General features: G+C 45.0%; 2 protein-coding genes across 2 annotated transcripts in view; one reads left to right on the forward strand and one right to left on the reverse strand.

Annotated features, from left to right (window-relative positions):
- Positions 1–1,014: 1,014 nt before the first annotated feature.
- Positions 1,015–74,875, forward strand: GBX1 (gastrulation brain homeobox 1). The gene is made up of 2 exons (XM_030190041.1): positions 1,015–1,402; positions 74,361–74,875. Exons 1-2 carry the CDS (start codon positions 1,015–1,017, stop codon positions 74,873–74,875), a joined length of 903 nt encoding a protein of 300 aa, XP_030045901.1.
- A 53,425-nt stretch (positions 74,876–128,300) lies between these two features.
- The window catches only part of LOC115461843 (arf-GAP with GTPase, ANK repeat and PH domain-containing protein 3-like), a 726,817-nt gene continuing 710,938 nt past the window's right edge, over positions 128,301–144,179 (reverse strand). Inside the window, exons 17-18 of the mRNA XM_030191903.1 lie at positions 137,087–137,342; positions 128,301–130,001 (exon numbers count right to left, since the gene is read on the reverse strand). Coding sequence (XP_030047763.1) covers positions 129,816–130,001; positions 137,087–137,342 — 442 coding nt within the window. The 3' untranslated portion in view covers positions 128,301–129,815. The remainder of the gene's footprint in view (positions 130,002–137,086; positions 137,343–144,179) is intronic.

The following is a 144,179-nucleotide window of genomic DNA, read 5'->3' on the forward strand; positions in this document are numbered from 1 at the left end:
AGATAGGAGACCCCCTCCCCTTATTTCTCCCATACTGATGCCCTCCCTGCTTTCCTTTACCCCCTCTTCCTCAGATAGGAAACCCCCTCCCCTTATTTCTCCCATATTGATACCCTCCTTGCTTTCCTCTACCCTCTGTTTTCTCCCTCAGATAGGAGACCCCTCCCCTTATTTCTCCCATATTGATACCCTCCCTGCTTTCCTCTGCCTCAGATAGGAGACCCCTCCTCTTTCATACTCTCCTCTTGCTTTCTTCTACCCCTTTACCCCTCCCCAACAACACTGATAGTTTCTCCACCACCCAGGAGAACCCTGCTTGCCCCCTCCTCATCCCTCTTACACACCCTCCCAGTAACTTTGGGGAAAGACCCGCAGCCCCTTCCCTGGAGGGAAGAGTTAAACAATCAGCCATGTCTAATTAGTCTTTATTAATGAAGAGTCTTAATTGGCGAGAGGAATTTGTGACTGGGGCTGTGCTGGAGGCTCCCAGGATCACGGCACATTAGCCCTGACAGCTCAGCTCTTTTCAGGACCCTAAACTCACTTTTTTTTCCTTTTTTTTTTTTTGCAAAGCACGATTTGCAAGTAACTTGTTGCAGAGCAGGAGGGAGCTGCTGGGGGCTCTGGACCCTGAAAGCAAAGAGAGCATCTGCCCACCCCAGCCCCCAGCCCAGTAATTACTAATCATCAATCTCCATTACTAATACTTCATTAGACCGGTGTGGTCTGAGAGGAGCAGGGGGGGGGGGGGGGCATCACTTTCACTCCCAGCCAAAAAGCCGAGGGGGCTGGAGGAAGGCGTAGAGTGTAATTTGAGGAAGATGGATGAGTCTGGAGGGTGACACCCCCTTCATCCCTCCCCCTTGCTCCCGAGGAGAGAGAGAGAGACAGTCACACTTCAGAGTCAGGCTCGGCGGAGCTCTGATCCGGAGTGAGACTGTTCGGGCTCGACTCCGGATTAGGCTGAGGCTCCATGTGATCCGGATCCAGCTGGAGGACTGGCCCGTGGGCACCATGCAGAGACCCAGCGGTCCCGGTACCGCATTCTCCATCGATTCTCTGATCGGGACTCCGCAGCCCCGCTCGGGGCATCTGCTCTACACCGGTTACCCCATGTTCATGCCCTACCGGCCCCTGGTGCTGCCCCCGGGACCTCTGCAGCCCGGGCTGCCGCCCCTGGCCCCCCTGGCCTCCTTCACCGGTCGCCTTACCAACAGCTTCTGTGCCAGCCTGGGCCAGGGGGTGCCTTCCATGGTAGCCCTGACCACAGCTCTGCCCAGCTTCAGCGAGCCCCCGGATGCCTTCTACTCGCCCCAGGATCCAGCCCCGGAGCCCAGCGGTCGAGAGGAGCCCAAGGGCCAGGAGCAGCTGCACTTGCCCGACCCCTTCCCTAGCCTGGCAGGTAAGAGGGGTCCGAAAGACGCAGATGAGGGGGAGAAGGATTGTCCCGCTTGTGTGCATTCTGTGCACAGTGGGTCTTGCGCTGAACCTCCTTGCTGTGCTAGTGCAGAGAGAAAGTGTGTGTGACGGGGGTGGGGGGGGGGATATGGGCCCAGATATGTTGGAGAGGACTGACCCCCCCCCCCCTCCAAGCAAAGGTCTTTGCTATTAGCCCGCCTGAGTGCACGAAAATGCATTTCACCAGAAAGAGAGAACACCCCCCGTTTCCGGGACTTTAGGAGCCCAAGAAGCATTTTTGAACTGGATTTTCGGCTAGTGTCACCCAAAGCCCCCTTTCGTTTCACTTTCTTCTAAGCTCGACTTTCTCCTGGCAATGGTAACTTTTCCTGTGGCTAAAGCAACTTCACTTGCAAGCAGTCAAAATTGGAAATCCCTAAATTCTCCTTTTAGGGTCGCCCTGTGCTTGTCTCCTTCCTGGCAGTGACATTTCCCAGTTCTCTTAGCATGTCAGGGTGCTTAAGTTTTCCGAAAATATCTCGAGTACACGAAAGGAAGGCTGAACTCAAGCCAGTTTACCTCCATCTCCTGTTTTCTCATTGTCTTGCCTGCTTTTTCTTCCTATCTTGTCTCTTTTGGCTGGAGACTTGGCCTGATGTGCCATGAGGATATTACAGATGTTGTGCTGAGGACTCATGAAGTCAGGATGAGGCTGGAAGGGGAAGGGTCTGGTACCTCCATGTCTTGGAGGGAGCTGAATTCTTCCTAGCTTGCCAAACTTTCTCATTGTATTTTGAATTTCTTGTTTAGTGCCTGAAAGCCCAATGGCTGTCCCTTCATGTATTGTAGATAATGTTCGGTCCCTTGAGGACTGGCAATCTAAGAGGCAATGAAGGGTTATGTGATTGCCCAAGATCACAAGGGGCAGCAGTGGGATCTGAAGTGGTTCTCAGCCTGCTGCTCCTCCACCCCACTAGACCAATATACATTTTAAAAGATTTGGTAGTGAGATTTGAGCACCCCAGTCCCCATCATTAGAAGGGAGATGGGTCTGGTAATAAGGAGGTTCTCTGGGGTGAAGATGAGGATGAATGAGGCTGATGGGATGGAGGACAGGATGAAGCTGCAAGAGAAGGAATGTGGGGACAATTCAGATAAACCAGATTGAGAGCAATAAATATGGGAAGACTGAAGACAATGGATCTGAAGGGGGTACCCAAAACAGGAAAGAGCTCCTCTTAGGTAGCCAGGACTGGCATTGGAGAGGGGGGAGGGGTAAACAGGGCAGCACAACTTCAGGGGGCCCTCGTGAACTGGCATTTCTTTCCCTTCTCTCCACCTCCATCCAACATCTCCGTCACCTTCCCAGTCTACCTTTAAAATGCAGTGATCTTCGCAGGGGGTCACCAGTGTGGCAGGGATTCTGATATGCCTGCCTGCAGCCTCCTCAGCACTTTCCCTCTGTCAGTTTCCCCCTCGGATGCAACTTCCTGTTTCCGCCTAGGTGAACTGCACCGGAGGGAAACTGCTAAGGAGGCCATGGAGAAAAGGAGAAGACATGTTGGCCCATGGTGGGGCCCTGGAGTGAGACCAGGGTGAGGGGGTTCAAAAAGAGGGGGAAATACCAGACTGGGTGGGGGAGGTAAAGGGGAAGAAGTGATGGGCCTGGAACAGAGGAGAGGGAGAGAGAGAGATGGTGAACCAATAGGCTGGAGGGAGGGAAGAGAAAGGGAGAGATGCTGGATGGGAGGGCAGTCTGGAACAGAGACATGGAAAGGAGGGAAGAAAGGTTGTCTTTAAGGGTGGAAGGGAGGGAGAGATGCTGAACAATGGGATGGAAGAAGAAAAGAGAAGGTGTAATGTTGACCCACGGGGTGGGCAATGAGAGGAGAAGAGATGGACCCATGGGGGGCATGAGGGATGAGAGGTGGGACAGAAAGTTCTAAGGGATGGAGGGAAAAGGACATGGAGATATCAGGCAATGAGAATTGGGTGGGCTACAAGACTGGAGAGAGAGAGGGGGGGATTCTGGAAACGTTGGAATCATGTAGGAGAGGTCAAAAGGGGGATGGCAAGGAGATGAGTGAGAGGAGAATAGTGAATACAGAGGTAGAAATAAGGTGATAGGGCGTAGGTGGAAGGAAATAGGAGGTTGGGAAAGGAATGAGATGGGAAAATGGGAGAGCTAGGGATTGAGAAGAGATGGCAATTGATAGCTGAAAATTAAAAGGTTGTGAGAGAGGATGAATCTGAGTGGACAGAGGGAGAAAAGAAAAAAAAGGAAGGAAAGAGCTGAAAGGGAAAAGGCATGTGAGGGAATGGAGAAAAGAAAAATGCAAAAAGAATTAGCAGAAGACAAGAAAGCAGAAAAGAGAAACTGGGTCTAAGATGATGGAAAAACAAAATGTCCAAAGGTAGAGAAAAAAAGTTTTACTTTGAATTTATTAACTAGAATGATATGTACATCACATTGTTTTTGTATTATATTCAGTGGTGTAACAAGATGGCTGATTGGGTGGGCATTACATTCCCCCCCCCCCCCACCTGAATGCAAAGTATAAACATCCAAGCTGGCAGAGATCCCCAAGTCCCACCAACTATCACTTCCTCCTCCAAGCTCTGCAACTGGTGACAGTATTCCCGAAATCCCACTGCCACCCCCCCCCCCCAGCGCCACCACATGTGTTCGATTTTTATGCATGTATGAAAGCCGAGCAAGCATTAGGGGGGGGGGGAACGGGGACACGGCAGCAGCTATGAAATACTGATGCTACTACAGAGCTTGGACAGTTCTGGCTGCCGAACCTGAGGAGGGGGAGGTTTGGGGATCTCCAGCAGCCACAGTGAGGGAGATGTTAATTTGGGGAGGGGGGAGCGTAAGCCCATAGTGGGGGGACCCAGCCACCATTTGTGTTCAGTGCACAATGAATTGTATTTCTATTTTGATTGCAGAGTTCTTGGGGTTCATATTTCTAATTTGTGATCCCTTGATCTGTATTTGCTGAAGGTCTTTACCTGTGATTTGTGTGTGAGGAAGGCATTTAAAGTTCTTTCATGAGTGGTGGAGACATAATTTCTGCCCTAGACCCCAGCATGTCCGGGTGTCTGGCTACCTGGATAGAGTTTTAGCTATTTCCATCAATCCAATCCCCTCTTTGCATTGGCTTCTTGTGCAAACCCTGCTCTGCTTTATCTGCCAGGGTCGCTCTGGCATTGCTGTTTCTTGGTTTTGAATTGAAGAGATGCCCACATCCTACATGTCCTGCTTCCCCTATCCAGAAGATCAGGCTTTTCAAAGGATGCAAATCTCTCTCCCAGGTCTATCCAAATAATTAGGATTTTGTTACTGTCATTTGCAGATCAGCAGGCCTGGATGAAGGATCCTATTTGGGTCTCACGGTTCCTACAACCTGCCCAGCTCTTTGCTCTTTCTTGGCTGTCAGTGAGTTGCACCAAATCCATCGCTTTGTTCTAATTGTAGAATAAAGTTACACGTTTTTCAAGCTCTGTGGACGTTCATCTCGCCGTCCCTCTAAGTTTTAACACTCGGGGATATTATTACACGTGTGCGTTGAGATAATTCCTATACATCTAGGTGGGTTTTTTTTAATTTGATCAAAGAATGGAAGTTTCCTTTCTTAAATCCCAGTATTTCTGCCTCCCCAGCTCTGAAAACCTAGATCAGCCGAAGTGGAAGGAGAGTCTGGGACCCCCTTCCATGTCCCATGTCCACCTAGCTGCAGTCTGTGTGTGCCTGACATGGTGCAAGTGCCCCCCCCCCCTGTGTGCATTTCAAGTGGACCCAGTCCTGTCATAGGTCCATCCATGTGGTCCAGTAATGGTTTCATTGCCCTGCACGTGCATGACGGTGGTTCTTAAATTAATGGCCAGATTTCTCTCTTTTGCTGGACCATTGAATTGTTGGGATCGGGGTCTGTTTAGGCTAAGACTGTGGGGGGGGGGGGGGGGGGACTTTGGGTTGGGTTTTTTTTTTAAAATAAGGTGATGCAATTGGTGAGTGAGGAAGTTTCATAATCTGGAAACCCCAAAAGGATGGACCCTGTTGCTTTGTAGAGGATGTGAAATGAATGAGGTGTGTGGTAGGTTTGATTTTAAACGCACAGATTAGGATGATTCCACCTAATGATTCAACGTGTAATTAATTAAACTCTGGAATTCGTTGCCAGAGAATGTGGTAAAGGCGGTTAGCTTAGCGGAGTTTTAAAAAGGTTTGAACGACTTTCTAGAGGAAAAGTCCATAGACCGTTATTAACTGGACTTGGGGAAAATCCACTATTTCTGGGATAAGCAGTATAAAATGTTTTGTACTTTTTTGGGATCTTGCCGGGTATTTGTGACCTGGATTGGAAATGGGATGCTGGGCTTGATAGAGCTTTGGTCTGTCCCAGTATGTCAAAACGTATGTATTTATGCACCCTTAAAAAAACCCCAAGGATTTTACAAATCAAAAAACCTGGCGTTAGTCGTGCAGAATAAATGAGAAATTCTGAATTTCACAGGCTGTTTGCAACCCCTCTTTTGTGTATTTCCGAATACTTTTCTGTCTGTTTTTACAAGTTAACATTTAACCTGCTAAATGCACAAAAACGAGGCAGCTGAGCTCAAACCGAGCCTATTTTCTGCATAAATCTCAACCCCCAACGGGAGCGGATCCCATTTAGGGGTCTTTCCAAATGCAAAGCGGACTTTCCGCAGGGTTCAGGTCTTACAAAGGTGCCGCCCGCCCCTGCGATTTCCTTGCAAGTTGCCGGTTCTTTTTGCTGCTCGGGGGGCGCTTGTGAAAACGTAGCCGTGAATTGTAAGGTTTCCATACTTTTTTACACGCGTAAGAGCTGAACTTTTTAGCAGGTTTTACCTCCTAGAATATTTAGAAATTTGCTGAGGAATTTCGTTTCTCTTCGTCCTTACTGTGCTCTGCCAATCAATTGATGTCGGTCTCTATCTTTTTATTAAATCTAGTCCGTTTCGGTTCCTATATGCAAAAATCAGCCTGTATTGAAGCTTTTAACTCCCTGGAAGACGCATTTCGGGAAATTCTTTCAGCAACCTTAAGAAACAAATGAAAATGTTCGTCTAAGTCTGTTCCGTCTGTTGGTCAAACAGCCTTTCTCAGGATAATTACTATTTCCTGAAATAATGATCAGGGCACTTTATTTCAGGTGTGATTGGAGAAATCGGGGGCTTTTCTGTTTTGATGTTTTATGTAAATGTTTGTAAATAATATGATTATTGTACATTTGTAACCCGTTCTGGGCGTTACTGGTAGAGCAGATTTTTTTTTTAAGCTCAAATATTTTTATGTTTTTCAATAGTAATATACAGGTAAGAGAAAACATGTCAGTGCAAAACTCTGACACTAAATGAACGTTAACAAATAGCTGAAGAGGGTTATTATAACCTCAGCAGGGAAAATACAGGAATGAATAAATAAATACCATTTCTGTCTAGCCCAGGCAGTCAGGTTTTACTACTTCTACTTATCATTTCTAAAGCGCTACTAGACGTACGCAGCACTGTACACTTGAATATGAAGAGACAGTCCCTGCTCCACAGAGCTTACAATCTAATTAGGACAGACAAACAGGACAAATAAGGGATAAGAACAAAGAGAAACAAGATTCCGGAATCCCAAAGAGTAGCAAGATTCCGGAATCCCAAAGACTACTACTACTATTTATCATTTCTATAGCGCTACTAGACGTACGCAGCGCTGTACACTTGAACATGAAGAGACAGTCCCTGCTCGACAGAGCTTACAATCTAATTAGGACAGACAAACAGGACAAATAAGGGATAAGGACAAAGGGTAACAAGATTCTGGAATCCGAAAGAGCAGCAACGTTCCGGAACCCAAAGAATAGCAAGATTCTGGAATCCCAAAGACTACTACTACTACTACTATAGCATTACTAGACATACACAGCACTGTACACTTGAACATGAAGAGACAGTCCCTGCTCCACAGAGCTTACAATCTAATTAGGACAGACAAACAGGACAAATAAGGGATAAGAACAAAGAGAAGCAAGATTCCGGAATCTCAAAGACTACTACTACTATTTATCATTTCTATAGCGCTACTAGACGTACGCAGCGCTGTACACTTGAACATGAAGCAACAGTCCCTGCTCAACAGAGCTTACAATCTAATTAGGACAAACAAGAGATAAGGGAATATTAAAGTGAGGATGATAAGGGTTCTGAACAAGTGAATAAGGGTTAGGAGTTAAAAGCAGCAGCATCAAAAAGGTGGGCTTTTAGCTTAGATTTGAAGACGACCAGAGATGGAGCTTGACGTACCGGCTCAGGAAGTCTATTCCAGGCATATGGTGCAGCAAGATAAAAGGAACGGAGTCTGGAGTTAGCAGTGGAGGAGAAGGGTGCAGATAAGAGAGATTTACCCAGTGAACAGAGTTCCTGGGGAGGAATGTAGGGAGAGATGAAAGTGGAGAGGTACTGAGGAGTTGCAGAGTGAATGCACTTATAGGTCAATAAGAGAGTTTGAACTGTATGCGGAAACGGATAGGAAGCCAATGAAGTGACTTGAGGAGAGGGCTAATATGAGCATAACGACCCTGGTGGAATATTTTCAGGAAAATGCAGGAATACATTTGCTGCCCTTACCTCATTGTCAGCATCCTGAAGCCCTACTGGGTTGAGGACCCCTGAGCTAAAATAGCAAATGACACAATTGACTTCTGGTGGTCTGGTCGGTACCAGCCGAGACGGAGCAGTGTCCGGGCGTCAGGGGACAGGTGGTGGCACGTTGATGGGGTGAGATGTTAAGGGATGTGCATTTGCTTTCTTTGAGGATCCCTGGTACATGCACATAATTTTAAAATAAATGTACACAAGAGCAAAACTTATGCACTGCTACATTAACAAACAGAGTTATCTCTAGGAATGCCAATATCAACATAAAAAAACTTTTTCAACAACATTTGTGAAATAAGAACCTTTTGAGTTGTTACCAACAAATCCTATGGGAAATTCAGAAAATGCAAAATCAAGTCAAATCTCTCTTTTTTTTTTTTGGGGGGGGGGGGGGGGGTGCCCATCTCTATAAAGCAGCAACCTGGAGCTGAAGCTTGAATGGCTGAAATCTGGGTAATATCTAGAGTGCTGTCATTATCCGATTATGCTTTCAGGACTGTTATGGTTTATGTCTCAGAGTATCTTGAGCCGAGCCAGCTCTTTGGTAGTCATGTGTGCAAAATCTGGAAAATCTTGGTTTGACTTTCTAAGACTGACCAGGCTGGGGGGTGTTTGAAGTAGAAGAGCTGCACAGGGATGGATGCAGCTCCTTCGGGGTTCTCACAATGACTGTGTCCGTCTCCAAGTCCATCCAAGAAGTGGGGGCTGGGTGGGAGCTTTAGCGACAAAGCTTCCTCTTAAGTTTTTTTTTTTTGCAAGACTAGTGGATTTTTCCCTACGTCCATTTAATAACATTCTATGGCCTTTTCCTTCAGGAAGCCGTCCAAACCTTTCTTAAACTCTGCTAAGCTAACCGCCTTAACCACATTCTCCGGCAATGAATTCCAGAGTCTAACTGGGCGTTGAGTGAAGAAACATTTCCTCTGATTCGTTTTAAATTTACTACACTGCAGCTTCATCGCATGCCCCCTTGTCCTAGTATTTTTGGAAAGTGTAAACAGACACTCCACATCGACCCGTTCCATTCCACTCATTATCTTATAGACCTCTATCATATCACCCTCTGCTTAGCTCTGCCACTGGCCTGCAGTTTGTCTCTTCTGTGCAAATCAATCAATCTCTCTCTGGGCTTCCTATAGCTGCCAGGAATCAATTCCCAGATTGATCTTTACTTTAGGGCAGCAGTTCTCACCCAGTCCTTGGGACACCCAGCCAGTCAGGTTTTCAGGATATCCACAATAAATATGCATGAGATAAATCTGCATACAACAGAGGCAGTGCATGGCAGTTAATCACATGCACGTGCGTTATGGATATCCTGAAAACCTGGCTGACTGGGCATGCCCTAAAAGTCTGCTTCTCAATCCTCTCCTGGAGGCAGACCAGACACATCAAGTTTTCAGGTTTACCCCTCCAAATATGTACAAGATAGATTTGCCTCCAGGGCAGGATTGAGCAGCAGTGCCCTAAAACAATTCATCACCAAGATCACCTCAGTACCAGGACCCCAGAACATCCTCTGTACTAGAGAGTTGCAGGGAGACAGACGTTCCACCTGTCCCCGCCCCTGTTCTTGAGGATAGACCATAATAGCTAGGATCACATACTGTAGACGGACGGACTGCCTGATATTCCTGCCCGACTGCTTATTGTCCTCTTACTTTTCATTAAAACTAAAAAAACCTAATTAACCTTCAGAAGTAGATACTTCTTTTGTTTTTAATGGGGACACAGGAGATTCCTGCAGGGACAGTTGAAATTTCTGTCCCTGTGCAACTCTCTAGTTGGAAGATTACATTCAGAGCCCTGGGGAGGGGGCAAGGGAGGAGTCATCATCATTGCACGATAGCAACACCTTATGGCTGGATTTCAGACCCATGACTGCAAGGTTGTGGAAGGAGCCTGGTGCATGGCCCTAGCTGAGCGTTGTCACTGCAACAATGGCAATCAGGCAATCAAGCGATCAGGAGGATATGATTCCATAGTGTATTTTCTAGCTTCATTTACTGCAATTCCTTATCAGCTGGGGTGCCAAATGTAGCAGTTGAGTTACTGTACAATGCCAGGAAATCCAATCATGTGTCTCCATCATTCTTGGAGCAGTACTGACCCCAGTCAGCTTCCGCAGTAACTTCAAGATTTTAATGTTGGCTTTTACCACTGGCAGGTCTGCCTACCTGCCTGTCATCCGCCTTCATTTGCGGTGTCCACATCAAGTCCGTACATCTTCCTAGGTCAACTACCTCTGAATTTGGTTGTCTGGTTTTGTCCCTGTCAAACTCGCCACCAGTAAACTTGGGGCTAAAGAGCTCAAATTAAAAATTAAGAAGGATGTGAAACGTAGGCTTTGGGGGTATTTGCCCTTACTTTACCGGAAGATTAGGAGCCTCTGCTGAACATCCAGTTATTCAGCACTTACAGAGAAACTCAATTCATAAACCAAAAACGTTAACAACTCATTTCTAATTCCAGACATCATTCCTCATAATCTTCAATTCTTAAACAGCAAATATTTCTGAAATAGCAAGGTCTTACCGGCATTTCTAAAAATATTATAATTACGTATCACTCTTACTGACATCGGCAAAGAATTCCGAACCATAGCTGCTTGGAATGAGATGAAAGATGTTAAAAATGGCTTTGATTTAACTTTAGTTGCTTTCGGAAAACACAAAGTCATCTGATCTCGAAAAACAAGTTGACCATTGGAGGAGATACAGCATATAAGGAAGAGGTAACCCATACAGAATCTTAAATACTATCCTTATTTTAAATTTCACCCTTGCTTCAACTGGTAACCAATGCAGCTCAATGAAAATAGGGGTAGTCCTTTCATACCTATGAGCTAAAAAATGTATCTTGCTGCTACATTTGGAATACTTTAGTTTAGTTTATTGGATACTAGTAAAAAAAAAAGCCCGTTTCTCATTGAAATGAAACGGGCGCTAGCAAGGTAATGACCTTCTGCCATGAATGTTTTTAAGGGCTCTCCACTTGCCTCCTCCTTTGATGTCTGTACCTTGGAGTTCATTTTCAGAGAGTGGAAGAGAGAGATACACGTGGAGGGACATAATCAAACGGTGCCGGCCATCTATATGGGCAGCGCCGCAAAGAGCGGTCCTGAACCGTATTTTCAAAAAAGATGGCCAGCCATCTTTCGTTTCTATAATACAGTTGGGGCCGGCCAAATGTCAGAGTTGGCCGGCATCAGTTTTTGTCGATAATGGAAACCGATGCTGGCCATCTCTGACATTTGGCCGGTCCCAACCGTATTCCCACGACCAAATGCCTTGGATTTGGTCGGGTTTGAGATGGCCGGCATCGGTTTCCATTATCGGCGAAAACCAATGCCGACCATCTCAAACCCGGCCAAATCCAAGGCATATGGTCATGGTAGGGGCCAGCATTTGTAGTGCACTGTCCGTACCTCGGAGTTCAACTTTCTTGAAAGTGAGAGTCCTGTCAGGCGGTTTGTGTGCTTCCCGCCACCGTGGTCCTCTGTTCTCTGGCCATGGCATTACTATGCAGTCTTCCCTGCCCTCCGAGGGCGGGGCAGTGAGAGCGATTGCGATTGCCTGTGGCTGGCCCCTTCTCCTTCTGACATCGCGTTTCTTTCCCTGGCAACTATACAGAGTTCCCTCAAGGGTGGGGCAGTGATCGGGAGTGCGATTACGAACCCTACGAACACTACATGGCTTCAATGCCACGTTGCCACAGAGTCAGCTTCAGAACGTTGGAGGTGCAAATTATTATATTTATTTATAGCATTTATACCCTGCTCTTTCCCGCTTGATAGCAGGCTCTGTGCGGATTACAAGCTATGGTACAAAGTATCACATACATACACAAAGTATGATACAAAGTATTAAGAGATGTTCAAGTTAAAAGACTAGAAACAATGGGGAGAGATGTGGGGGAGAGGATTGGAGTATGGGTAGTGCTGGTGGTGTGGAGTTAGGTTCAAGAATTAAGTTGGGTTGTTTGGGTAAGCTTGTTTGAAGAGGTAAGTCTTCAGCAGCTTTCGGAAGGTAGGTATTCATTGGTTGTTCGGATGTGTCGTGGTATTGCGTTCCAGAGTTGGCTGCCTATAACGGAGAAGTTGGAAGCATAGTAGGCTTTGTATTTGAGGCCTTTGCAGTTGGGAAGATGAAGATTGAGATATGTTCGGGAAGATTTGGACCTATTTCTGGCTGGAAGATTGATCAAGTTTGTCATGTAGCTTAGAGATTCGCCATGGAGGATCTTGTGGATCATTGTGTGGGCTTTGAAATTTATGTGTTCCTTGATAGGGAGCCAGTGAAGTTTTTCACGAAGTGGAGTTGCACTTTCAAATCGTGGTTTGCCAAAAATAAGTCTGGTTGCTGTGTTTTGGGCGGTTTGGAGTTTTTTCATGATTTGGGCTTTGCAGCCGATGAAGATGATGTTGCAGTAGTCGGCATGGGTGAGTATTGTGGATTGCACTAGGTTGCGGAAAGTTTGCTGTGAGAGGAATGGTTTTACTCTTTTCAGTACCCACATCATGTCGAACAGCTTCTTCGTCGTGGCTTTTGCATGAGTTTCCAAAGTTAGGTGGTTGTCTAGTGTTACTCCTAGGATTTTTAGATTGTCAGATATTGGGATTGTTACGTCAGGGGTGATCAAGGTGGTTGGGAGCAGAGTAGCATGTTGTGATGAAAGGATTAGGCATATTAGATTTGCTTAACTGCCTTTCCAATGAAATCAAAATGGTGTACAATTTGTCTCCAATTTCACATCTCGAATATAGTCCAAATGTCTGAACAATCAACCTGAAGGTATGACATTCAAAAAAATTTCTTAATTATTCTTCTTTTCACTATTTTATTCGCCTGAAGGTTCATAGACAACTGGGTATCTACCTGTACACCCAAAACCTGAACAGATACATCCAATATATGGTTATCTGAATTAATATAAAAATGTTGCTAATCCAGATGTGCTTTAATTTATAAGCTGATATCCAGTTGTCTATCAAATCCATACTTACCCTAATATTTCCCAATGTACTCACAGTCTTATTTGTTTATTTTTAAAATTTATAGACCGCTCTATCTTACAATTCTAGGCGGTTTCCAAAAAAAAACCATACATAATAAAATCATTTTACATATTAACCACAATATTGGAAGCATGATCATAATCCTGCTTATTTTCGAAGGAGAAGGGCGGCCATCTTCCGACACAAATGGGGAGATGGCCGGCCTTCTCCTGAAGCCGGTCAAATCGGTATAATCGAAAGCCGATTTTAGCCGGCTTCTACTGCTTTCTGTCGCAGGGACGGCCAAAGTTCAAGGGGGCGTGTCGGTAGTGTACCGAAGGTGGGACGGGGGGCGTGGTTAAGAGATGGCTGGCCTCGGCTGATAATGGAAAAAAGGCCGGCCCTGACGAGCATTTGGCCAGCTTTACTTGGTCCCTTTTTGTTCACGACCAAGCCTTGAAAAGGTGCCCAAACTGACCAGATGATCACCTCCCCTTACTCCCCCAGTGGTCACCAACCCCCTCCCACCCAAAAAAAATTAAATAAAATTCATTTTTTTCAGCCTCTATGCCAGCCTCAAATGTCATACCCAGCTCCCTGACAGCAGTATGCAGGTCCCTGGAGCAGTTTTTAGTGGGTGCAGTGCACTTCAGGCAGGTGGACCCAAGCCCATCCCCCTCTACCTGTTACACTTGTGCTGGTAAATGGGAGCCCTCCAAAACCCACCCGAAACCCACTGTACCCATATCTAGATGCCCCCCGTTACCCTTTAATGGCTATGGTAGTGGTGTGGTGTACAGTTGTGGGGAGGGGGTTTTGGGGGGTCAGCATACAAGGTAAGGGAGCTATGCACCTGGGATTAATTTGTGAAGTCCACTGCAGTGCCCCCTAGGGTGCCCGGTTGGTGTCCTGGCATGTGAGGGGGACCAGTGCACTATAAATGCTGGCTCCTCCCACGACCAAATGGCTTGGATTTGGCCAGTTTTGAGATGGCCGCCATTAGTTTCCATTATCGGCGAAAACCAATGGTGGCCATCTCTAACGCTGGCGATCTCTAAGGGTTGGCCAGCCCCGACCATATTATCGAAATGAAAGATGGCCGGCCATCTTCTTTTAATAATACGGTCGGGGCCGTCATTAGAGATGGCCGGCCCCGTTCGATTATGGCCCTCTGGGCGTCTAAATGGCAGATGACGTTTAATGTGAGCAAGTGCAAAGTGATGCATGTGGGAAAGAGGAATCCGAATTATAGCTACGTCATGCAAGGTTCCACGTTAGGAGTCACAGACCAAGAAAGGGATCTAGGTGTCGTCGCTGATGATACGTTGAAACCTTCTGCTCAGTGTGCTGCTGCGGCTAAGAAAGCAAATAGAATGTTAGGTATTATTAGGAAAGGAATGGAAAACAAAAATGAGGATGTTATAATGCCTTTCTATCGCTCCATGGTGCGACCACACCTCGAATATTGTGTTCAATTCTGGTTGCTGCATCTCCAAAAAGATATAGTAGAATTAGAAAAGGTACAGAGAAGGGCGACGAAAATGATAAAGGGGATGGGACGACTTCCCTATGAGGAAAGGCTAAAGCGGCTGGGGCTCTTCAGCTTGGAGAAAAGACGGCTGAGGGGAAATATGACAGAGATCTATAAAATACTGAGTGGAGTGGAATGGGGAGACGTGAATTGCTTGTTTACTCTTTCCAAAAATACTAGGACTAGGGGTCACGCAATGTGGCAACTAAGTAGTATATTTAAAACAAACCAGAGAAAATATTTCTTCACTCAATGTGTAATTAAACTTATTCGTTGCCAGAGAATGTGGTAAAGCAGTTAGCTTAGCAGGGTTTAAAAAAGGTTTGAATACTTTCCTAAAAGAAAAGTCCATAAGCCATAAAATCCACTGCTTATTTCTGGGATAAGCAGCATAAAATCTGTTTTACTGTTTTGGGATCTTGCCAGGTACTTGTGACCTGGATTGGCCACTGTTGGAAACAAGGTGCTGGGATTGATGGACCTTCGGCCTGTCCCAGTATGGCAAAACTTATGTTCTTAAGTCTGTGCTGATGGAAGAGGCAGGGCCTGCAGTGGCTTAAAGACTGAATGCAGATTCTGTTTTGTGTTTTTCTTCAGTTTATGGTTTATTAATTTTAATATACTGCCTTTCATAACAGTCAGTGTAGTTCACAATATCAAAATCAAAGAGAAAGGAACTACAACATTCAAATAGGAAAGTGGAAAGCAAAGACAGACTGACTCCTAAAGTGGAACTTAGCCTCAAGCAGTGGCATAGCCATGGGTGGGCATAGGCCCACCCAGCGGCAGTACCCCACATCAACATCTCTCCTCCTCCAGGGCATTTGCCCACCAGTCACTGAACCCCATCCCTCCCTGGTGTACCTTATAGGCATCCCTGGCACCTGCAGTGATTCATTATTGCTGCCTGAGCCAGCCCCTTAAGCTTCCATAGACTGGGTCCTGCCTTCGCTGACATCATTTCCTGTTTCCTGTCTGGTGGGAAGAGTATATGTTGATGTGGGATAGGTGAAAAAAAACCTATAATTTTTTACATATCTCTGAGGAGGGGGGCATGGAAGGGCCCATCCAAAATACTGGGTCTGGCTACATCACTGGCATCAAATAAGTGTGATTTGGATTATTCTTTCCAATGCGCATCACCTTGCATTTGCCCACATTAAATTTCAACTGCCATTAGGGCACTCAGTCTTCCAATTTCCTAACGTCTTCCTGCAATATTTCACAGTCCACACGTGTTTTAACAGCCTCGAATAGTTTTGTGTCATCTGCAAATTTAATCACCTCACTCATTGTTCTGAGTTCCAGATCATTTATAAATACGTTAAATAGCACCGGTCCCAGTACAGATCCCTGTGGCACTCCACTGTTCACCCTCCTCCATTCAGAGAAATGACCATTTAACCCTACCCCAGTGGCGTAGCCACAGGTGGGCCTGGGCCCACCCACTTGGAGCTCAGGCCCACCCAACAGTAGCACACGTTTAGCGGTAGCTGGCGGGGATCTCAAGCTCCGCCAGCTGAAGACTTCCCCCTGATGGTAACGAAAATGCTACTCTCCATGATACTGGCACCTCAGTTTTCAGCGCATACCTGCTGCAGACTGCCAAGGTGGAAAGAAGCATTTTCCTGCCAGCTGAGATATATTTTTGGTGGTGGTTGGGTGGGGGAGAGAACACTTGGTGCCCACCCATTTCTTGCCTAGGCCCACCCAAAATCTGTTGTCTGGCTACGCCCCTGCCCTACCCTCTGTTTTCTACCAACCAATTCCTAATCTACAACAGAACATTGCCTCCTATCCCATGATTCTAATTTTCCCTGGAGTATCAAATACTTTCTGAAAATCTAGATACACCACATCGACCAGCTGCGGAGGAAAGATCCTGCATAAGACAAGGCGCTCAAGTCACAGCCCTCATTCCCTGTTAAAAGAAGAGTCCCGATGTAAATTCAGAGTTATCAGTTGGCTCCAGATTTTTAGGACGGTCTGATCTACTCCTAATTTTACCACATGCTGGGCATGGACATCTAGTCTTGTTTTTCTTAGGGAGTACGGTAAAGAAATCCAGAATGACTGGATCAGCCTGTGCTACGAAGCTGGAGGCAGTTGGAAACCCTATGTAAGCCGCCAACTGATTGGCTTTTGACGTTGGTGTTCTCAAGTCTGGCCACTTCCTTGGTTAGTACAATTACGGTGCACTCCAAAAGCCAGGCCTGGAGACTGGCTCTGTACTTGACTTAAATATTTCACTAGGACCCGCTCATGGTTCCATTACATAAGTACATAAGTAGTGCCATACTGGGAAAGACCAAAGGTCCATCTAGCCCAGCATCCTGTCACCGACAGTGGCCAATCCAGGTCAAGGGCACCTGGCACGCTCCCCAAACGTAAAAACATTCCAGACAAGTTATACCTAAAAATGCGGAATTTTTCCAAGTCCATTTAATAGTGGTCTATGGACTTGTCCTTTAGGAATCTATCTAACCCCTTTTTAAACTCCGTCAAGCTAACCGCCCGTACCACGTTCTCCGGCAACGAATTCCAGAGTCTAATTACACGTTGGGTGAAGAAAAATTTTCTCCGATTCGTTTTAAATTTACCACACTGTAGCTTCAACTCATGCCCTCTAGTCCTAGTATTTTTGGATAGCGTGAACAGTCGCTTCACATCCACCCGATCCATTCCACTCATTATTTTATACACTTCTATCATTGGGATTGTTACCCAGTTTTGGAGCTGCTCTTCTATAGTTTATACATAAGAGAAAACTCTTTCTGAGCTAACTATTGCCTCTCTCTGTAGACCATTATTAAATGGACTTGGGGAAAATCCACTGCTTATTTCTGGGATAAGCAGCATAAAATGTATTGAAATGTTTCAGGATCTTGCCAGGTATTTGTGACCTGGATTGGCCACTGTTGGAAACAGGATGCTGGACTTGATGGACCTTTGGTCTGTCCCAGTGTGGCAATACTTATGTCAAAATCAAAAGCACAGTGAGGTAGTGTTGTATTTGTATCACGTTTTGGCATTGTCTGGTGATGGAACCCTCATGGGTACCAAAGGCTCCTATCACCGAGGTCCTTGATTGTAAAAGGCCATCACCTTTATCCATCTGCTTCCTTAGGATATTAGCTTTATTTCCCCTGCCAAAACCTTTTTCTTAATAAATGTTCTACAACTCACACCACATTTTCAGTTTAGACTCTGGAATTCGTTGCCGGAGAACGTGGTACGGGCGGTTAGCTTGACGGAGTTTAAAAAGGGGTTAGATAGATTCCTAAAGGACAAGTCCATAGACCGCTATTAAATGGACTTGGAAAAATTCCGCATTTTTAGGTATAACTTGTCTGGAATGTTTTTACGTTTGGGGAGCGTGCCAGGTGCCCTTGACCTGGATTGGCCACTGTCGGTGACAGGATGCTGGGCTAGATGGACCTTTGGTCTTTCCCAGTATGGCACTACTTATGTACTTATGTACTTATGATCTGGAGATGGGGACAAGAGGTGTCAGATATCAGTCTATGCTTTTTTTTCTGGATCCGAATAGACACATTACGTACACACAGTTTCTGGGAAGAAGGCTCCATTAACACCATGTGGAAGGTTTAGTGAAGATTCACTAAACAGGAAACCAAAAAAAGCCACTGGTAAAATATTAATGTGCCAGAACAACCAAAGCTGTGAAACGGGCAATATTCTAATGATGCACTGCATGGTGTTAACAGTTACATAGTAAATGACGACAGATAGAGACCTGAACGGTCCATCCAGTCTGCCCAAGATAAACTCATTTACATAGTAACATAGTAGATGACGGCAGAAAAAGACCTACAAGGTCCATCTAGTCTGCCCAACAAGATCAACTCATATGTGCTACTTTTTGTGTATACCCTACTTTGATTTGTACCTGTGCTCTTCAGGGCACAGACCGTATAAGTCTGCCCAGCACTATCCCCGCCGCCCCAGCACAGACCGTATAAGTCTGCCCAGCACTAGCCCCGCCTCCCAACCACCAGCCCTGCCTCCCACCACCGTATAAGGGATCCTCAGGAGCTTAGCCTAGAATGGGTGGCACAGCTGGTGGTTGGGAGGCGGGGCTAGTGCTGGGCAGACTTATACAGTCTGTGCCAGAGCTGGTGGTTGGGAGGCGGGGATAGTGCTGGGCAGACTTATACGGTCTGTGCCAGAGCCGGTGGTGGGAGGCAGGGATAGTGCTGGGCAGACTTATACGGTCTGTGCCACAGCTGGTGCTTGGGAGGCGGGGTTGGTGGTTGGGAGGTGGGGATAGGGCTGGCCAGACTTATACGGTCTGTGCACTGAAGAGGACAGTACAAATTTAAAAAGTAGCACATATGAATTTATCTTCTTGGGCAGACTGGATGGACCGTGCAGGTCTTTTTCTGCCGTCATCTACTATGTTACTATGTTAGACCGTATAAGTCTGCCCAGCACTATCCCCGCCTCCCAACCACCAGCCCTGCCTCCCACCACCGGCTCTGCCACCCAATCTCGGCTAAGCTCCTGAGGATCCATTCCTTCTGAACAGGATTCCTTTATGTTTATCCCATGCATGTTTGAATTCCGTTACTGTTTTCTCCTCCACCACCTCCCGCAGGAGGGCATTCTAAGCATCCACTAGTCTCTCCGTGAAAAAATACTTCCTGACATTTTTCTTCAGTCTGCCCCCCTTCAATCTCATTTCATGTCCTCTAGTTCTACCGCCTTCCCGTCTCCGAAAAAGATTTGTTTGTGGATTAATACCTTTCAAATATTTGAACTTCTGTATCATGTCACTCCTGTTTCTCTTTTCCTCCAAGGTATACATGTACAGGTCGGAAAGTCTCTCCTCGTACGGTTTGCAATGCAAATCCCATACCATTTTTGTAGCTTTTCTTTGCACCGCTTCCAGTCTTTTTACATCTTTAGCAGGATACGTCCTCCAAAACTGAACACAATACTCCAAGTGGGGCCTCACCAACGACTTGTAGAGGGGCATCAACACCTCCTTTCTTCTGCTGGTTATACCCCTCTCTACGCAGCCTAGCATCCTTCTGGCCACGGCCGTTGCCTTGTCGCATTGTTTCTTCACCTTCAGATCCTCCAACGCCAACACCCCAAGGTCTCTCTCCTGAGTCGAGCTTACTAATAGGATTAATAGTTAATAGGATAACGTAATATTTTACAAACAAAAAATTTCAAAAATTAGAAAAAATTAAGTAGCTAATGCTCTCAGACTCTCCTCAGATCTCTGTATCCTGTGTAACTTGTGGTCTTCTCAGTGATGTCATGTCACCTTTCTGGCCCACCTGGCTCCTTGTTCTCTCTACCTCTAGGTGTCTGAAGGATGACTCCGTTTTCAACTTCTGTGTATGGCATAGGGAGTTTTTTGCTGAGCTGCCAGAAACCCACTCCTTATCTCAGCTAGTCAGTCAGGCTTGCCAAGTTTTGAGCCAGCTTGGCTGGTTTTTCAATGGCAAGGCTGGCTGCCAGCAGACCCCTGAACTGTCACGATAAAAAAAACAGTTTTTTCTCCATGACCTCTCTCCGTTTCCCAGCTTCAGCCAGCATCTCTCTGTCCCTCCCTCCCCACACGCCCTATTTCAGTATTTCCAGTGTGTTTTTTCTAGCAAAAAAGGTGCCAGTATTCAAATGCTAGGGCCACCCTTCAGGAATGGGGTGATCACTGAAGGACCCACCCCACAATAGCCAGGCCCCCTGCAACCAGTCACAGAACCTATGACAAGGCAGAATTGGTGGGTAGAGCCTCAGCTGTTTCATTAAAACTTGGGGTCCATGGGTCAATTTTAGCAGACACTGGAAAAGGTGCCAGTACTCAGTACCCCCAAGTACCCTACTACTACTACTATTTAGCATTTCTATAGCGCTACAAGGCGTACGCAGCGCTGCACAAACATAGAAGAAAGACAGTCCCTGCTCAAAGAGCTATGTAATAAAAGTGAGCCAAGTATAGGACAATCAAGCCATTGTGACATCACTGATGAGGTTGGCTCTTATTGGTGGACTGAGGCATTATGACATCACAATATCACCTCTGATTACAAGAGACTACTACTACTACTACTATTTAGCATTTCTATAGCGCTACAAGGCGTACGCAGCGCTGCACAAACATAGAAGAAAGACAGTCCCTGCTCAAAGAGCTTACAATCTAATAGACAAAAAATAAATAAAGTAAGCAAATCAAATCAATTAATGTGAACGGGAAGGAAGAGAGGAGGGTAGGTGGAGGCAGGTGGTTACAAGTGGTTACGAGTCAAAAGCAATGTTAAAGAGGTGGGCTGTCCCCTACCCCCTCAAAAAAAGCCCTGAGTATTTCTCTCTCTCTGTCCCTCCCTCCCTAGTCCAGTACTTCTCTCTCTCTCTCTCCCCTTCCCTCCCTTCTCACACTCCCTAGTCCAGTATCTCTCTCTCTCCCTCTCCCTCCATAGTCCAGTGTTTCTCTTCCTCCCCTCCCCCTCCTCGAGTCCTCCAAACTTGCCTCAATCGAGGAGTTAAAGCAGACTGCCTCTGGTCAACAATTGAGACAAGTTTAGAGGATTGAAGGGGGAAGGAGGTGTGGGAGAGACACTGGACTCATGGGGGAGAACAAGAGAGAGAGATGTTGGACTGGAGTGGAAGGACAAATGCTGGACTTGGTGGTGGGAGGGATAGATGTTAAACCCCTTGAGTGAGGAAGAGGGGGATATGCTGGACCTGGGTTGGGGGTGGGGGGGAAGGGAAGGAGATGGAGATATACTGGACCTATTGGGAAAAGATGGGAGAGAGAAAGAGACCAGACTACGGGGAGGGGAAGAATGCTGGACTCAGGAAGGGGGAACAGGAGAGAAGAGACAGACAATATGGAAGGGAGTGAAACAGGAGGACCCATGGAGGGAATAAGGGAGATATGCCAGACCACTGGGGGAGGTAGGGGACAGAGAGGAAGAGATGCTGGACTTGGAGGAGGGGTGCAGGAAGGAAGGAAGAGAGCAGAGAGGCCACAGAGGGACAATGCTGAAAAAGGGGTGGGATAGGAACAGCAAGTGACAATGCTGCACACAGGGAGAGGAACAGGGACACAGAGGGAAAGATGCTGGACAGGGCAAGATAGGGACACAGAGGAGAGATGCTGGTCAGGACAGATAGGGACACAGAGAGAATATGGATGGTGGACATGAAGATAAAGGAAATGACAAATGGACAGAAGACCCTGGAAAGACAGGAAAAAAACAGAGAGAAGCAGAAGAGACATTTGGGCAGAATCAAATATTAAAATACTCAGACTACAATTGTAGAAGAAAATTTTATTTTGAATGTATTAATTGGAATATGTCAACTTTGGGAAACACGCGTCTCTGATCTTTTGCATTTCAGTTTCCATTTCTGTAGTATTTCTTGTATATGCAAGCCTGACTTCTTGAGGTTTACATATCTCTATTACTGATCTGTGGTCACTTGTTTCATATTTGCTGTAGGTCTGTCTGTTTTGCAGGTATGACCAAGGTGCTGTAGTTTCTGTGTAGAGATCTGTAGCAGTCTCAATTATTCTGTTTTATCACTAGGTGGTGTATTGGTGGTTTTCTCACAGATAAGGAAGTAGCTCTTTGAGTCCCGGGAGTTAGTAATGTTATGGTATGGTAAGGTTTTGAGTGTTTTTTGCACTAGTATATGCATAGCGTTTTCCAGAGGAGGAATTGTGTGTTGGCCTTACTGAATGGACATTAAAACTTTAATATAGTTTAATATAGAACATACATGTGTGTGTCTTGTTTTTTCTTTTGAGATGGCAACCCTAGTGTGGGCAGATGGTTATAGTGGGGTGGACAAGGGTGCAACAGTAATTATGATAAAGGGACGGGACAAGGGAGGAGCATAGAGTGAGGCAAGTGTTGGGTTTTTCTCTGTCAAAAAGTTGGTTCCCTAGACTGTGCGTCACCCTCACCCCAGAGACCCACCAACTATTAAGTCTATTACGTGCAAAGGATCCAGGACTTGACGAGAAGAATGCGAGGCTATGAACAACACACTATGGGTATGTGGGAGCATTTAGAGAACCTTCAATATAAGACTTCGTCCTTGTGGAGCTAATGAATGTAAGTAAGGGTCCCAAAGCTTCAAGACACGGGTCTTACATTTATAAAAACCCCGAGCCTCCCAAATGCTAAGCTGATGGAATTGATTACGCCAATGCCAGTAAAGGTTGGGGGGAGGGGTTGTGGCAAAGTCCAGGATTGTAAACTTCATTTCCACGCCAAAAGATACATCTTATGGAAAAGCAAAATATACTCCTTATCTCTACCCTGAAAAGATGTAGGTAGGTCTAACAACAATTGTTACATCAAGCAAAGTGGATGTATACTTTTTATTTATTTGGATTTTGCGGGCACAAACCATATTATCGAAACAAAAGATGGACGCCCATCTTTTTCGAAAATACGGTCTGGCCCGCCCCTTCGTGGAGCCGTCCTCGGAGATAGACGCCCATGAAGATGGGCGTTCACGTTCGATCATGCCCCTCTATGTTTCTTGACAATATTGTGCATTTGATTTATTGGCCTCTGAGACAAACTGAGATCGCTAAGTCAAGAATGATTTCTAGTCCTGCCTTGGGAACTTCAATGCCAGGTTTTCAGGATCTCTATGATGATATCAGTCTATGAGCATGAGATAAATTTGCATGCACTGGATTTCCAATGTATAAAAATTTTGTTTCATGCATATTAATTCCTGATAGCCTGGAAACATGGCTGGTTGTGGGGGTCCCAAGACAGGATTGGGAAGGCCTCACTGTGCCCTTGTTATTAATGGATTCCAGGAGCACCACCTGAAGCTGGATCAAATGCAGCAGACAGATATAATAGGAGGGGGAGGGGAATGGGGTCACTGCCTTGATCTGCATGGGAGTGGATGCTATTAGTTATAACTAACAAGATGGATTCTGCCTCCTGGTCTTAAGCCAGATGAAGTATGAAGACTGCAAACCTCCTTGAGGGAAATTAAGAATTTCCATCTTTTACAGCTTGGCTTTCGTCACTCTCATACCACAGAAGCACTGTTATCAGAAGTAAAAAAAATAAAAAGCTCTGAGTCTGGTCAATCAGATTATACTCTTATAGTTTGATATCTCAGCCATCTTCGAGATATCAAACTATAGCAAGTTAAGTGATATAAGCCTTACTGAGTTGATTTGGAGACTTATTAACTAATCGTGCATAGTGTGTTATCGAAGAAGACATGTCCATCTAATTGGAAGTCATTGAAGTAGGGGTTCCTCAAGGTTCTCCCTTGTCACTTATCCTCTAACATTTACATGAGCTTCTCAGGAAATATATTTTTTAGACCAAAACGACCATCTTGACTCATATGCTGATGATATTTTCATGTGGGTGTTGGTTCCTGTTCTCAAAGATCTAGCTAACACTTATGTCAAGACTACCAACTGTACAACAAAGATTGAGAGCTGGTCTTGATGACATGACATTAAAAAGATCTTATAACCTGCAGTTACTATTCAGGTTCACAGTGGCTAATTCTATGATTAATCCATTCACACAACAATATCTCACAAACCGAACTGTAATAACAATGTAGCAAACAACCTTGTAACTGAAAAGCACTAATGTAGGTAACAACTGTTAATGTACGCCACATTGAACCAAAACTCGTTTTTGGATAATGCATGAATGAATGAATAAATAAACAAGCAAGAAAGCAACTAGAATTACATAGAAATAAATATTATTATAAAATTAACACAATGACAATTAAAAGATGCCGACTAAGATGACATCAGATACCCTAAGATCAGGCCCAATACATATTTTCAAAGCAAAAACGTTTTCACTAGTTTTCTAAAGCAAAGATTCCCTAATAGATTAAAGAAGAGCATTCCAGATTAGAGCTGGGTAATGAATTGACCAACAATTTATGAGATTTTACAGATTTCGGTGTTGGAAATCCCAGCAGTAGTTTCTCTCTCATAGTCCTTGAGGATAAACCTGATGACGTTTGGAAACGATCTGCCATATATGTAGGTAATTCTCCATATAACAGAGTGGAGGAGTAACCTAGGTGTTTGTTGCAGCAGACTTTGATCCTGGAGGATTGGGTTCAATTCCCACTTCAGCTCCTTCTGAGTCTGGGCAAGTTACTTAACCCTCCATTGTCTCGGGTACAAAATAAGTATCTGTACACTGCTTTGATTTTAACCACAGAAAGGTAGTATATCAAGTCCCATCCCCTTAAACTCAGAAACAAAAACACATACTTCAAAATGTAAACTAGCTTCAACCAGGAGCCAATGTAATCTTATCAGTAAGGGAGTTATTGAATCATATTTACATGCAGAACAAATCAATCTAGCTGCTGAATTTTTAATCAACTGAAGTTGAGATTTCTGAGATTTCGTGCAACCTAGGAAAAGTGTTGTACTATCTGTTTACGAACTCACGGCAGCATTCCCACCATGCATGCGTGAGTGCCTTCCACTCTTGCCGCGAGAGCACGGGACCATCAGTACAGTAAAATTATAGCTATTTTACTGTACTGATGGTCCCGTGCTCTTGCGGCGAGCAGGAAGGCACTCACTATTCTGCTGACCTTGGAGAATACGTGCTACATGTAAATATATTCGCCTTCTCCAAGGACAAGCAGGCCAGTTGATTCTCACATGTAGGAATCCCTAGAAAACAACAACAGTACATAAAGCATCGCTATGCTGGGACAGGCCAAGGGTCCATCGAGCCCAGCACTCTGTCACCGACAGCGGCCAAAAGAACAAGCAATTTGTCCCGCCCATCCTAGAAATACTGTATTATTCCCTTGTCCATTCAATATCATTCTATGGCTTTTTCCTCCAGGAAGCCGTCCAACCCTTTATTGAAGTCTGCTAAGTTAACTGCCTTAACCACCTTTTCTGGCAGCGAATTCCAGAGTTTAACTACGTGTTGAGTGAAGAAACATTTCCTCCGATTCGTTTTAAATTTACCACACTGCAACTTCATTGCATGCCCCCTTGTCCTAGTATTTTTGGAAAGCGTAAACAGACACTCCACATCGACCCGTTCCATTCCACTCATTATCTTATAGACCTTTATCATATCTCCCCTCAGCCGCCTTTTCTCCAAGCTGAAGAGCCCTAGCCTCTTCAGCCTTTCCTCATAGGGAAGTCGTCCCAACCCCTGTATCATCTTTGTTGCCCTTCTCTGCACCTTTTCCAATTCCACTATGTCTGTTTTGAGGTGCAGCAACCAGAATTGAACACAATACTCGAGGTGCGGTTGCACCATGGAGCGATACAATGGCAGAATAATATCCTTATTTTTGTTTTCCATCCCTTTCCTAATGATACCCAACATTCTATTTGCTTTCCTAGCCACAGCAGCACATTGAGCAGAAGTCTTCAATGTATCATCAACGACGACACCTAGATCCCTTTCTCGGACCGTGACTCCCAACGCTGAACCTTGTATGACGTAGTTATAGTTTGGGTTCCTCTTTCCCACATGCATCACTTTGCCCTTGTTCACATTAAACTACTACTACTTAACATTTCTAAAGCGCTACTAGGGTTACGCAGCGCTGTACAATTTAACATGGAAGGACAGTCCCTGCTCGAAGAGCTTACAATCTAAAAGACAGGTGTACAATCTAAAGACAAGTGTACAATATGTCAACTGACATTTAGACATCCAGTTTCCCAGGCTCGTAAGGTCCTCTTGTAGTTTTTCATAATCTTCCCGTGATTTGACTACCTTGAATAACTTTGTGTCATCGGCAAATTTGATTACCTCACTAGTTACCCCCATTTCTAGGTCATTTATGAATATGTTAAAAAGCTGATGTCCCAGCACCGATCCCTGAGAGACCCCGCTAACTACCCTTCTCCATTGCAAATATTGACCTTTTAGTCCTACTCTCTGTTTCCTATCTTTCAACCAGTTTTTAATCTACAGTAAGACACTACCTGCGATCCGTCCCTCTAATTTCCTCTGTAGTCTTTCATGAGGGACAACAGGAACTCGCAATGGTGAGTTCTATTTCGAATTAACCTGAAACTACATACAAAATGTGTGAGAGTGCAGCCTGGAACAGAATAAAATAGGCCTAGGAGGATGGAGTTGGATTCTAGACCCCAAACAAATTCCAGATTCACTGTTGCATCAGGTATCTTGCTCAAGGCAATAGTGAGATCTGAATGTGTGGACTGAAAACCATATTGCAGCCTTGCAAATCTCTTCTATGGAGACTGGTCTCAAGTGGGCTACTGACACTGCAATGGCTCTCACATTATCAGCCTTGAGATGACCCTCAAGAGTCAGCCTAGCTTGGGCATAAGTGAAAGAAGTGCAATCTGCTAGCCAACATAAGAACATAAGAATAGCCCTACTGGGTTAGACCAATGGTCCATCTAGTTCAGTATCCTGCTTCTAACAGTGGTCAATCCAGGTCACAAGCACCTGACAGGAACCTAATTAGTAGTAACATTCCATGCTACCAATCCTGGGGCAAGCAGTGGCTTCCCCCATGTCCATCTCAATAACAGACTATGGACTTTTCCTCCAGGAACTTGTCCAAACCCAGATACGCTAACCACCGTTACCACATCCTCTGGCAATGAGGAGATTGTGTGTTTCCTGATGGTGACCCCCAAGATCAAAAGAAAAAAAAGCTAGGTGAACTGTCTGTAGGGCCTTCCTCAACCTCCACATCCCCAATTGCAAGGACTTGAAATACAAGACGCTACACGCGTCAACCTTTTCTCACATGAGCACGCAGTTTTGGAATACACTGCCGCGCAACCTAAGAACGATCCATGAGCAAGCTTCCTTCCGCAGATCATTGAAGACCCATCTTTTTGAAAAAATTTACGGAAAGAGCCAAAACACATAAAGACCACACTCACTGTTCACTAATGCATCATACATCCACTTTTGAACTCTCATCCCCCGTAATCTCACATCACTCATACCCTTACTTACAGAAATATGCATACCATATGTCTTTATACCTTATTATCGCCCTCTAAGCTCTCATTGTCTCCTTCCAATGTTTCAATGTTTGTGTTCCATTGTTACATTCCTTAATGACACCTCGATTGTCTCGCATAACTCTGCACAATGTAATCCATAACCAATTTGTAACAAACTGTATTTCCATCACTCATCTCATATTGTAAGCCACACTGAACCCGCAAAAAGGTGGGAAAATGTGGGATACAAATGCAATAAATAAATAGTCCGCTCCAGGTAAAAGGCCAATGCTTGCTTACAGTGTGCAGTGTGCTCACACCAGGATGTTGGAAGAACGATAGACTGATTCAGATGGAAATCCAACATAACCTTAAGCGGGAACTTAGGGTTCGTGCAGAGAACTATTCTGTTATAATGAAACTTTATGTAAGACGGATCTGCTATTAAGGCCTGAAGCTCACTGACCCTGTGAGCTGAAACAGCTTCCAAAAACAAGAACTTCCAGGTCATAGTAACATAGTAGATGAAGACAGAAAAAGACCTGCATGGTCCATCCAGTCTGCCCAACAAGATAAATTCATATGTGTATACCTTACCTTGATTTGTACCTGCCTTTTTCAGGGCACAGACCGTACAAGTCTGCCCAGCAGTATTTCCCGCTTCCCAACCACCAGTCCCGCCTCCCATCACCGGCTCTGGCACAGACCGTATAAGTCTGCCCTCCACTATCCTTGCCTCCCAACCACCAACCTCTCTTCCCCCACCTGCTCCGTCACCCAATTTTGGCTAAGCTTCTGAGGATCCATTCCTACTGCACAGGATTCCTTTGTGCATATCCCACGCATGTTTGAATTCCGTTACCGTTTTCATCTCCACCACCTCCCGTGGGAGGGCATTCCAAGCATCCACCACCCTCTCCGTGAAAAAATACTTCCTGACATCTTTTTTGAGTCTGCCCCCCTTCAATCTCATTTCATGTCCTCTCGTTCTACCGCCTTCCCATCTCCGGAAAAGGTTCGTTTGTGGATTAATACCTTTCAAGTATTTGAACGTCTGTATCATATCACCCCTGTTCCTCCTTTCCTCCAGGGTATACATGTTCAGGTCAGCAAGTCTTTGTTCATATGTCTTGGAACGCAAATCCCATACCATTCTCGTAGCTTTTCTTTGCACCGCTTCCATTTTTTTAACATCCTTCCAAAGGTACTTCAGGGAACAGAAATAGAGTAATGAAGCTTTTATCTGCTGGGTGAGGCTGTTGTTGAGGTCCCGTGCACTAACTGCACTGAGGCAGTGGCGTAGCCAGACAGCCAATTTTGGATGGGCCTGAGCCCAAAGTGGGTGGGCACAATATTTTCTCTGCCCTGCCCTACCACAAAATATAAATACATTAGCTAATAAGGATCCTCAAGCAGCTGAAGACTTTCTCTGAAGGTGGCCAGAACTCCCTTTTACCAAACTTGGCAGGAAGCAGCAACATCCGTAAGCCACTGATGCCAGCACCCTATGCGTGCTTAGCTGTCGGTGACTCAAGCATGCTGTCACCATCTTCAGAGCTTGGTAGAAGGAAGTTCTGGCCGTCTTTGGAGGAAGTCCTCAGCTGGGGAGGCTTGGGATCCCTACCAGCTATACAGGAAGGGTCAGAACTGGTGTTAGACATGCTAGGGCCCCCTCCCTGATCCCCTCTCCTCCCTGCCTTCCCTCCGATTCCCAACCTGCCATTACTGTCACATCAACAGACCCTCACCCAGTGGCGTTCCTGGGGGGGGGGGGGGTGCCGCGCGCACCTGTCCTCCGTTGTTCCATGCTTCTTCTCTGCCCCGGAACAGGTTATGTCCTGTTCTGGGGCAGAGAAGAAGCATAGAACAACGGAGAACAGGCGTGTGCGGCACCCCCCCCAGCGGCGTGCACCCGGGGGGGTTCCTTCGTGGGGGGGTGTCCTTTCGCCGGGGGGCGGGGCGCATCAGCGATCCGCCCCGGGTGTCAGCCCCCCTAGGAACACCACTGCCCTCACCAAATACAGAACAAGGGATCACGTATCAGAAATAAAAATATTTAGACAAAAATTGAACTCGGAACCCCAAAAATATTAAACTTAGCATGTACTTCAACACTGGAGAAATAAAAACAGAAATGCATTTCCTTTCTCCTGAACACGATACAAACACATTTGCTATGTAGATTTCTCAAAGCCGAGAGAGAGAAATCCACCTAAGTGGATGAACACAAACTCCCACGTAAAAATAAAAGCACAAAAAAGTGGGAAATGGACCAATGACTCCAGAGAAACGGGAAATAAAATACCAAAGAACCACTTTATTCAATGACTCAATGAGTCATTGAATAAAGTGGTTCTTTGGTATTTTATTTCCCGTTTCTCTGGAGTCATTGGTCGATTTCTCAAAGCCAACATATTCCATTTAAAACATTCAAAATACATTGTTTTCTACCTTTGTGGTCTGGACATTGTATTTTTCCATCATGTTGGTTGCAGCTTCTTTTCTGCTTTCCTGTCTGTCGTCTTCTAATTCTCTTTCAAGTGGCTGCTGTCCATTTGTCTTCTTTTACCTTCACTACGCCTGCTTCTGACATATTGACTGTTCTTATTTTTAGCTCTTTCCTCTCTTTTTTCTTCTTTCTGCCTTGCTGTCAACTCAAATTTCACCCTCTCACTGTTGTCCTCCTTTTTAGTTTACAGCTACCTACCATATTTTCATCTTCTTCTCTCACCTACTAGCTTTTCCATTTCCCCATCTCACTCCTTCCTCAGCCCTCCATTCCCTTTCATTACCATATTTCTATCCTCTGTAATCACTATCTTTTTCTTTATTTCCTTGCCACCCTCTTCCTCTCCCTCCTGGCCTCTCCCACATGGTTCCACCATCTTCCTTCCCTCCACCCTTCTAGACCAGCATCTGCTCCCTCTTTCTCCCCAGCCCACTCTTGTAGCCTTACATCTCTCTTCCCTCCTGCCCTCTCCCCCATGTTCCAACATTTCTCCCTCTCTCTTCCCTCACTCCCACTGTCCGGCATCTCTCCATCACCCTTCTGCTCCTGAATCCAACATCTCCTCCTTTCTCCCCTGTCCACCTCCTGTGTTTCTCTCTCCCTCTCATTCACTGCCAGGTCCAATATATCTCCCTCTCTCCCACGTTCTACCATTTCTCCCTCTCTTGTGCCATGGGTCCAACACTTCTCTTCCCCCCTCCCCCCATGCAGCATTTTCTCTCTTCCTCCCTTCCACTGCCATGTCCAACATTTCTGCCTCTCCCCCTCCCTTGTGCCCCATCCAGCATCTCTCGCTTCTCCCTACAACATCTCTTCCTGCCCTCCACCATCATATCCAACTTTTCACCATCTATCTTCCCCTCCTCACCACCCCCTGTCCAACATTTACCATCTCTCCCTCCCCACTATCCCTATGTCCAACATTTCTCCCTCTCTTGTCCCTCTCCACCTCATGCCTCCCCATGCAGCATCTATCTTTTTGAAAAGAGACCTCCCCCCAACTCTCCCTCTCTTCAATGGGGCACCACCCTTAACAGCCCCGGTATTGAAGGAAGCAGGCTGAGCTCAAACCCTGCATCTGCCTCCCTCTCTCTGTCTCACAGCAGCGCTTCCCAGACGCTGCCCACCTACCGCCACCACGATCCTGCATCTACCTCCCTTTGTCTCAGCAGCAGCGGACCAGCGGTAGCGATTCATGTTGCCTCCTGCTTCGTTCTAACCCGGAAGCGTCTCCTCTGCCGCGTGCCCGCGCCCTGCCCCAGCAGAAACAGGAAGTTGTAATAGTGGGGGCGGGATGCAGCAGAGGAGATGCTTCCGGGTTAGAACGAAGCAGGAGGCAGCATGAATCGCTACCGCTGGTCCGCTGCTGCTGAGACAGAGGGAGGTAGATGTAGGATCGTGGCAGCAGCGGTAGGTAGGCAGCGTCTGGGAAGCGCTGCCGTGAGAGAAAGGGAGGCAGATGCAGATCGGCGCTCAGCCTGCTCCCTCCGCTGCCGTTCTAATGAAGGTGCTCCACTGCTGGGTGGGCCTGAATCCAAATTGGGTGGGCCTAGGCCCACCCGTGGCTACGCCCCTGCACTGAGGTGAACCCTTACAGAGTTGTCTTAAGACCAAACTCAGAAAGGTGTAGAAGGTATTCAAGCAGGGTCTGTGTAGCGCAAGAAAGAGGATTTAGGGCCCTGCCCTCACACCAGATTGCAAACCTCCTCCATTTGTAAGAATAACACCTCTTAGTGGAATCTTTCCTGAAAGTCATCAAGACTATGGAGACACTCTCTTGGAGATGCAGGGCCAATATAGGGCGATAGGATCATGGAGATATTGGGCATTGAGAAAGGGGTGGGCTACAGGAGTGGAGAGAGGGAGAGGAGATTCTGGAAATGGTGGAACCATGTGGAAGTGATGTCACGTATTCAAAGCTGGAACTAGGGTTTGTGAGCCCTTGGGCCACTGCCGAGGAGCGGCAGGCAAAACCACCCTCAAACCAGGGACAGGGCAGAACAGGACTGGAACCCCGGACTGGGGTTGCAGCAGAGGCAAACAAGCTGGAACACGCAAAGCAGGAACCCTAGTCTTCACCTGCGCTTAGCCGCTTTTCCCCAGGAGTTGAGCCCCTGAGTGCAGGCAGCCAGCAGGGCTTTGCAGGACAGGGCAAGGGCAGGATACCAACAGGCAACACACAACAGAGTAGGACTGAAAGCTGCCAGGCAGCCACTAGACACACAGAGAACCAAGAACGAGGCACAGAACAGTAGAATAAACCAAGGAGCAAGCCAGGTCGGGGCAGGCAGCAGACAGAAGAGAAAACCAGGAAACTAGCCGGGTCAGGGCAGGCAGCAGACAGAAGAGAAAACCAGGAAACTAGCCGGGTCAGGGCAGGCAGCAGACAGAAGAGAAAACCAGGAAACAAGCCTGGTCTGGGCAAACAGCAGAATCAGGCAAGAAACTAAAACAAGAAATCAGACTAGGCAGAAGTGCACAACGCACCAACATACCAGGGACCTTAGACGATGCAAAGGCAGAGAGTTTCCAAATGGCTAATAAGCCCAGCAGCAATTGAAGCTCAGCTGCAGCAATCATCAGGCAACTACGGGAGCTGTGCAGGTTCAAACAAAAGAAGCAAATCTGGCAGTCTGGAAGATCCGGACCGGACTAGGCTGAAATCTGGAACGGGTGATAGTCCATAGCAGCCACCGGTTCTGCCCACCAGAGGGCGAGGTGAGCACAGACGAAACAAGTGATCAAAAAGAGGGGGTGGTAAAAAGGTGAGTGAGAGGAATAGTGAGTACAGAGGTAGAAGTGTGGTAATGAGGAGTAGATGGAAGAAGATAGGAGGCTAGGAAAGGAGTGAAATAGGAAATGGATAGCTACGGACTGAGAACAGATGGAAAATTGATAAGTAGCTGAAAGTTAAAAATGTGCAATACAAACCTTATACACAGTTATACTCGAAAAAAACTTTTATTTTGCAATTTCAATTATACAAAACCCTTATCACATTATTGTATATAACTTAATCTTCACATTCACCATACATACTGGACTAATCCAATACAAATACCACAAATACATCTCCATCCTAACTACCCGTTCTATTCAATGATGCACAGTCCATAATCAACCTCCGCTGTCGTCATATCTCCAAACTTCTTTTACACAAATCCAGTGTCATGCCACCCAACGGTGGTTGATTATATGATGCACATTCCACAATGTCAATTCTTTTTGGTTACATTTGTACCCCGCACTTTCCCACTCATGGCAGGCTCAATACGGCTTACATGGGGCAATGGAGGGTTAAGTGACTTGCCCAGAGTCACAAGGAGCTGCCTGTGCCTGAAGTGGGAATTAAACTCAGTTCCCCAGGACCAAAGTCCACCACCCTAACCACTAGGCCACTCCTCCACTGTTGCTACTATTCGAGATTCTACATGGAATGTTGCTATTCCATTAGCAACATTCCATGTAGAATCTCCAATAGTAGCAACATTCCATGTAGAATCTCCAATACAAATGCAATAAATAAATAGTAGCAACATTCCATGTAGAATCTCCAATAGTAGCAACATTCCATGTAGAATCTCCAATAGTATCTATTTTATTTTTGTTACATTTGTACCCTGCACTTTCCCACTCATGGCAGGCTCAATGCGGCTTACATGGGGCAATGGAGGGTTAAGTGACTTGCCCAGAGTCACAGGGAGCTGCCTGAGGTGGGAACTGAACTCAGTTCCTCAGGACCAAAGTCCACCACCCTAACCACTAGGCCACTTCTCCACTGTTGCTACTATTCGAGATTCTACATGGAATGTTGCTATTCCATTAGCAACATTCCATGTAGAAGTCGGCCCTTGCAGATCACCAATGTGGCCGCGCAGCCTTCTAGATGGAATGTTTCTAGTGGAATAGCAACATTCCATGTAGAATCTCCAATTGTACCAACATTCCATGTAGAATCTCCAATAGTATCTATTTTATTTTTGTTACATTTGTACCCTGCACTTTCCCACTCATGGCAGGCTCAATGCGGCTTACATGGGGCAATGGAGGGTTAAGTGACTTGCCCAGAGTCACAAGGAGCTGCCTGTGCCTGAAGTGGGAATTGAACTCAGTTTCTCAGTTCCCCAGGACCAAAGTCCACCACCCTAACCACTAGGCCACTCCTCCACTCCATTCCAACACCATTCCTTGAAAATGGGTGAACCAATTGTATCCATATGCCTTCTCAGTGCGGTGTGCAAAAATCTTTATTGTACCAGATGACAAGGAGACCTCCCCCCAACTCTCCCTCTCTTCAATGGGGCACCACCCTTAACAGCCCAGGTATTGAAGGAAGCAGGCTGAGCTCAAATCCTGCATCTGCCTCCCTCTCTCTCACAGCAGCGCTTCCCAGACGCTGCCTACCTATCGCCGCCATGATCCTGCATCTACCTCCCTTTGTCTCAGCAGCAGCGGACCAGCGGTAGCGATTCATGCTGCCTCCTGCTTCGTTCTAACCCGGAAGCGGTCGAATCTGTGTGGAGTCTGGGGTGTTTGTTGAAGATGTGGAATGATTTAAAGAGCTGGAAACCTATATATTAGGAATGCTACTCGTTCAAACATTCAGCAAGTATAAACATCTGGTACAATAAAGATTTTTGCACATGGCACTGAGAAGGCATATGGATACAGTTGGTTCACCCATTTTCAAGGAATGGTGTTGGAATGGAGTGGAGGAGTGGCCTAGTGGTTAGGGTGGTGGACTTTGGTCCTGAGGAACTGAGTTCAGTTCCCACCTCAGGCAGCTCCCTGTGACTCTGGGCAAGTCACTTAACCCTCCATTGCCCCATGTAAGCCGCATTGAGCCTGCCATGAGTGGGAAAGCACAGGGTACAAATGTAACAAAATAGATACTATTGGAGATTCTACATGGAATGTTGCTATTCCACTACCAACATTCCATGTAGAAGTCTACAAAGGCTTCTGTTTCTGTGATTCTGACGTCCTGCACGTACGTGCAGGACGTCAGACTCACAGAAGCAGAAGCCTGCGCGGCCACATTGGTGATCTGCAAGGGCCGACTTCTACATGGAATGTTGCTAGTGGAATAGCAACATTCCATGTAGAATCTCAAATAGTAGCAACAGTGGAGGAGTGGCCTAGTGGTTAGGGTGGTGGACTTTGGTGCAGGACGTCAGACTTACAGAAGCAGAAGCCTGCGCGGCCACATTGGTGATCTGCAAGGGCCGACTTCTAGTGGAATAGCAACATTCCATGTAGAATCTCAAATAGTAGCAACAGTGGAGGAGGAGTGGCCTAGTGGTTAGGGTGGTGGACTTTGGTGCAGGACGTCAGACTTACAGAAGCAGAAGCCTGCGTGGCCACATTGGTGATCTGCAGGGGCCGACTTCTACATGGAATGTTGCTAGTTGAATAGCAACATTCCATGTAGAATCCCAAATAGTAGCAACAGTGGAGAAGTGGCCTAGTGGTTAGGGTGGTGGACTTTGGTCCTGGGGAACTGAGTTTGATTCCCACTTCAGGCACAGGCAGCTCCTTGTGACTCTGGGCAAGTCACTTAACCCTCCATTGCCCCATGTAAGTCGCATTGAGCCTGCCATGAGTGGGAAAACGCAGGGTACAAATGTAACAACAAAAAAAAAAATTAACATTGAGACATTGTGGAATGTGCATCGTATAATCAACCACCGTTGGGTGGCATGACACTGGATTTGTGTAAAAGAATTTTGGAGATATGATGACAGCGGAGGTTGATTATGGACTGTGCATCATTGAATAGAAATAGGCTACAGTTATTGTAGTGATTGATTTAGCCCAGTTTAGTGGTTTGAAAATTAAAAATGAGAAGGGTGTGAGAGAGTAAATTTGAGTGGACAGAGGCCGAGGGGAGGCAGGGGGAGATATGATAGAGGTCTATAAAATAATGAGTGGGGGCTCAGCAGTCCATTCCGTTGAGGTTTTATCATCAGGAATTAAAAGACTCAACCCCGGAGGTGGATTGTGGGCGTCTGGCTCTGCTTTGGTCGGGGGAACTTGAATGTGAAGTTACATCGGATATGTGCAGCTCTTGTACACCCAGAGGCTATCGATACCACAGAGGGAGAGGCTGTATATATCACCGCATCGAGCATTCCTAGCAAAATTCACTACTGATGGGAACTCTCCTAAATGCGGAGGGCGGCAGGCTAATTTAGGACACATGTATTGGCAGTGTCCATTCATTCAGCGTTTTTGGAGGGATGTTCTGCTGAATGTAAAACGAATGTGGAATTGTACACATCCTCGGATGCTGTTCCATTGTTATAAATATACATCTGACCCACCGACTGGCCTTAAAGATTTTCTTAAGCAAGCAATGCTTTTTGGGCTCACTTCAATATTACAGGCCTGGCTGACTTCTGCAGGACCATCTATCCAAGCCTGGCGGGCGCAATTAATTCATCAGATGCGCCGAGATAGGTGCGGTGTGGCTGATCTAGAGAGTATCCCAGGTCGCAAATTTTGTGCGCTATGGGAACCGTTTTGGCCCACACTTCCCTCAGCTGGCAGAAGTTATCTATTGAATTTCTAAATGATGAGTAAGGGAAGGGACGGATAGACAAAGGAGAAACTAGATGGAGTAATGGGAGATTGCACATATGAACTACTCTCCTCAAGTGCCTGATGTCAGGGAGAACTGTACTAATCATTTATATACCCGCATCAGAACTTTTTATATTCTTACTGCACACAATTGAGCATAAATCATTTTGGGGGAGGGTGGAGAGGGGGACGTGGTATAACATAAAAGTTGATAAAGGTTTGACATCTCAGGACCTTTATTTTGGTGGTTCTGATGTTGTCCCCTTAATTATACTACACGTCGAAGGTATTGAATGTACTTAATGTAGTTTGTCATCTATAGATATGTTGATGTACATATAAGAGAGATGAGGGGGGGGGGATAAAAAAGGGGAGAAAAGTTGATGAATAATTGTGTAATTATATTAGGGGATGAGCACAAATTCATATCTGAGTCTTTGTCTGATATACCACGTGGATGTGTTCACTTTTTTGGAATTTATCAATAAAAATTTTTGAAACATAAAATAATGAGTGGAGTGGAAAGGGTAGACGTGAATCATTTGTTTACTCTTTCCAAAAATACTAGGACTAGGGGGCATGCGATGAAGCTACAAAGTAGTAAATTTAAAACAAATCGTAGAAAATGTTTCTTTACTCAACGTGTAATTCAACTCTGGAATTCGTTGCCAGAAAATGTGGTAAAGGCGGTTAGCTTAGCAGAGTTTAAAAAAGGTTTGGATGGCTTCCTAAAGGAAAAGTCAATAGATTATTATTAAATTGGATTTAAGGAAAATCCACTATTTCTGGGAAAAGCAGCATAAAATATTTTGTACTTTTTGGGGGGATTTTCCTGATGCTGGACAGACTTCTACAGTCTGTGTCCCGCAAATGGCAAGAGACCAGTGGCGTACCAAGGGGGGGGGGCGGTGGGGGTGGTCCGCCGCGTCGTGCGCCTGCTCCTCCGAGTTTGCTAAACTTCGTTCGTTCGCTGCAGCTCTCTCTGCCCCAGAACAGGTTACTTCCTGTTCCAGGGCAGAGGGAGCTGCAGTGAACAAAGTTTAGCGAAATCGGAGGAGCAGGCGCGCGCCGTGGCAGCCCCCCAGCGGCGTGCACCCGGAGGGGGGGGAGGTGTCATTTAGCGGGGGGGGGGGGCGCATCGGCGCTCCGCCCCGGGTGCCATCCAGGCCAGGAACGCCACTGCAAGAGACATCACTTTATTGTCAAGTGCTGCGACCCAAGATGCTCTGCAGCTCAGGGGGGAGGGAAGGGCATCTTTGGTAATTCAATACTCTTTTTCTTAGACCACAAATTTGGGCAGCGGGAGTGGGGTAAGACAAGGAGATCAATTATCTAATGAAAAATAATACAGAAGAAAATGGTTTTATTCATTTAAATCATTTGTCCCCATCGATCCACTAGATAGCTTCTTCGTATCTAAAAATGTGCGCAGTTGATTAGGTTAGAAGAAAACATACGTATTGCCCAGGAAACGTATTAAACACTTGCAAGGATGCATCTAGTTTCCATGTTTCCTCTCTTGATACCAAAAACTGGCTCCTTCTATCTTGCGTGGCCTTAGTCACATCTGGAGAGATCCATATTCTTTGACCACAAAAAGATAATGAGTTATACTTGAAATATAATCTCATCACTGAGTTCAAGTCCTGCTCAAATACAAATGATACAATAAGTGTCCCTTGAGTAGATACTTCAGACAATGAGTCTTCCAACAACGCAGAGAAATCTTGAATCTCAATTCCCATTGATTGAGGCAAATTCCCAACATTAACAGGTTCTATTCCTTTTTGAACAGGGGGTTGGTAAATAATATGTTTTATTACATGGGGGAATAGCTGAAGAAAGAATTTTCAAATTTCCCATTAAATATTTTTTGAAGAAATCAATAGGAGTCATACCTGAAGCTCTAGGGAAATTCAATAGTCTTAACATTAAACGTCTGTTGTGATTCTCCATTTGTTCGATTTTTTGGTGAATTAAGAATTTGTCTCTTACCAGAGCATCCATTGTAGATTTTATACTCTTAACCTCTTCCTGTACCTGTAGGACTTTATTTGAAGTTTCAGTTAAGCTGTCCATTTTACTTACAAGTAAAGTTGTATCCTTAGCAGACTTAGTTACTGCCACCGTTAGATCCTGAAGCGCCTTCCAGATGGAACTCAATGTAACCTCCACGGGAGATGAAAACTCCAAGCTGGTTTCCACTGCAGGTTTAGGAGTAGCACTGCCAATCTGAGTTCTGCTGCTAACATCTTCCGTTTCAGCATGAGCTCCTGACTCACTCCTATACTTCGCAGGACTTGGTGGCGGGTTGACTTCCAGAGGCAATAGAGTTGTTTCCAAGCCCAAGAGAGTTGACGCTCCTTCACTGGCGTTCAACGCATGACTCGCCAACCTGGCTGTTTGTGGGCGACTCGTTGTGTAGCGGTCCAACGTTTGCTGAACAGGGAACGAAGTTCTGGCCATCGACGGTTGGCCTTTAGCTGTCCCCTTCCTCTTTGTATGGGGCATCTGCTGTTGCAAACAAGGAAATTAGGTAAGAAGAGAACTTTAGAGGACAGCAGGGCCGCTAAGCGTTCAAGCTTCAGGTCGCCATCTTGCCACTCCCCCAGGGAAGGACATCTTGATTGGTAAGTTGAATACTGTCAGCAATACTTGGAGTCATATCATCCTCATCACGTTTGGCGGCCTATATGGGGCCGCACAAAGTGGTGGGTGTGGTTCTGGCCCACTTTGGCAGACTGGATGGATTGTTCGGGTCTTTATCTGCCGTCATTTACTGTGTTACTGTATTAAGAAGAGTTAAATGCTACTGTAAGTAAATGTGTTTTTAGATTGTTTTTTTAATTAATAGTTTATTTGATTTGATATACCACCCTTGTAAAATACATTAGTCAGAGTGGTGTACAATAAAACTTTATAAAAAACGAAAAGAACACCCTTAAAAGATAGGAAAGACCTAATCGTTCTTCAAGCAAGCCATAAACACACCAGCACCTTCCTGCAGGTTTAGAACAATATCTTCCTAAATCATTAGCCTTGCCCAAATGCTTTCTGAAAGCTATTTCTGCTTAAAAAGTTTAAAAGATCCTTCTCCCCTCACTGCTGATGTTGGCCCGACAGCCTTCCCTCTGATGTATTCCCACCTATGTGAAAACAGGAAGTTGCATCAGAGGGAAGGCTGTGGGGCCAACATGAGCAGTGACTTAGTTGATGCTCATTGTTGGTGAAAATCTGCTATTTAAAAGGTATGCGGGGGAGGGGAGATATTTGCGAGACCATATGGCATGCAGTTGAGAGAGGGAGAGACCAAATCACTTCTACTGCCCACCCATCTTGGGCCCAGGCCCACACAACATTGGGTGTCTGGCTATGCCCCTGGGTAGAAGTCCTAAGGAAGGTAATTTTAACCAATTTGGGTTTAAACGAAAGGAAACAGAGTTCATGAAGGAGACTAATTTTTCCAGTGACTCAAGGGTGGGAAGGTTAAAGTTACACCACTGAGAAACCGAGTAGTGGTTGGACATAAGAACATAAGTATTGCCATACTGGGACAGACTCAAGGTCCATCAAGCCCAGCATCCTGTTTCCAACAGTGGCCAATCCAGGTTACAAGTACCTGGCAAGATACCAAAACAGTACCAACCATTTTATGCTGTTTATCCTAGAAATAAGCAGTGGATTTTCCCCAAGCCCATTTTAATAACTGCTTATGAACTTTTCTTTTAGGAAGCTATCCAAACCTTTTTATACCCTAAGCTAACTGCTTTTCCTACGTTCTCTGGCAAAGAATTCCAGAGTTTAATTACACGTTGAGTGAAGAAATATTTTCTCCGATTCGTTTTAAATTTGCTAATTTGTAGCAACAAAAAAGTGAAAAATCTCTCAACAGTTCAAAATATGTTTTCAATGTATTAATTTTTGAAGAAAAATGTAATGCTAAGTCTTTTGCAGTTGGGACATCATTTGACAGAGAAGGTTTAAAGTGGGTGAATTTGGAAAAGGAATTGCTTAGAGGGACTTGATGTTTTAATTAACTTAGAGAAGTCCCTCTTAGCCTTAGACCATAAGAGTATCCATACTGGGTCAGACCAATAGTCCATCTAGCCCAGTATCCCGTTTCCCAAACAGTGGCCAAGCCAGGTCAGAAGTACCTGGCAGAAACCCAAATTGTGGCAACACTCCATACTACAAATTCCAGGGCATGCAGTTGCTTCCCATGTCTGTCTCAATTGCAGACTGTGGACTTTTCCTCCAGGAATTTGTCCAAACCTGTTTTAAACCCAGATACGCTAACCGCTGTTACCACATCCTACGGCAGAGAGTTCCAGAGCTTAACTATTCGTTGAGTGAAAAAATATTTCCTTCTATTTGTTTTAAAAGTATTTCCATATAACTTCCTCAAGATTCCCCTAGTCTTTGTAGTTTTGGAATGAGTAGAAAATCGATTTACTTCTACTCGTTCTACACCTCTCAGGATTTTGTAGACCTCAATCATATCTCCCCTAACCCATCTCTTTTCCAAGCTGAAGAGCCCTAACCTCTTTAGCTTTTCCTCATACAAGAGGAGTTCCATCCCCTTTATCATTTTGGTTGCTCTTCTTTGAACCTTTTCTAATTCCACTATATCTTTTTTGAGATATGGCGACTAGAGCTGAACGCAATACTCAAGGTGCGGATGCCTATGTCTGCTGAGCTGTGACCTGCTGAGAGGCTTGAACCCTGGAAGCAAGTGCGACAAGAATGTCAGCTCTCATCTCTGGAACGTAGGCTCAAACCTTCTATGTATTGAGCGGGGCTCCTATGAACTCCAATCGCTGGATAGAGCAATGATGGGACTTGGGGTAGTTTAAAATGAACTGTAGTAGCTCGAGTCTCCGAATAGTCCTCCACATGACTCCTGAGCACTGTCCAGAGAGGTGCTCTTTACCAGCCAATCGTCGAGCTATGGGAACACATGGACTCCCAAGTCTGTGCAGCATTGCTGCAACTACCGGTAGACATTTGGTGAAGATCCTGGGAACTGACGCAAGGCCAAAAAACAATACACGGTACATGGCGGAGCATTTTAGATATGACGTTTATGCCTGACTTTGGATGTTTTGCTCAGAACCGAATAAAGTGATTTTTGAAAAAGCAAAATGTCTCTCTCTCTCTCTTTTGTTTTAATGGTCACTTCCTAGATGGTTTTGTGCTCTGTGCTTTTTATCTTTTTGGTTTATTTTTGAAAAAAAAAAGTCAAAGTGAAAAATGTACAAAACTAAGCCATTGGAGCATTTTTTGTAGGCTGGCCACACAGAGATCCCAGCAGAGCAGTGGTGCACCCTAGGGGGCGCTGCAGTGGACTTCACATCTCAACTCATCCCCTTATGTTGTAGGGTGAGCCCTCCAAAACCCACCAAAAAACCTACTGCACCTAACTTTACACCACAACAATAGCCCTCATGTCTGCAGATGTCACCTATATGTGGATACAGTAAGGTTTGGGTGGGATTTGGGGGGGGGGGGGGGTTGACCCTTTCCATTATAACTGTACCAGTTAGAGTGGATTATTGGCCTGGGTCCCCTTCTCTACAGTGCACAGTCTTAGAGGCTGGTACGTGGGACTGGAAAGGGGTCTGTGACCACTGGGAGAGTAAGGGGGGGGGGGGGTCATTTCTTTATTCCTCCAGAGGTAATGAGGTCATTTAGGGCACTTTTTTGTGACTTAGTCATTATTAAAAACAGGCTACCTCAAAATGTCTTTGTTTTAGTTCTGAATGTTTTGGTTTTGTTCCATTATGGCAGAAAAATGCCCAACTGTTAGGAACACCCTAATCCTGCCCCCTCATGATTTTGATGCACTGCAGATCAATTGCTTAAACGTCTGCACCATAGGTTCTGAAAATAGCGATTTGAACATCTTGCCAAGCAAATTGCCCGGATGCTGCTTTATGCCACTTTTTAAAAGGTTTTCTCTTTCGAAAACGAGCCCCATAATGTTTTTGTTGACATCCATACTGGGTCAGACCAATGCTCCATCTAGCTCAGTATCCTGCTTCCAACAGTGGCTAATCCAGGTCACAAGTATCTAGCAAAAACCCAATTCATAGCAACATTCCATGCTAACAAATCCCAGGGAAAGCAGTGGTCTTATGCTTCCACCACTTACATTCTGCTTTACGAACTTGTATTTTTAATAACTGGAGATTCCTGAGGGTACCACAGTTTCTTTTGACTTGAAGGTGAGAAAATGTGGGAGAGAGGTCTGGAAGCCAAATTTAGGCTCTTAGGTAGAAAGCTCAAATCCAGAACGTCTAGGGTAGCATTTTCTGACGTGTTATCCGTTCCACGCGCAAGGCCCAAGAAACAGGCAGAGCTCTGGAGTCTCAATGCGTGGATGAGACGATGGTTCAGGGAGGAGGGTTTTAGATTTGTTAGGAACTGGGCAACATTCTTGGGAAGGGGGAGCCTATTCCGAAAGAATGGGATCCACCTTAACCAGGGTGGGACCAGGCTGCTGGCATCGGCATTTAAAAAGGAGATAGAGCAGCTTTTAAACTAGAAACGGTGGGAAGGCAAACAGTCGCTCAAAAGCGCATGGTTTGGGATAAGGTACCTTTCAAAGATATCACCAAAACAGGGAAGATAGGGATCCCGAAAGTGAGGTTGCAAAAGAGACCACTGTAGATCAGGTGTCCTTAAATAAAAATAAAAATCAGACAAAAGATTGCAAATTAATACTGTCAAGTACTGAGCATGATGTAAATAGGAACAACAAACATAATTTTAAATGTCTATGTGTGAATGCGAGAAGCCTAAGAAATAAGATGGGAGAGTTAGAATATATTGCACTAAATGAAAAATTAGATATAATAGGCATCTCTGAGACCTGGTGGAAGGAGGATAACCAATGGGACACTGTCATACCAGGGTACAAATTATATCGTAGTCATAGGGTGGATCAAATTGGTGGAGGGGTAGCATTGTATATTAAGGAGGGCCTTGAATCAAATACAGTGAAAATTCTACAGGAAACAAAACACATCTTGGAAATCCTATGGATTGAAATTCCATGTGTAAGGGGGAAAAGGAAAGCAATAAGAGTGTACTACCGCCCGCTTGGCCAGGATGAATAGATAGATGTAGAAATGTTATCGTAAATTAGGGAGGCTAACAAACTGGGCAAAACAATAATAATGGGTGATTTCAATTACCCCAATATTGACTGGGTAAATGTAATATCGGGACACGCTAAGGAGGTAAAATTCCTTGACGAGATCAAGGACTGTTTTATGGAGCAGTTGGTACAGGAGCCAACGAGAGAAGGAAAACTTCTAGACCTAGTCCTTACTAGAGTGCATGATCTGGTGCAGGAGGTAATGGTGCTGGGGCTGCTTGATAACAGTGATCCTAATATGATCGGATTTGATATTAGCTTTGAAGTATACATAGGAAATCAAATACGTTAGCGTTTAACTTTAAAAAAGGAGACTATGATAAAATGAGAACGGTGAAAAAAAACTTAGAGGAGCGGCTGCAAGGGTCAAAAATTTACATCAAGCATGGATGCTGTTCAAACACCATCCTGGAAGCCCAGGCCAAATATATTCTGCGTATTAAAAAAGGAGGACAGAAGACCAAACGATAGCTGGCATGGTTAAAAAGTGAGGTATAGGAAGCTATTAGAGCTAAAAGAAAATCCTTCAGAAAATGGAAGAAGGAACCGACTGAAAATAAAAAGAAACAGCATAAGGAATGTCAAGTCAAATGGAAAGCGCTGATAAGGAAAGCTAAGAGGGACTTCGAAAAAAAGATTGCGTTCGAGGCAAAAAGCATAGTAAAACTTTTTTTTAGGTATATTAAAAGCAGGAAGCCAGCAAAAGAATTGATTGGACCACTAGATGACCGAGGGGTAAAAGGGGCGATCAGAGAAGACAAAACCATAGCGTAGAGATTAAATGAATTCTTTGCTTTGGTCTTCACCGAGGAAGATATGGGAGAGATACCGGTGCCAGAAATGGTATTCGAAGCTGACGAGTGGGAGAAACTGAATGAATTCTCTATAAACCTGGAGGATGTAATGAGGCAGTTCTACAAATTGAAGAGTAGCAGATCTCCTGGATCGGATGGTATTCATCCCAGAGTACTGATAGAACTGAAAAATGAACTTGCAGAGCTATTGTTAGTAATATGTAATTTATCCTTAAAATCGAGCGTGGTACCGGAAGATTGGAGGGTGGGCAATGTAACGCTGATTTTTAAAAAAGGTTCCAGAAGAGATTCGAGAAATTATAGACCAGTGAGTCTGACGTCGGTGCCAGGCAAAATGGTAGAGACTATTATAAAGAACAAAATTACAGAGAATATTCAAAGCATGGATTAATGAGACAAAGTCAACATGGATTTAGTAAGAGAAATCTTGCCTCACCAATCTATTACATTTCTTTGAAGGGGTGAACAAACATATGGATAAAGGTGAGCAGGTTGATACTGTGTATCTGGATTTTCAAAAGGCGTTTGACAAAGTACCTCATGAAAGACTCCAGAGGAAGTCGGAGAGTCATGGGATAGGAGGTAGTGTTCTATTGTGGATTAAAAACTGGTTAAAAGATAGAAAATAGAGAGTAGGGTTAAATGGTCAGTATTCTCAATGGAGAAGAGTAGATAGTGGGGTTCCCCAGGGGTCTGTGCTGGGTCCGCTGCTTTTTAACATATTTATAAATGACCTAGAGATGGGAGTAACTAGTGAGGTAATTAAATTTGCTGATGACACAAAGTTATTCAAAGTCGTTAAATCACGGGAGGATTGTGAAAAATTACAAGAGGACCTTACGAGACTGGGAGACTGGGCGTCTAAATGATAGATGAAGTTAATGTGAGCAAGTGCAAAGTGATGCATGTGGGAAAGAGGAGCCTGAATTATAGCTACGTCATGCAAGGTTCCACATTAGGAGTCACAGACCAAGAAAGGGATCTAGGTGTCGTCGTTGATGATACGTTGAAACCTTCTGCTCAGTGTGCTGCTGCGGCTAAGAAAGCAAATAGAATTTTAGGTATTCTTAGGAAAGGAATGGAAAACAAAAATGAGGACGTTATAATGCCTTTTGTATCGCTCCATGGTGCGACCGCACCTCGAATATTGTGTTCAATTCTGGTCACCGCATCTCAAAAAAGATATAGTGGAATTAGAAAAGGTACAGAGAAGGGCGACGAACAAGATAAAGGGGATGGGACGACTTCCCTATGAGGAAAGGCTAAAGCGGCTAGGGCTCTTCAGCTTGGAGAAAAGGCAGCTGAGGGGAGATATGAAAGAGGTCTATAAAACACTGAGTGGAGTTGAATGGGTAGATATGAAGCGTCTGTTTACGCTTTCCAAACATACTAGGACTAGGGGGCATGCAATGAAGCTACAAAGTAGTAAATTTAATATGAATCGGAGAAAATATTTCTTCACTCAATGTGTAATTAAACTCTGGAATTCGTTGCCAGAGAATGTGGTAAAGGCGGTTAGCTTAGCAGAGTTTTAAAAAGGTTTGGACAGCTTCCTAAAGGAAAAGTCCATAGACCATTATTAAATGGACTTGGGGAAAATCCACTATTTCTGGGATAAGCAGTACAAAATGTTTTGTACTTTTTTGGGATCTTGCCAGGTATTTGTGACCTGGATTGGCCACTGTTAGAAACAGGATGCTGGGCTTGATGGACCTTTGGTCTGTCCCAGTATGGCAAAACTGTTTTCTTTTGGAGATTCTGGGGGATTATAAGTCTTGTGGGACGCTGCTTGGCTTTATCCCTTCAAACTTGTGGTTTGACTTTACAAACACGAATGACCCTGAGTACACAGAAAATGTGATGATTTATTGTGAATTATAATTAAGAATATAGATTACCTAAGAATTAAGTGCTAATAAACAGAAAGCCAAATGGTGTAATTGCAGAACTAGACTCTATCCTGAAAGTTCAAGAAGGCGGAGAAAATGATGTATTTTGACGCGGCCTCAATAGACTGCAGTGTAAAGGAAAAAGTATAAAAGATATAATCTAATCAATAGGAATCAGAGATGTATTACTGAGTATTCACGACTTGTGACCTGTAACTATCTCTCTGAGAAAAAGCCTGAGGCCTGTACTGATTGACTTGCCTTGATTTGCTGTACTGCCTAATCTGAAATAACTATAATAAGCACAATTGGTAAGATAATAAAGAAACGTGTTCTCATATAATTATACAAAACCTTCTGTGTCTCTTCTATATACTACTGTGGTGGACATTGTTAGATATTGTATTTTCTTATATATGAGGGAGAGCAGACCTTATGGAGTCTAAGGCCTTGAAGGCCTACTTACAGTACAGTTCTGCCTGAGTATCTAACAAAAGTCCTGAAAAGCTCCCTAGAAAAGTTGTACTGAAGGAACCAAGAGATAGAGGATCTTACAAGGAGCCATCTAGTCCAGTAATCTACTGGTGAGAGGACACTGGTAAAGACTAAGGAAGTAAGAGCTGAAAGGAAATGAAGTCATGAGCTGTCCAAGGTATTAAAATTGATAAGACTGACCGTTGATAGGCTTTGGGAAATAGCCACGCCAAGGGTACGTCCCATTAACCCTCAGATTCTATATGGCAGTACTTATGTACTTAAGAAACACAAGTTAAAATAAGACTTTCTAATCACCACTTGCAATTAATCTCACTGTCTTGGAAAATTTGTTAAACATTTTATATTGGTGGTGAAGTGAAGCACAATTGGGTTTAAAATATAATGAGCAATGATTGAAACATGAAGTGGACATTTCAGAGGACCTTAGGGGTCTGTGATAGTCCCGTGAAGGTATATGAGCACATTATAAAAACATATTAATTCAAGACCAGAGGTATTTCTTTGATAAGGGTGTTTGCTCTGTGGACTTATTCTATTTGTGATTATCACCAATTTTCCTTCAGAGCTTTAATTCATTAATCTTCTCACTAGTATTTTGGATTCTTTACAAGGCAGGCTCCTTAAATTCATCTGGCATAATGGAAGGCCTTGCCTTCCTCGCCATGTCTTTGCATAAGAACTGGAAAAAAGGAAGCTTAGGCATTTCCAATCGGCTTGGTTACTATCGTGTTGCGCAGGTCAGGGCTGCCATTGAGTGGTTCCAGGCCCACCAGAGCAAAGCTTGGTTGGACCCACTCCCTTGGCACATTTGATGTGGCTTCCAAAACGTTTTCAAAGTTTGCCTTTGGACTTATGTCCCACTACAAGGACCACTTTTCATTATCGGGGTACGAGGTAGTGACTTTCAACTCTCTCGTTACACTCCTACCATACCTAACCCTTTGTTTGGACCCAGTGCAGTCCAGCATTGGGCTCGATCGAGGCTTTCCTGCTTGGGGCAGTTTTTTGATGAAGATCAATTAGTGTCTTTTGAGACCCTTGCATGTTTATATAATCTTACCCTCTCAGACCGGTATGCTTACCTTCAATTGTTTCATATTAAATCCAGGAGAACCAGAGAGGGTGCGTGTTTGGAGGAGTTATGCGAGAATTTTGTAGTTACAAAATGGCTTATCTCCACTGTTTATAGCTATTTGCATGATGCCATGGTAGCGCCTCTGGTGCATAGACAAAGGTAGGAGGCTGAATTAGGCAACTCAGTATGATTATCGCACTTGGCCAAAGGCCCCATAGCTGTGAATATGAAGAAAAACTCTGTAAAATTTTATACCAAGCTGCATAAGACACAAGCATCGCCACACTGGGACAGACCAAACGTCCATCTAGCCCAGCACCCTGTCTCCGACAGTGGCCAATCCAGGTCACAATCACCCGACAAGATCCACGGAGCAAAGCATTTTGTACTGCTTGTCCAAGGAATAGTGGATTTTTCCCTACGTCCATTTGTTTATTTATTGTTACATTTATATCCCACATTTTCCCACTGATCGCAGGCTCAAAGTGGCTTACAAAGTCTGTAGTGCAAGCTACAGTACAAGAAGAACAATTATACAAATTGAGAATAAGATATAAAATAACAATTAAACATCAAAAAGGCAAGTGATAATAACAGGTAATTATTTAATAACATTCTATGGCCTTTTCCTTCTGGAAGCTGTCCAAACCTTTCTTAAACTCTGCTAAGCTAACCGCCTTAACCACATTCTCTGGCAATGAATTCCAGAGTCGAATTATGCGCTGAGTAAAGAAAAAATTTTCTCTTATTTGTTTTAAACTTACTGCACTCCAGCTTCATCGCATGCCCCTGTGTCCTAGTATTCTTGGAAAGCATCACGTTTCCCAGAGATGTGCAAGAGAGCCTGGTACTATGGGTCATATCTGGTAGGCATGCTGGAGGACTGTAGCATTTTGGAAAGCAGTTCAGGCTCACCTGCAGAAAACTATTCCCTGGGACTCAGCTATCTTTTTGCTTACTCCAGACTCCGTTCCTTTTATCTTGCTGCACCATATGCCTAGAATAGACTTCCTGAGCCAGTACATCAAGCTCCATCTCTGGCCGCCTTCAAATCTAAGCTAAAAGCCCACCTTTTTGATGCTGCTTTTTATTTATTTATTTATTTATTTGTTGCATTTGTATCCCACATTTTCCCACCAATTTGCAGGCTCAATGTGGCTTAACTCCTAACCCTTATTCACTTGTTCAGAACCCTTATTTTATCATCCTCACTTTAATATTCCCTTATCTCTTGTTTGTCCTGTTTGTCTGGCCTAATTAGATTGTAAGCTCTGTCGAGCAGGGACTGTCTCTTCATGTTCAAGTGTACAGCGCTGCGTACGTCTAGTAGCGCTTTAGAAATAAGTAGTAGTAGTAGTAGTCTTAGGGATTCCAGAATCTTGCTTCTCTTTGGGATTCCGGAATCTTACTACTCTTTGGGATTCCGGAATGTTGCTTCTCTTTGTCTTTATCTCTTATTTGTCCTGTTTGTCTGGCCTAATTAGATTGTAAGCTCTGTCGAGCAGGGACTGTCTCTTCATGTTCAAGTGTACAGCGCTGCGTACGTCTAGTAGCGCTTTAGAAATAAGTAGTAGTAGTCTTAGGGATTCCAGAATCTTGCTTCTCTTTGGAATTCCAGAATCTTGCTTCTGTTTGTCTTTCCAGCTTATAATCGAATGAGAAAAACGCCCAAGTTCCGACCTAAATCGGGAGATGGGCGTTTATCTCACAAAAACGAATAAAGCGGTATAATCGAAAGCCGATTTTGGACGTTTTCAACTGCACTCCGTCGCGGATGCGGACAAAGTTGATGGGGCGTGTCAGAGGTGTGGCGAAGGCGGAACTGGGGCGTGGTTATCTGCCGAACAGAGATGGGCGCATTTCACAGATAATGGGACAAAAGTATGCGTTTTTAGCTAGAATTTAGGGCACTTTTCCTGGACCCTGTTTTTTCACGAATAAGGCCCCAAAAAGTGCCCTAAATGACCAGATGACCACTGGAGGGAATCGGGGATGACCTCTCCTGACTCCCCCAGTGGTCATAAACCCCCTCCCACCACAAAAAATGATGTTTCACAACTTTTTATTTTGACCCTCAAATGTCATACCCACCTCCCTGGCAGCAGTATGCAGGTCCCTGGAGCAGTTGTTAGGGGGTGCAGTGGACTTCAGGCAGGTGGACCCAGGCCCATCCCCCCCCCTACCTGTTACAATTGTGCTGCTTAATGCTTAGTCGTCCAACCCCCCCCGAACCCACTGTACCCACATGTAGGTGCCCCCCTTCACTCCTTAGGGCTATAGTAATGGTGTAGACTTGTGGGCAGTGGGTTTTGAGGGGGATTTGGGGGGCTCTACACACAAGGGAAGGGTGCTATGCACCTGGGAGCTCTTTTACCTTTTGTTCTGTTTTTGTAAAAGTGCCCCCTAGGGTGCCTGGTTGGTGTCCTGGCATGTTAGGGGGACCAGTGCACTACGACTCCTGGCCCCTCCCACGAACAAATGCCTTGGATTTATTCGTTTTTGAGCTGGGCGATTTCATTGTCCATTATCGCTGAAAAGCAAAAACGCCCAGCTCACAACTTGGCGAATAAAACATGGACGTCTAATTTTTTCGAAAATACGCTTGGGTCCGCCCCTTCACGGACCCGTTCTCAGAGATAAACGCCCATGGAGATAGGCGTTTCTGTTAGATTATGCCCCTCCACATCTCTTATTTGTCCTGTTTGTCTGTCCTAATTAGATTGTAAGCTCTGTCGAGCAGGGACTGTCTCTTCATGTTCAAGTGTACAGCGCTGCGTACATCTAGTAGCGCTTTAGAAATGATAGGTAGTAGTAGTAGTTAATAGGAGAATTTGGGGATTTACTCTGACACAGCAAGCACTGGTTACTCATAGTTCTTGTGCTGTGTATTTGCTTTTGGCTGCTTCCTGGAAAGCCCAGGCCATTGCCCTAATTGTAAAATGATTGGCCAAGGTGCATTTTCTCAGTGAGATGGGGCCTTTAAGGGCTGAGCATAGCAGATCTGTTCCCAAATGGAGCCAGATTTGGGGTCCTCTTGTTAAAACATTTATATAAGTGGGTTGGATTATCGTTTCTATGAAGATCAGTTTCATACCCTGCTTTATGACACTGAGAGGATAGATTGGGGATTGGTGGGGGGTGTTCAAGAAATAGGCATTTATATATTACGATTTTTCGTGTTGGGGGTAGTTACGGAGAGTTTTATCTTGAATTCATTCTAAAAATCTAAAAAGTGAAGTCGTTATAATCTTATGATGCTTTGGGCATGTCCTGTTGTGTTTTGTTATCAAAGACCCTTTCCATTTTTGGTGGATTTGTAATGTTTCTATGTTCCGTTGTGCTTGTGTCTTGTTATTGTACTTTTGTACTTGTGCACTTTACAAGCCTTTAATTACAATTTTTGTATTGTGACATGTTCTAATAAAAGACTTCTAAAAAAATAATTAAAAAAAAAAGACAAATGAGAGTCTAAAAGAATTCCAAGATTATGAGCTTGGTGGGCAACCTTCACTTCAGTACTGGATAATGAAACATCTAATGGAAAAGCTGGAACTGAGTCATAAGCAACAAACAGCAATTCAGTCTTAGAGACATTTAGTAACATCTGTTACCTCTCATTCAGATGGATATCTTGCAAATGCATCAGTGCATCAGATACAGATGTCATTGGAAGAAAAGAAATTGAATGCCATCCGTGTAGATATGGTAGGACACTCCAAACGATCGTAACAAGTGATATAAAGGGAGCAAATACAAGACTGTAGAACCTCAGCACTCAATGATCTAATTGTGGAGAACCAACTCACCTTCACACAGCTTTCGGACCCTACCTGTCAGAAAGAACGCAAACCATTTCAGTACCGTTCCCGCAAGACCACACACACACAATTGATTCAATAATATCTGATGATCCAACGAATAATTGATGTGTTGATCAAAACCATGATGTATTCATCCAAGGTAGCAGTTACAAGTGTTTCAGTACTGTGACCGTTGCGGAAACCGTACTGAAATGGATCCAAAATTGAGGTACTGTACGAGTTAAGCAGGATTTCTTTTAAAAACTAGACACACTGTAGTCAGTCTTAAATCAACAGTGAGAACTCTGCTCTTCAATGACGGATAACTATTCTATCTATTTTCTGAGGATACAGTAGGTCAACATATTTTTAAGTTAGACTGCACTTCAAACTCATTGACTGTTTCAAATTTGCCCCTGCATTCACAAATTCAAACTGGAATTTATCTAAAGATCATTCATTTGCTGAATTTTGGTGTCAAAAAATGTACAGAAATCATCTAGGGAAAAAGAAGAATAAAGTTATCTTTTCTTGGGTCACAGACCATACAATAGTAAAAAGTCCTCATGGTCGATTTAATGACTCTCTAATCTTTTTTGATAATAATGTCCCCGCTCGTGTACAACGGTTGTTATATTCATTTTTATCAAACATGAAATTTGCAAATCTATGTCTCTTCTCTTTCTCTCAATTTGCCAAAGCTCATATCATACCTGTCTCAAATTAATAGTGAGCCAGCAAAACCTATCACCACTTCTCACTTTAACTGTCTTCAAAGGGACAGTTAAATCTAAAGCTGTACTTAAAGAAGATTTACAATGCCTAACTACATCCTCCACCTCCATAGCAGTAACATTTCCCAACAAAGGGGGCATTGGCCATCATTTTGAGTGGCTCCACCTTAGAACTAATTCTACTAAGGCCTCTTGTACAAAGCCACGCGGCAAATGAGAAGAAAGCCCATTCAATTGAAGACTGGATACTAAGAGTAAATGAACTCAGAGTAGAGAGAGAGGCGGTAAAATAGAAGAAAGGTAAATAGAAAATATCAGAGATGAATATAGTGAAAGAGGTGAAGAAGACAGGAAAAGACAGAAACATGTAAATGGATAGGAGACCCCAGAAAGATAAGGCTACATACTATACAGCCTCTGTATTGCTCCATGGTGCAACTGCACCTTGAGTATTGCGTTCAGTTCTGGTCGCCGTATCTCAAAAAAGATATTTACATGATGTTTCTACATAGCTATCTCTTTTCTCCACAGGGAGCGAGATAAATGGTCACCCTTCCTTTTCCAGACACGTGCTAACCGTCTGCAGTACTTTTTCATTGATAAAACAGAGTTATCATACCAAGAATTACTACTAATTCTAGGTTTTTTTTCCAATTGAAATGGTGCCTATCTAATTAATTTTTAATCAAATCTTCTCATTCATTAATATCATAATCAACTTCTTCACTGCAAAGCTCAGTAGAAACCTCATTCCAAAATTTTGAAGGTTCAACTCTCTTTCTTTGCAATTGTCTAGTTTGAACACTGACTGTATTAGACGGTAAGTCAATCACTTCTGAACAAAATGATCAGACCACACAACTTGATCCCATTTTGTATGATCTAAACTGATGAACCCCAAGTAATTAGAATAAGCCACAACATCTAATTTGTTTCCCCCTTGATGTGTAAATGAGGATGAGTCGAAAACCAAATGTAGAGATTCCAACACAGAACGTCTGAGGGGGGATTTTATTTATATAGATGTTATCTGAAATTTGGATGCTCATTCTTTATTCCTATCGCTAGATCATTTCTAAATATGTTAAAAAGCAGCGGTCCCAGCACAGACACCTGGGGAACCCCACTATCAACCCTTCTCCTTTGAGAATATTGAATAGTGGTCCAGCTTATTTTCTTACCAGCTTCTTGCTTTTTTTTTTTTTGCCTTCAATGCAATCTTCCTTTCAAAGTCTGTCCATCCGCATCCTTATTAGCGCTTTGCATTTGACTTGCCAATTGTTATGCTCTCCGATTATTTTATTGATTTTTTTTTTGCTCAAAGTCAGAAAGGAAATTATATCTGCTATTATTAAGACAAGAGTACATAGAGATTAAAGGAGAGAACGTCATTGGATTCTTCTCCCATTTCATGAAGGGTGCTCACTTTTTAATCACCTACATGGGATGCATCTGGTCTAAGCTTCCAGGATGGTATTTTTGAACAATGTCAATGCCTGATATACTTTATTTATTTATTGCATTTGTATCTCACATTTTCCCACCTGTTTGCAGGTTCAATGTGGCTTACAAAAACCTGTTATGGCATCGCCAGTCCAGAAGATAGATACAGTTGGTGTTACAACAAGATCATGGATGAAGAAAACAAAAAAGATCTGAACAAAGTTAAAGAGAGATAATTATCAGAACAGGGTGGAGTGATGAAGTATTGTAATTAAGCTATGGATTCCCATTGTAGGCCTTGTTGAAGAGAGAGGTTTTCAGAGATTTACGAAAGTTGGTTATGTCGCTAGTTGTTTTCAAGTCAGTTGGTAGTGCATTCCATAGCTGCGTGCTCATGTAGGAGAAGCTAGTCACATGTGTTAGCTTGTATTTTAATCCTTTGCAGTTGGGGAAGTGCAGATTAAGGAATTTGCGGGCTGATCTTTTAGCATTTCTGGGAGGCAGGTCCACGAGGTCTAGCATGTAGCTCGGGGCATCTCCGTGGATGATTTTGTGAACAATCGTGCAGATCTTGAACGCGATACGCTCTTTAAGTGGGAGCCAGTGAAGTCTTTCTCGTAGGGGTTTCGCACTTTCATATTTTGTTTTGCCAAATATGAGTCTGGCTGCGGTATTCTGGGCTGTTTGACGTTTCTTGATAATCTGTTCTTTGCAGCCAGCGTATAGTGCATTGCAGTAGTCCAGGTGACTTAGCACCATTGACTGTACCAGGTTACGGAAGATGGATCTTGGAAAGAAAGGTTTTACTCGTTTGAGTTTCCACATGGAGTGGAACATCTTTTTTGTTATATTCTTCGCGTGGGTTTCGAGTGTGAGATTTTGATCAATGGTAACTCCCAGAATTTTCAGAGTGTTTGAGACTGGAAGACAGAAGTTTGGTGTGGATATGGTGGTGAAGTTACTTGTGTTATGTTGTGAGGTGAGTATAAGGTATTGTGTTTTTTCTGCGTTGAGTTTTAGCTGGAATGCATCAGCCCAGGAGTGCATGATTTGGAGGCTTTGATTGATCTCATTGGAGATTTCCTTTAAATCATGTTTGAATGGGATATAAATTGTGACATCGTCTGCATATATGTAGGGGTTGAGGTTATGATTGGCCAGTAATTTGGCCAAAGGTATCATCATTAGGTTGAAGAGGGTTGGTGAGAGGGGGGATCCTTGGGGGACTCCACATTCCGGTGTCCATGGGGCTGAGATATCCTCGTTTGCTATTACTTGGTATGATCTTGTGATTAAGAATCCTCTGAACCAGTTGAGAACGTTACCTCCAGCTCCAAAGTATTCGAGAATATTTAGTAATATTCCATGGTTGACCATGTCGAAGGTGCTGGACATGTCAAATTGTGGGAGGAGTATGTTATTGCCAGTTGCAATTGTTTGATTAAATGAGTTCATTAAAGTCACTAGTACAGTTTCAGTACTGTGGTTCGAACGGAATCCTGATTGTGACTTGTGTAGAATTGAGTATTTATTTAGGTAGTCCATGAGTTGTTTCGTCACTATGCCTTCCATGAGTTTGGTTATTAGAGGGATAGATGCTACTGGACGACAGTTGGTTAGGTCATTTGTACTTTTCTTTGCATCTTTAGGTAAAGGGGTTAGTAGAATGTTTCCTTTATCCTTAGGGAAGAGGCCATTTTGTAGCATGTAGTTTAGGTGCTTCGTGAGGTCTGTTATGAATTGCTGAGGGGCAGATTTTACAAGGCTAATAGGGCAGGAATCTAGTTTGCATTGAGACTTAGCATATCTTCCAAGTGATTGGGAGATGCTGTCGATCAAGAGTATGTCAAAATTGGTCCATGATTGGGAATTCCCCGGGTATTAGGTCTAGACATTCAAGGAGGTGTGCGTAATCTGTTGTGTTGGTGGGTATCATGAGTCGTAGCTTTATAATTTTCTCTTTGAAGTAGTTTGCAAGATTGGTTACTGATGGAGTGTCTGTGTTGTTAATAGTAACCGGTGTGGTGTTTAGTAGTTTGTTTACGAGTAGGAAGAGTTTATGTGTGTCTTTGTAGTTTGGTCCGATTTTGGTTTTATAATATGTCCTTTTTGTTTGTCTAATGGTGTATTTGTATTTTCTTTGTAGTTGTTTCCAGTCGTTGAATGTGGAGGCGTCTTGTTTCTTATTCCATGCTCTCTCCAATCTTCTGACTTGTGTCTTTAGTTCTTTTAGTTCTTCATTAAACCATGGTATTGAATTTTTTCTGTGTGAGGTTCTAGTATGAAGCGGTGCTATTTTATCTAGCACGATTCTGCATCTGTTGTCCCATTCAAGAAGAAATTGGTGTGAGTCTGTTGGGGCTGTCCATTCATCATTATAGAACTGTTGCCAAAATGTTAACGGATCTATTTTGCCTCTCGTGGTATATGTTTGTTGTTCTTGTTTATGTTGTGACTTTTTTGCTAGCTATTGAAGGGAGAGGTTTGCTCTGTAGTGGTCAGACCATGGTGTAGCTGTCCATTTAGTCTCTGTTACTGCAAGATTTGGTTCTGGAGAGAATTTGTATGTGATGATATCTAATGTGTGTCCTTTATTATGGGTAGGTTGCATGTTTGGCCAGTGGAGCTCCCATAATTGGAGGAAGTTCTTGCATTCACATACGTTACTTAGGTTAGTATCCTCAAGCTGAAGGTTGATGTCACCTGCTATGAGAAGGTTTTGGGCGGAAACACATGTGTTCGATATGAAATCCATAAACTGCGATTGGGATTCTTGCCAGTTGTCTGGTGGCCTATAAAACAGGATAAGGTTCAAGTGGTCATGTAGGGTTGGGTGGTTGATTCTAACTGAAGCTATTTCCAGATGAGGAAGTATGGATTCTGCTATTGTTGTGACGGTAAATTGGGAGTTATAGATTACGGCTATGCCTCCTCCTCCTCTTTTTCCGTTCCTTGTCCAGTGGGTAATTTTGTATCCTGGAGGGCATAGTTCTAAGATTATGGGATCTTTGGGGTATTTGTATTAGCTGGTGGGGTTCAGTTGGATTTGAATCTGTGATGATTTCTATTGTCTGTTCTCTTGGTATTTTTTTTAAGTTTTTTATTTATGCATTTTGTCACAATCATAAAACATCAGTACCAGCTAGTACAGTTCCATCTCCCGGTTGACATTACTCGGTAACATTTCACAAAGCTTTAACAGTTATAACTCTAGACATTGAATACTAACCATTTTGCAACACCTATCCACCCTCTGTCTCCTCCCACCTCCCTTCCCCCCCTGCCCTACCCCTGTAGCCATCCATATAAGAAGTACTTATAAGCTCACGTTGGTGGATGACCATGTATCATACAAGTCCCAGATCTTCTGATATTGAGCTATTTGTCCCTTACGTGAAATGAGATTGAAGGGGGGCAGACTCAAGAAAAATGTCAGGAAGTATTTTTTCACGGAGAGAGTAGTGGATGCTTGGAATGCCCTCCCGCGGGAGGTGGTAGAAATGAAAACGGTAACAGAATTCAAGCAGGCGTGGGATAAACATAAAGGAATCCTGTTCAGAAGGAATGGATCCTAAGGAGCTTAGCTGAGATTGGGTGGCAGAGCCAGTGGCGGGAGGCGGGGATAGTGCTGGGCAGACTTGTATGGTCTGTGCCAGAGCCGGTGGTGGGAGGCGGGACTGGTGGTTGGGAGGCGGGGATAGTGCTGGGCAGACTTACACGGTCTGTGCCCTCCCTGAAAAGGACAGGTACAAATCAAGGTAAGGTATACACAAAAAGTAGCACATATGAGTTTATCTTGTTGGGCAGACTGGATGGACCATACAGGTCTTTTTCTGCCGTCATCTACTATGTTACTATGTTATGTTACATAATGCGGTAAGCTTAGACATCAACTGAATATATTTCAGTTTCTCCAACACAACTGATAATTCCGGTAATCGGGGCCTCTTCCAGGATGCCGCTAATACCAATTTGCCTGCGACAAACACTTGTGTGGCAAACTGGTGAACATGTTTTTTCACTTCTGGCGGTCTAAAGTGTAGGAGGCAATAGTCCATTTTCATCTGATACTTTGTAGCAGACACTAAGTACACAAAATCTACAATTTTCTCCCAGTACCATTTTGCCTGAGTGCATGCCCACCATATATGACACATGTCTCCCTCCATCCCACATTCCCGCCAGCACATAGCCGAGCCCGAATTAAATATTTTAACCAGGCGGCTGGGCGTATAATACCAGCTATATAGGATCTTGTGTCCATTGCACTGGATACCGACACTCTAAGCAGGGATTTAAAGGCTCGTGCCCATTGTGTTGCGTCGTATGCGGTCCCTAAAGCTCTCTCCCATTTTTGTGTATAGTGTTCTATCGGGTAGGTACGTGCTAGTAGTGCTTTCTATATTCTGGAGATACCTCCCCTTCCTCCACCTCCCATCAAACCGTTTTCTAATTGTGTTTCTTCTAAGTTTAGCTCCTCCGCTGCTTTACATCTGATGAAGTCTCGTGCCTGGTAGTATTGAAAAGCCTGTAGTGGTGAGAGTTCGTGCTCCCGGCAGAGCTCTTGGTATGAGGGGACCTGGCCTTCCTCACACATCTGCCCCAACTCGCACAGGCCCATATCCTCCCAGTCCCGGTATGCTGTATCCAGCCTGCCTGGGCCAAACTGGGGGGCAAATCTAAGGAATGTGTGTCTAAAGTATACCCGCTCTGGGAACAACTGCTCCCATACCTTGCACCAGATATTTAGTGGCCAACGAAGAATCGGGGGACTCTTCTTGATTAGCTCTTTAATTATATGTTTTGGTAACCAGGGTATTGCTCTGAGAGGGAATGGTTCTAGCCAACTTTGTTCTATACAGGTCCAAATTTTCCCTGCATCCTGCAGCCAGATAGCCAGAATTCGCAAGTGAGCTGCGCAGTAGTATGTATAAAAAGATGGGACCCCCATGCCTCCCCTATCTCTAAGCTGATACATCATCTCTTGCCTTACCTGTGGTGGCCTTTTCCTCCATATAAACGAGAACACTCTACTTTGCAGGCCCCAAAAAAAGGCTTCTGGGATGTCAATTGGCAAGGCCATAAATAAGTATAGCAATTTCGGGAGGACTATCATCTTTATAGCGTTAATCCTGCCCACCCAAGACAAGGTCAAACCTTCCCACCACTCTAGATCCTGAAGAAAACCTTGTACTTTATTGGGGAAATTATTACAGAAAATATCTTCCATCCGACGTGTTATATTAACCCCAAGGTATCTGATATATTTACTTGCCCATCTATAGGGGAACTGCTCTTTCAACAACTGTATCTGAGTATTAAGTAGGTTCACATCCAGTGCCTCTGATTTATCAAAATTAATTTTGAATCCCGAGACCACCCCGTACTTTTGTATTTCTTCTCCAATAATCGGGAAGGCTGTCAGGGGATCCTTTAGGGTAAGCAAGATGTCATCTGCAAATAGGAGGATTTTGGTTTCTATTCCCCCTCCTCTCAGACCCTGAACACCTGGGTTTGCTCTGATTATGGCTGCCAAGGGTTCCATCACCAGAGCAAACAGCAGTGGGGATAATGTGCATCCCTGTCTAGTGCCTCTGAGAAGGGAGAAGGGGCGAGTTAAAGTCACATTAATCCGCACAGCTGCTGCCGGTGTCTTATATACAGTGGTGTGCTGGAGCAGGCTCTCACAGGCTCTCGAGTGCCGTTTGTTAAGTTTTTAAGAATTTTGGGAGCCGGTTCTCCATGGCTACTTTAACAAATGGATCCCAAAATGTGGGCTTGGGCCCCTCCTGAATTCTCTTTTACTTTGCTGGCGAGAGAGAGCCCCCTGTTAACAATTTACCAGCACACCCCTGCTTATATATTAAATGCAGCCAATCTGCAAACCTCCCCCCTATGCCAACCTTTTCCAGAGTTGCGAAAAGAAATGGCCAGCTAACCCGATCAAAGGCCTTCTCTGCGTCTAATGATAATATACACAAGGGAGTTTTAGTTATTTGCGCCCCCTGAATTACTTGTAGTGTTCGCTGTATATTATCAAAAGTCTGGCGGTTCTGTACAAAACCAGCCTGGTCTTCATGGATGAGCAATGGGAGATATTTCTGCAGCCTAATGGCCATAATCTTAGAAAACATTTTGTAGTCCACTCCCAGAAGAGAGATAGGCCTATACGAGCTGCACAGCTGTGGGTCTTTGCCCGGCTTAGGCAGAACCGTTATCGTCGCCAGGTTCCATGTCGGAGGCAAGCCAGTGGTCTCATCTAGCGAGTTGACTACTTTGAGCAGTAGGGGGGCTAGCAATTTCCCCAAAATTTTGTAAAATTTGTTAGTAAACCCATCGGGTCCCGGGGCTTTATTAAGAGACAGTCCCCTAATCGCCCGCTCCACCTCCTCTAACGTAATGGGAACCCCTAGGTTATGAGCAGACGTCTCGGGGAGTCTCGTGAGTTCAACACCTTCAAGGTAGTTTGTAATCGCCTCATTTCCACAGTCAGTGTCTGGCCTATAAAGAGTTTTGTAGTATCCCCTAAATGCTGATTCTAAAAATTCGAGGTCAGAGTGTACAGTCCCCCCTGCGTCTCGAAGACCCCCAATCATGTTTCTGCTAACATGTTGTGCTAATTTGTGGGCCAGAAGCCTGTAGGCCAAGTCTGTCTTGGAACCCTGCTAAAACTATATCTTTGGAACTAAGGGCCAAGCCTGGCTCAAAGTACTTTAACTCTGGGACTCTAGGCCAGAAAGAAGCTGTTTGTGCTCAAACTAATACCGGCCTTGCCAGAGCAGTCCACAGGAGATCTATCTATTTATCTATACACCCCTTCCTTGCACATAAATAAATTGATTTTTACTTCATCTTTAAACCTTCTGTGTGGCTGTGTTTTCAAGGCCAGAGGGAACATGGACTACATATTTGGGAAACTTGTAAACCAGTGGCAGCCAAATTATATTTCAAAGTGTAAACCCTGATGGCAGAGCCACCTATAAGGATGTTAAAGACGCCATCCTGAAGTGGATGGGGTGTACACTGGCAGTCTACAGGCAATGGTTCAAGAAAAGAAAAGCACTCTCTTTGACAATGGAAGCTGACTTGGAAGTGGCACAAGTATTCCAGGAAGCACAACTGGTCCCTGAACTGGACAAGGAGAGAAGACCTAGTGGGAGCTCCAGAAGGCAAGAAGAAAAGGCAGTGTTTGAGCACTCAAAGGCGAGAAAACCTCCTTAAAGACAGGGAACTCACACGGGAGGCTCAGAGTGATGCATGCCATCTTTGCCCAGAATGCAGCGCCCCTTGTGGGCCTGAGGACAGGAATTTGGCTCTTTCATTTGCTTTAAGAGTGGAGGAAAGGGACATTTAGCAAGAGACTGCCTTGGACTGAACGAAGAGGCTATGAGAGCGAACGTCATAGACCGACACTTTGTAATTTTGTGGAAGACTGGGATTATATGCTTCAGGCTGAAATGGAAGGAAGTCCCTACCAAGCATTGGTGGACTCCAGCAGCATGAAAACCCTCGTACAAATGGGAATCCTCACCCGGCCTCAAGTGAATCATGAGCAGACAGTGACTATCTCTTGTGTACACTGGGATCAGAGGGAATGTCTGACCATTCAAATTTCCTTAAAAACTCCAGTTGGAGAAGCCTGTTTGAAGGTCGGGGGACTTGTCTTAGCTACCTTACCCAGGAATCCTGGGCTGGGATTTTCCCAGGTTTGAAGCCCTCTGGACATTGCCAACTGCTAGCCCGGAGTAGGTGGATGAGTTCTTCCCTTTGGAGGATCCTGAGTTATATGTGGAGAATTCAAAGTGACCCAAATCCCACCAGCAGTATTGCCTGGAGAAGCTAAGTGGCACCCTGAATTTTGGAGCTGAAGTAGATGAGGACCTGGGTGCAGGTGAAGACACCCAGGGAAACCCTGATCAGTTAGAGAATATGGCCAGGGAATTTTAAGAGAGCTCAGTTAGAAGATGAGTCCTTCAGAGAGGGCCTCCCATAGTGCATTGGCTACTGTAGTGATCTTTATGTTGCACAATGCAATGGCTTCTGGGTAGAAAGTTCCACAGTTTACGATGACCAGAATATAGTTGTTGCTTTGGGTGGTTTGCTTCTCTCAAATCGGGCATGATGAATGGCAGGTAGAACCCTTGCAGGGATGTTCAAATGGCCGATTGGGCAGGTCTGGCAATATAGCTGGATTTGTCTATATGAGTGTGGTCATAAAAATTGGGCCATTATCTGCCCTCAGGTCTTTTCCTCCCACATGTGAACCCTAATAGGTGCTTGTGATAGGGTTGATGTACTAACACTTGCCCAATCCAGGTCACAAGTCACCTGACATAAACCTAAATAGTAGCAACATTCTATGCTACCAATCCCAGGGCAAGCAATGGCTTCCCCATGTCTATCTCAATAGCAGACTATGGACTTTTCCTCCAGGAACTTGTCCAAACCCAGATATGCTAACCGGTGTTACTACATCATCTGGCAATGAGATCCATAGCTTAACTATTTTTTGAGTGAAAACAATATTTCCTTCTATTTGTTTTAAAAGTATTTCCATATAGTTGTTTAATAGTAATATATAAGCATGATGACTAAATAAGTATGTAAAATTTCTTCTTGAAATTCAAAGCGGTTGCTAAGAAAAGTGCAAAAAACAGACCATTTTAGTAGCCGCCCTCTGGACCGACTCCATCCTGTTTAGATCTTTCTGAAGGTTTGGCCTCCAGAATTGTACACAATATTCTAAATGAGGTCTCACCAGAGTCTTACACAGGGGTATCATCACCACCTTTTTCCTACTGGCACCCAAGCATCCTTCTAGCTCTCGCCGTCACCTTTTCTGTATAAGACTCTGGTGAGACATCGTTTAGAGTTCATAAGTACATAAGCACTGCCACGCTGGGAAAAGACCAAAGGTCCATCAAGCCCAGCACTCTGTGTCCAACAGTGGCCAATCCAGGCCCCAAGAACTTGGCAAAAACCCAAAATTTAATAATGATCAATGGACTTTTCCTTCAGGAATCTGTCCAGACCCCCTTTAAACTCAGCAGGGCGAGGAGTGGCCTAGTGGTTAAGGTGGTGGACTTTGGTCCTGAGGAACTGAGTTCAATTCCCAGCACAGGCAGCTCCTTGTGACTCTGGGCAAGTCACTTAACCCTCCATTGCCTGCTGCATTGAGCCTGCCATGAGTGGGAAAGCGTGGGATAAAAAAAAAAAATATCTTCTCCAGCAGTGAGTTCCAGAGTCTAACTACGCACTGAGTAAAGAAACTTTCTTTGATTTGTTTTAAACCTACCACATTCTAATTTCATCTTGTGTCCCCTGGTTCTATTATAGTTAGAAAGCGTAAACAAATGCTTCACATCTGTCCGCTCTACCCCGCTCATTATTTTGTACACCTCTATCATATCATCCCTCAGCCACCTTTTCTCCAGGCTAAATAGTCCTAGCCATCTTAACCTCTCCTCATAGGGTAGTCGTCCCATCCCTTTTATCATTTCGTGTATAATTCTGGAGACTGCGCCTTCAAAAAGATATAAACAGGATGGAGTCGGTCCAGAAAGCACCTACTAAAATGGTCAGTGGTCTTCATCATATGGGGACAGATTTAAAGATCTCAACATGTATTCTTTGGAAGAAAGGTGGGAGAGGGGAGATATGCACAGGCAGTGATTCTTTTTCAACTGAGAGGAAGCTCTGGAATGAGGGGGCATTTTGTAAAGGTGAAAGGGGATAGACTCAGAAGTAACCCAAGGAAATACTTCTTCACGGAAAGGGTGGTGAATTCATGGAACGGCCTGCTAGTAGAGGTGGTGGAGTTGAAACCAGTATCTGAATTCAAAGGATCTCTAAGGGAATGATGAGCAGAGCAGATGGCATGGATGGGCAGACTGGATAGGCCATATAATCAAACGCGAACGCCTATGTGTAAGAACGTCCATCGCTGAGAACGGGTCTGTGAAGGGGCGGGCCGAACTGTATTTTCGAAAAAAATGGATGTCCATCTTTTTTTTCGAAAATACATTGGATTAGGGCGTTTTTTGAGCTGGGCGATAATCGAAACCGAAGCGTCCCAGCTCAAATACGACCAAATCCAAGGCATTTGGTCGTGGGAGGGGCCAGCATTCGTAGTGCACTGGTCCCCCTGAGATGCCTCTATGCCAGCCTCAAATATCATACCTAGCTCCATGACAGTAGTATGCAGGTCCCCAGAGCAATTTTACTTTAGTTGGTGCTGCGCGGGACCCATGCAGAGAGCAAAAATCGGAAGAAAAAAAAAAAACAGGCAAGCAAGTGCAGTCAGGGACGTCCAAATTAAAAGATAGTAAAAGGGGGAATTGAACCAGCAACCTTCTGATTACAAGCTCAGTGCTCTAGCCAGTGCACCACTGATTAGATCTCCTGCCCCTTCCATTAAGTCTCTCCAAGTTTCTGTCAGCCAATCACAGCTTGTTTAGCTGACATCGGTGTCAGCTAAACAGCTGTGATTGGTTGACAGAAACTTGAAGGGACTTAATGGAAAGGGAAGGACATCTAAGCAACTGAATAAGGTGGCTCACTGGCTAGAGCACTGAGTTTGTAATCAGAAGGTTGTTGGTTCAAATCCCCCTTTTACTAGCTTGGTAATTTTGACGTCCCTGACTGCACTTGCTCGTTTTTTTTTTTCTTCCGATTTTTCCTCTCTGCATGGGTCCCACACAGCACCAACTAAACTAAAATTACTTTGGGGACCTGCATACTACTGTCATGGAGCTGGGGATGACATTTGAGGCTGGCTTACAAGTTGGAAAAAAAAGTGTTTAACGTTCGTTTTTTTTTTTGGTGGGAGGGGGTTAGTGACCACTGGGGGAGTCAGGGGAGGTCATCCCCGGTTCCCTCCAGTGGTCATCTGGTCATTTAGGGCACTTTTTTGGGACCTGTTCGTGAAAAAAACGGGTCCAACAAAAGTGACCTAAATTCTCTCTAAAAACGCCTTTCTTTTTTCCACTATCGGCCGAGCACGCACATCTCTGCCCAGCCGATAACCACGCCTCAGTCCCGCCTTCACCACGCCTCCGACACGCCCCCATCAACTTTATTCGTTCCCGCAACGGAGTGCAGTTGGAAACGCCCAAAATCGGCTTTCGATTATACCGATTTGGGCACCCGCATGAGAAAGACGTCCATGTCCCGATTTAGGTCGGAATATAGGCGTTTTTCTCTTTCGATTATAAGCAGGATGGTCTATATCTGCTTACATCTGTTTCTCTATTTGCTATTAAGCATTATCCCATTTTACCTGAAGAATCCAAAGTAAACCCTTTGGTTCAGAACTTAAATTATTAGATGAAAGGAGATTGCTGAGTGAATTAATTATGCCATTGGCCTCCTAGTTTAAGTAAGTCCCAATCCTGACCTCCCTACAAATTATTAAAACAAACAAACTAAAAGTAACCCTCCTGATGCTCACCAGGCAAAAATCCCATTTGTCTTTTAATTCTGTCACTATTTTTGTCTCCTCCTTTTTAGGAGGGCATTTCAGGCGTCCACCACCCTTTCTTGAGGTTGCTTTTGAGTCTACTTTGGAAAATAAAAAGACCTTCATTTGTTCAGTAATTCCTTTCAAATTTCTAAATGTTTCGAGCTCTAGATGGTCTTCAAAATCGAACATGGTTCACCTCACAAATGCCCTGAACAGGACCATCTTTTCTGCTTGTTCTGCCCCTCTCTTTGCAGCCAAGTATCCTTTTCACATTGTTTTGCTGTCTTCAAATCCCCAAACATTATAACCCAAGGTCTCTCTCCTGGTCTGTGGACATCAGTTTCTCCCCTTCTGTTGCCTATAGTTCCTTTGGGTTTCTGCACTTCATATTAAAGATTAACTGCCAAACATTCATCCAGCCATTGGCTAATTTATGCCTTGCAAAACAGCACAGAGGGTTCAAAGCACAAAAAGTACCAAGAGCCTTCAGAAACTGAACAAGTCCTTTTATTCCACAGCGTAGATCAATCTTGTACATCAATGACCAGACACGGGCCGTGTTTCAGTGCACAGCGCCTGCATCAGGAATCATTTGACATCAAAAGTCCAATATGAATATGCCCAGCATCTCAGCTGAAGGCAAATGTTAGGAACCTGTACTTTAATTTATGCTTTGAACAGATGAATTTCACGCCAACCCATTCAGTAGGAGATATGATTTCTAATGGTTATGCTTCCATTCTGCACTGCAAAACCACACAACTGCTACAACTGATTTCTATGTGCTATTAGACATATGCTGTGCGTAAGTACATAAGTATTGCCATACTGGGAAAGACCAAAGGTCCATCGAGCCCAGCATCCTGTTTCCACCAGTGGCCAATCCAGATCACAAATACCTGGCAAGATCCCAAAAATGTACAAAACATTTTATACTGCTTATCCCAGAAATAGTGGATTTTACCCAAGTCCATTTAATAACGGTCTATGAACTTTTCCTTTAGGAAGCCGTCCAAACCTTTTAAAAACTTCGCTAAGCTAACCGCCTTTACCACGTTCTCTGGCAATGAATTCCAGAGTTTAATTACACGTTGAGTGAAGAAAAATTTTCTCAGATTCGTTTTAAATTTACTACATTGTAGCTTCATCACATGCCCTCTAGTCCTAGTATTTTTGGAAAGCGTGAACAGACGCTTCACATCTACCCATTCCAACTCCACTCATTTTATAGACCTCTTTCATATCTCCCCTTAGCTGTCTTTTCTCCAAGCTGAAGAGCCCTAGCCGCTTTAGCCTTTCCTCATAGGGAAGTCGTCCCATCCCCTTTATCATTTTCGTCTCCCTTCTCTGCACCTTTTCTAATTCCACTATATCTTTTTGAGATGCGGTGACCAGAATTGAACACGTCCTCTAGGCCCCCAGCAGCTTGGTACCACTGAGAAGCTAGGGTCCACTGAGCTGATCTCATGTAAAGATGGGCCATGTGTGTCACATGAACTGTGGAGGCCATGTGGCCGAGCAATCTCAACATCTGCCGAGCTGTGATCTGCTGTGACGCCTGGACCCAAGAAACGAGAGACAGAAGAGTGTTGGCCCTCGTTTCGGGGAGGTAGGCACGAGCCGTCTGAGAGTCCAGCAGAGCTCCTATGAATTCTAGTCTCTGTACTGGAAGAAGGTGGGACTCTGGGTAATTGATCACAAACCCTAGTAGCTCCAGGAGTCGAATAGTCATCTGCATGGACTGTAGAGCTCCTGCCTTGGAGGTGTTCTTTACCAGCCAATCGTCGAGATACGGGAAGACGTGCACTCCCAGTCTGCTACGACAGCCAGGAATTTTGTAAACACCCTGGGTGCAGAGGCGAGACCAAAGGGTAGCACACAGTACTGAAAATGCCGTGTTCCCAGACGGAATCGAAGATACTGCCTGTGAGCTGGCAGTATAGGGATGTGAGTGTAAGCATCCTTTAAGTCCAGAGAGCATAGCCAATCGTTTGCCTGAATCATGGGAAGAAGGGTGCCCAGGGAAAGCATCCTGAACTTTTCTCGGACCAGATATTTGTTCAGGGTCCTTAGGTCTAGGGTGGGACGCATCCCCCCTGTTTCCTTTTCCACAAGGAAGTACCTGGAATAGAATCCCAACCCTTCCTGCCCCGGTGGCACGGGCTCGACCGTATTGGCGCTGAGGAGGGCGGAGAGTTCCTCTGCAAGTACCTGTTTGTGCTGGAAGCTGAAGGACTGAGCTCCCGGAGGACAATTTGGAGGTCTGGAAGTCAACTTGAGGGAGTATCCTAGCCGGACTATTTGAAGAACCCACTGGTTGGAGGTTATGAGAGGCCACCTTTGGTGAAAAAATTTTAACCTCCTCCCGACTGGCAGATCGTCCGGCACGGACACCTTGATGTCGGCTATGCTCTGCTGGAGCCAATCAAAAGCCCGTCCCTTGCTTTTGCTGGGGAGCTGCTGGGGCCTGTTGAGGCACACGCTGTTGATGAGAACGAGTGTGCTGGGGTTTGGCCTGGGCAGCAGGCTGATGAAAGGGAGGATAGTGGGGGGGGGGGGGGGTGTCAAGATGGTGGCGGAGTCGGATGTTGAGTGAAACGCTCCTGAGAAGCTGTTACGGGAGGACGATTTTTCTAACTTAGAGATGCCACATACAAAACGAAAAGCGGTGGCGAGGACAGTTCCCCCGCCTCCCTCCACCTTTACCCCGATACAGCCAAACATCGAGCGATTCCTCACCGCTTCCTCGACGAGAAGGGAGCCGGATCCCATAGTGTTGCCGACTAGAGAAGAGGATTCAACGCTGGGAGAGGAAGTCTCCCTATCACCTCCACCGAATATACTGCCTCCATGTCCGGCGTCGACTGCGGAGTTGGGGGCGATTCAACAACTCACCGGAAGTGTGAGGAGTGAGACGCCAAGCGAGGGACCAACCCTGCAATACACGCTGTGCTCAGAGGAGATTCCCCGTGAGAAAATGGAGATAAATCTAGAATTGATTTGGTGGATGCTGAATAAAATGGACAAGACATTACAAAAGACATCAGGTGAGGTAGCTACCTGTAATTCTAAAATGGAAGAGTTAAAAATGACAGTTGAGTCTGTAAAGCAAGATTTGGCTACAAAAGTTACTAAAGTGCAACAGGAAGTAGAAATGCTTCAAAAGTTTAGAGACGTTGTGATAAAAGATAATACAGAGTCTCGTCGAAAGATTGAAATATTAGAAAATTATAACCGACGATTAAATATCAGGTGTTTAAACTTTCCTAAAATCCCAAGTTGCACTTCATTGAATCTTTTTAAGAGATATTTGACCGAAAATTTAAAATTTCCTCAAGAAGCGATACCGCCTATAAATAAATTGTATTATATTATATTTCTAGTGCAAAAAAGGAAGAAGGAGAGAATACGTTACCAAAAGATATAAACTTGGAAAATCTTTCAGACTTGTTGGAACAATCTCTAGACGAGAAATCTGAAAGAGCTACTCTTATTGTCTCGTTAGTATTTGAACAAGATCTTAATGCTATAATGAAGATGTACTTTAAAAATAATAAAACCCTCTTTGGAGGTGGAAAAGTTTGGATTTATCCTGACGTCACAAAACAAACTCAGCAAAGGAGGAAGATTTTTCTAGCAATGAGAAAGAGAACTGTGGAGTTGGGGGGTTCTTTTCTATTGGCTTACCCATGTAAATGTATAGTAAAGCTGAATAATACTAAGTATATATTTTATTCACCAGAACAGCTAAAATCTTTTCTGGACTCGAAGCAAGTATGAAATAACAACGAATAGAAATGTCAGGAAACGCCGTATTGTTTATTATATTGATTTTCCTTAATAGTCTTCTCTTTTTATAACGCCCCCCCCCCCCCCAGGTTTTGGGGTCTAGGAAGCCTCTAAACACGATATACTTATTTTTCCATTATATTATTTAAAAATTTGGATTATGTATAATTTGTTTGTATTAGATTGCTGGAAATAAGTTTAAAATTGTTTCCTTTAACTATGACTGTATCTCTGAGACTAGTAATTCTTGTTCTCAAATTATAAAAGTCAATAAATAAATAAAAAGAGAGGGAGGATTGTAATTATGCTTAGTAGAATAGGAAACAGTCCTCCGTCCCCCATAAAAACGTCTACCAGTTGAGGTAGAGGCTGAAGGCGACCGGCGGGAGAATTTGTCGAAAGCGGGGTCCCGCTGGTGGAGCTGCTCTACCACCGACCTTTTCTCCAAAAATATTATCCCCCCGGCAAGGAGAATCCGCAATCCGCTGCTGGAACCTATTCTCCAGGTCGGAGGCACGCAGCCATGAGAGTCTGCGCATCACCACACCTTGAGCAGCAGCCCTGGACGCAACATCAAAAGTATCGTAAACACCCCTGGCCAGGAATTTACGACATGCCTTCAGCTGCCTGCCCACCTGCTGAAAAGGCTTGGCCTGCTCAGAAGGGAGCTTGTCCACCAAGTCCGCCAACTGCCGCATATTGTTCCGCATATGAATGCTCGTGTAGAGCTGGTATGACTGGATTTTGGAAATGAGCATTGCGGAATGGTAGGCCTTCCGCCCAAAAGAGTCCAAGGTTCTAGAGTCACGGCCCGGGGGCGCCGAAGCATACTCCCTAGAACTCTTGACCTTCTTAAGGTCCAGATCCACCACACCAGAATCATGAGGCAACTGGGTCCTCATTAAGTCTGGGTCCCCATGGATCCGATATTGGGATTCTATTTTCTTGGGAATGTGGGGAGTAGTTAACGGCTTCGCCCAGTTCGCCAGCAATGTCTGTTTGAAGACATGATGCATGGGTACAGTGGACGATTCCTTAGGTGGCGAAGGATAGTCCAAAAGCTCAAACATCTTGACCCTTGGCTCATCCTCAGTAACCACAGGGAAGGGAATGGTTGTAGACATTTCCCGGACAAAGGTCACGAAAGACAGACTCTCGGGAGGAGAAAGCTGCCTTTCAGGAGAGGGAGTAGGATCAGAGGGAAGACCGCAAGACTTCTCGTCAGAGAAATATCTCTTGTCCTCCTCTGTTTCCCACGAGGCCTCACCATCCGTATCGGACACCAGTTCATGAACCTCAGTCCGAAGCCGAGCCTGTCTCGACTCCATGGAAACCTGGCCACGGTGGGTACGCCGAGAGGAAGACTCCCGCACCATCGGCGATGAAGCTCCCTCCATCAATGTCATCAGGGAGTCAGCCTGGGAGGCCGCCGATGCGGGTACCACAAGCGGTATCGGGACCGGAGACCTCACCACGGGCGAGGAGCCAGCCGCTGCCTGTCTCAACGGCACCAGCGGCGCAAGCACCCCTGGTACCGGAGCGGAAGGGCATAGCAGCTCTTCCAGGATCCCTGGAAGAATGGCCCGGAGGCTCTTGTTCAGAGTGGCTGTCGAGGAAGGCAAGGGGTCCGGTACCGGCGACGAGCTCAGAATCTGTCCTGTGCGCGGAGGCGGTACCGGGCTGTCCATAGTAGAGTGCATCGACACCTCTTGTATGGAGGGCGAGCGGTCCTCCCGGCACCGACGCTTAGCGGGTGCCGAATCCTTCGGCGACCCGGAGCTCTCGGTACCGCAACGGGAAGGCGACCGATGACTATGCTTCTTTGCCTTCGCACGAAGCACGTCACCGGTACCACCCGGTACCGAAGAGGAGGACGTTGAATCCAAACACCTCCTCAGGCCCGAGTCCGAGACAGGCGGAGACCTACTCGAGGGCTCAACGCTACCAGCAGGGGAATGGACAGCCCTCACCTGTGCTCCTGATGACAATGCAGCCTCCGACGACATCGATACCTCCGATGACCTCGGTACTGCAGACGTCGAAGTACTGGACGAGGCTCCGAACAAAAGGTTCCACTGAGCCAATCTCACCGCCTGAGTCCTGTTCTTCAGCAGAAGACAGAGAGTGCAGGCTTGGGGACGATGACCGGCCCCCAAACACTGAAGACACGAAACGTGCCTGTCAGTGAGCGAAATCATCCGGCTGCACCGCGTGCACTTTTTGAAGCCGCTGGGAGGCTTCGATGACAAGGGCGGAAAAATCACACCGGCGAAATCAAAATCTGCGATGATGCCAAAAGAGAGCACTAAAACAGGAAAAAACCTGTGCGGGCGGTCGAAAAGGCCGCTTCCGACAATGAAAGGAAACTTAACGGGGAAAAACACTAGAAAATAGCGGAAATGTTTTTTTTTTTTACAAGAACACGAAGAACGTGAGGCCTAGCAAAAGTTGTTGCTAGGGAAGATCTCTGGTCTGAGGGCTGCCGTTGGACGTTACCCATCAGTGAGAACAAGCAGCCTTCAAGGATGCCCTCAGGAATACTTGGGCGCCCCGTTCGATTATGCCCCTCATTGTAATTTTATGCTTGTGCTTTTAATTTGTTCAGAATTGGATGGGTACAATGAAAGCGGTTTTAAACATAATAAATACATGTTCAATCTTTCAGGTGCACTGAGATTTGTTTTGGTTCCTCTGAATCACTACCATTATGTAACATTTTCTACTATGGGTATCTCCCTTACATCTTCCTTAGTGAAGACTGAAGCAAAGAATTCATTTAGTCTCTACCATGGCTTTTTCCTGCCTCAGTGCTCCTTATACCCTTCACTCATCCAATGGTCCAGTTCACTGCCTCATGCTCTTTTTGTTTTCAATGTAGCTAAAAAAAAGCTTTGCCTGCCTGAACATGCTTTGCATCTAACTTGCTTGTGTTTGTTTATTCACTTACACGTTGATTGACATCGTATTGCCCACTGATCCAGCACTGAACAGATGCTTCTCAAACCAGCAACTCCTTTCAATCCTCCATCCCACCCCAATGACCACTTCCTTCCATTACTTCTCTGCCCTTCATCCGGTTCAACACTTTTCCAACTCCAGTATTCCAGAAGGTCTATCTTCTGACATGAAAGCAGGGATCAGACCAGAGCAACCAAACTCCACCAGGTTTCTTCCCTGTAATCTCTCTAAATATATTAGAAGACTGTAGTACCTCTCCTATTCCTAGCCTGTAGTCTGCTCCATCTCCAGACTCTCTAGCCTCTCCCTCCCTGTACTATTCTCGCACCCGTATGTCTCTTAAGCCTAGAGTTGTTTTGTTTTCCTTGCCCCCACTCCAAGCATCTCAGTCCTTGTGGAAAGAACATAAGAACAGAAAAATAGCCCTACTGGGTTAGACCAGTGGTCCATCTAGCCCATTATTCCTGCTTCCAACAGTGGCCAACACAGGTCACAAGTACCTGGCAGAAACCCAATTAGAAGCAACATTGTGAAAAATTGATTCACTTTTACCTGTTCTACACCACTCAGGATTTTATAGACCTCAATCGAATTTCCACTCAGCCATCTCCTTTCCAAGCTGAAGAGCCCTAACCTCTTTAGCCTTTCCTCATAGGGAGGCAGATGTGCCTCTGCTAGCATGTGTCTCGCGCTTGCTCATTTTTGGGGTGAGGTGTGGGAACAGACTATTTCCATCAGCCTCAAAGACTTGTTTAGTTTTCACTTATAAAACGTTCTTGCAGCTCTACCTACTTTGTAGAATTCTTTTCCCACAGAGCTGAGATGTGGAAAAAAAAACCCTACTTGAAATTCAGAAAGTTGTAGAAGTTCTGGTTGTTTAGAAAAAATATTTAAGTAGAGGAGTGTGGTAGCCGTGTTAGTCCACTCTTAAGGTTATCAATAGAAATCAAACAAAATAAAACATGGAAAAGAAAATAAGATGATACCTTTTTTATTGGACATAACTTAATACATTTCTTGATTAGCTTTCGAAGGTTGCCCTTCTTCTACATGGAATCTTGCTAGTCTTTGAGATTCTACTTGGAATGTTGCTACTCTTTGGGGTTCTACATGGAATCTTGCTACTCTTTGGGATTCTACATGGAATGTTGCTACTCTTTGGGGTTCTACATGTTAAATAGAGAGGTGTGGTAGCCGTGTTAGTCCACTCTTAAGGTTATCAATAGAAATCAAACAAAATAAAACATGGAAAAGAAAATAAGATGATACCTCTTTTATTGGACATAACTTAACACATTTCTTGATTAGCTTTCGAAGGTTGCCCTTCTTCCTCAGATCGGAAATAAGCAAATGTGCTCGCTGACAGTGTATATAAGTGAAAACATACTTCCTACCCACCCCCCTCCTCCCACCTTGTCAGACTGTCAAAGTAATGCTTTGATGTTTCTCTCATATATACTATCTGCTACCACATTTGCTTATTTCCGATCTGAGGAAGAAGGGCAACCTTCGAAAGCTAATCAAGAAATGTATTAAGTTATGTCCAATAAAAAAGGTATCATCTTATTTTCTTTTCCATGTTTTATTTTGTTTGAAAAAATATTTGAAATTGCTGATTTTAAACTGTGCTCCAATGTCTTCTGTAAACTGTCCAGGGCTATGATGTTGAGAAGGTATAGAAAAACTTTGCTTATCATTTATCGTTATTATTATTAGATTCTCATGGTTGTTTTGCTTCAGCATCACCAGAGGTTACGGCTCCTTCCTGATTTTTTTCTTGCTCATTAGCATTTACTGACTGCCTGCTGGTGCTTAATTTGTTAATTAATATATTAATTTCTTTTGTTTTTCTCTCTCCTTTTCTGCACTTTTTCTCTTTATTCCTGCTTACTCTTCACCTATCCTTTCCTTTCTATTGTTTCTTCATTTCTCTCCCTTACATTGTCTCTGTTTCTTTCCTGTATTGCCATGCACATTTCGTCTCATCTCTATCTCCCACCTTGTTTCCATTCCCAATTCTTTCTCCTGCATGTGTCTCTTTCTCTCTCTCTCCTGCTTCTTTCTTTGTTTCCCAGCTGATGGAAAAGTGTACAGCTCAGATGAGGAGAAGCTGGAGGTGAAGTCTGCTGAGACACCAGGCAGCGAGAGGGAGGACAGCAGTTCAGGAGACAGTGAAGAAGAGACATTCTTGGAAGATAGCACCAGCCCCTTAGGACCAAAGACCAAGCTAAAAGGTGGTTCACAGGAGCTTGTGGTCCCTGGGAGTAACACTGGCAAAGGCCGCAGGAGGCGAACAGCTTTTACTAGTGAGCAGCTCCTGGAGCTGGAGAAGGAGTTTCACTGTAAGAAGTACCTGTCTCTGACCGAGAGGTCACAGATAGCCCATGCTCTCAAGCTAAGTGAGGTACAGGTAAAGATCTGGTTCCAGAATCGCAGAGCCAAGTGGAAACGGATCAAGGCTGGCAATGTGAACAACAGGTCTGGGGAACCGGTCAGAAACCCTAAAATTGTGGTTCCTATCCCTGTACATGTGAACCGATTTGCAGTAAGGAGTCAACACCAGCAGATAGAACAGGGCAGCAGGCCCTGAGGAAGGCAGATGGGGAGAGGATTTCCAGCTGTCTTTAGCCACATCCAAAGCTCCAACTCTAGCACTTGCTCCCTCTCCCCTTCTTCCAAACTACCAGCCTCCTCTTCATCCTGTACTTCATCTTTCCCTTTCCCTCAAAACCAAGTTCTCTTCACTAATAGCTGATCAGTCCTACGTTTTGACCAATGCCTTCCCCAACCCAAATGCGTAGCACGCCAAACCTTCACCTTTTAAATAATACATTTCCCAATCTACAATCCTTCACAAATACCCACCACATCAACCTCCATGACCCCCAACTTAAGCTTCCACATGTACTCACAACTAACCTTCCCAACCCAATCCCTTGACAAATATTTTCCCTATTTTTGAGATTGCATCGCTATTTCCCTCCTCAACCTCAATTCTATCACCAGTACACTTGATCAAAGTTTTTTTTCATATTTATTCTCAACCTTGGCCCAAGCTTAACAGTGGCCCGCAATGACCCTTACCTTCCACTGTCCCCTAAAGTCCAATATTTCAGCCAAATTTACCCTATCTTGTAAACTAAACCCAACTCTCTCTCTCCTTCTATTCTACCAACCCCCCTTATCTCAATCCCTATCTTCCTTTCCAGTACTACTCTGTCTTCACTTTCAACTCCCCTTCACCTGTGTGTTCAGAAAAATTGCACTTAATCTAAAACTCAGTTTTGGGCTCTATGATGCAAGATAGGTACTCTGCATCGACATCAGACAGTCCAAAGAGCTCTGAAGTTAGAGTTCACCACAAATGTGTGAAAATCCTAGAACTTTCAATAGCAGCAGATGACTGAAAACCAAATGTGGAAATGTTCACAATAAAAAATACTCTTAATGCAAAAGGAAGGCGAAGAACGCCATTTTTCATGAACATCTTGGCAATGGAGGACTGTATCCAAAAGCTACGAATGGAGATGGATCACGTGAAAGAGACAAACTGTGTCCAAAGGAAGGGAATTATTTCAGGAGAAACCTCATCTAGATGCACATTATTAAACTATTTGTAAATGTCGCTGTATTTATTTTTTTGTAAGATATGTAGACAGTGTGTGCGTGCACTCATGATTTTCACATGAGATTTTGATTTAGTGTGGACAGAGTTGGGCTGTACCAAGGACAATCTTCTGTGATGCATGGAAAGTCTTTCTTTGAAGCTGGGCAGAGCTCAGGAGGGGAGAGTGTATCAGACAAACATGCTCTCACTCTCTTTCTTTCTCTAGTCTTTTCACCAGATCTATATTGCTGTACCTCACAAATTTATTTCTTCTAGAAATAAGGGTTGCAAGTGATTTGTTTTCAATGATTGAATGCAATATATCCATGACTAACTTGGGAGCACTCTGCTTACTTCATCATGCTTAGCTGGCTGTGTATGTAACTGCGAGGTTTCTGTGGTCTCCTGGAGTAAGGCAGCCACCTCTGGGGCTTTACCTCTGGGGTGGCCCTTGGTGCAGGAGCAGGGGATTCTCCCTTTCAAGTCCCTTGGAAGCTGTGGCATTAGGGTAGGAAGGGCAGCCCTCTGCACTGGAAGCAATGTGTGCCAGGCATCCCCCTTTCACCCCTTAAAGGAGTAAGAGAGTTCAGGGCAGCTGCCAATGTGTTGGTCCTTATTAGCACGGGAAACAAAGTACTTCACTGGTTTTCCTTCTTCCCTTTCTTTCTAGCGGGAATGTCTCTCTTTTTTTCTGGTTTCCTTGCTTTCTTACCATCTTCCCCTTCCGTTTATTTGCTGAATCTTTCTCCCTAGGACCTGGCCATCATTCTCCTTACTTGTTGAAACTGTGCTTTCCTTTGGTTACTATTTGCTTTTGGAATTTGATTTTCTGACTCTGTATGAGGCCTCAGCCACCTTCCTTCCCATGGCTGCTATTCATCTCTCCAGCTTTCCAGCTCCCCCTCCCCATCCATGGTAGGAGGAGGGAGAACTTTTCCAGACCTTTGTCCTCCCCACCCCATCCCATCACCCCTTCTCTTGCACTCCAGTCTTACACTCTCCTGCTGAGAAGGATATAGCGGATCATGGTTAACTGTGGGTATGAGGCAAGGCAAGTGAATTCCCTCATCTGTACTATACATAAATTGTAAATCTCATTTTAAGACCTTTGCATCTGTAAAACATAAATGTATATTCCTGATTTCAATAAATTATTTTCCATGTAACAATTTCTCTGGGATGCCTTTGGTTGCCTCTTGCTGCTTAACCTTTTGCAGATACAAAGAATGAACATTATAACACAAAGAATTTAGTTCAATATAGCAGGAGAGTGCACAAAGGACCAAACCTCAACATAGTCCACAACAGGACACAATTCATAGCCACTCCTGAGTAGAGTGGTCGCCTAGTTGTTAGAAATGCAAGCTGAAAAAGTCAGGGTTCTAATCCTGCTTTTTTCTACTGATGCTTCTTGTGACGTTGGACAAGTCACTTCACCCTTCATTGCTTCACTTACAAACAGGCACTTACCTGGGTAACAGAATCTATTACAGAGACAAAAGCCATCCCTTGATTATTTTCAAGATCAAATGCCACTGAAAATGATTTTGGGTTTTCAGGGATTAAGCTGTCAAGTGATCAGTAGATTTTATTATGAATGTTTCTTCTGTAAACCACCTAGCACCTTGGACAGAGCGGTATATAAACTGTAATAAAATAAATAAATAAACCACAGAGTACCCTGGTGCACTCCGGATAGTGTCAGCATGGAGCCCCCGGAGTTATCAGCGTGCTAATAAAGTTAGTGGAGAAAAACGGCGGACATACGTCTATCCAATTACCTACCTGGACAGTGGGCTTCATATCATCATGATTCTAATAGTGCCAGGAGTCAGCGCTGATCCGATTACCGGTGCTCAATCTGTTTAAAAAAACCCACTAACTGCCTCTGCTACCCTGTTTCCCCGAAAGTAAGACATCCCCTGAAAATAAGACCTAGTAGAGGTTTTCCTGAATTGGTAGACATAAGGCCTCCCCCGAAAGTAAGACCTAGCAAATTTTTGTTTGAAAGCAGGGCCGCCGAGAGCCGGACAAGGCCCCCCCTCCACCCACCCTCCGTCGCTCCCGGAACTAACCTTAAACGCCTCCTTTCACCTTCGCAGCAAGCAGCAGCAGGGCAGACCTCTCCTTCCTTCCGTGCCCCGCCCTCACGGACGTTACGTCAAGCGAGGGCGGGACATGGAAGGAAGGAGTGGCCTGCCCTGCTGCTGCTTGCTGCGAAGGTGAAAGGAGGCATTTAAGGTTAGTTCAGGGAGGGCGGGTGGGCCAACCCCGATGTTTCCCCGAAAAATAAGACAGCCTCTGAAAATAAGACCTAGTAGAGGTTTTCCTGAATTGGTAGAAATAAGGCCTCCCCCGAAAGTAAGACCTAGCAAATTTTTGTTTGAAAGCAGGGCCGCCGAGAACTGGACAAGGCCGCCCCCCCCCACCCGAGGTCGCTGGGCCCCCCCCCCTCCGTCGCTCCCGGAACTAACCTTAAACGCCTCCTTTCACCTTCGCAGCAAGCAGCAGCAGGGCAGACCTCTCCTTCCTTCCGTGCCCCGCCCTCACGGACGTTACGTCAAGCGAGGGCGGGACATGGAAGGAAGGAGTGGCCTGCCCTGCTGCTGCTTGCTGCGAAGGTGAAAGGAGGCATTTAAGGTTAGTTCAGGGAGGGCGGGTGGGCCAACCCCGATGTTTCCCCGAAAAATAAGACAGCCTCTGAAAATAAGACCTAGCGCATTTTGGGGGGCAAAAATTAATATAAGACAGTGTCTTATTTTCGGGGAAACACGGTAATATTGCCTTTCAGTTTGTAAGCCCTTGGGGGCAAATTATAAAGTAATTCATCCTCAGCTCAAGTTAGACCAGGCAAGTCAGTAAATCCAAACTCCAAAGCTCAGAGCCCGTGTTTCCTCTCATTTTCTCAGTTGCCTCAGTGCCATCAGCTTGGAATCAAAGCGGGTTATAATACAAATGAAATAGAACAGTTACTAAACAGAATCAAAATATTTACTAAAATGATAAGTTTTTAGAACCTTTCGGAACCGCAGATAGACAACCTCAGAATATGAACTAGAATTGAGTTCCAGATTTTACTCGATTGGTAATTAAAAGAGCTATCGTGAAAGCAGTTGAAAACCCAATCTCAATAAAGCCTGAAAGCGAGAGGCAGACCAGGCAGCAGGAATGGTCAACAGCTGATCGTGAGCAAAAGGACAACAACCATTAATGATTTGAAACAGTAGGTATGGCATCTTTAAAATCTCTATACCGCAACCAAAGTAAATTCCAATTTTGCTGCAGTATTCTGCAGAAGTTGTAGCCTGTTCCAGAGCTGTTGGTGCATGCCAGCATATAAAGCATTACAATAATGTACCTGAGACAAAATTATAGCCTGAACTAACAGGCGGAAGTGTTCTGGAAAAAAAAAGGGGGGATCCAGTTGCCCTTAGCTCATGCAATTTAAAGAAAATATTACTCCTGACACTCCATTGTCAACTGAGATTCTAGTATGAATCCTAAAACTCTTGAAGATGTCTCATAACGAATTTGTTCATTGGTCCTTAAAGCATTAAGCTTCAGTACATCTTCCATCTCTTCTCGTCCTCCTTTCCCTCCACCCCTTCTGGAAGGACAGGAGCACATCCAGCTACTACTCACTGCTCTGCCTCACCCGTGTTAGTACCACGAGTATTTTCAAAATTCTGGACTGTGCATGGAAAGTGATGACTCGTGCTGGTACAGACAGGGCAGTGCGCTCCAAAACCACTGGATTTGCGTGTGCCACTTCCTCACAATGCTCTGTGGCTGACCTGGATTCAGATTTAAGATTTTATGACCCACCTTTAAAACAGAGCTCAATGTGTGTTAGCATTTCCCTGCCCCAAAGGGAACCCGGTCCGAGGTGATGCAGGGTGAAGTGATTTGCACAAGACTGCCCACTTTACAAGGACCATTGCTCAGGGCCCCACCTGGATAACAAAAATGGAGGGGAGGAGTAGCCTGGAAATTAGAGAACAACCCAGGGTTCAAAATCCTGCTTCAACATAGAAACCGGTGGCAGTTAAAGCCTACACAGCTTATCCAGGTTGCCCATCCATATTTTCAACTATTCTTCCACTGAAATGACCAAGTCACATCACCCTCAATGACCTCCGGGAAAACTAAATTGTTAGCCCTTTGTGACAGGGCAGTAACTCCATACCAGCTTGAATTTGGACAAATTGAGAGTGATAATGGCAGAATCATTCATGGATGGGATCTTAACAAGACTTCAGAAAGCACTAATTCACCTCAAAAGGGAGGCTCCTTCCTCAGGGCCTTTAAGACTAAGATTAAGAGATTTGTTCATGGCACCACCATGAAGTTACTCAGAACAAACCAAAAACAAAAGAGGAAGTCACCGGAAAAATATTCAAGACGTTTGATAAGAGCATCACATCTTTTTGCAGACTACAAGGATATTTTCATATCCTTCATTTGGTTTCAACCTCCTACTTTTTATCTTTGCAAGATTTAGAGAACCTCTGAAGAAGGCTTGTGTGCCGAAACATGATCTATGTTGAGTATGATGTCTTCAGTTAGACTGAGGCTTAACTAATTATGAATAAACAAATGTGATGGACTCTATCATTGGTATATTGACTTCCTTTACCATCCTTGAACATTTCTCTGGTGACTTCCACTTTTGTTTTTGGTTTGACTGTTGATTCTTGTGGAAGCTTTTTATTTTCCTTTTTTTTTTTTTTTCGTGTGTGTTACTCAGAACACCCACACTTCAAAAGAGCTCCAAAAAAAAAAAAAAAGACAGTACATACTACATTAATCCAATGATATACAACATTCAGTATGAGAAAAAAATGACATCAACATTGTAGACCTTACTGGAAACCAGAGAACAGAAGGAAAAGAAACACAGAGCAGATAAAAGGAACATTCAAGACTCTGCACAGGAGTCAAAGGTTCCTACCTACATGAAAGAGCAAGTTTAAGAAGCATAAAACAAACCTTTACGGTCTCTCCAACCATCTCCATCACCGACATATTAAAGACAGACATGGGAAACAACTGCTTGCCCTGAGATTTGTAGCACAGAGTGTTGCCATGATTTGGGTTTCTGCCAGGTACTTGTGACCTGGCTTGGCCACTGTTTGGAAAACAGGATACTTGGGAAAGGGAAAAGGACAAGGGACTTGATATACCGCCTTTCTGAGGTTTTTGCAACTATATTCAAAGTGGTTTACATATATTCAGGTACTTATTTTGTTCTAGATGGACCATTGGTCTGACCCAGTATGGCTACTCTAATGTTCTCATGTAAAGTAGAAAAGGACCCTCGCCCCTTTACATGCAGTCCAGATTCCCTTCCAGAAGGTACTCTCACCCATTAACATTACAGCCCAGCATCTCTCCCAGAGTCCCAGAATGAGCTGGAGAGAATGAACATTACAGCCCACGACCAATTGCAGAGCAAGCTCCACAGCCACTAAAATTACAGCTCAGGATAATTCCCAGACTGTGCTCTCAGCTCCAGACATTACACACCAGAATCACTCCCAGACTATGCTCTCACTTTCAAATATTACGCAGCAGAATCACTACCAGACTGGATTCTCAACTCCAGACATTACACACCAGGATTCATATATGTATTTATGCAATCTTGTTTCCCACTGTTATGCAAAAACAAGTTTCGGTTCAAAGTGGCTTACAACTTACATTTTAATTGAGAGTTACGTTAGTATTTGACCGTTAGAACATGGAGAGGACATTGATAGTCTTTAGAATTTTCTGAGAGGCAGTTTTGAAGGAGGTAGGATGCTAATTTATGTAGATATATGAAGGGTTTTGATGATGTATGTTAATAGAGGTGGGACTTTTGATAGAGGTAGGACGATAGTTTGTGTGTTTTTCTGAAGAGTTCTGATGTAGATTTGTAGAGGTGGGACGTTGATAGCTTATGTAGTTAGCTATAGAATGTTTTGAAAAGGTAGGTCTTCATTTCATTCCTGAATTGAAGGTAGTTCGTGATGCTTCTTGTGGCTTTCGGTATTGAGTTCTACCATTAGAAACACAGGTAGCTAAATCCTGTTGTGTAGATGGTTTTATAGGTTATATTTCTGCAGTTGGGTCTGGACTTGCGTTTCTCGGGGATAACTCAATCATGTCTAGAATGTATTCAGGTGCCATTCCAAATAGTATTTTGAAAATGAGGGAATTCATTTTGAAGAGTAGTCTTGTCTTTATTGGCAGCCAGTATAGTGTTTTGGATAGTGGAGATGCTCTTTCATATTTCAACTTCTTGAACATCAGTCTTGCTACAGTGTTCTGGATGGTTTGTAATGATTTTAGTGTGGTTTCCTTGACCCTACGTATGCTGCATTGCAGTAGTGTAGTTGTGATCGTATTGCCGATTGTACCATTATCCAGGAGGATTGTCTAGGAAAATAGTTTCTTATCCTTCTCAGTTTCTATAGTGTATTGAAGCATTATGATGTTACTGCTGATAGTTGACTGTCCAGTGATAGATGTTTATCAAGAATAATTTCTAATATTTTTAGTTGTGTTTTGACTTGGTATGTTTGGTGATTGATTGTGAAGTTTTGGTAAGATGTGGGCCAGATTGAACCAGGAATTTGATTTTGTCTCTGTTTAGTTTGAGTTTGAAAGTTGTTGTTCAGTTTTCTATGAGGTCCAGGCCTTTTTTAATTTTCTCCATTATTTCTGTGATACTGTTGTGAAAAGGTATGTAGATGGTGACATCGTCTGCATATACAAATAGGTGGAAGCCCATTGATTACAGCTTTTTTCTGAGTGGTGCCATCATTACATTAAACAGTATTGGTGAAATAGGAGACCCCTATGGTACCCCACACTCAGAGATCCATGAGGTTGATATCTGGGTAGACATTTTGATTACAGCTTTTTTCCGAGTGGTGCCATCATTACAATGAACAGTATTGGTGAAATAGGAGATCCCTGTGGTACCCCACACTCAAGAGATACATGAGGTTGATATCTGGGTAGACATTTTTACTATGTAGGATCTGGACCTTAGGAAACCACTGAACCATGCTGCTACTGCTCCGCAGATTCCCATGTTGTCGAGCAAGGTCATTAATATTGTGTGGTCTACTAGGTTGAATGAACGCGACATGCTGAATTGTAATAGTGACATGTTTTGTCCTTGGCATATTAAGCTTCTGAACTTCGTTATCAGGCTGGTTATGACTGTCTCAGTGCTATGTTGTGGTCTGAAGCCTGATTGGGAGTTGTGAAGGATTTAAAATTGTGTTAGGTATTCCATTAGTTTTTGTGCTTCAAGGTCCTCCATTATTTTGGTCAATAGTGGTACTGAGGCCACTGATCTGTAGTTTGTGATGTCACTGATTTTTGCTTTTTGTGTTTTTGGGGATTGGTATTAGTACTATGTCGCCTTTGTCTGTTAGGAATTGTCCTTTTGCAAACATGTTTGTGATGTGTTTGGTGAAGCGTTCCATGAACCAGTCTGGTCAATCTTTCATTATGTGTTTAGGGCAGTTGTTTAGCATACAGTATACATGTGCGTACTTTATCAATAGTTTCTTTACTCTGTTTAGTTCGGGTGATTTAAATGTGGACCAGGATCTGACTGCCATGGTGTCAATGTCGTTTGTTTCGAAGTCTTGTAGGAAGTCAGTGATGGATGTTTGTGATTTTACTAGATTTGATCTTGTGTTTGTTATTTTGTTTTTGACGTATTGTGCAAACTCATCTGCAGCTGGTGGTGTTTCAGTTGATGCCAATATATCTTGGGTTTTTCGGAGTTTGTTCATGAGTTTGAATAATTTTTTTTCGTATTAGTCTGTTCAAGGTTCGCATATGTGCTGTAGTGTTATGTTGTTTGTATATTTTCTTATTGCTTTTCTCCATATGGTTTTGTTTTTGGCCCATGTTCTTTCAAGTTTTCTGCACTTTCCATGTGTAATAGCTCATCATTAAACCATGGGCATGGTTGTCTTTTATTACTTATTTTCGGTGTGAGTGGTGCTATTTTGTTTAGTGTGTTTTTGATGGCTTCGTCCCAGTTTCTCATGAAGTGTATATCCTTGGGTGTTATATCACTCTGTTCATTCATCGTTATTGTCCAGAAGGTGTGGGTCTACTTTCCCTCTGGTTGTGAATGTGTGTGGTGTTCTTGTTTATTTTTTCTTTCCGTTTTCTTTCCACTGTAGTGTGAAAGTTAGTTTGCTGACCATATTACCTCTTGCCATTTGTGGTTTTCTAATATGCGATTGTTGTTTCCTGAGAATCTGTGAGCTAGTATGTCTAATTGGTGTCCTTTTGTGTGAGATGAGGCACCTTGAGCTGTTTTGAAGTTCCATTGGTTTATGAAATTCATTAGGGCTCTTGCATTGGTGTCATTTTGTTTTTCTAGGTGCAGATTGATATCTCCTAGTAGTAAGACATTTTGTTCATTGGTGCAGATGTCCTTGAATTCGTCTTGAGCAATTAACCAACTTCCTGGAGGGTGGTAGAACAGTATGATACATAATTGGTCAGCTAGCGTTGTGTCTGTGAGTTTGCATGCTGTGTATTTAGCAACAGGTTCTATGTATTATTGCAAAGCTTCCTCCATTATTTTTAGTTCTGTTGATGTGAATTATTTTATATCCTAGTGGGCATAGGTCTATTAGTGCAGGGTCATCTTCGAGGCGTAGCCACGTTTCAGTTATGAGCAGTAGTCCAAGTTTTTCTGTTTCTATCTAATCTCTTAGTAATGCTGACTTATTAACTGCTGATCTCGTGTTTATATATCCTATGGGTATCGGTACGTATGTTTCATATTTGATGTTGGTAAGTTTTACAGTTTGTAGTTGTCTGTGTGGTTTGTTCGCTTTGAGATTGTGGTCTTGTTGGTGTATTTTCAGGTTTGGTTTTGTGTTATTGGTTGTTGGTTTGGTTTCTGTTTTGTTGTAGGAGTTGTGATGAGGCTCTTCTAGTTGTTGGTTACTTCTTGACTGGGTTCTCACTTCCAGATACTACACACCAGGTTCACTCCTAAACTGTACTCTCTCCCCTAACAGTACACTTTAGGGTCATTCCTAGACTACACTCTCAACACCCTAAATAAACCACAGGGTGATTCCCAAACTGTACTCTCGACACCCTAACAATAGACCTTATGGTCACTCCTAGACTCTACACTCAACACCCAAACATAACACCCCAGGGTCTCTCTCCCAGACTGCAGTCTCTCCTAGACTACAATCTCACCCTCTAGCATTACATCTTATGGTCACCCACAGACTACACTCTTAACACCCTATGAAATACAGCCCAGTGTCACTCCTAGGTTGTACTCTCACCCTTAACATTACATTCCAGAATCTCTCCCAGATGCACTTTCATCCTTAACATTACCCATCAGTCTCTCTCCCCCTAAAATTATAACCCAGGTTTGCTCCTACACTGCATTGTCTCCCCCTAACATTATAGCCTAGGGTCACTCCCAGACTCAACTCTTATCCCCTAATATTACAGCCCAGGGTCACTCCTTGAAAGGGCTGTCATCTCCTACCATTACAGCCCAGGGTTAAACCAAGAACAAGCTTCCATCAACTAACACTACACCCCAGGGTCACTCCCAGACTAAGTACTCATCCCCTATTACTACAGCTGAGGGTCATTCCTTAAAAGTGCTGTCACCTCCTAACATTATACCACAGGGTCAATCCCTCACTCAGCTCTCATCCACTAATACTACAACCCAGACTCCTCGAAAGCACTCTAACCTACTAACATTACAGCCTAGGGTCACTCCCAGATTAAGCTCGCATCCACTAATATTACAGCCCAGAGTCACTCCTTGAAAGGGCTGTCACCTCCTAATATTACACACCCCAGGGTCAGTCCTTGAAAGCACTGTCAGCTCCTAACACTACAGCCCGGGGTCACTCCTTGAATGCGCTAACACCTCCTAACATTTCACCACAGGGTCACTCTTTGAAAGCACTGTCACCTCCTAACACTACAGCCCGGGGTCACTCCTTGAAAGCACTGTCACCTCCTAACACTACAGCCCGGGGTCACTCCTTGAATGCGCTGTCACCTGCTAATATTACACCCCATGGTCACTCCCAGACTAAGGTCTCATCCCCTAATATTACAGCCAAGGGTCACTCCTTGAAAGGGCTGTCACCTCCTAATACTACAGCCCAGGGTCACTCTTTGAATGCACTGTCACCTGCTAACACTACAGCCCAGAGTCACTCTTTGAATGCACTGTCACCTGCTAACATTACAGCCCAGGGTCACTCGAATGCGCTGTCACCTCCTAACATTACAGCTCAGGGTCACTCCTTGAATACGCTGTCACATGCTAATATTACACTACTACTACTACTATTTAGCATTTCTATAGCGCTACAAGGCGTACGCAGGGTCAATCCTTGAAAGCACTGTCATCTCCTAACATTACAGCCCAGATTCACTCCTTGAATGTGCTACCACCTCCTAACATTTCACCCCAGGGTCACTCTATGAAAGCACTGTCACCTCCTAACATTACAGCCCAGGGTCACTCTTTGAATGCACTGTCACCTCCTAACATTACAGCTCAGGGTCACTCCTTGAATTCGCTGTCACCTGCTAATATTACACCCCATGGTCACTCCTAGACTAAGGTCTCATCCCCTAATATTACAGCCAAGGGTCACTCCTTGAATGCACTCTCATTTCCTAACATTATAGCCCAGGGTCTCTCGTTGAATGCACTGCCACCACCTAGCATTACACCAGAGGGTTACTCCTTGAATGCGTTGTCACCTCCTAACATTGAATCCCAGGGTTACTCCCAGACTAAGCTCTCATCCCCTAATATTACACCCCAGGGTCACTCCTTGAATGCGCTGTCACCTCAGACTGTGCTTTCACATTCTAACATTACACCCCATGGTCACTCCGAGACTCTGCTCTCTCCCCTTGCATTACAGCGCATTGTGTTCAGTTTTGGAGGCCGTATCTTGCTAAGGATGTAAAAAGAATTGAAGTGGTGCAAAGAAAAGCTACGAGGATGGTATGGGATTTGTGTTACAAGACGTATGACCTGACCTGAACATGTATACCCTGGAGGAAAGGAGAAACAGGGGTGATATGATACAGACGTTCAAATATTTGAAAGGTATTAATCCGCAAATGAACCTTTTCCGGAGATGGGAAGGTGGCAGAACTAGAAGGCATGAAATGAGATTGAAGGGGGCAGACTCAAAAAAAATGTCAGGAAGTATTTTTTCACGGAGAGAGTGGTGGATGCTTGGAATGCCCTCCCGCGGGAGGTGGTGGAGAGGAAAATGGTAACGGAATTCAAACATGCGTGGGATAAACATAAAGGAATCCTGTTCAGAAGAAATGGATCCTCAGGAGCTTAGCCGAGATTGGGTGGCGGGGCTGGTGGTTGGGAGGCGGGGATAGTGCTGGGCAGACTTATACGGTCTGTGCCAGAGCCGATGGTGGGAGGCGGGGCTGGTAGTTGGGAGACGGGGATAGTGCTGGGCAGACTTGTACGATCTGTGCCCTGAAAATGACAGTTACAAATCAAGGTAAGATATACACAAAAGGTAGCACATATGAGTTTGTCTTGTTGGGCAGACTGGATGGACCATGCAGGTCTTTTTCTGCCGTCATCTACTATGTTACTATCCAGCTTATAATCGAACGAGAAAAACGCCCAAGTTCCGACCTAAATCGGGAGATGGGCGTTTATCTCACAAAAACGAATAAAGCGGTATAATCGAAAGCCGATTTTGGACGTTTTCAACTGCACTCCGTCGCGGATGCGGACAAAGTTGATGGGGGCGTGTCAGAGGTGTGGCGAAGGCGGAACTGGGGCGTGGTTATCTGCCGAACAGAGATGGGCGCATTTCACAGATAATGGGACAAAAGTATGCGTTTTTAGCTAGAATTTAGGGCACTTTTCCTGGACCCTGTTTTTTCACGAATAAGGCCCCAAAAAAGTGCCCTAAATGACCAGATGACCACTGGAGGGAATCGGGGATGACCTCCCCTGACTCCCCCAGTGGTCATAAACCCCCTCCCACCACAAAAAATGATGTTTCACAACTTTTTATTTTGACCCTCAAATGTCATACCCACCTCCCTGGCAGCAGTATGCAGGTCCCTGGAGCAGTTGTTAGGGGGTGCAGTGGACTTCAGGCAGGTGGACCCAGGCCCATCCCCCCCCACCTGTTACAATTGTGCTGCTTAATGCTTAGTCGTCCAACCCCCCCCCCCCGAACCCACTGTACCCACATGTAGGTGCCCCCCTTCACCCCTTAGGACTATAGTAATGGTGTAGACTTGTGGGCAGTGGGTTTTGAGGGGGATTTGGGGGGCTCTACACCCAAGGGAAGGGTGCTATGCACCTGGGAGCTCTTTTACCTTTTGATCTGTTTTTGTAAAGTGCCCCCTAGGGTGCCTGGTTGGTGTCCTGGCATGTGAGGGGGACCAGTGCACTACGACTCCTGGCCCCTCCCACGAACAAATGCCTTGGATTTATTCGTTTTTGAGCTGGGCGATTTCATTGTCCATTATCGCTGAAAAGCAAAAACGCCCAGCTCACAACTTGGCGAATAAAACATGGACGTCTAATTTTTTCGAAAATACGCTTGGGTCTGCCCCTTCACGGACCCGTTCTCGGAGATAAACGCCCATGGAGATAGGCGTTTCTGTTCGATTATGCCCCTCCATGTATCAGAATGCGCTCTCTGCCCTTTTCATTATATTAAATAAAGTGAACGGTGAACAGCCAATTGAACTTGTGTATCTAGATTTTCAGAAAGTTTTGACATGAGAGACTTCTGAGAAAATGAAAAAGCCATGGGATAGGAGGCAAGAAGCTGGTAAGAGAATCAGCTGGATCAGTAGATGATCAAATCCTTGCTCAAAGCCCACCTCTTCAATGTCGCCTTCGGCACCTAACCACTACACTATTCAGGAAATCTTGACTGCCACAACTTGACATTTCGTCCTTGAGATTGTAAGCTCCTTCGAGCAGGGACTGTCCTTCTTTGTTAAACTGTACAGCGCTGCGTAACCCTAGTAGCGCTCTAGAAATGTTAAGTAGTAGTAGTAGTAGGCAGTGATGGAGGACAAGTCCATAGAGGAGAGACTAACTTAATTCTTTGCTGTGGTGTTCACTAAAGATGTGGGGGAGATACTCATGGCAAAATGGTCTTTAATGGTGATGAGTGAGAGGAACCAAAACAATTCTCTGTAAATCTCAAAGATACAATACGGGAAATTGATATACTAAAGAATTGCTAACCTCAGAGTACTGTTCCATTATCTTTAAAATTAAATGGTACCTATAGATGGGATTGTGGCCAAGATAATTCCAATTTTTTTAAAAGGGTCGCAGAGCTGTCTGCAAAATTATAGACCAGTGAGCCTGACTTCGGTGCTGGGCAAAATGTTAGAGCCTATTATATAGAAAAAATTACTTAACATCAGGGCTTTTTTTGAGGGGGTACTTGGGGGTACTGAGTACCGGCACCTTTTTCATTGTCTGCTAAAACTGACTCATGGTCCCCAAGTTATAGTAAAAGAGCTCAGGCTCTACACACCAATTCTGCCTTTTCATAGATTCTGTGACTGGTTGCAGGGGGCCTGGCTATTGTGGGGTGGGTCCCTCAGTGATCACCCCACCCCTGAAGGGTGGTGTGGCATTTGAGTACCGGCACCTTTTTTGCTAGAAAACAGGCACTGCTTAACATACACATTGGCATAGATAAATGGGTCAAAGTCAACATGGATTTAGTGAAGGGAAATCTTGCCTCACCAATCTACTACATTTCTTTGAAGGGGTGAACAAACGTGGATAAAGGGGAGCCGGTTGATATTGTGTATCTGGATTTTCAGAAGGCGTTTGACAAAGTTCCTCATGAAAGACTCCAGAGAAAATTGGAGAGACATAGGATAGGAGGTAGTATTCTATTGTGGATTAAAAACTGGTTAAAAGATAGAAAACAGAGAGTAGGGTTAAATGGTCAGTATTCTCAATGGAGAAGGGTAGTTAGTGGGGTTCCCCAGGGGTCTGTGCTGGGACTGCTGCTTTTTAACATATTTATAAATGGTCTTGAGATGGGAGTAACTAGTGAGGCAATTAAATTTGCTGATGATACAAAGTTATTCAAAGTCGTTAAATCACGAGAGGACTGTGAGTAATTGCAAGAGGACCTTAAGAGACTGGGAGATTGGGCAATCAAATGGCACACAAAATTTTACATGAGATAACAAAACCCCCAAATTCTCTAAAGGGCGCTAATACCTTGGCACACAAATCGAAACACAGGGGTCATTTAGATGCATAACTAACCCCCCCCCCCCTTTTACATAGCCATGCGGGTAATGCCAACAAAGCCGATTTAGTTTGTATTATCAATACCACATCGGCAACTGCTACCACGGGTTTGTAATAAGGGGGTGGGGTATTAAATTAGGTATCTAGTGCTAAATTGGCATTAATTAGCAATAATTGGCATTCTAAGAAAATGAAAAACCCATTGGATAGGAGGCAACATTCTGCTGTGGTTAAAAGACAGAGAACAGAAGGTAGGGTTGAATGGCCAATTCTAGGGTGACTAGTGTTGTGCCCCATAAAATCTGGACTGGAACCAGTGCTATTTGGCATATTTAAACATGATCTGGATATGGGCATCCAAATGGCAGATGAATTTTAATGTGGACCAATGCAAAGTGAGGAAAGGCTAAAGCGGCTTGGAGATATGATAGAGGTCTATACAATAATGAGTGGAGTAGAACGGGTAGACGTGAATTGTTTGTTTACTCTTTCCAAAAATACTAGGACTAGGGGACATTCAATGTAGTAAATTTAAAATGAATCGGAATTCATTGCCAGAGAATGTGGTAAAGGCGGTTAGCTTTGCGGGGTTTAAAAAAGGTTTGGATGGCTTCCTGAAGAAAAAGTCCATGGATCGTTATTAAAATGGACTTTTTTGGGAAAATCCACTGCTTATTTCTGGGATAGGCAGTATAAAATGTTTTGTACTTTTTTGGGATCTTGCCAGGTATTTGTGACCTGGAATGGCCACTGTTGGAAACAGGATGCTAGGCTTCATGGACTTTTGGTCTGTCCCAGTATGGCAATAGTTATGTACTTATGATGCACATTGGGAAGAATTATCCAAAATAAGACTGCCACACAAGTAAGTAATAAGCAGGACTGAGCCCTCCTCCCAACACCCCTTTCTGCTCAATCTACCACTCCACCCACTTCTCACCCTAAAACCACCTCTTTGAAAGCAAACCAGAAGGCTACGGCCCTTCCAGCTCCAACACCCATCAATGTGACAACAATCCCAAATGTCCCTTCTCCCCCCAGGTTCACAATTCCAATGTAGTTGACCATACTTACGCTTTATTTATTTGAAAATTTCTAGTCTGCCTACAACTAGGCGGATCACAAATCATTATACATAATAAAAAATACAGTAACAGACACTAAATTATACAATATTCAGAGCCGACAGACATCACTCCCTACGTGTTCAAACATATATGTCGTTGAATTGAACTCTGCTACTGCAGTCTCAAATAAATGAAGCCGAAAAAATGCTGACATCCACCTGCAATAATGGATCCAAGTTCAACACATGCATACGATCCTTTACTGGTAATACGGAATCACCCAAGCTCACTGTAAAAGGTCCCCATTCTTAACATTCAAAACTAATCTATTCAAACACATCCATCTTTGAACACTTAATCGTTCAATCAGTCCAGCTAAACCAATACTACTACTACTACTACTTAACATTTCTAGAGCGCTACTAGGGTTATGCAGCGCTGTACAAATAAATGACTAAGGACGGTCCCTGCTCAGAAGAGCTTACAATCTAAAGGACGAAATGTCAAGTTGGGGTAGTTGAGATTTCCTGAGAAGAGGTGTAGTGATTAGGTGCCGAAGAGGCATTGAAGAGGTGGGCTTTGAGCAATGATTTGAAGATGGGTAGGGAGGGGGCCCAGCGTATGGGCTCCAGGAGTTTGTTCCAGGCATGGGGTGAGGTGAGGCAGAAAGGGCGAAGCCTAGAGTTGGCGGTGGTGGAGAAGGGTACTGAAAGGAGGGATTTGTCTTGAGAGCAGAGGTTACGGGTAGGAACGTAAGGGGAGATGAGGGTAGAGAGGTACGGAGGGGCCGCAGATCGAGTGCATTTGTAGGTGAGTAAGAGAAGCTTGAACTGTATGCGGTATCCGATTGGGAGCCAGTGAAGTGACTTGAGGAGAGGGGTGATATGAGTGTATTGGTTAAGGCGGAAGATAAGACGTGCGGCAGAGTTCTGAATGGACTGAAGGGGGGATAGATGGCTAAGTGGGAGGCCGGTGAGGAGTAGGTTGCAGTAGTCAAGGCGAGAGGTAATGAGAGAGTGGATGAGAGTTCGGGCGGTGTGCTCGAAGGGGCGAATTTTGCTAATGTTATAGAGGAAGAGGCGACAGGTCTTGGCTATCTGCTGGATATGCGCAGAGAAGGAGAGGGAGGAGTCGAAGATGACACCGAGGTTGCGGGCAGATGAGACGGGGACGATGAGGGTGTTATCAACTGAGATAGAGAGTGAAGGGAGAGGAGAAGTGGGTTTGGGTGGGAAAACAATAAGTTCAGTCTTGGCCATGTTCAGTTTCAGGTGGCGGTTGGACATCCAGGCAGCAATGTCGGATAAGCAGGCCGATACCTTGGCCTGGGTTTCCGCAGTGATTTCTGGTGTGGAGAGATAAAGCTGGGTGTCATCAGCATAAAGATGATAGTGGAAACCATGAGAAGAGATCAGGGAGCCTAAGGAAGAGGTGTAGATTGAAAAAAGAAGGGGCCCAAGGACAGATCCCTGAGGAACTCCAACAGAGAGCGGGATAGGGGAGGAGGGCGAACCATGAGAGTGTACTCTGAAGGTACGATGGGAGAGATAAGAGGAGAACCAGGAGAAGACAGAGCCCTGGAACCCAAAGGAGGACAGTGTGTCAAGAAGTAGGTTGTGATTGACAGTGTCAAAAGCGGCGGATAGGTCGAGGAGGATGAGGATGGAGTAGTGACCTTTGGATTTGGCGAGGAACAGGTCATTGCAGACCTTAGATAGTGCCGTTTCTGTCGAGTGTAGGGGGCGAAAGCCGGATTGAAGCGGATCGAGGATGGCATGAGTGGAGAGAAAATCAATGCAGCAGCTGTGAATGGCGCGTTCAAGTATCTTGGAGAGGAAGGGTAGGATGGAAATGGGGCGGTAGTTGGAGGGACAGGTAGGGTCAAGTGATGGTTTTTTGAGGAGTGGTGTGACCACAGCATGCTTGAAGGTGTCCAGGACATTTGCAGTGGAGAGAGAGAGGTTGAGGATATGACAGATGGTGGGGGTGATAGTAGGAGTGATGGTGTTAAGTAAGTTGGTGGGGATGGGGTCTGAGGAACAGGTGGTGGATTTCGAGGAAGAGAGGAGATGGGCGGTTTCCTCTTCGGTGATAGCAGGAAAAGAGGAGAAGGAGGCCTGGGTAGGTTGGTTGAGAGAGTGGGTTATAGGATGAAGAGGAGGAGAAGGTTTGGTGGTGAATTCGAGGTTGATCTTCTGGACCTTGTCACGGAAGTAGTCGGCCAGAGATTGAGGAGAGAGTGAAGGGGGGGGGGGGGGGGTTGGAGCGGAAGGTACTTTGAGGAGGGAGTTGAGGGTGGGGAAGAGACGACGTGGGTTAGAGCTGAGGGAATTAGTCAGTTGGGTGTAATAGTCCTGTTTAGCAAGGAATAGGGAGGATTGGAAGGAGGGAGAAAAGATAACCTCCGTGGCATAGGGCTGCGATTGAGGCAGAGTCGTCAGGGGTGAGCCAGGTTTCAGTTAGGACGAGATGAAGAGATCGTGGGTGAAGGGAGGTTTGTTGCAGATCGAGTGGGCGTTCCACAGGGCGCATGAGAAGGGGAGGGAGGAGGGGGGAGGAGGGGAATAGAGACGAGATTGGAAATATCGCGGGGACGTTTGCATAGATGAGATGAGGACAGATGTGGGGGACCTGGGTTGGGATTGATGTCAGGAGAAGGAGCAAGAGAGTGCGGAGAAGGGTGGGTGAGGAAGGGCGACGAAGGCGACGAATACGGGATGCGCTTAGGAGGAAAGGGGAAGGGTTCATGGCAGGAAGGAGGTGTTGAAGGTTGAGAGCTAGGAAGGAGGAGGACGACAGTAGGGATGGTGAGGTGGTGGGGGACAGGGGTAGGTAGGGTATTGCAGTAGTGAGCAGGACAGAAGAGGCCAGGGATGGGTAGTGAGATCGTGTGGTTTACAGCGGTGGGAGGGGGAAAAGATTAGGGAGGGACAGGGCAAGGAATAGAATGTGAATGGGGGCCATGAGTAGTGACTGTGGTGTTCACAGGGCAGGTAGGTGGGCTGGGAGACAGGCAGGTGAGGGTGAGCAGTTGGGCAGGGGAGTGATGAGTTGGTAGGAAGATGGGCTGGGAGGCAGGCAGGTTTCAGGGTGGGTGGTAGTCAGTCAGGTGATTGGCTAGTAGGCAGGTTGAGTGGCAGGAGCAGGTGGATTGGGCAGCAGGCAGGCAGGAGCAGGTGAGTGCTGTGGAGAGCACAGCAGCAGTACTGGAACAAGCTGGAATGGTTTGAAGCAGGAGCTGGCAGACTAGAACAAGCTGAAGCAGACAGACTGGAACAGGCTGGAACAAGCTGAAGCAGACGGACTGGAACAGGTATATAATGTATACCCACTTCTTTCACACATGCTATTAACCATCTCTTCACACTTGCTTATTAGTTGCACCAACGGTGCGGAGATCACCTATAGCGTTCCAAAACATTAAACCCAAACGTGTGTGTCAGTTTTTGTGGATGCAACAATACAACTGAGCATGGAAAAAGTCTCAGGTGAGGACTGAGAACAAAAACAGTTGCCGGGGAAAAGACACCACCCAGTCCTCTTAAGGCGATTCAGGAACCCTTACACCTATATCTCTGGGGTGATTCTTCAATGGGGGGCCCAGCGCCCTGTGTTCATGCTCCAATTCCAGGAGATGATCGTCGCCCTCAAGGCCCAGAATATGCCAACAAAGAGACATCCTCTTGCCCCCCTGATTCGATGACATCTTGAAATGTAATGTTCTTCCTATATCCCCTGTTTTCTAAATCTACTACTACTTGACATTTCTAAAGCGCTACTAGGGTTACGCAGCGCTGTACAATTTAATATAGAAGGACAGTCCCTGCTCAAAGGAGCTTACAATCTAAAGGACAAATGTACAGTCAGTCAAATAGGGGCAGTCTAGATTTCCTGAAAGGTATAAAGGTTAAGTGCCGAAAGCAACATTGAAGAGGTGGGCTTTGAGCAGCAGATGTTCATAATGCTATACTAATGATTCTCTGCCAGGTCCTGTTCTTCTCGATCCTCTATCAAAGTATCAATTTTCTGCCTTCCCCACTGCACCCTTCTCACACGTGCATACCACCAAATCCATATTCAACTGGGAGTCCTGCATGACCCGTGAAACTTGCACAAGTCCATAATGCAGTCTTTACTTCCCTTCATCTGCTCAGACAGAACTGAGAGCGCAAGAATACAATTCACCAAAGTCAGGAAAGATATTTCAATGGTCAGATATCACCACCATTTTGCTATGATACTATTAGATGATCCCAGGGGCTCCAGAGGAGCTCAGAAATGATATTGCCATTCAGGTTAATGATGTTACTTCCTCCTATTCTTATGTTTTTATATCCCACTAAAAGGTTGACCCTATAATCCTTAGCTAGGGGGCAGCCCGTCTTTTTAGAGCTTGCTTAGCATGGTTTAAAAAGGGTTTGGACAATTTCCTCAATCCTCTTAGTGCTTGGAATATCTGACATAATATGTTCTGTTCAACCACTGATAACGTAGCACTTTTGAGATTGAAACTTAAGTCCAATAGACATCTTGCCTCTTGGTATACACGAGAACTATCTCAATTAAAAAGTTCATGTTATCATCTAGAACATCAATGGTGATGTTCTGGTGATTCTGGGCTGTGGAAAATAGCGTTTAAACAATATAAATCAGTGATTCATGTCGCTAAAAATGCTACTCAAATAGAGTTTTTTCTCTTAAATCAGAAGAAACGTTTTGGAACATTTAGGTATTTTACATCCCCTTTTTTTCCAACCCAAGCTCATTATTTTTCTGATAAAGTAAATAAGATCAGGGATACAATAAGACCAAGATTGGATGCTATCACTGATTTTTTTGAGATGGACATTAGTTGTAATTTAGCTATTCCTGCAGATAAGTTCTAGATTTCCGTTCTAATAATCGATGTAGTAAAAATTAAACTGTTCACATCGTCTTGCCTTTTGGACAGCTGCCCTTCCGATTTAATGGTTGACTGGCTTACTTTGTTTCAAAAGTCTTTTGAAAATTGCACATTTTCCTACAACCTACAAAAAGGTTTGGACGGTTTCCTACAGGAAAAGCCCATAGACAGTTATTGAATGGGCTTAGGGAAAATCCACTATTTCTGGGATAGGCAGTATAAAATGTTTTGTACATTTTTGGGATCTTGACCTGGATTGGCCACTGTTGGAAACAGGATGCTGGGCTTGATGGACCTTTGGTCTTTCTCGGTATTATTTCTCTTTCTCGGTATTATTATTTATTGTATTTGTATCCCACCTCTTCGCAGGCAATACTTATGTAACTTTAGGAGGTATTAAAATTAACGCTACATTGATTCATCAGCCCTCTAACTTTAGACCTGTAGTTTCATTCCTCTCACTGCAACAATGTCAAGCGGCATCTATAGCAGACTTGCCCATTATCTTACAACATCATAAGTGTCTGAGACCTTTGCAGTTTCCAGAGTGCCCCCCACCCCCACCCCCCCCCTGGAGTTTGGAGGTCCTGTACTGCCTGTGGTGAAGTGAAAGGTTCACACCACATAAGGTGAGATGTTTCCCCTAAAGCAACCCTTCCTGGGCAAAAAACAGCTGTCAGGGGACACTTTTTAATTTTATATTTAATAAAGTGTTTTTCCTTCTACCACTATGAAGCTGTACCATGACTGAAAGAAGGGTTAAAATCAATCAGCTAATGAATGAGATGCTGACCCTGTATGGAATGGGAATACAGAATCAATGGAACCCAGATGTCTGGGAAAATTCACTAATTATCAAAAAATCCTTTAGAACATAAGTGTTGCCATACTGGGACAGACTGAAGGTCCATCAAGCCCAGTAACCTGTTTCCAACAGTGGCCAATCCAGGTCACAAGTACCTGGCAAGATCCTAGAACAGTAAAGCAGATGTTATGGTGCCTATCCTAGAAATAAGCAGTGGATTTTCCCAAGTCCATCTTAACAGCAGCTTATGGACTTTTCTTTTAGGAAATTAGCCAAACCTTTTTTAAACCCTGCTACGCTAACCGCTTTTACCACATTCTCTGGCAACAAATTCCAGAGTTTAATAACATGTTGAGTGAAGAAATATTGTCTCAGGTTTGTGGAGACCAACATGGATGAACAGATCCTGAAAAAGAGCCTCTCAGTATTCAATCATTGCACACAAGGTGTCAATACTGGCCGTAAATGCCTATGCGATTGAAAAAATTATCCATATTAAAAGTTTATCAAAACCAGCAACAGCTTAATTTCTAAAAGACTGTTGAGTAGAGAGGTGTGGTAGCCGTGTTAGTCCACTTTTAAAGGTAATCAATATAAATAAAACATGGAAAAGAAAATAAGATGATACCTTTTTATTGGACATAAGAATACATTTCTTGATTAGCTTCCGATGGTTGCCCTTCTTCGTCAGATCGGAAATAAGCAAATGTTGGTAGATGACAGTATAAGTGAAACATGAAAGCATTCCAGTGACAGTCTAACAGGTTGGGGGTGGATAGGTGAGAGACAGGAAGAGTCGGGTGGATGAGGGACTGGTAAAGTGCGCTTTTCTTTATAGCAGGTCCTGACCATGATTCGAATGCTGCTGCTTCAGGGAGCCCGAACAGACAATCCTTTTCAAAATCCATTCAAGCACACTAAATACTAGTTATTCAATATAAAGGTTAATGACTGAATTTTCCCATAAGTACATAAGTACATAAGTAGTGCCATACTGGGAAAGACCAAAGGTCCATCTAGCCCAGCATCCTGTCACCGACAGTGGCCAATCCAGGTCAAGGGCACCTGGCACGCTCCCCAAACGTAAAAACATTCCAGACAAGTTATACCTAAAAATGCGGAATTTTTCCAAGTCCATTTAATAGCGGTCTATGGACTTGTCCTTTAGGAATCTATCTAACCCCTTTTTAAACTCCGTCAAGCTAACCGCCCGTACCACGTTCTCCGGCAACGAATTCCAGAGTCTAATTACACGTTGGGTGAAGAAAAATTTTCTCCGATTCGTTTTAAATTTACCACACTGTAGCTTCAACTCATGCCCTCTAGTCCTAGTATTTTTGGATAGCGTGAACAGTCGCTTCACATCCACCCGATCCATTCCACTCATTATTTTATACACTTCTATCATATCTCCCCTCAGCCGTCTCTTCTCCAAGCTGAAAAGCCCTAGCCTTCTCAGCCTCTCTTCGTAGGAAAGTCGTCCCATCCCCACTATCATTTTCGTCGCCCTTCGCTGTACCTTTTCCAATTCTACTATATCTTTTTTGAGATACGGAGACCAGTACTGAACACAATACTCCAGGTGCGGTCGCACCATGGAGCGATACAACGGCATTATAACATCCGCACACCTGGACTCCATACCCTTCCTAATAACACCCAACATTCTATTCGCTTTCCTAGCCGCAGCAGCACACTGAGCAGAAGGTTTCAGCGTATCATCGACGACGACACCCAGATCCCTTTCTTGATCCGTAACTCCTAACGCGGAACCTTGCAAGACGTAGCTATAATTCGGGTTCCTCTTACCCACATGCATCACTTTGCACTTGTCAACATTGAACTTCATCTGCCACTTGCACGCCCATTCTCCCAGTCTCGCAAGGTCCTCCTGTAATCGTTCACATTCCTCCTGCGACTTGACGACCCTGAATAATTTTGTGTCATCGGCGAATTTAATTACCTCACTAGTTATTCCCATCTCTAGGTCATTTATAAATACATTAAAAAGCAACGGACCCAGCACAGACCCCTGCGGGACCCCACTAACTACCCTCCTCCACTGAGAATACTGGCCACGCAATCCTACTCTCTGCTTCCTATCTTTCAACCAGTTCTTAATCCATAATAATACCCTACCTCCGATTCCATGACTCTGCAATTTCTTCAGGCTGTAAGACTGTGATTCTATAAAGATAAAATAGTAGTAAGGGGAAGTGTCTCTGAAAATCATAGGGAGAGGGGTTCTGGGTTTCTATACACTACAGTAACATGGAAGTAACCTTAAAAGCAACTTGTGTTTCTGCTGTCCAGTAGGCATTTTCACAGCTGCCTCAGGGGAACAGCGTCTACGTTTTATGATATTCATCTAGGTGTTGATGAGTGGTAAGCAGAGCGAGGACAAGGTCAGCACTTCTATTTGATAAAATGCACCCTGGAGCGCGAGTGGTTTGTCTGGGAGTTTTCAGATATATATATATGCATACTCTATCAGAGAACAGGCCCTTAACCCAAGTACACGACACACAACTGAAGGTCATTTCCCCATTTATATCAAAATAAAACACCACAAAAATTACACAGTGGTGACAAAAACCAATGGGCCTTTCTTACGCATAAAGTGATGTCTCTCTTTATACTTATCTTCATTTAAAGGGCACCGTGGAATAAGCCTGTTAAATAGCAAGTGTGTTGCTGCTCACTTTTGCTGGCCTGAAATACGCATCTAAGTTACACGCAGTCGGAGTGGCTGAATTTCACCATTTTCGTATAACTTTTGTGCTGGCTCCTGGCTCGGCCTTAACCCTCCTTCCTGGCCTACACAAAAACCATGCCCATAGCTGGGACAAATATATTTAAAATATTTGTCTTACTAACCACATACGTCTTTTAAAATATTAAGTCCAAAAGAAATATTAAAACTTTTTGTACAGATAATTAAAAATCAGTTCAAAACATGCTTCATGACAAAGCAAAAATCCTTTAAGAGGAAAGACGCACAATGGAAAGCAGGGTGTTACATTTTTGTACCAAAGGCAAGTAATTCTCCAATTTTAAGTCTGGCAGGAGGATATTTAATTCAAAAAGAGGTTTGCTGTTGGAATTATCAAAGTAATATCATAACTAGAACACAGTTATTGAACTGCTGAGTCAGATACTCCAGTGTCATGCCCTGTAAAATCCTGAAACCATCACTACTCACTTTAAAGTAACCCAGACTGTAATGGACCAAAATGACCCATCCAGCCTGCCAGTAAGATGTTAAGAGGTTATAACTTCCATTCCTTCATTTACGGATGGAGCTACTGCTCCATACAGGTTACCAGCACCCCCTCCCCCATGCATTCTGGGAAGTAAAGACAAGATAGATCTCCCTCTGAGGTTTTGGGCTGAACCATCACCCCCTTGCAGGTTAGCTTGATGCTTCATTCCGGACAATCTACAAAAAGCAGTGGCTCAGTCCAAAACACCAGTATGAGCAACACAGACAGGGTGTCATCCGGGAAGGTTTTTCCCCTCCAGGTTACAATCTGATAAAAGATTGCAGCATTTGGGGGGGGGGGGGGGTGAAGTGGGCTGGGATAGAACAGTCTCCCGTGGAGAACTGATGCACCATAGGTGGAGATGCCAGTATTGGGCAGGGTCCGTACTATGTCATAAAATGGGATTGGGTGGTGATGTATAGGCAGATGTATTGAATCACACAGGATAAACAAGCTCGGAATTTCATTTGGGCCATCATGGTTTTAATTTGGCTGCCTAATGAGTCAGATCCAGCAGCACAGATAAAAGTTGTGAGTGAGGCAGCCCAAATGAATTTCTTGCCACTTGTAATCAAGGCTGGCTGTCTGAGGGGATGATTAATGAGTCTCCTGAGGATTCCCCAGCCCTCTGCTTTCATTACAGCTAATGCTTTCTCCTGCAAATTAACAGAACACAGCGGCAAGCGAGGAAGGAAGGAGGCGGCTGATTAATATGGAGATAACAGGAAGGAGGGGCTAGGTAAATGAGTGTGAGAAGGTGGCAGCAGAAGCCTGACTCAAGGAATAATCCAACATGGGGAGGTGCCAAGTTATGGAGGACAAGTGAGAATGGTGGCAGCTTCCAAGCACACAACAGAAGAAAGTTTACAAAAGGAGTCAATCCGGAGCTGAAACCTGCATCCCAAGCGCAGAGCAGCTGACGGAAGAAAACTTGGACTTTATCTTATAAAGCAGGTTCATGGCTCCAGCTGAAGGTCAGAGTGTCTGTGCCATATCCTGTTTTATTAAACTGCATACGCATTAAAAGTTCATGTTTTATTCAGAATGTATCAACCTCAAACTAAAGCATTCCCCCAATCTGCTGTATTCATTGACTTATTTGTTTTTCTCACCTTATAAAAAATCACAATCATCACTAATGGCAACTGACAGTCTGTAGGACTCAACATTGGCGAACATGAAGTGCCGAGAAACCTGTGCTAAGGAGAAGAAATCAGGGTAGGATGGCTTTCCCCGAAGACCAGTTGGTGGAAAGTGCACCATACTACCAACAAGTCAATAGAGCAAAGTAGGACATAGGCAGAGAAGACCACCTAGTCCCAGGCACAGAAAACCCAGAAGTGTCAGAACCCACTGACGTAGAAGACATAAGTGTTGCCATACTGGGACAGACCGAAGGCCCATCAAGTCCAGCATCCTGTTTCCAACAGTGGCCAACCCAGGTCACAAGTACATGGCAGAAACCCAAATAGTAGCAACATTCCATGTAGAACCCCAAAGAGTAGCAAGATTCTAGAATTCAAAAGAATAACAAGATTCCATCCAGAATTTCAAATAGTAGCAACATTCCATTTAGAACCCCAAAGAGTAGCAAGATTCTAGAATTCAAAAGAATAACAAGATTCCATTCAGAATTTCAAATAGTAGCAACATTCCATGTAGAACCCCAAAGGGTAGCAAGATTCCATTCAGAATCCCAAGTACATAAGTATTGCCATACTGGGACAGACCGAAGGTCCATCAAGCCGAGCATCTTGTTTCCAAAAGTGGCCAACCCAGGTCATAAACCCAAATAGTAGCAACATTCCATGTAGAACCCCAAAGAGTAGCAAGATTCCATTCAGAATCCCAAGTACATAAGTATTGCCATACTGGCACAGACCGAATGTCCATCAAGCCCAGCATCCTGTTTCCAACAGTGACCAACCCAGGTCACAAGTACCTGCCAGAAACCCAAAATGTAGCAACATCCCATGTAGAAACCCAAAGAGTAGCAAGATTCTAGAATTCTAAAGAATAACAAGATTCCATTCAGAATTTCAAAATGCAGCAACATTTCATTTAGAACCCCAAAGAATAGCAAGATTCTAGAATTCGAAAGAATAACAAGATTCCATGCAGAATTTGAAAATGTAGCAACATTTCATTTAGAACCCTAAAGAGTAGCAAGATTCCATTCAGAAAAGTGTTGCCATACTGGGACAGACCGAATGTCCATCAAGCCCAGCATCCTGTTTCCAACAGTGGCCAACCCAGGTCACAAGTACCTGGCAGAAACCCAAATAGTAGCAACATTCCATGTAGAACCCCAAAGAGTAGCAAGATTCTACAATTCTAAACAATAACAAGATTCCATGCAGAATTTGAAAGTGTAGCAACATTCCATTTAGAACCCCAAAGAGTAGTAACATTCCATTCAGAATCCCAAGTACATAAGTGTTGCCATACTGGGACAGACCGAAGGTCCATCAAGCCCAGCATCCTGTTTCCAACAGTGGCCAACCCAGGTCACAACTACCTGGAAGACCCAAATAGTAGTAACATTCCATGTAAAACCCGAAAGAGTAGCAAGATACTAGAATTCTAAACAATAACAAGATTCCATGCAGAATTTCAAAATGTAGCAACATTCCATGTAGAACCCCAAAGAGTAGCAACATTCCATTCAGAATCCAAGTACATAAGCGTTGCCATACTGGGACAGACCGAATGTCCATCAAGCCCAGCATCCTGTTTCCAACAGTGGCCAACCCAGGTCACAAGTACCTGGCAGAAACCCAAATAGTAGCAACATTCCATGTAGAACCCCAAAGAGTAGCAAGATTCTAGAATTCTAAAGAATAACAAGATTCCATGCAGAATTTCAAAATGTAGCAACATTTCATTTAGAACCCCAAAGAGTAGCAAGATTCCATTCAGAATCCCAAGTACACAAGTATTGCCATACTGGCACAGACCGAAGGTCCATCAAGCCGAGCATCTTGTTTCCAAAAGTGGCCAACCCAGGTCATAAACCCAAATAGTAGCAACATTCCATGTAGAACCCCAAAGAGTAGCAAGATTCCATTCAGAATCCCAAGTACATAAGTATTGCCATACTGGCACAGACCGAATGTCCATCAAGCCCAGCATCCTGTTTCCAACAGTGACCAACCCAGGTCACAAGTACCTGCCAGAAACCCAAAATGTAGCAACATTTCATTTAGAACCCCAAAGAGTAGCAAGATTCCATTCAGAATCCCAAGTACATAAGTATTGCCATACTGGCACAGACCGAAGGTCCATCAAGCCCAGCATCATAAGTACATAAGTACATAAGTAGTGCCATACTGGGAAAGACCAAAGGTCCATCTAGCCCAGCATCCTGTCACCGACAGTGGCCAATCCAGGTCAAGGGCACCTGGCACGCTCCCCAAACGTAAAAACATTCCAGACAAGTTATACCTAAAAATGCGGAATTTTTCCAAGTCCATTTAATAGCGGTCTATGGACTTGTCCTTTAGGAATCTATCTAACCCCTTTTTAAACTCCGTCAAGCTAACCGCCCGTACCACGTTCTCCGGCAACGAATTCCAGAGTCTAATTACACGTTGGGTGAAGAAAAATTTTCTCCGATTCGTTTTAAATTTACCACACTGTAGCTTCAACTCATGCCCTCTAGTCCTAGTATTTTTGGATAGCGTGAACAGTCGCTTCACATCCACCCGATCCATTCCACTCATTATTTTATACACTTCTATCATATCTCCCCTCAGCCGTCTCTTCTCCAAGCTAAAAAGCCCTAGCCTTCTCAGCCTCTCTTCATAGGAAAGTCGTCCCATCCCCACTATCATTTTCGTCGCCCTTCGCTGTACCTTTTCCAATTCTACTATATCTTTTTTGAGATACGGAGACCAGTACTGAACACAATACTCCAGGTGCGGTCGCACCATGGAGCGATACAACGGCATTATAACATCCGCACACCTGGACTCCATACCCTTCCTAATAACACCCAACATTCTATTCGCTTTCCTAGCCGCAGCAGCACACTGAGCAGAAGGTTTCAGCGTATCATCGACGACGACACCCAGATCCCTTTCTTGATCCGTAACTCCTAACGCGGAACCTTGCAAGACGTAGCTATAATTCGGGTTCCTCTTACCCACATGCATCACTTTGCACTTGTCAACATTGAACTTCATCTGCCACTTGCACGCCCAATCTCCCAGTCTCGCAAGGTCCTCCTGTAATCGTTCACATTCCTCCTGCGACTTGACGACCCTGAATAATTTTGTGTCATCGGCGAATTTAATTACCTCACTAGTTATTCCCATCTCTAGGTCATTTATAAATACATTAAAAAGCAACGGACCCAGCACAGACCCCTGCGGGACCCCACTAACTACCCTCCTCCACTGAGAATACTGGCCACGCAATCCTACTCTCTGCTTCCTATCTTTCAACCAGTTCTTAATCCATAATAATACCCTACCTCCGATTCCATGACTCTGCAATATCTTCAGGAGTCTTTCGTGCGGCACTTTGTCAAACGCCTTCTGAAAATCCAGATATACAATATCAACTGGCTCCCCATTGTCCACATGTTTGCTTACCCCCTCAAAAAAATGCATTAGATTGGTGAGGCAAGACTTCCCTTCACTAAATCCGTGCTGACTTTGTCTCATCAGTCCATGTTTTTGTATATGCTCTGCAATTTTATTCTTAATAATAGCCTCCACCATCTTGTTTCCAAAAGTGGCCAACCCAGGTCACAAGTACCTGGCAGAAACCCAAAGAGTAGCAAGATTATAGAATTCAAAAGAATAACAAGATTCCATCCAGAATTTCAAATAGTAGCAACATTCCATGTAGAACCCCAAAGAGTAGCAAGATTCTAGAATTCAAAACAATAACAAGATTCCATGCAGAATTTCAAAATGTAGCAACATTCAATGTAGAAGCCCAAAGAGTAGCAAGATTCTAGAATTCGAAAGAATAACAAGATTCCATGCAGAATTTCAAAATGTAGCAACATTTCATTTAGAACCCCAAAGAGTAGCAAGATTCCATTCAGAATCTCAAGTACATAAGTATTGCCATACTGGCACAGACCGAAGGTCCATCAAGTCCAGCATCTTGTTTCCAAAAGTGGCCAACCCAGGTCACAAGTACCTGGCAGAAACCCAAATAGTAGCAACATTCCATGTAGAACCCCAAAGAGTAGCAAGATTCTAGAATTCAAAAGAATAACAAGATTCCATGCAGAATTTCAAAATGTAGCAACATTTCATTTAGAACCCCAAAGAGTAGCAAGATTCCATTCAGAATCCCAAGTACACAAGTATTGCCATACTGGCACAGACCGAAGGTCCATCAAGCCGAGCATCTTGTTTCCAAAAGTGGCCAACCCAGGTCATAAACCCAAATAGTAGCAACATTCCATGTAGAACCCCAAAGAGTAGCAAGATTCCATTCAGAATCCCAAGTACACAAGTATTGCCATACTGGCACAGACCGAAGGTCCATCAAGCCGAGCATCTTGTTTCCAAAAGTGGCCAACCCAGGTCATAAACCCAAATAGTAGCAACATTCCATGTAGAACCCCAAAGGGTAGCAAGATTCCATTCAGAATCCCAAGTACATAAGTATTGCCATACTGGCACAGACCGAAGGTCCATCAAGCCCAGCATCTTGTTTCCAAAAGTGGCCAACCCAGGTCACAAGTACCTGGCAGAAACCCAAATAGTAGCAACATTCCATGTAGAACCCCAAAGGGTAGCAAGATTCTAGAATTCGAAAGAATAACAAGATTCCATGCAGAATTTCAAAATGTAGCAACATTTCATTTAGAACCCAAAGAGTAGCAAGATTGCATTCAGAATCCCAAGTACATAAGTATTGCCATACTGGGACAGACCGAATGTCCATCAAACCCAGCATCCTGTTTCCAACAGTGACCAACCCAGGTCACAAGTACCTGCCAGAAACCCAAAATGTAGCAACATTTCATTTAGAACCCCAAAGAGTAGCAAGATTCCATTCAGAATTGCATGTACATAAGTGTTGCCATACTGGGACAGACTGAAGGTCCATCAACCCCAGCATCCTGTATCCAACAGTGGCCAATCCAATGTCACAAATACCTGACAAGATCCCAAAACATTTCAATACATTTTGTGCTGCTTATCCTAGAAATAAGCAGTGGATTTTCCCCAAGTCAATTTTAATAATAGCTTAGTGGAGTCTAAAAAAGGTTTGGCTAGCTTCCTAAAAGGAAAGTCCATAAGCCAACTGCTTTTACTATATTCTCTAGTATTTTTCGAAAGAGTAAACAAGCGATTCATGCCTACTTGTTCCACTCCACTCAGGAGTGGAGGAGTGGCCTAGTGGTTAGAGTGGTGGACTTTGGTCTTGGGGAACTGGGTTCGATTCCCACTTCAGGCACAAGCAGCTCCTTGTGACTCTGGGCAAGTCACTTAACCCTCCATTGCCCCAGGTACAAATAAGTACCTAAGCCGCATTGAGGCTGCCATGAGTGGGAAAGTGCGGGGTACAAATAATTTTTTTTTTTTAAATAGAACTCCATCATATTTCCCTTCAGCCGTCTTTTCTCCATACTGAAAAGGCTTAGCAGCTTTAGCCTCTCCTCATAGGGAAGTCATCCCATTCCCTTTATCATTTTCGTCACCCTTCTCTGTACTTTTTGTAATTCCACTATACCTGTATCTGTTTTGAGATGTGGTGACCAGAACCCAGGTCACAAATTGCCACTGAAGGCAAAATATTGCAATGGGTACATTGCTACAGAAATTCAGAACATGGCCGCTGGAAACAAGAGAAAGGAGCCAGCCCCAATAGTACAGGGTGCACCCTAGAACCAAACTCACCAGACAGCTGGAACAATTCTGCCACCGCAGGGGAATCAGAATATTGCTCTCAAAGAAGTCATGAAAGAGGCCAAATAATGCCCCCGAAAGAACCCCTGGAATATCAAGGGAACAGAGAGTTTTGCCCTTCAAGCCAAATATCATAATTTATTTATGGCATTTATATCCCACAATATTCCCACCCACAGGCAGGCTCAATGTGACGTATAATAGTCCATGAAGCAAACAATAATTCAAAATACAGTATTCAGTGTCATAAGAGGGAAAGAGGAAAAGCTGAGGAGGGAGAGGGAAAGGGAAAGAGGAGAAGGGGACAATTTGTTACTATGCTAGCTGTGGTTCAGAAGGATGTGGCGCCAGGCGGGCTCACGACGTATGCTCTACCAAAGAGGAAGGTCTTGAGTTGCTTCTTGAAGGTCGGGTGATCAGGAGTGAATTTAACCACTCGAGGCAGCCCATTCCAGAATTGAGTGCTGAGATAAGAGAAAGAGGAAGCATAGACGGTTTTATATTTCAGGCCATTAAATGCTGGGTAGTGGACATTGAGGTACGAATGGGCTGGCTTGCGGGAATTCCTGGGCAGCAAGTTAATGAGAGTGTCCATATAAGCAGGGGCTTCTCCATAGATGATTTTGTGCACCAATGCGCAGATCTTGAAAGTGATGCGGTCCTTCACAGGAAGCCAGTGCAGCCTCTCACGCAGTGGTCTCGAACTTTCAAATCTCGATTTACCGAAGATCAGCTGAGCTGCTGTGTTCTGAGCAGTTTGCAATTTTTTTAGGAGCATGATTGTGCATCCCCCGCAGATGCTGTTGCAGTAATCAAGACGGCTTATAACAAGGGACTGGACTAGGTTGCGGAATACTTCTCTAGGGAAATAAGGCTGGACACGCTTAAGCTTCCAGAGAGAGAAGAACATTTGCTTGACTGTAGAGTTCACATGCTGCTCTAATGTCAAAGATCTATCAACTATGACACCCAAGATTTTTAGGGACTCCGAAATTGGCAGGACAAGTTCAGGAGTAATTAATGTAGGAGGCCTGAATTTGTTATAGGAGAGGAGAGGATCAAACAATGTGTTTTCTCTGCACTGAATTTGAATTGAAATGAGTTGGCCCAGTCGAGCATGGTGTTAAAGCCTTGTCGAATCTTACTGGTTATTTCATTAAGGTCTTTCTCAAAAGGGATGAAGATAGTGATATCATCAGCATAGATAAATGGATTAAGTCGCTGCCAGAGGAATCAACATCATGTTGAAAAGAGTTGGTGATAGTGGGGAACCCTGTGGCACTCCACAGTCTGCTTTCCAATGAGATGATAAGGTAGAGTTGGTGTATACTTGGAAAGTTCTTGATGTAAGAAAGTCTCTCAGCCAGGCTAATACGTTTCTACAGGCACCAAAATAATCTAGGAGCCACAGAAGGATGCCATGGTGCACCATGTCGAAGGCAGTAGACATGTCGAACTGTAAGAGCAAAATACTCTTCCCTACAGCTATTTCCTTCTTAAAGTTGGATAGGAGAGTGACAAGCACGGTCTCAGTACTGTGGAGCGGTCAAAATCCCGACTGTGAGGTGTGCAGAATATTGAACTTGTCTAAGTGCTCACTTAGTTGTTTATTCACCAAGCTCTCCATAAGTTTAACGAAAAGGGGAATAGATGCTATTGGTCGGTAGTTAGACAAATCACTACTCTTCTTCTTTGCATCTTTGGGTACTGGGGTAAGATGTTACCATAGCTTACAGGGAACTTGCCATTATCAAGTTGAGATGCAGCGTCAAGTCATCTAGAAAGCAGGCAGGGGCACATTGGAGTAAATAATTGGGGCACACGTCCAGCCTACAGTACTTCCTGACAAATCTGCGAAGCTCCAGCTTGACAGAATCTACAGAAAAAGGTGAAAAGCTTGAGAACAAACGGTCTGCTGGTTGTTCGTCGCGTCCTGCATCCAAACCACTAATAAAGTCACTAATGCTGGAGTTGTTCAGCGGAAGGGAACTCTGCAATTTGATAAGTTTGTCTTGAAAAAATTTCGCTAAATCTGCAGCTGGTGGAATGCCTTCTCCTGTTGCGGTAAGCACAGTGGTATCCATTAGTTTGTTCACAAAGAAGTAGAGCTTTTTGGCATCATTGTAATCCGGGCCAATCTTGGTTTTGAAGTATTGTTTTTTTGCCTGCCTAACTGCATATTTGTACTTTCTGTGAGACTGCTTTCATGCTGTGAGATGTTGAGTATCCTGGTGCTTTCTCCAGGCCCTTTCAAGTCTTCTGTTATTAGTTTTGAGCGTTCTAAGGTCATCATTAAACCACGGGGCAGCGACTTTCCTCTTTGTTGAACACACCTTGAGAGGAGCTATGGCGTCTAAGATACTTCTGCATCGGTTATCCCAATTGAGGAAGAAGCTATCTGAGTCGACCGGGTCAGGCCAGTCTGATTCATAAATGGACTGCCAAAATGCCGCTGGGTCGACATACTCTCTAGTCGTGTACAACGTTAGGGAATATGTGCGCTGTGGACCTTTTGTCTGCCACAAAAGCGAGCAATTGAGCAATCAGGAGCAGAACCCTAAAGATCCTATAGGACCTGCAGTACACTGCTGGAGAAGCCTACCATGGAGTGGAGGAGTGGCCTAGTGGTTAGGGTGGTGGACTTTGGCCCTGGGGAACTGAGTTTGATTCCCACTTCAGGCACAGGCAGCTCCTTGTGACTCTGGCCAAGTCACTTAACTCTCCATTGCCCCAGGTACAAATAAGTACCTGTATACAATATGTAAGCCGCATTGAGCCTGCAATGAGTGGGAAAGCGCGGTACAAACGTAACAAAAAATAAAATAAGAGAATAAACTACTTAAAGAAGGGCAAGTGCCACAGCACCATCGCATGAAACCTGGCCCATTCATGCCACCACTGAAGCCAGCCTAGTAAAGGTAACCTGGTAGCTGTAAAGAGAAAGCCAGGAGATAATCATGGACAAGGAATCTATGCCTGTGAAGACAACACACGGAAGGGTGGGCCTCTGGTCTAGTATGCTAGGACTAAAAAAGAAAATTACCAGTTAAGGTGTACATTTTCCTTCCATTTCATTCTTACCAGGCCAGTCCAGACCTGTGGGATGCAACAAAGCAGTCCAGAGAAGGGAGGGACAGAACTGCGGAAGGCAGAAAGGGAAGATGAAGGTAGAGATTTCAATCTGTTTCAAAATTCTGTTGAACAACTAATATTCTGCCAGTGTCGTTATGCTCATATTAGCCCTCTCCTCAAGTCACTTCACTGGCTTCCTATCCGTTTCCGCATACAGTTCAAACTCCTCTTATTGACCTATAAAAGTGCATTCACTCTGCAGCTCCTCAGTACCTCTCCACTCTCATCTCTTCCTACATTCCTCCCCGGGAACTCCGTTCACTGGGTAAATCTCTCTTATCTGCACCCTTCTCCTCCACTGCTAACTCCAGACTTCGTTCCTTTTATCTTGCTGCACCATATGCCTGGAATAGACTTCCTGAGCCGGTATGTCAAGCTCCAGCTCTGGCCGTCTTCAAATCTAAGCTAAAAGCCCACCTTTTTGATGCTGCTTTTAACTCCTAACCCTTATTCACTTGTTCAGATCCCTTATTTTATCATCCTCACTTTAATATTCCGCTATTAAATGGACTGGAAAAATTCCTCATTTTTAGGTATAACTTGTCTGGAATGTTTTTACGTTTGGGGAGCGTGCCAGGTGCCCTTGACCTGGATTGGCCACTGTCGGTGACAGGATGCTGGGCTAGATGGACCTTTGGTCTTTCCCAGTATGGCACTACTTATGTACTTATGTACTTATGTACTAATTAGATTGTAAGCTCTGTCGAGCAGGGACTGTCTCTTCATGTTCAAGTGTACACCGGCTGCCTTTCAGGTGCTGTGGAGGACTTGCAGCTCATCTGCATATCCTTACAGCCTTCTCCGGGGTGACACCCAGGTCCACTCCGATCCACTCAGGGCCTCCGCTCTAGGTGCCCAGCGCTCCCACCAGGTGCTGTGGAGGACTTGCAACCCTTCTGCATTTCCTCACAGCTGTATCCGGGGTGACTCCAGTTCCACCCCGATCTTCCCAGGGCCTTCTCTCCAAGTGCACAGAGTTTCCAGGTGCTTTTTGGCTAGGATCAGGCGACCCTCAGGGGGAGGAATGCTGGCTTCGGCCTAACCCCTGGTAAGCCTTTCCTCAGCTGAGAGGTGCCCAGCTCTACCACCCGGCTGCCTTTCAGGTACTGTGGAGGACTTGCAGCTCATCTGCATATCCTTACAGCCTTCTCCGGGGTGACACCCAGGTCCACTCCGATCCACTCAGTGCCTCCGCTCTAGGTGCCGCGCAGGGGGCATTTTTCTCTTTGTATCTAATCTTTTTCCAGTTGCTAAAGTACCTTAATCGTTTATGGCCCCTATTCACATTCTCTTCCTAGCTCTGTCCCTTCCTAATCTTTTCCCTCACCCCCTACCTCTCTCCGCTACAGGAACTCACTTCCCATCCATTGACTTCATCACCTCACCTTCTCTTCTACCCTCTTCCTCCCTCTTGGCTTTTAATCTCCGTCTCTTTCTTCCCTCCATTTTGCCTTCCCCATTCCACCTAAATACCTCTCGCCTTCGACGCCTTCATGGCCACACCTCTCCTACTCTCCTCCGCTCTCTTTTACTCCTTCTCTTACTCTCAGCTGGTGACATCAATCCCAATCCTGGTCCTCCTCACCAACTATTATCCAAACTCTACAGATCTCACCGTGACCTCTCTAACCTCATCTCTATTCCTCTACTCCCCTCCTCTTCTCTGCCCTTCTCTTGCGCCCTATGGAATGCCCGCTCTATCTGTAACAAACTCCTCTATATCCAGGACCTCTTTATCTCACGTCACCTCCATCTGCTCGCCATAACAGAAACCTGGCTCTGCCCTGATGACTTTGCTTCAGTCGCAGCCCTGTGCCATGGCGGTTATCTATTTTCACATACTTCTCGCCCTGCTGGCCGTGGGGGCGGTGTTGGACTACTTCTCTCTCCCTCCTCCAGATTTCAACCCCTTCTTCCACCTCAATCTCACTGTTTTTCCTCCTTTGAAGTCCACTCTATCCGCCTTTTCTCTCCTCTGCCTCTTCGAATAGCGGTCATTTATCGTCCCCCTCATAAGTCCCTTTCATCCTTTCTCAGTGACTTTGACGCCTGGCTTGCCTTCTTCCATGATCCTTCCTCCCCCTCTCTCATCCTTGGTGACTTTAATATTCCTGCTAATGATCCTTCCAACTCTTATATTTCCAAGTTACTCGCTTTAACGTCCTCCTTTAATCTCCAACTATGCTCCACCTCCCCCACTCATCAAAATGGTCACTGTCTTGATCTCATCTTCTCCTCCAACTGTTCACCTTCTAGTTTCCTTGCCTCTGATCTTCCCGCCTCTGATCACCATCTTATAACTTTCACACTTAAATCTCCTCCCTCCCAGTCCCGTCCTATCTTATCTAATTTATCTAGGAATCTTCACGATATTGACCCTTCATCTCTATCCTCCCATGTTTCAAACCTCCTCTCTACTGTGGCACCATCCACGTCTGTCAATGAGGCTGTTTCTTCTTACAACAATACTCTATCCTCTGCCTTAGACACTCTTGCACCTTTGATGACCCGCCCTGTAAGGAGTACAAAACCCCAACCTTGGCTGACTTCTAATATCCGCTACCTACGTTCCTGTACCCGCTCCGCTGAACGCCTCTGGCGGAAATCTCGGGCCCTTGCTGATTTCTTACACTTTAAGTTCATGCTGACCTCCTTCCAATCTGCTCTTTTACGCGCCAAACAGGATTATTATATCCAACTGACCAACTCTCTTGGCTCTAATCCTCGACTTCTCTTCACCACATTGAACTCTCTCCTCAAGGTGCCCCCTCCCCCAACTCCCCCTTCATTATCTCCTCAGACCCTTGCTGAATTCTTTCACAACAAGGTTCAAAAGATAAACCTTACTTTCTCTACCTCACCACCTCTCCCTCCACTAGTCCGTTCCCCTCTCTCTCCTTCCCCTCATTCCCTTTCCTCCTTTCCTGAAGTTACTATTGAGGAAACTACACTTCTCCTTTCTTCCTCAAAATGTACCACCTGTTCCTCTGATCCCATTCCCACCCACCTTCTTAATGCCATCTCTCCTGCTCTTATTCCTTTTATCTGTCACATTCTCAACCTCTCACTTTCCACTGCGACTGTCCCTGCTGCCTTTAAACATGCTGTGGTCACACCTCTCCTTAAGAAGCCTTCACTCGACCCATCTCCCTCCTTCCTTTTCTCTCCAAATTACTTGAGCGTGCTGTTCACCGCCGCTGCCTTGATTTTCTGTCCTCACATGCTATTCTTGACCCACTACAATCTGGTTTTCGCCCTCTCCACTCAACCGAAACTGCGCTTACTAAAGTCTCCAATGACCTATTACTGGCTAAATCCAGAGGTCAATATTCCATCCTCATTCTTCTTGATCTTTCTGCTGCTTTTGACACTGTCGATCACAGCATACTTCTCGATACCCTGTCCTCACTTGGATTCCAGGGCTCTGTAATTTCCTGGTTCTCTTCCTACCTCTCCCTCCGCACCTTTAGTGTTCACTCTGGTGGATCCTCTTCTACTTCTATTCCTCTGCCTGTCGGCGTACCTCAGGGTTCTGTTCTCGGTCCCCTCCTCTTTTCTATCTACACTTCTTCCCTTGGTTCATTAATCTCATCCCATGGCTTTTCCTACCATCTCTATGCTGATGACTCCCAAATCTACCTTTCTACCCCTGATATCTCACCTTGCATCCAAACCAAAGTTTCAGCGTGCTTGTCTGACGTTGCTGTCTGGATGTCTCAACGCCACCTAAAATTAAATATGACCAAAACCGAGCTTCTCATTTTCCCCCCCAAACCCACCTCCCCGCTCCCCCCGTTTTCTATTTCTGTTGATGGCTCTCTCATTCTCCATGTCTCCTCAGCTCGAAACCTTGGGGTCATCTTTGACTCTTCTCTCTCCTTCTCTGCTCATATCCAGCAGATTGCCAAGACCTTTCGTTTCTTTCTTTACAACATCCGTAAAATCCGCCCCTTTCTTTCCGAGCACTCTACCAAAACCCTCATCCACACCCTTGTCACCTCACGTTTAGACTACTGCAATCTGCTTCTTGCTGGCCTCCCACTTAGTCACCTCTCCCCTCTCCAGTCGGTTCAAAACTCTGCTGCCCGTCTCATCTTCCACCAGGGTCGCTTTACTCATACTACCCCTCTCCTCAAGACCCTTCACTGGCTCCCTATCTGTTTTCGCATCCTGTTCAAACTTCTTCTACTAACCTATAAATGTACTCACTCTGCTGCTCCCCAGTATCTCTCCACACTCGTCCATCCCTACACCCCTTCCCGTGCACTCCGCTCCATGGATAAATCCTTCTTATCTGTTCCCTTCTCCACTACTGCCAACTCCAGACTTCGCGCCTTTTGTCTCGCTGCACCCTACGCCTGGAATAAACTTCCTGAGCCCCTACGTCTTGCCCCATCCTTGGCCACCTTTAAATCTAGACTGAAAACCCACCTCTTTAACATTGCTTTTGACTCATAACCACTTGTAACCACTCGCCTCCACCTACCCTCCTCTCTTCCTTCCCGTTCACATTAATTGATTTGCTTACTTTATTTATTTTTTGTCTATTAGATTGTAAGCTCTTTGAGCAGGGACTGTCTTTCTTCTATGTTTGTGCAGCGCTGCGTATGCTTTGTAGCGCTATAGAAATGCTAAATAGTAGTAGTAGTAGTAGTAGTAGTAGTAGCGCTATAGAAACGATAAGTAGTAGTAATAGTAGATTCCTGAAGAAAAAAAATCTCCTTAAGTTCCAAGATTTCAAATAACCTGGCTTCAACAGAAGACAATAAGGAGAAGGGAAGAGTCTTCTAACGGTACTGCACTATCCAGAATCACTGCCCAGGGAAAGAGGACAACCCAAATAGTCAACAAAGAACTAGACAACAGAGAAAGCAAATGCTACATACCTGTAGAGGGTATTCTCCGAGGGCAGCAGGCTGATTGTTCTCACTGATGGGTGACGTCCATGGCACCCCCTCCAATCGGAATCTTCACTAGCAAAGACGTTTGCTAGCTCTCGCGCGCCGATGCGCACCGCAGTCGTCTTCCCGCCCGAACCGGCTCGTGTTCGTCAGTCCTGTATATAGCAAGACAAAGACAAGGGAAGACACAACTCCAAAGGGGAAGCGGGCGGGTTTGTGAGAACAATCAGCCTGCTGTCCTCGGAGAATACCCTCTACAGGTATGTAGCATTCCCTTTCTCCGAGGACAAGCAGGCTGCTTGTTCTCACTGATGGGTATCCCTAGCCCCCAGGCTCACTCAAAACAACAAACATTGGTCAATTGGGCCTCACAACGGCGAGGACATAACTGAGATTGACATAACATTTTATTCAACTAACTGAGAGTGTAGCCTGGAACAGAATAAAAAATGGGCCTAGGGGGGTGGAGTTGGATTCAAACCCCAAACAGATTCTGAAGCACCGACTGCGCGAACCGACTGTCGCGTGGGGTATCCTGCTGTATGCAGTAATGAGATGTGAATGTGTGGACAGATGACCACGTCGCAGCTTTGCAGATCTCTTCAATAGTGGCTGACTTCAAGTGGGCCACTGACGCTGCCATGGCTCTAACATTGTGAGCCGTGACATGGCCCTCAAGAGCCAGCCCAGCCTGGGCGTAAGTGAAGGAAATGCAATCTGCTAGCCAATTGGATATGGTGCGTTTCCCCACAGCCACTCCCCTCCTGTTGGGATCAAAAGAAACAAACATTTGGGCGGACTGTCTGTTGGGCTGTGTCCGCTCCAGATAGAAGGCCAATGCTCTTTTGCAGTCCAATGTGTGCAGCTGACGTTCAGCAGGGCAGGAATGAGGACGGGGAAAGAATGTTGGCAAGACAATTGACTGGTTCAGATGGAACTCCGACACCACCTTTGGCAAGAACTTAGGGTGAGTGCGGAGGACTACTCTATTATGATGAAATTTGGTATAAGGAGCATGAGCTACTAGGGCTTGAAGCTCACTGACTCTACGAGCTGAAGTTACTGCCACCAAGAAAATGACCTTCCAGGTCAAGTACTTCAGATGGCAGGAGTTCAGTGGCTCAAAAGGAGGTTTCATCAGCTGGGTGAGAACGACATTGAGATCCCATGACACTGTGGGAGGTTTGATGGGGGGCTTTGACAGAAGCAAACCTCTCATAAAGCGAACAACTAAAGGCTGTCCCGAGATCGGCTTACCTTCCACACGGTAATGGTATGCACTGATTGCGCTAAGGTGAACCTTTACAGAGTTGGTCTTGAGACCAGACTCAGACAAATGTAGAAGGTAGTCAAGCAGGGTCTGTGTAGGACAAGAGCGAGGATCTAAGGCCTTGCTGTCACACCAGATGGCAAACCTCCTCCATAAAAATAAGTAACTGCTCTTAGTGGAATCTTTCCTAGAAGCAAGCAAGACACGGGAGACACCCTCTGACAGACCCAAAGAGGCAAAATCTACGCTCTCAACATCCAGGCCGTGAGAGCCAGGGACTGAAGGTTGGGATGCAGAAGCGCCCCTTCGTTCTGGGTGATGAGGGTCGGAAAACACTCCAACCTCCACGGTTCTTCGGAGGACAACTCCAGAAGAAGAGGGAACCAAAACTGACGCGGCCAAAAAGGAGCAATCAGAATCATGGTGCCTCTGTCTTGCTTGAGTTTCAACAAAGTCTTCCCCACCAGAGGTATGGGAGGATAAGCATACAGCAGGCCTTCCCCCCAATCCAGGAGGAAGGCATCCGATGCCAGTCGGCCGTGGGCCTGAGTCTGGAACAGAAACTGAGGGACCTTGTGGTTGGCTTGAGATGCGAAGAGATCTACCAAGGGGGTGCCCCACACTTGGAAGATCCGACGCACTACTCTGGAGTTGAGCGACCACTCGTGAGGTTGCATAATCCTGCTCAACCTGTCGGCCAGACTGTTGTTTACACCTGCCAGATATGTGGCTTGGAGAAACATGCCGTGACGGCGAGCCCACAGCCACATGCTGACGGCTTCCTGACACAGGGGGCGAAATCCGGTTCCCCCCTGCTTGTTCATGTAATACATGGCAACCTGGTTGTCTGTCTGAATTTGGATAATTTGGTGGGACAGCCGATCTCTGAAAGCCTTCAGAGCGTTCCAGACCGCTCGTAACTCCAGGAGATTGATCTGTAGACCTTGTTCCTGGAGGGACCAGCTTCCCTGGGTGTGAAGCCCATCGACATGAGCTCCCCACCCCAGGAGAGACGCATCCGTAGTCAGCACTTTTTGCGGCTGAGGAATTTGGAAAGGGCGTCCCAGAGTCAAATTGGATCAAATCGTCCACCAGTGCAGGGATTCGAGAAAACTCGTGGACAGGTGGATCACGTCCTCTAGATCCCCAGCAGCCTGAAACCACTGGAAAGCTAGGGTCCATTGAGCAGATCGCATGCGAAGACGAGCCATGGGAGTCACATGTACTGTGGAGGCCATGTGGCCAAACAATCTCAACATCTGCCGAGCTGTGATCTGCTGGGACGCTCGCACCCGGGAGACGAGGGACAACAGATTGTTGGCCCTTGTCTCCGGGAGATAGGCACGAGCCGTCCGAGAATCCAGCAGAGCTCCTATGAATTCGAGTCTCTGTACTGGGAGAAGATGGGACTTTGGATAATTTATCACAAACCCCAGTAGCTCCAGGAGTCGAATAGTCATCTGCATGGACTGTAGAGCTCCTGCCTCGGTTGTGTTCTTCACCAGCCAATCGTCGAGATAAGGAAACACGTGCACTCCCAGTCTGCGAAGCGCTGCTTCTACCACAGCCAGGCACTTCGTGAACACCCTGGGCGCAGAGGCGAGCCCAAAGGGTAGCACACAGTACTGGAAGTGACGCGTTCCCAGACGGAATCGGAGATACTGTCTGTGAGCTGGCAGTATCGGGATATGCATGTAAGCATCCTTTAAGTCCAGAGAGCATAGCCAATCTTTTTCCTGAATCATTGGCAGAAGGGTGCCCAGGGAAAGCATCCTGAACTTCTCTTTGACCAGATATTTGTTCAGGGCCCTTAGGTCTAGGATGGGACGCATCCCCCCTGTTTCCTTTTCCACAAGGAAGTACCTGGAATAGAATCCCAGCCCTTCTTGCCCGGGTGGCATGGGCTCGACCGCATTGGCGCTGAGAAGGGCGGAGAGTTCCTCTGTAAGTACCTGCTTGTGCTGGAAGCTGAAAGACTGAGCTCCCGGTGGGCAATTTGGAGGCATGGAGGCCAAATTGAGGGCGTATCCTTGCCAGACTATTTGGAGAACCCACTGGTCGGAGGTTATAAGAGGCCACCTTTGGTGAAAAGCTTTCAACCTCCCCCCGACCGGCAGATCATCCGGCACGGACACTTTGATCTCAGCTATGCTCTGCTGGAGCCAGTCAAAAGCTCGCCCCCTGCTTTTGCTGGGGAGCTGTGGGGCCTTGCTGAGGCGCACGCTGCTGACGAGAGCGAGTGCGCTGGGGCTTAGCCTGGGCTGCAGGCTGTCGAGAGGGAGGATTGTACCTACGCTTACCAGAAGAGTAGGGAACAGCCCTCCTTCCCCCATAAAAACGTCTACCTGAAGAGGTAGATGCTGAAGGCTGCCGGCGGGAGAATTTGTCGAAAGCGTTATCCCGCTGGTGGAGCTTTTCTACCACCTGTTCGACTTTCTCTCCAAAAATGTTGTCCGCAAGGCAAGGGGAGTCCGCAATCCGCTGCTGGATCCTATTCTCCAGGTCGGTGGCACGCAGCCATGAGAGTCTGCGCATCACCACACCTTGAGCAACGGCCCTGGACGCAACATCAAAGGTATCAAACACCCGTCTGGCCAGGAATTTCCTACAAGCCTTCAGCTACCTGACCACCTCCTGAAACGGCTTGGCTTGCTCAGAAGGGAGCTGGTCCACCAAGTCCGCCAGCTTCCGCACATTATTCCGCATATGGATGCTCGTGTAGAGCTGGTACCGGAGAAGGACGCAACAGCTCTTCCAGAATGCCAGGAAGAACGGCCCGGAGACTCTCGTGCAGAGCGGCTGTAGAAAAAGACTGAGAAGCCGGTGCAGGCGTCGAGGTCAGAATCTGTTCCGGGCGTGGAGGCGGTACCGGGCTGTCTGGGGTAGAGCGCACCGACACCTCCTGGATGGAGGGTGAGCGGTCCTCCCGGTGCCGATGCCTGCTGGGTGCCGACTCCCTCGGCGACCCAGAGCTCCTGGTACCAAGTCGGGAAGGTGACCGGTGACGATGCTTCTTCGACTTCTTCGAGCGAAGCATGTCACCGGAGCTCCCCGGTACCGATGAGGAGGACGTTGAATCCAGACGTCGCTTCCTCGGGGCCGGTCGATCCCGGGGGGGCTGTACCGCAGGAGCCCTCAGGGCAGGAGGAGACCTACCCGAAGGCTCACCGCCACCAGACGAAGCACCACCGTCCGACGACATCAGCACCAGAGGGGGTCCTGGTACCACTGACGCTGACGCACTCTTCCGAAGCCTCGGTACCGACGATGCAGGAGGAGGACGCCTTGATGCAGTCGATGTTGATGCAGTTTCCGAAGACATCGGTGCTGCCGACGCCGATGCGCCCGACGAATCTCTAGATGCCGATGCCGTCGAAGCGTCGGAGAACAGAACGTTCCACTGGGCTAATCTCGCTACCCGAGTCCTCTTTTGCAAAAGAGCACAAGACTACAGGCCTGCGGGCGGTGCCCAGCCCCCAGACACTGAAGACACGAGGCGTGCCTATCAGTGAGCGAGATTACCCGGGCGCACTGGGTGCACTTCTTGAAGCTGCTGGAAGGCTTCGATGTCATGGGCGGAAAAATCGCACCGGCGAAATCAAAATTTGCGATGATGACAAAAGGCACCGATACAAAAAGGGGGAAAAAAACCCATGCGGGTGGCCAACAAGGCCGCTCCCGAAAGCGAAAGAAAACTTACGCTGGGAAAAGACTAGAAATACGGGAAAAAGGTTCTCTCTCTTTTTTTTTTTCCCCCGAAAAACATGAGAGACGCGCGAGGACCTCTGAGAGGCACGAAACGGCGGCAAAACACGACCGTCCCGAGCGCGGACAAAAGAAGACTGATGAACACGAGCCGGTTCGGGCGGGAAGACGACTGCGCAAGCGCGGTGCGCATCGGCGCGCGAGGGCTAGCAAACGTCTTTGCTAGTGAAGATTCCGATTGGAGGGGGTGCCGTGGACGTCACCCATCAGTGAGAACAAGCAGCCTGCTTGTCCTCGGAGAATACACCAGGAAGTAAAGGTGCAGAGCTCAAGCAGAAAGACACACAGGTGAGAAATTCTCCCAGAAGAACCACTATACCATGGGATAGAAGCCAGAAATTCAGTCCAATAGACACGAGCCAAACGACCCCCAAGGGAGCAAGGATGGAAGGAAAAAGGTCTTAAGAGCAGACACAGACCCAATTCCTTTGGCTATGCAGAACCAATAGGCAAAAGGAGGAGGCCTCAAGCCTTCCTTAATAGGAAGCTCAGCAACTAGATTCATAGCAGTTGCTATCTGGCCTCGTAATAGACTCTTCCCGTTGTCTCACTAGGGTCTCGCGTTTTTGCACTTCCTCCCTCCATTTTGTATCCTCTAATAGGTAATTTGGTCATATATTTCCCTTCCCTTATTATCATCTACTTGTAATCTATCCTTCTTATATACCCGTTTCATGTTTTTAATTTTTGTAATCCGCTTAGATGTTTTTACTATTTGATCCCATCCCCACCAACTTACTTAACATCATCTCTCATACTGTCACCCCCTCCATCTGTCATATCCTCAACCTCTCTCTCTCCACTGCAACTGTCCCTGACACCTTCAAGCACGCCGTAGCCACACCTCTCCTCAAAAAACCATCACTTGACCCTACCTGTCCCTCCAACTACCGCCCCATCTCCCTCCTACCCTTCCTCTCCAAAATACTTGAGCGTGCTGTTCACAGCCGCTGCCTTGATTTTCTCTCCTCTCATGCCATCCTCGATCCACTTCAATCCAGTTTTCGCCCTCTACACTCGACAGAAACAGCACTCTCTAAAGTCTGTAATGACCTGCTCCTTGCCAAATCCACAGGCCACTACTCCATCCTCATCCTCCTCGATCTATCCACTGCTTTTGACACTGTCAATCATGACTTACTTCTTGCCACACTGTCCTCATTTGGGTTCCAGGGCTCTGTCCTCTCCTGGTTCTCCTCCTATTTCTCTCACCGCACCTTCAGAGTTCATTCTCATGGATCTTCCTCCACCCCCATCCCCCTATCTGTTGGAGTTCCCCAGGGATCTGTCCTTGGACCCCTTCTCTTCTCAATCTACACCTCTTCCCTGGGCTCCCTGATCTCATCTCATGGTTTCCAGTATCATCTCTATGCTGATGACACCCAGCTGTATCTCTCCACACCAGACATCACCGCGGCGACCCAGGCAAAGGTATCAGCCTGCTTACATGACATTGCTGCCTGGATGTCCAACCGCCACCTGAAACTGAACATGTCCAAGACCGAGCTCATCGTCTTTCCACCAAAACCCACTTCTCCTCTTCCTCCACTTTCTATCTCAGTCGATAACACCCTCATCCTCCCCGTCTCATCTGCCCGCAACCTTGAAGTCATCTGACTCCTCCCTCTCCTTCTCTGCGCATATCCAGCAGATAGCCAAGACCTGTCGCTTCTTCCTCTTTAACATCAGCAAAATTCGCCCTTTCCTCTCTGAACACACCACCCGAACTCTCGTCCACGCTCTCATTACCTCTCGCCTTGACTACTGCAACTTACTCCTCACCGGCCTCCCACTTAGCCATCTATCCCCCCTTCAATCTGTTCAGAACTCTGCTGCACGTCTTATATTCCACCAGAACCGATATACTCATATCACCCCTCTCCTCAGGTCACTTCACTGGCTTCCAATCAGATACTGCATTCAATTCAAGCTTCTCCTTCTTACCTACAAATGCACTCAGTCTGCTGCCCCTCACTATCTTTCTACCCTCTTCTCACCTTACGTTCCCGCCCGAAACCTTTCTTCACAGGACAAATCCCTCCTCTCAGTACCCTTCTCCACCACTGCCAACTCCAGGCTCCGCTCATTCTGCCTCGCCTCACCCTATGCTTGGAACAGCCTTCCTGAGCCCATAAGCCAAGCCCCCTCCCTGCCCATCTTCAAGTCTTTGAATAACTTTGTGTCATCAGCAAACTTAATTACCTCACTAGTTACTCCCATCTTTAGATCATTTATAAATAAGTTAAAAAGCATCGGTCCCAGCACAGAACCCTGGGGAACCCCACTAACTACCCTTCTCATTTGAGAAAACTGATCATTTAACCTTACTCTCTGTTTTCTATCTTTTAACCAGTTTTTAATCCACAATAGGACCCTACTTCCTATCCCATGACTTTCCAATTTCCTCAGGAGTCTTTCATGAGGTACTTTGTCAAATGCCTTTTGAAAATCCAGATAGGTGATATTGACCGGCTCAGCTTTATCCACATGCTTATTCACCTCTTCCAAAAAATGTAGTAGATTGGTGAGGCAAGATTTCCCTTGAATAAATCCATGTTGATGTTGTCTAATTAATCCATGCTTATGTATATATGCTCTGTAATTTTGTTCTTTATAATAGTCTCTACCATTTTGCCCGGCACCAACGTCAGTGTCATCCGTCTATAATTTCCCAGATCACCTCTGGAAACCTTTAAAAAATTGGTGTTATATTGGCCACCCTCCAATCTTCCGGTACCACGCTTCATGTTAAAGATAAATTACATATTACTAACAATAGCTCTGAAAGTTAAATTTTCAATTCTAGCAGTGTTATGACCTGGTGAATGTGAGCCCTTGTGCCCCGACTGAGCACGGCGAAGATGAAGTGGCACCGCACTCGATCAGGCAGCCAGACAACCCCTAGCTTCACCTGGGGAGTGACCACCATTCCCTGGGAGTTGAGCCCCCAGGTGCAGGCGGCCACCAGGACTTCTGGAACCGGCGGGGTTGCACAACCGCTGACCAGGCTGGCAGGCAGGCAGACACAGTCCAGGAGCAAAGAGTCAGTGAAGCAGCAAAACAGAGAGCAATCCGAAAGTCTGGGCAGGCAGCAACACAATGCGTGGTCAGTAAACAATCCAAGGTCAGGAACACAGGAAACCACTGGAACAGATGAAGACCACAACCTCTAAGCGAATAGAAGCCGAAGCATGGAAAGACTGGAAACAGGGCTTTAAATAGAGCAGGAATTAGGCTCAACCATGAGCAGCTGTTCCAAGATGGCTGCCCCCATCAGCAGAGGTGCCTACATCCAAATATGGGCTTCCTTCCTGACCTCGTTACTCCAAGATGGCTGCCCCCTCCTGAGCTAGGCAAGATGGCTGCTGTCCATGATCCAACCCGGATGACGGCTGCTAGGTTAGGAAACAGAAACCAACCATCCTGGAGAAGTGTAGCAGAGCGTAACAAGCAGTACTCAGCGGCAAGATTGGTTTGTGGTACTTCCCAAGTTCGAGCCTGCCACGCCCCTTTGACAAAAGTTACATTGGCTCCCTGTCACAGAACGTATCACCTTCAAACTTTGCTCTTTAGTACACCAAATCCTTTACGGCGAAGTACCTGGCTATATGATGGCTCTCATCTCCCTACCGCTCCAGAATGCGTCCCGTCTCGCCCGCTTGTATATTACCCTCCACTATCCAAACTGCACTGGAGTCAAGTACAAAACTGCATACGCCACCTCCTTCTCTTTCCTTGGGACTCAGTTTTGGAACTCTTTACCAAGGTCCATCAAAACCACTGCAGATCATCCGACATTCCGGAAATCACTGAAGACCATGTTATTCCGAAAAGCCTACCCTGCTGACTCTCCCAGTGACTCCACTGCAGGAAGCCAACCAATCTGAAGACATTTGGACATATTCCCTTCCCTAACAGCTTGCCATCTATCACCCTGCCTACCTATTTATTTGGTTTAAGATTGTATTTATATTCCCTTCCTTTATCTCTCTGTTCCTTCTACCCTCTCAGTTCTCATTGCATTTATTTTAATGGTTCATTGTAAGCCGCTTTGAGGCTGCAAAACTGCGGCAAAAGGCGGGGTATAAATGATCAAAATAAATAAATACCGTCCGGTCCAAGTGATTTGCTACTCTACAATTTGTCAAATACATCTTCCATATTTAAGTACATAAGTACATAAGTAATGCCATACTGGGAAAAGACCAAGGGTCAGTTTCTCTGACTTATCAGCACTGAATACCATTTCTGGTACCGGTATCTCTTCCATATCTTCCTCGGTGAAGACCGAAGCAATGAATTTATTTAATCTCTCCGCAATGGCCTTGACTTCCCTGATTGCCCCTTTTATCCATCGGTCACCTAGCGGTCCAACTGATTCTTTTGTCAGCTTCTTGCTCCTAATATAGCTAAAAAAGTTATTATTCTGTGTTCTTGCCTCCAATGCAATCTTCTTTTCAAAGTCCCTCTTTGCAATCCTTACCAGCGCTTTGCATTTGACTTGTCAATCCTTATGCTGTTTTCTTGCATAAACATAAAGGAATCCTGTTCAGAAGGAATGGATCCTAAGGAGCTTAGCCGAGATTGGGTGGCAGAACCAGTGGCGGGAGGCGGGGATGGTGCTGGGCAGACTTATACGGTCTGTGCCAGAGCCGGTGGTGGGAGGCGGGACTGGTGGTTGGGAGGTGGGGATGGTGCTGGGCAGACTTATACGGTCTGTGCCAGAACAGGTGGTGGGAGGCGGGGCTGGTGGTTGGGAGGCAGGGATAGTGCTGGGCAGACTTATACCCTGAAAAGGACAGGTACAAATCAAGGTAAGGTATACACAAAAAGCAGCACATATGAGTTTATCTTGTTGGGCAGACTGGATGGACCGTGCAGGTCTTTTTCTGCCGTCATCTACTATGTTATGCTGTTTTCTTTTACTTTGGATCCTTCTTCTATTTTCTGAAGGATTTTCTCTAATAGCTTCCTTCACTTCATTTTTTAACCATGCCAGCTGTCATTTGCCTTCCTTCCTCCTTTTCAAATACATGGAATATGTCTGGTCTGGGCTTCCAAGATGGTATTTTTGAACAGCATCCACACCTCTTGTAAATGTTTGACCTTTGCAGCTACTCCTCTAAGGTTTTTATTTTGACCGTTCTTCTCATTTTATCATAGTCTCCTTTCTGAAAGTTAAAAGGTTAACGCATTGGATTTCCTGTGTGTACTTACTCCAGAGCTGATATCAAATCTGATATTATGATCATTGTTATCAAGTGGCCCCAGCACCATTACCTCCCGCACCAGATCATGCAGTCCCCGAAGGACTAGGTCTATAATTGTTCCTCCTCTTATAGGTTCCTGAAGTAGTTGCTTCATAAAGCAATCGTTGATTTCATCAAGGAATTTTACCTCCCTAGCATGCACTGTTACATTTACCCAGACAACTGAAATTACCCATTATTATTTGCCCAGTTTATTAGCCTCCCTAATTTCTGAAAACATGTCTACATCAGTCTGTTCATCCTGACCAGGATCCTATCATTATATTTTTCCTCTTTAAACATGGAATTGTGTCCTGCAGAATTTTTACTCTATTTGATTCAAGGCTCTCTTTAACATATGCTACCACTCCACCTACTCAATCCATCCTGGGTTTCTGCCAGGTACTTGTGACCTGGATTGGCCACTGTTGGAAGCAGGATACTGGGCTAGATGAACCATTGGTGTGACCCAGTGTGGCTATTCTTATGGTTTTATATGGAACAGCCTTCTGTTATTGTGCTCCTTCTCTTTGGAACTGCCTTCCTTTAGATTTGCACTCTATTGTCTAACACCCAAAATTTAAGAGTGCATTAAAAACTTGCTTTTTTACCCTGATAGGATTTTTAAGATTATTTGTGGTTTTTCTCTAATTTTTAATTTCTTCTCGTGTTGTATTCTATATTGCCATTTGTTCTTTTTGGTAATACTCTGTTGTGCTATACTTACCCTTTCCTTTTTAAGGACTTTTTGTATGTTTTCTCTATTATTGTTCTGTTACTCTCAGAGGTTTTCGTAAACCTCCTTACTTTCTTTGATGAAATTGGTGAGTCACGAGAGTGGCTTATGTGAAACTGCAGTACTTGAGCACCAGATGCCAGATCCTTAAGAAGGATCGAAACTTTGGCCATAGTCGGCCATGGCATTTGGACAGTACCGAGCAGCATACACAGACAAGTTTATCGTGAAATTCACCAAAGTTGATATTTTGTATAACATTTTCACATAAAGTTTAAAGGAAGCTGGAGGTTTTTTTTGCAAATGAAAGCTCCTTGATCAAGAAGGGAGTGCCATAAAGGAGTCTTACTGAGGCTTTTTCCTCCAAATCTTCCTCTTTTTTGGTATGATAGTCAAAACCGTTAATTATTGAAGAGGACTAGTGTAGTTGTATCATGTGAAATGGGTCACCACTGAGGTCGGGTCTAGTTTCCTATATTTATTCAGCGTTGAGCACACCTAGCAGTGTTATGTGTAAGCTCCCGCTGTATTTTTGACCTTTTAATTGTTAAACAATCTGTTACTTACAGCATATTCTTGTGAGTGCTTTCGACAGTTCTTCTGTAACGCAAAGACCGCAGCCAGAGACGGAGGGCTTTCAGGAATTAGATGTTCTCATTTATTGAGCAGCTCATTAGAATACACATCAGCCACACACTGTGTAACTTACAGCAAAAGAAGAAACCCACATATGTACAGAACTTCAATATAAATATTTGCACTGTACACTTTGTACATAACTGTACTGGAAGGTGAAACCTTTAGGAAAGAGTTCAACAGACACACCTGGGAAATGCAGCACAGGCAGACTTCTGACCTCAAGATCAAGAAATAAATGGGTGTTTGGTTTCAACGGCAAAGTGTTTGTGATTCTGAGACAAAGTCTCTTGTAGGATTAGATGCAGGAATCAAATTACTGGGGAACCCTGGAGAATCAGTTCCAGCAGTGCTTTATGATAGGGAGATGCTGGAGAATCCCACAGTACCTGATTACAGGGGTATCTCTGAAGTATCCCTCTCTTAGTCCTAGGTAATGGCACAGTCCCAAAGAATCCCCAGTCCCTGATGAATGAAAAACCATGGAGAAACCCCAGTACCTGATTAGGGGGCATTCCTCATGAAAAAACTCTCTTTCATTACCATGATAATAGAGGAGCCCTGGAGAAATCCCCCTGGTACCTGATTACAAAGAATCCTGAAGAAATCCCCAGTACCTGCTCTGGACAATGCTCCCAAGAATTCCTTAGTAGCTGATTTCAGGACAGCCCTGAAAGATTCCCCTTCCCCAATGGATAACAGAGGCATCCTGGAAAATCCCAGAGGAGCCCTACAGGATCTCACAAGTTAATGCATAATACAGAGAATATTCCTGAGATCCCTAAATCCCAAATCCCTGCCTAAAATGAGACATCTTAAGCGAACAACTCCAGCAAAGGCTCTTTATATTCCATCCGACATTTATCTGCAAAAAGGATCCCCTAAATCTCAAGGCCAATGTATGACTGTAGGATTCAGTGGACTCCAAAGCAAATTGTAATGTTTGGCACAGAACCCCTTGCTGCCTGGTTCCAACATTTTAATTAGTCAACCAGCTGTGCGTCAGGCCCTGCTCCACTGTCATCTGGCTCAGTTCAGTTCACTTGCAGCTGTGACTGAGCCCTCCTATTTGATCACTTGGTTTGGGCCTCAATCCTCCAAGCTGGTGTAAAGACGTTTGCTTAGGGGCTGACCTGGGGATCTGGCAGAATGGCTTACTAGTCATAAACTAATGTGATCTTCATGCCCCTCACAGCAGAATCTACTGGTAGTGCAGCGATTTGACCGATGGCAACCTTCCTTTTAGTGTGCGGTGCCAGTTCTAAGGAACAGGGTTAAGACATGTCTTTATATGTTCAGTCTTCTGAAATTTCAAATAACAAAAACTTATCTAGAGATTTTGTAACTTTGGGCTACTGTAGATAGATATTTAAGTATTATGTTTTAGAGAAACAAGATGAGCATACCATAGCCATATAAACCGGGAGGAAACAGGAAGAGCAGCAAGCTACATTGTAGCCTGACACCAAGCCAGAAATGTAATCTGCCTTTTCTGAAGAGAGGATTCTACGAGCAGCTTCGGATCTCTGATTCTCTCCTAGGGGCACAGGAAAGGAGCCGGTAGCTTCTGATTGTCTAAAGACACCCTGAAGAGGGAAGTGGTGACGTTAATCTTTTTCCAAAAGAAATGTTTCCTTGAGAAGCTGAGAAACAATATGAAAATAAAGACTTCGCTCTGGGGTCTGGGATATAAGAATAAACTACTGAGGGTTATGTGTAAGTAAACAGACAGCATAATGATCTCACAACTTCTTAGCATAAAGATTTTTTTTTTTGGCTAATACTCCAACTTCTGTTTCCGTGTATTTATTTGCTAATGAAATGTCCAGATCTCCAGATTATTCGTACAAACACTTTCTGGAAACTTCTGCTCCTGTGGTATACAACTAATCAGCCTTCTCTCTTACATGAATTCACTTCTTCTGATCTTAAGTTCTTACAAAACTGTGCTACACTTCAGTGAAAGGTGTCAGACCCATGTCATTTGGGTCGGGTTACATTCTTTTTGATTGATAAAGAAAAGTAGCTGGAGGTTGAAGGGCAGTTTCTTCCCTCTTTCCTGAAAGCTCACTGTTTGGTTCTTAGGGAGAGGAAAAAAGAGAGGGGGAAAAGAAACTGTAAGGTAGGCGGAGAATGGCAGGATTCTGTTGTGTCTCCCTAGCTTTTGGGTTGGGTGACAACTCGATATCTTATTAAGAGAGTCTGATATATAGTGTGAAATATTTTCCATATTACTCTGCAGGATGCTGGGGCAGCTTATCACCGTGTGTGATTCAGGTCTGGATTTGGGGACTTCATGAAAAACAATTATCGGAAATAAATTAAGACTGCCAACATCCTCTCTTACTGTAGGGAGTAAGGTTGGTGGCGACATAATCATCAAAACGTCTTCTACCCTCTGCACCAGTGAGCACAGGTAACGTGAAAGAGCCTCTAGAATACCACATTTCCTCAACTCACTGTCTACCATTTCTTCTGGGTGGGGAGGGGTCGTTAGAGTCTTTTCCTATCCCATGCATCTGCTGGCCTAAGAACTGGGGGTAGGGTATGGGCTCATCTGTGTGTGTTTCAAAAGTTGCATAGAAGACAGGGAAGAGCTGTGGAAAAGTGCTGGGAGTTTCCACCTTCATCTTATAGCAGCTTAGGACACAGAGAGAGTAAATGACCCCCAAATGTCCTCCACAGTCTACCTGCTGTCATGTGCATACACAAGTCAGAGAACGATCCCTGGTTTTCCCTCAAGCACAGTGGGAAATCTTTCCATTCCCTTCCCTTCAACTCTGAGTCATTTTACAAAGTTCAGTCTTCCACATGGTTTCCATAAGAACAAAATGTCAATGGCATCGCTTCCTGGATCAGTAGCAACATTTCTCTCCATTATGTGAGGAACAAGTACTTTTGCTCCCATCTCCATCAAACGGAAGGCCTGTTTACACAAGAAGTTCCTATGATGTGGGCAGGAAGGCCGAGGTGATGCCTTCTGTTCCATTTGTCTGTGTCATGGAATGCCATGGCTCATGCTGGTGTTCTGGCGGGGCAGGCTGGGGGTTGATGCGATCAGGGAAGCATCGTTAGGGCATCCATGCTGAAGAAGAATGTCTGTACACTCTTGGCTTCCAGCTCTCCTGGCATAGGCAAGTGGTGTCAGGCCACGGGCATCACGGCTCTTCACATCCACACCATACTGTAGGGAAGGGAAGAAAACACAAAATCAACAAAATCCTTTCTACATCTGTCATATTTAGCATTTTCTTCCTTTCACAGGCTTCTCATACCAAACAAGGTTTAGTCATATGCAGGAAAACAACATGGTAAGGCACTGTACTTATATCTGCTCCTTCTCTAGAAATGACTGTGATCCAGTGAAAGATGAAAAGTAGATAACCTGAGTGGAGGAGCCGCCTAGTGGTTAGTGCAGTGGATTTTGATCCTGGGGAACTGGGTTCAGTTCCCACTGCAGCTCCTTCTGACTCTGGGCAAGTCACTTAACCCTCCATTGCCCCAGGTACAAAATAAGTACCTGAATATATGTAAACCACTTTGAATGTAGTTGCAAAAACCTCAGAAAGGTGGTATATCAAGTCCCCTTTCCCCTATGACATCACAATATCAGAAGTGAGCCAAGTATCGGGCAATCAAGCCATTGTGACATCACTGATGAGGTTGGCTCTTATTGGTGGAATGAGTGGAGGAGTAGCCTAGTGGTTAGTGCAGTGGACTTTGATCCTGGGGAACTGAGTTCGATTCCCACTGACTCTGGGCAAGTGACAAGTACCTGTATATACTATATAAACTGCTTTGAACGTAGTTGCAAGAACCACAGAAAGGCAGTAAATCAAGTCCCATTCCCTATCCCTTTTGATGTATCAATCTTGTCTCCAAGAAGCAACATTATTTTATGGTCTTAAAGCTGTCATACTGTTGGATCTGGAAAGAAAATCCAAGCAGCCCCTTAAACACAATGATCTTTTTATCCTTTGAGATCTCAAGGTAAAATTAGTTCTTACCTGATAATTTTCTTTCCATTAGTCCCAAGAGATCAATCCAGACGCTGGTTATGTCCCTTGCCAGCAGGTGGAGATAGAGAGAACTTCCGAGGTTCACTATATGTGGTCATGTGTAGCCACCCAAACCTCAGTACTGTCGATACCAAAGCCACGTGGATCTTCCAATCGCAACTTAAATCATATTCCCTTGACTTCAGAAATACAAAAGATACCCTGCAACCGCAAATGCAGGAGGAACTCATGCAGCTCACAGCAAGAAAGGCGATTTGCTCCAACCTTTGAAGAACAAGTAACAAATAACCTGTAACTGTCAATCGAAACACAAACAAGAAAACCCAATAAACACAACCAGCAGAAATCTCAGGGAGGGCCTCTGGATTGATCTGTTGGGACTAATGGAAAGAAAATTATCAGGCAAGAACTAATTTTACCTTCCATAGCGTCCCACAGATCAATCCAGAGGTGGGATGTACCCAAGCAGTTCTAAGTAGGGCAGGACACAGAGATCCCAGATTGCAGAACCGAAGCCCCAAACGCGGCGTCAGCCCGCGCAACTACGTCCACTCGATAGTGCTTTGAAAAGGTATGCACAGACGACCAGGTTGCTGACTTGCAAATTTCCTCCAAAGAAACTAACCTCGACTGCGCTCTAGTGGAATGCGCCCGCAAATGTGTGGGAGGATCCTTCCCTGAAGAGATGTAAGCCGAAGAAATAGCCTCTTTTAACCAGCAAGCAATCGAGGCCTTAGAGGCTTGCTGTCCTGACCCGCAAACAGCACAAAAGATGATCCAAATGACGAAAGTCATTCGTAACTTTCAAGTACCTGATGAGAATTCGTCTCACGTCCACACACCTTAGAGCACGAAAGTCCGTAGGATAGTCCTCCCTATGAAAAGTGGGAAGGCAGAGCTGCTGATTAACATGAAAGGGACACAATCTTTGGAAGAAAGGAAGGAACTGTCCGCAGAGTAACTCCTGCCTCCGTAAACTGGCCTGCCTGTCAGAATCGAGCAAAAGGTCAGCAGGGCTAGCCGAATTGCCCTCAGCTCCAAATGGTTGATGGACCAGGACGCCTCCGCAGGGGACCACGACCCCTGCGTTGTCTATCCCAAACAATGGGCACCCCAGCCTGAGAGGCTGGCATCTGTGGTCACAACCACCCAGTCCGGAACTGCTAAGGGTATGCCCAGCTGCAGCTTGTCGTGGCGAAGCCACCACTGCACGGCCAACCTGGCAAACGGTTCCCAGGGAAGGCGAACAGCATAATCCTCCGACAAGGGGGACCACTGACTCAAAAGTGACTGCTGAAGAGGCCGCATGTGACTCCTGGCCCACGGAACCACCTCCAGCATGGCCACCATGGAGCCCAACTAGGCTCTGGGCGCTTACAGTCCCAAAAGACTCCGAACCTGAGACTGGAGTTTCAGTCTCCGATGCTCCGGCAGGAACACCATGTCGGAGCGTGTGTCGAACAGAACCCCGAGATATTCCAGAGATTGAGAGGGAACTAACTGACTCTTGTCCAAGTTGATTATCCAACCCAATCAGCGCAGCAAACTGATGACTCTATCCATCGCTTGCACACTCTCCTGGAAGGATGGCGCCCTTATCAGCCAATCGTCCAGATAAGGATGCACCTGCATTCCCTCTCACCGCAAATAGGCCGCGACTACCACCATAATCTTGGAGAAAGTCCGAGGCGCTGTTGCTAGGCCGCAAGGCAGGGCCCAAAACTGAAAGTGTTGGCCCAGGACTGCAAACCGCACATCATAAAGCAAATCCGCTAGGTAAGCCAGGCCTGCCTCAAGCGACGGCCACACTTCAATGAGCTCCTCTGGGGAAGCTGCTTTCTGCACCCAGGAAAGACAAGTTCTGGCCGCACAGGACCCGCAGATGGAAGCCTGCATACACAATGTCACCACTTCAAAGGACATCTTCAAGGAAGACTCCAATTTTCTATCTTGAGAATCCTTCCGAACTGTGCCGCCCTCTACAGGCAACATAGTCTTCTTAGTAACCACTGTAATTAAAGAATCCACTGCAGGAAGACGGAACACCTCTCGTTCCACCTCAGGGTGCGGATAGAGTCGTGCCATGGCTCTGGCCACGCGCAACCTTGCCTCCGGCGTGTCCCATTGCGCTGCAATGAGCACCTTCATTGCTTCATGAATGTGAAAAATCCTGGGGGGCCGCTTAGTCCCTGACATAATAGAAGGGGCTACCACCTGATGGGAATGAGTGCTCGGGGAGGAGACTGTGGCTGAAAATGTAAGTGGAGTCCGCGAAATGGCGCCAAAATCATCCGCTGCAGAGCGGGAAGAAGCAGGACCAGAGAAGCCCATTAATGGCGCTGCCACCTCCGTGTCCTGACACGAGCGGTGCTGCGGCTCTAGCACCCGTTCTCCTGACAGGGAGCTGCGAGGGTAGGCTGAGCATGCTCCCGACGCTGCTCTCCGACTGCCACATCCGGAGCAGCCTTTAACTGTCTCCGAGGGAGCTGCCATGTGCTTCAGTCAAATTCCAAGGGTTCCTCTCCCCCCGCTAGCAACCAACAATGAACCTCCACCAAATCCCCTGGCGAAAATGAAGCCCCTCTTACTGTGAGGGAACACGCTGATAGTAAAAAAAACCCCCTTTCCCCCCCCCAATATAGAAGACTCACATGAGGCTGCCAAAAAGGGAGGGGGGTCCAGCGGGAGGGAGAAGGAAGGTAGGGACCTGGCCCCACCAGGCGTAACCTGCGCACCCCCGGAGTGTGCCCTCCACCCCCTAAAGTACGCTCAACTCGGCCCAAGGGAACGGGTGAGGAGCCAGAATCCAGAGCTGCAGAGTTAGACCTTCCACCTGCTAGAGAGAATACTGAGGTTTCCACATATAGTGAACCTCGGAAGTTCTATCTCCACCTGCTGGCAGAGGGACATAACCAGTCTCTGGATTAATCTGTGGGATGCTATGGAAGCAACCTTTTTTGAGCAAATGTATAGATGTAGCTATGACAACGTCTTGATTTAGCAATTCCAAGTGGAAAGGAAAGAAACCCTAATCTGGATGTGATGAACAGAACATTAAAATGTTATATTCTGCTAATACCACAAAGTTCAAAGCAGATCACAACAAAGAAAGAGCTGGAACATCACCAGGAATAGCAGCTTATACATTAATCTAGGGAAGGGAAATGGGACTTGATATACCGCCTTTCTGAGGTTTTTGCAACTAACTAACTAACTAACGAAGGATGCTATATTGGAGAAACAGGCCAGATGCTTAAGACAAGATTCAATCTGCACAGACATCACATGAAAATAGCCGGTGCCAGTCAAGCCCCCACCCCTGTGGGCCAACACTTTACAAGACCAGAACACTGCACCAGTGATTTCACAGTAAGAATACTGAAAGGTAATTTTAAAACAATACAGGAACGTAAGACCTTTGAAATAAGAATGATTGAATATTTTGACACCCAACAAACAGGACTTAATAAGGATCTGGGTTTTCTAACCCATTATAAACCATAACGCTGTATTTCTCTGTTTATTACCCTCCTCTCACCTACCAACACCCATCCTGTTAGAATATCAATGAAATGCTTTGATGTCCCCATGCATACCCCCACCCTCCCACTCTGTCAGACTGTCAAAGTAATGCTTTGATGTTTCTCTTATATATACTATCTGCTAACACATTTGCTTATTTCCGATCTGATGAAGAAGGGCAACCTTCGAAAGCTAATCAAGAAATGTATTAAGTTATGTCCAATAAAAAAGGTATCATCTTATTTTCTTTTCCATGTTTTATTTTGTTTGCTTTCTATTGCAACTACATTCAAAGTGGTTTACATATATTCAGGTACTTATTTTGTACCAGGGGCAATGGAGGGTTAAGTGACTTGCCCAGAGTCACAAGGAGCTGCAGTGGGAATTGAACTCAGTTCCCCAGGATCAAAGTCCATTGCACTAACCACTAGGTTACTCCTAAAAAATGTTAACTAATCTCAACTCAATCCTCAGGACACACCCATGATATCCACAATGAAAATGCATGCACTACCTCTATTGTATGCAAATCTATCTCATGCATATTCATTGTGGGTATCCTGAAAACCTGGTTGGCTAGGTGTGTCCCAAGTACTACGCTCAGAACCACCCTTTCTGATCCTTATCTGATTTCATCCTCATTTCACCTCTGAGAATCTTTTGTGCCCACTCCATGCTTTATTGAATTGCTTCCACTGCCTCTGTTCCATGAATCCATCATCCTTTTCATAGAAACGGAGAAAAATGAAGGCAGATAAAGATCATGCTTCCTACACCAGTCTGCCCACTCATGCCATCTATTGGTCAATATTCAAAACAATTTAAACAGCCAGGAGTGGCTCCTGGCCATTGAAACTGCTTGCCCAGGGCTAATGGGGTATTTTCAGCAGCACTTAGGCAGACAGTGTCTATTTTGTGGGCAGTCTGGGAGTGGAGATGGAACTTATCCGATTAAGTGTTCATATAAACAGGACTACAGATGACATAAAACACCTCAGCTTTAACTTATCCAGCTATGCAAAATGAACATTCAATGCTGGTGCCCAGACATGACCTGGCCCATTGTAGATCTGGGGATACTGCCGGTGGTGGTCAAAAAACCCGTGGACTGTCGGCAGCTGAATACTGACCCCCCCCCCCCCCCATGTACTTGTTCCAAGCTTGATTGAATTCAGATAGTCTTCGTCTCCACCATGAGGCCGTTCTATGACTTCACCATTTTTCCATGAAGTATCTCCGCAGGATATTCTCGAGTCTGTGCGGGGCAGACACTCATGGGGAAAATTTCCAATCTATGCCACCTCAGAAGTTGCAGCTTCATTAGAACGCTGGGGTTGCGAATTATGTGCGGAAGGGGCGTGGCTGAGGGCGGGTCTATGCGTGACAGTGAGTGGTGCTGACAGCCTAGCCTACCAACAGTGCAGGGCTTCAGTGTTTCCTGCCACAGAGTGAGCTTCAGAATGTTTGAGGTGAGAATTATTTATATAGATATGTAACTAAAAATTCTTGCCATTTCAGTAATAATATTGCTTATTAGAGGAAAACCGGCTCAATATAATTCTTCACAGATTCTGAGGGCAACTTTGCAGGACAATGGTGACAAATCTTGTTGATGCTACAAGTGTACAAACCATGGACAGAACTGCAATCTGAGGCGTCTAAACAATTGGCTTATTCCAGCAGCTACTGAGTTTCATTATGTAGAAACTCTGCCTGGTTATCTGAGGCTCAGTTTAAAAAGCTTTTGAAAACATACTCAGGCTTACTCAGATTGAAGTGATGATGTAGTAATTTGACTTTTAATGATATATTTGTAGGTACCTGGATGAAGTACAGTATAGTGGTTTTGTATACGTGTTTGTTGTGTTTATTGAATTTATGGATGTGTTATTGTAATCTGCTTTGGAATTAAAGCAGACTATAAATGTTTAAAATCAACCAATCTCTGATGATGAGATCGATCATATCTTAGAACAGAGTGATATAGAATCCGTTCAACATGCTTCAGATGAGCCAAATTTTGACAGTCTTGTAGAAGGAAGAGGTTGTGCACGGGCTCATGGTACTTCTTGTAGTACACGTGGTTCTGTCATCTCACCAGGAACCAACAGCTGATGTACCAGCTGGAGGAAATGGCAGAGTTTGGCCTAAATATACGCCAAATACTGATAGATGCAGGATTCAAGCCATCATCAGGCAACAACCCAGTATTACTGACGCTGTTACCTGTACTTTAGTTGTGGATGCTTTCACATGCGTCATAACCCCAGAAGTATTTGATCTGCATGACATCAAATCAAAGTAATCCTGACCAACCAAAGAACTGGAGTAATGCTGACAGAATTGAAATAAAGGCTAGATTCAGTCAGAAAAAGAAGGAAGGACTGTCTTCACAGCAACCATGTCCAGAAACAGATTTCCTGATCTCCTGAAATAACAGAGCCACTGACAGGCTGGCAGCGTTCCATAATTTCTGGTTGCTCTTTCAAGCACAGCTGCCAAAGTTCTCTCTCTGTGGCACAGGGTAGTTTTCATCAATATGTACCTTCTAAGCCAGCCATATATGGCCACCATCATATGTGGTGGTGGTGGTGTGATGCAAAAACAAGTTATCCATTGAAGGGTTTATGTCATTTTGACTGCTACAGATCAACAATTCTTCACATCCATAAAGAAAACCTGTTTAATTTGAAGGAAAGATCAGACACATCAAGAGTTCTTTCCTTACCCAGATAAGCAGTTGTGTACATACAACATTAGCCATGGCACTGGAGAGATGCAACGCTGTCCGTCCATCCCCATCTCCGTAAGTTTCATTGACTTCCTCCTTTGTGCCATGAGCCAATAATGTCACCACCAGTCGAAGATCATCTTCCACAACAGCTCGCAGGAGCTGCTGACCCAAGGGAATGTCAGACTGCGGCAGCGGGGCCAGGAAAAGCTTCTGGTCATACTTAGCTCTAATCCAGCGCTCCTTCTCCTCCCTGAAAGAGAAAGACAGTAAAGAGCCACTGTACTACTCTGATTTATTACTGCATGTTATTAACACAATTATGGCCGTGTGGCACTGTTTTCACTCTTGTAGTACAAGGTATAGCTGCATCTTTGTATCTTCCCATTTTAGAGGAAGTTTACCATATGCCAGAACACAGGAAAGTCTGTTTTGACACTACTTTTTCTGTCAGCGTTCCCACTTTAGAGAATTCACTCCCCTTGTATAAGGCTTTCCTTAAAATGTACCTTTCTGAAGCAGTGAACTAGCAACCAGCATGCTCTAACAATATACTGTTTCCTTTTTATATTAAATTATTAGAACGTCTTTTTTTAAATGTAATTTAAATTTTAACTTCTCAATTCAAATATTCATATTTTTTTTATCCCAGTGTGTCTGTGGTGTGTTCCTGTTTTGCTGTATTTTGTCTTTATTCTGTATTTTGTTTGAAATACTTTCCCCTTTTTTATTTTCTGTTACGATTTCCCGTATAATATGCTGTATATCAAATAAATTGGACATTATCATCACAAAGGGGGCCTGTGGTAACGTGACCAAAGGTGGGCCATTGAGCCAGGAAAGACAAGTCATGCACAGGTGTCCACTTCACAGGAAGGGAGAAAACAATACTCAGTGTCCTGGGGTGTCTCTCACCTGCTCCCTGGATCCACAGTCTATAGCAGGTACACACGGCTGGCCTGCTGCCGGCCAGGTAAAAAAACAAACTTTTCAAGGCATCAAATTGAGCTTGACCTACCTGAACGAGGTTATCTGCAGTGAGCGTCACTGCCTCCCGCTGCACCTCTTTAACCTAGCTCTGGCTCAGCCTTTTATACTGCCTGGACCATGCCTTCCTGGCTCCACCCCCTTCCCATGTCACTTCCTGCTTGGGCGGGACTAGGGTTTTAATGTGGCCCTTACGTGGATCATTCCCGTGCTCTATCCGACATGCTAATCAGTTAGTGGCAATGTAGCTGTGCTAACCAATTAGCCCAGAACACGCCCACTCTGTCCTCAGATTGAACCCGTGTACACCCGCTGATCCCAAAATTACCACGCCCCCTCAATGGAGATGGGTAGTTAGTGAGGTTCCCCAGGGCTCTGTGCTGGGACCGCTGCTTTTTAACATATTTATAAATGACCTAGAGATGGGAGTAACTAGTGAGGTAATTAAATTTGCTGATGACACAAAGTTATTCGAAGTCATTAAATCGCGGGAGGATTGTGAAAAATTAAAAGAGGACCGTACGAGACTAGGAGACTGGGCGTCTAAATGGCAGATGACGTTTAATGTGAGCAAGTGCAAAGTGATACATGTGGGAAAGAGGAACTCGAATTATAGCTACGTAATGCAAGGTTCCACGTTAGGAGTCACGGACCAAGAAAGGGATCTAGGTGTCGTCGTTGATGATACGTTGAAACCTTCTGCTCAGTGTGCTGCTGCGGCTAAGAAAGCAAATAGAATGTTAAGTATTATTAGGAAAGGAATGGAAAACAAAAATGAGGATGTTATAATGCCTTTGTATCGCTCCATGGTGCGACCGCACCTCGAATATTGTGTTCAATTCTGGGCAACGCATCTCAAAAAAGATATAGTGGAATTAGAAAAGGTGCAGATAAGGGCGACGAAAATGATAAAGGGGATGGGATGACTTCCCTATGAGGAAAGGCTAAAGCAGCTAGGGCTCTTCAGCTTGGAGAAAAGGCGGCTGAGGGGAGATATGATAGAGGTCTATAAAATAATGAGTGGAGTTGAACAGGTAGATGTGAAGCGTCTGTTCATGCTTTCCAAAAATACTAGGAGTAGGGGGCATGCGATGAAGCTACAATGTAGTAAATTTAAAACGAATCTGAGAAAATGTTTCTTCACTCAACGTGTAATTAAACTCTGGAATTCATTGCCAGAAAATGTGGTAAAGGCGGTTAAAAAAGGTTTGGACGGCTTCCTAAAGAAAAAGTCCATAGACCATTATTAAATTCGATTTGGGAAAAATCCACTATTTCTGGGATAAGCAGTATAAAATGTTTTGTACTTTTTTGGGATCTTGCCAGGTATTTGTGATCTGGATTGACCACTTTTGGAAACAGGATGCTGGGCTTGATGGACCTTTGGTCTTTCCCAGTATGGCAATACTTATGTACTTATAATGTTGTCCGTAATAAGTAGTTTTATCAACACACTGCTGAACAATCTCTCTCACATACACAGCTTTTCAACCTCTCCTTTGCTGTGGTTGTGAAAAAAGCACTCAATCTACCTTTTCCTGCTGAAAGACCTCTGGGAATATCCCGGGGTCTCCTGCCTCCCTTCTGTCCAAGTAAAGGTTCAGGGATGATTAGGGTCTCCCTTTTACTGCTTTCCTATCCAAAACGTACATGAGAGCTCTCCAATGACCCAACAAGCTTCACATTTTTATCCTCTACAGAAAGGTGAAAAGAGAGGTTCTGATCAGGCAGTGGGGCCCCCATTTTCTTAGGAAAAGGACGTCTTTTTTTTCTTTTAAAGCATACAGGGAAGATGGGAGGAATGGGGTAATTCAAAAAATTTAATTCACTGCCTTTGCTGTTCAAACAGAATTAAGCTCATTAGTGCCTGATTTTCCGCAGGAGTGGAGGCATGCAATGGGCTTTGATCCTGGGGAACCAGGTTCGATTCCCACTGCTGCTCTTTGCGACTCTGGGCAAGTCACTTAACCCTCCGCTGCCCCAGGTACAAAATAAGTATCTGTATATAATACTTAAACCATGAGGACTGTAACCACAAAAATGTGGTATATCAAGTCCCACCCTCTTTCCCTTTCCCCTTAACTGGGGAATCCAGCCAGTTGAACTTTGACCCGAGAGATTTCCCCAAATATTCAGCGGAAAACTTATCTGGTGAAATTATAGCTGAATATTCTCCTAAAGACAACCACCTAAAATTAGCTGGTTATCTTACATACTCTGGGGTTTCTGAATACTGATCCATACGATGAATCAGGAAAACAAAGTTACTTAAGAACAAAAGACCAACGAAGCTCTGTGCTCTAGAAGACTTTGGGCAAACTCACTGTGCAATGCACATCTACCGCACAGGACCTCCCTCAGTCTTTCCCTAATCATGGCATATTTTTCCCATGATATATAGGATGGTACAGATGCCACACTCATCTAACCTCGCTTCACAATCAATTCCTTGGCTCCCTATCAGTTCCCCGCACACAGTTCAAGTATCTCTAGCTCTCCAGACATTGCACTTTCTATTTTATTGCACTTACACCTGGAATAAATACTCCTCTCTATCTTTTGAGGCTGCTTTTAAATCTTAAGTGGTTACAGCACTGGGCTGACAGGTACAAACTTAAGATTGTGAGGTACAACTGAAAAAAGGTGTGAGTTAATATAGTAACATAGTAACATAGTAGATGACGGCAGAAAAAGACCTGCACGGTCCATCCAGTCTGCCCAAGACAAACTCATATGTGTATACCTTACCTTGAATTTGTACCTGTCCTTTTCAGGGCACAGACCATATAAGTCTGCCCAGCAGTATTTCCCGCCTCCCAACCACCATGATAATGGGCCCAATATTCAGCCGGCGATGATCAGCATTTTGCTGACCGCCGCTAGATCATGTCCAGGCTCCAGCCCTGAATTTCCGGGTATAAGAAAACATAGCCGATTAACTGCAATATTCAGCACTAAATTGCCTGCGTTTAATTTGGTTATATATTAGCCAGTTAAATGCTGAAAATCGGCACTTAACCAGTATGGCAATACTTATGTACTTATGATATGACAGAGGTCTATAAAATAATGAGTGGAGTTGAACGGGTAGATGTGAAGCGTCTGTTCACGCTTTCCAAAAATACTGGGACTAGGGGGCATGTGATGAAGCTACAATGTAGTAAATTTAAAATGAATCGGAGAAAATGTTTCTTCACTCAACGTGTAATTAAACTCTGGAATTCGTTGCCAGAGAATATGGTAAAGGCAGTTAGCTTAGCGGAGTTTTAAAATGTTTGGACGGCTTCCTAAAGGAAAAGTCCATAGACCGTTATTAAATGGACTTGGGGAAAACCCACTATTTCTGGGATAAGCAGTATAAAATGTTTTGTACTTTTTTGGGATCTTGCCAGGTATTTGATCTGGATTGGCCACTGTTGGAAACAGGATGCTGGGCTCGATGGACCTTTGGTCTTTCCCAGTATGGCAATACTTATGTACTTATAAATGTCGACTCTGCCCCTGGAATGCGCACAAAATGGCCGGTATTGGCGCTAACTGGACATTTTCTGCCGCACTATCTGCTTAGCTCTGGACAGGCAATTTAAACAACCAGGAGCCTCTCTTGGCTGTTAATATCGACCCCAAGATTTTTAACCTTTTGGACAAACAAAAGGCAGTCAAAAATCTTATCCCCCAATATTCAAAACCATTTAACCTCTCCCTGAACACAATAAAGAAGCTTGCTTGGCAGCCACAGGAAGATTATCTGTTCACTCTCTGGCCCTTGTATATGGACAGATACCCATCATCGTTCACACATTAATGCAGACTCAGATATGTTTACCTTCGCATCCAGACAGACAAGTTCTTTCTCAGGCCCTCATGCACCAGCTCTCACACATGGGGAAACATACTCATGAATGACATCCATACCGATCTTCACACTCTATTGCATGAACATGCATGGAAAGATACTGCTGATCTTCACGCAGTCAGGCCCTTGTGCAGATTTTCACATGGACCTTTGAGGTGGTAATTGGAAAGCAAAGCCAGTGGGCAGACCTCTATGATCTGTGCCCTGAAAACGGCAAGGTCAAATCAAGGACAGGTATACATATAAAGTATAATCTTGTTGGGCAGACTGGATGGACTGTACAGGTCTTTATCTGCCGTCATCTACAATGTACATGAATAAAATACTTTGGAAACAGGTATCTACAGACAAAGCATCCATTTCGAGGGGATTCTCAGAAGAAATCCAGTTCTAACAAGGAGCTAGCCTGGCCAGTGGTAAAAGGTTAGTCCTGTGATCTGGGAGATAAGTTAGGCCCAAAAGACAAAGACTTTATCACTGCTGTCTCCATCTGCTATTCCTTCCTGCTCAGTAACAAAGCACACGTCTTCATCACGATCTCTCTCCCCTCAGGGTCCACGACAAATCGATACACAGGCAGAAAAGCTCATAATGCCTACGGAAGGAAGAAAGTCAACTATCTCTGTGCGAATTCTATCCATCTCAATCTCAGACGATGCAAATGAAAAATCAATGGCAGCAGAGAAGAGCATGCTCAGTGCTGGCTACCCTCTGACCCCTTCTTATCAGCGCAGCAGCTCAGCAGAATGGAGCTGTTGTTTGGGTGTCCAAATGAGTGACAGGGAGAGTCACTCCATGGGGATAAACAAGCCATCCAAAACTGACAGCTGCCTGAGACTCAAGCTACTGAAGCTGTCAAAACTTTCGGACTCATTAACCCCTCTAGAACCAGAAGAGACAGGGAGAAGGGACAAGGTATGGGCACCTTTCTGACACTCACTGACTGTACACCTTACGAGTACCTCACGTAGGGTTGCCAACTGGCTCCAAATTTGTGCAAGATTCTGGTCTAGGACTTGTAGTGCCAATTTCCCAATTGCATTTGCTAAGCCCCTTATGGAAAAAATGACACCCAGGACAGGATTGAGCATATCAAAGAGATAAGACTAAGGCCCACCTTTACCCCCTCATTCTATAACAGGCTGCACATAAGTTACAGAATACTTATGTAAAGCGTGAGGTGGACGAAAGTGGATCCCATATTTACACTTGTGTAAGCTCCGTGCTAAGGCCCTGCATTTAGGTGTGAGCTTTTATGCCTGCTGTTAACATGTTAAACGGTGATGCACGGATACTGACTTTTGCTAGGACTCCAGAACGGTGTCTTGACTGTAAGCATATCCTCTGCTTTCACGACTCTCCACGTAACACAACGTAATTCACACTGAACTTGGATGTAAAAAAGGTGATCGAGAGGAAGACCCTCGGACTCCGCTTCTGCTATTAAGTTACTGACCATGTTGTTGAGTCTGTAACTCCTCCCCCCCAGTGTTACAGAGAGAAATAAGGGACTGTGTGGATCCTGTGTGACTGTAAAGCAGTGATCTTCATTGATCGGCCCCCAGAAACCTCTGCAGTGGCTCCCATTGCTTTTCTGCTACTCTCTGCATCCCTACCCAAGCTCATGGCAGAAAGAGGGAAGTGGATGGTAGGAAGAGCCGCGTGCTTGAAGGACAAAGCATATCTGAATAGACAAAAGAGAATGCACTTGGAAATGTTCACAACCTAGAGGATACCCCCAATGAAGTCTGAAGGTGGGCTGGTGGGGACGGATGTCACTGATGCACAATGGTCAGCAGTCGTGGCCCCTCATGGGCTCTCCCTTCAGCTCCTTAGAATCCAAAGTGGCCCCAACTTGAAAATTAATGAAAGGGTAAAGGGTCATGGATCTGGATCTACCACCTTTCTGTGGTGCAACTGAAGCAGTAGGTACTTTCTCTGTCCCTAGCGGGATCATAATCTTTGTACCTGGAGCAACGGAGGGTGAAAACAGAAAAAACTGTCATGCTCTGGTTTATTGCACTTGTATTTGAGAATACTGCATCTGATTTTGAAACTAAAAGTTTTGGGAAGGTTTTTGGTTGTGGCTAGAAAACAGGTAAACTTGCTTAGATGCTACATGAGATTTTCAGAGGCTTTTCCCTTCCCCTTTCTATAAATTTATTGATAGACTTATTGTGAGATAAGTAGACTATAACGAGGCAGTGTGGTTCTGTCTTGTATGACGAGAGATCAGGGACTGAGACC

The sequence above is a fragment of the Microcaecilia unicolor genome, chromosome 1 (genome assembly GCF_901765095.1).
Source record: "Microcaecilia unicolor chromosome 1, aMicUni1.1, whole genome shotgun sequence".
In the NCBI taxonomy this organism is placed as follows: Eukaryota; Metazoa; Chordata; class Amphibia; order Gymnophiona; family Siphonopidae; genus Microcaecilia; species Microcaecilia unicolor.

What these genes read in the sequence shown, in the direction of transcription:
- GBX1 (XM_030190041.1), top strand. Translation starts at nt 1,015, where the DNA reads ATGCAGAGACCCAGCGGTCCCGGTACCGCATTCTCCATCGATTCTCTG. An exon ending in CCCCTTCCCTAGCCTGGCAG is followed by an intron (nt 1,403 to 74,360) that starts GTAAGAGGGGTC and finishes TTTGTTTCCCAG; the next exon opens with CTGATGGAAAAGTGTACAGC.